The 119,988-nt window shown below is 37.8% G+C and overlaps 5 protein-coding genes across 5 annotated transcripts; 4 read left to right on the forward strand and 1 right to left on the reverse strand.

Moving 5' to 3' along the window:
- Positions 1 to 51,866: 51,866 nt before the first annotated feature.
- Positions 51,867 to 63,623, forward strand: LOC124822307 (ubiquitin-conjugating enzyme E2 35). The gene is made up of 8 exons (XM_047294302.2): positions 51,867 to 52,021; positions 52,409 to 52,436; positions 52,610 to 52,696; positions 54,668 to 54,726; positions 55,456 to 55,497; positions 55,573 to 55,646; positions 63,157 to 63,254; positions 63,346 to 63,623. Exons 1-8 carry the CDS (start codon positions 51,986 to 51,988, stop codon positions 63,381 to 63,383), a joined length of 462 nt encoding a protein of 153 aa, XP_047150258.1. The 5' UTR covers positions 51,867 to 51,985; the 3' UTR covers positions 63,384 to 63,623.
- A 2,196-nt stretch (positions 63,624 to 65,819) lies between these two features.
- On the reverse strand, positions 65,820 to 69,850 carry LOC124822305 (TPR repeat-containing thioredoxin TTL1-like). The gene is made up of 7 exons (XM_088092931.1): positions 68,544 to 69,850; positions 68,040 to 68,235; positions 67,614 to 67,798; positions 67,183 to 67,516; positions 66,898 to 67,102; positions 66,715 to 66,821; positions 65,820 to 66,582 (listed from the first exon to the last, which is right to left on the reverse strand). Exons 1-7 carry the CDS (start codon positions 69,431 to 69,433, stop codon positions 66,430 to 66,432), a joined length of 2,070 nt encoding a protein of 689 aa, XP_087949057.1. The 5' UTR covers positions 69,434 to 69,850; the 3' UTR covers positions 65,820 to 66,429.
- A 13,315-nt stretch (positions 69,851 to 83,165) lies between these two features.
- Positions 83,166 to 84,629, forward strand: LOC148196558 (uncharacterized). Its single transcript, XM_088092867.1, has 2 exons — positions 83,166 to 83,759; positions 83,859 to 84,629. The coding sequence occupies exons 1-2, from the start codon at positions 83,166 to 83,168 to the stop codon at positions 84,627 to 84,629; spliced, it is 1,365 nt and encodes a 454-aa protein (XP_087948993.1).
- Positions 84,630 to 84,770: 141 nt separating this feature from the next.
- Positions 84,771 to 90,229, forward strand: LOC148196559 (uncharacterized). Its single transcript, XM_088092868.1, has 4 exons — positions 84,771 to 84,990; positions 85,309 to 87,876; positions 87,967 to 88,445; positions 89,873 to 90,229. The coding sequence occupies exons 1-4, from the start codon at positions 84,771 to 84,773 to the stop codon at positions 90,227 to 90,229; spliced, it is 3,624 nt and encodes a 1,207-aa protein (XP_087948994.1).
- Positions 90,230 to 92,592: 2,363 nt separating this feature from the next.
- On the forward strand, positions 92,593 to 93,135 carry LOC148196560 (uncharacterized). Its single transcript, XM_088092869.1, has one exon. The coding sequence runs from the start codon at positions 92,593 to 92,595 to the stop codon at positions 93,133 to 93,135; it is 543 nt and encodes a 180-aa protein (XP_087948995.1).
- The last annotated feature ends 26,853 nt before the right edge of the window (positions 93,136 to 119,988 follow it).

The raw sequence follows: 119,988 nt of genomic DNA on the forward strand, positions 1-119,988 counted from the left end.
TAAGTTAGAAGAGCATGCAAGTGAGTGGTGGGATGAAAGACAATATCATGTTAGGAAAGGTAGAAAGTTCTCAATACGTGATTCGCATGATTTAAAAGCTTGCATGAGAAGAAAGTTTTTGCCTTCAAGCATTAAAAGAAACCTAGAAGTAATTAGGGATTGCATTGATGATGGAAAATTATTTCTTGAGAGTTTAAATGATCATGGGTTTCTTCGTAGAGAATTAGAATTTGGGGCAAGACTTAAGGAGATCAAGGATAAGAAAAGAGAAAGAGAGATTGAGAGAAAAGAAAAGGAAGAAAGGAAAGAAGAAGAGAAGAGAGAGAGAGAACAAATAGAGAAAAGAGAAGAGAGAAGAAGAGAGGAATTAAGAAGAGAAGAAGAGAGAAAAGAAGAAAAGAGAGAAAGGCAAGAAAGAGAGAAGAAAGAAAAGGAGAAATTGTTACTGATGACAAATTCTATTCTTTCAAAGACTATGGAACCTAAAAGGGAAGGTTTCCAAATCTTAACTTCTTTTCCAATAATTGATTACTTTTCAATTTTTGACTTCTCTTTCAAACCAACTGTCATGAAAGCCAAACCAATTGTCATGAAAACATTTTCAAAATATGACAATTCAAATCTTGAGTTATTGTTATCTTTAAGAAAACAATTAACTCAAGATAAAATTGAATTTGGACTTCTAAAATTTTTAAAAATTACTAATCAAAGTATTAGAAGTTCTTATTCTCTTGTTTTTAAAGAAAAATTCTTTCTTGGATTGATATTAACCGAAGATATATTTGATGTGTATTGCAGATTCGTGTTTGATCCAGGAGGAAGAAAACTAGATCTAAAAGAATAAGGCCACTCCAAGATGGCCATGCTCCCAAAGATTGTGTGGAGCTTCTTCATAAGGCGATTGCCAGATTTGAGGACAAATCTTTTCTTAAGAGGGAGGGCATGATGGAATCCTCCTTGACGTAGTCCTTCTTTTGTATTTTTTACTTTTCCTAGCTTAGCTCTTAAGGAGCATGGGTTACTATAAATACCCAACTCCTCTTTTGTATTAGGACTTTTTGAGATTAATGAGAATTAAGTTTTCTGAAATAGAAACAATTCTCTCTTGAAAGTCAGGCTAGAGAGTCCAAAGACTCCCTCTAGCCACCTTCCAAGCACACTCTCATTCTTCCATTTCTTCAAACTTCACGGTGCTTCTCTTTCATTTCCACACTGAGCCTCCACTGCCACATCTGGCACGCGTCAGCTGCCAGTACGTCTCCAGCTTCCTTGCATCAGCGCTCTTCAGCCACGCGTTCTCTGTCGAACGCATCACTTTCCATTTTCCCACTCTCGCATCCACATTTCTCTCATTTTCCATTTCGAAGAAACCTCATCTGCTAGGGTTTCTCCCTCTCAAACGCATCATCATCACAGTAAGCCTTTACTCCATTTCTATCTTCACAGATCCACGTCTCTTCCTCCGTAAGTTTCATTCCTCTTCATGAATATACATCTCCTTCCATATTTGCACCTCATCTTCACCATTTCTTTTGATTTCCACCGATTAAAACCTTGTTTCACATTCGATCCAGACTTTTCACCGATTGTTTTCCTCCAATCTTATGTTTGAACCGAATAATCGGTTCATTTTGAGTTTTCCCTCTTTTCTAGGGTTCGTTCATGATTTTAGGGTTTTCTATTCGAGTTTAACCTTCTGTTTTTGTTCTTCTTCGAGTTTTTTTCCATTTCCGCTGCGTCTTCACTCGTCGGAGAAGCTTCGAGGAGTCCGAATCGAGCTCGCACAGCTTCGGTCGTCAGCTTCTCGGGCGCTCGTCCATCAAAAAGACTCAAAGTAAACCTGACACACACAAATTGACTCAACCAGAACCTACTGTAAGCAGCAATTGATGTACAGAAACCAAACAATAAACAAGACAAAGTAAAATAATCAAGACATTGCACGAATGATAATCAACAACACGGAAAATTTGAAAACAACCAAATGCACAGATTGAATCTCAAGAATAGAGAAAAGATCGAGACCGACAATTTGAGAATCGACGAAGAGTAAAACTTAGATCAGAGAGAAACGAGATACTTAGCTCAAGCAGACGCGCCTAACCTAGGCTCTGAATACCACATGATAGTTGAAGGCTTGAGCTGAATCGGGAGACGACGTGAAATCTGGACTTGATCGAGCTGAAGAACCGGGAAGCAGCAGAAGAAACAGATTTCCTCAAGAACACTAGGTTTTGGAGTCGAAGAGGAACAGTGATGAACAATCCATAGATTCGAGGATTGTTCGGTTGAAAACATATGGGTTGATGCAGAAGCGGATTTGAACGGTGGAGAAGTGATTTTTAATCAGCGAGAAAGGTGAGGTTCTGCGGTGACAATGTGACTCGTGGTGTAAGAGCTCTCTCTCTAGAGTGAAGTAGATGAAGACTTCGCGAAATGAAGATGTAGTGTTGTACTGAGGGAAACTCGCGAGGAATAAGCTCGTGTCGTAGCGATGGCGTAAGCAATTCACGCGGATGAGGCAAAGTGGAGAAACAAATGGTTACGTTGAGGTAAGAGAATTCTGAAGTGTAAATGGAAAATGAAAGATGAAGCGTGAATGGAAGGTGGCTAGAGGAGATCCTTTGGGATTCTCTAGCCTTGACTTTTAAGGGAACTAAATTCTGGAGTTCTCTCTACAAAAAGTTTAATTCATTATTCTCAAAAGTGTCTTACAAGAGGTGGTGACATGTCTATATATAAGACTAAAAGTCCCTCCTTTCTAGCACATGCCTAACACCTTTTACACATGCTTTAATAAAAGTAAAAGAAATACTACACTAAACTAATTGGGATTGGGCCCCGTCTATAAAATAGCAAAAAAGCACATTGATAACGAAAGTTGTTTAATATGAGATGAGTATGTTGTTGGGGTTAGATTTCACCAAGTTCCTTCTCATGTATGTAAGAATTCTTCTTTATGCATTAATGTCAACGTCACTCACTAAATCACTTAAACCCGATCCCTTGGTGAAGAAGCTTGTCCTTAATCACCAGTTCATGCAATTCCTAGCATTCCTAGTAATTAAATGTGAAGATCAAGAGCTTAAGACGACAAAGACTCTGATGCACAAATTTATGATCACCAAAATATGATGTCACAAACTTGTTTAACAATCGGCAAGTATGACCGAATCGTTTCAAGTAATAAACTCGGTAAGACCAAGTATCGTTCTCCCAAAGGACTCACGGCCTAGTTTAGTTATGTGATTTGTTGATTAGCTAAGACTTAAGAACAAAATAATTGGATTTTACTATGCAAAAGATGAAAATAAACATGTATGCATGAGTGTGATCAATGGCTAAAGCAAAATACAAACACTTTCAATGAAATATATTGATGAATATGTTGTTGGGGGTCAATTTCATCTTATCCACTCTCATATATTTTAGGAATTCAACATTCAAGTCATCATTGTTAATGCCACTCTATAAATTACCTTTCAAGAAGGCTTCTCCCTAATTACGAGTTCATACGATTCCTAGCATTCCTAATAATTAGTTTTTTTAGCACAGGAGCTTAAGGCAACCAATATACTATTGGGAGAAATTCCCCGGATCTAAACTTCCCCGTACGTTCCCGTATCGACAAAATCAATAATCATGCATTGAATGAGTTAAACAAAGCAAGCATTGAGCAAAGAGGAAAAACCCTAACTAATGATGAAAGAAAGCATAAGTCTTAGATTAAGATGCAAGCACAAATTCCATATATGAGATCTTCAAAAGATGACATTGATTCCCCAACAAACATACAAGGTTTAGTTCACCATATTCATGGTGAACCTAGATGAACAATAATGAAAGAATGAAAGATAAAACCCTAGAAAGGTGAAGAGGTAGCCTGACCATCCAAGATCCTCCTTCAAAGGGGCGGAAGAGAGAGTGTTTGCTTCGTTTCTGCCAAAGATACAAACCCTAGGACGTCCTAAAGCTTATATACTATTCTGAAATTACAGAAAATCTAGGTCCAAGCCCATAAGTGTGCCGCTCAGCGGTAAAGTACCACTCAGCGGTAAGTGCGTGAGTTGGTTTCTTTCCCTCAGCGGCCATTTTGCCCCTCAGCGGAGCTCCCGTCAACTCCTGAGTGCCGCTCAGCGGTAAACTGCCACTGAGAGGCAGTTGCGGCTTCTCCTTTTGCACTTTTTGATGTCTTTTCTGATTTCATCTCTCTCCTTCTTCACTTCTTTCACCAAATTCACCTTAAAACCTGCACAAAAACACTAAAATCAAGCATAAACCTGTCCAGCTCTCTTATTTCTGAAAATATGAAGAAAAGCATGATTTCAAGCTAGTTTCTAAGTATAAAGGTTGCTTTTAGTATCAATTTTAAGCATGAAAATAACAGTTTTTCAACTGTTATCAGACTCATACCCTCATCCTTGAGCAATTTTACTCCTGCGAGAATTCAACAAGAACCTGAATCGTAAGGAACCTCCCGGCACTCATGCAATTCATAAGTTATGCGATGAATGAGTTAAACAAAGCATGTAATAAGCACAGATGAATTACTCTAACAGTTAATGAAGAAGCATATGAGATTAAGAATCAATTCAAATACATGAGAGTGCACAAGGTTATATCATCCCCCAACAACAAATAGAGTTTAGTTCCCCATAGACATGAAGAAACTAGATGAATAATGGAAAAGCATGAGATAGTAAAACCCTAAAAGTAGAGGATGAAACCTTTTGCCTCCAGATCTGCCTTCAGAGAGTAGAAGAGTGTGGTGTTGTGCTGCTCCAGCCAGAGATACCAAACCTAGGATGCCTAGGTCCTTTAAATAGAACAGAAGCAGAACAAAAACAAAGCCCAAGCCTGAGTCATCGGCCCTCAAGCGCCCCACTAAGGGCGCTTGGGCGGCGAGTAGTGGTCTTCCACGCTTAAGCCTCGTAGAGGTCGCCCAAGCCTTCTACATCTGGCGCTCAAGCGCCCCCAAAAAGGGCGCCCAGGCGGTGAGTGGCACTTCCTATGCTTAAGCCTTCCAGAGTACGCCCAAGCCTTCTACATCCGGCGCTCAAGCACCCCAAAAAGGGGCGCCCGGGCGGTGAGCGACACTTCCTGCGCTTAAGCCACCAAAAAAGGCGCCCAAGCCTCGAGGTTCTTTCCTTCTGGTGCTTTTTCTTGACCTTTCTGAGCTCTGTCGCCTTAGCACTTTATCCCTGTTTTCCTTATTAACTCATTTTCTATCAAAACAAAGGGAATTAGTCCTAAAATCATCAAATTAAACCTCAACTCTCTTATTCACACAACTTAGCAGAAAAACATGATTCCGAGCAAGTTTCTAAGTAGAAAAGGGTGCATTTAGTATCAAAATTACATCACAGATAACGGTATTTTCAACCGTTATCATCCACCATCTTGTATGAACGTTGAAGCCTCGACGAATTCGACGTTCAAACATCATTCAGAGAAAAAGTAATAAATTTAGTTTGATTCATATAAGAACAAATTGACGTCCCGCCCGCTAGAAATTGTCTACATTTGAATCACCCGCGAAGAAGGTGAGATTTGGAGGGATTGAAGTTAAAAAGTTTGATGTGCCCCTCTATATTCATATAATTCCACTCTAAATTTTGCTAAGTGAAAATAATCGATTCTAAGTAATAAAGAATCGATTCCAAGCGTTATAAATTAAGAAATGAAAATGAACTTTTAATGATTATTTATGGCCACATTAATTACAACGTGACTGGATATTCATCACCAGTTTGTTAAAATACTAAAAAGCAAAGAAATAATGCATGAGAGGGGTCAAATTTGTTTTTGTAATAATGTTAATCATAGTATTTTTTGATATCATAATCATTTATACTAATAACTAATTATAATTATTAAATTATTCAAAATAATTTATTTCAATGTGGCTAAACTTTTGTTCTAAGAGTTCGTTTCATCTTTTATCGTCGTCGACTTTTTAAATTCGAGTTTTTTATAAACGCTTATGTGGTAGACGTGATCGGTCCATTTCAAATATACAGACCAACAAAATAGTGACACATAGTCTATTGTCAAAAAGTTATTAACATATCGTTGGTCCATAACAAAATTTTTGTTGTGGTCGAATTCTGATAGATCTATATCATGACCTCACTCGTCCATCTCGAGTTTTTTAAATTTTTCTTGAGGTTCATAAGACAAAGATGGAAACTTGATAAACAAAATTTTTGATCTCCGGCAGCGGCTCCAAAAACTTGTTAAAACTTCGTCAAGTGTACCAAATCGTATCAAGTAATAATAAATGGTAAGACCAAGTATCATTTCCCAAGACACTCAAGGCCTAAACAGTTATGTGATTTCTTGATTAAATAAGACTTGTAAATGAATTGTTGTGTTTATATTACGGAAAAGTAAACATGAATGCAAGTGTTGATCAATTGGATTGAAAGATGCGAAAGTGATTGATGTAAAATATGGAATGATTATGTTGTTGGGGTTTCTGACTTATCCTATCCACTCTCATGTATTTATGAATTCATCTTTCTTCATTAATGTTAATGCCACTTTCTAATTTACCTTAAATCTGATGTCTCAGTCAAGAAAGTGATGACAAATTTATGAACACCGAAAAACGGCGCCAAAAACTTGTTTAACCCTCGGCAAGTGTGACCGAATCGTATCAAGTAATAAAACTCGGTAAGACCAAGTATCGTTCTCCCAAAGGACTCACGGCCTAGTTAGCTATATGATTTGTTGATTATTTAAGACTTGTGAACAATTGATTGTAGGTTTTAAATGCAAAAGACAGTTATTAAACATGTATGAATGAATTTGATCAATGGAGAAAAACAGAATACAAACACTTCAATGAATTAGATGGATGAGTATGTTGTTGGGGTTATCAATTTCATCTTATCCACTCTCATATATTTTTAGGAATTCATCATTCTTATCATCAATGCTAATGCCACTCTCTAAATCACCTTGCAAGAAGGCCTATCCTTAATTACGAGTTCATATAATTCCTAGCATTCCTAGTAATTAGTTCTTAAAGTGCAGGAGCTTAAAGGCAACCAATATGCTATTGGGAGAAATTCCCCGGATCTAGACTTCCCCGTACGTTCCCGTATCGACAAAATCAATAATCATGGCAATGAATGAGTTAAACAAAGCAAGCAATAAGCAAAGAGGAAAAACCCTAGCTAAAGATGAAAGAAAGCATATATCTTAATATAAGACGTTAAAATAAATTCCATATATGAGAGTTTCACAAGACTACATTGATTCCCCAACAACAATACAAGGTTTAGTTCACCATATTCATGGTGAAACTAGATGAACAATAATGAAAGAATGAAAGATAGAACCCTAGAAAGATGAGGAGGTAGCCTGAGCATCCAAGATCTTCCTTCAAGGGGTGGAAAAGAGAGTGTTTGCTTCGTCTCAACCAAAGATACAAACCCTAGGACGTCCTAAAGCTTATATACTATTCTAAAATTACAGAAAATTAGGCCCAAGCCCAAAATAGTGCCGCTCAGCGGTAAGTGCGTGAGTTGTTTTTCTCCCCTCAGCGGCCTTTTCACCCCTCAGCGGAGCCAACGTGGGTTTCTGAGTGCCGCTCAGCGGTAAACTGCCGCTGAGCGGTACTTGCGGCTTCTCCTTTTGCACTTTTTGATGTCTTTTCTGATTCCATCTCTATCCTTCTTCACTTCTTTCACCAAATTCATCTTAAAACCTGCACAAAAACATTGAAATCAAGCATAAACCTGTCCAGCTCTCTTATTTCTAAAAATATAACCAAAAGTATGATTTCAAGCTAGTTTCTAAGTGTTAAAGGTTGCTTTTAGTATCAATTTTAAGCATGAAAATAACAATTTTTCAACTGTTATCACATGACCTAGAAAACTCCTGATCCCTCTTACATTTGTTGCTGGGGGCAGTTTCTCAAAGACTTCTACTTTGGCTTTATCTACCTCAATCCCTTTAGCAGAAATTTTGTGTCCCAGCACAATTCCTTCCGTTACCATAAAATGACATTTCTCCCAATTAAGAACAAGATTTGTCTGAACACATCTTTTAAGAACAGTATCCAAATTCGCCAAACACCTTTGGAACAAATTTCCAAAGACTGAAAAATTATCCATGAAGACTTCAATGCACTTTTCTAAGAGATCTGCAAAAATCGCCTGCATACACCTTTGAAATGTAGCTGGAGCATTACATAATCCAAATGGCATCTTTCTATAGGCAAAAATACCAAAAGGACAAGTAAAGGTTGTCTTCTCTTGGTCTTTTGGATCTACCACAATTTAATTGTATCTAGAATATCCATCTAGGAAGCAATAGAAAGCTTGACCTGCTAATCTTTCTAACATCTGGTCCATGAAAGGAAGAGGAAAATGATCCTTCGTAGTGGCTTTATTTAGCTTCCTGTAATCAATGCACATTTGCCATCCAGTAACTGTCCGAGTGGGAATAAGTTCATTCTTATCATTATGAATTACTGTCATTCAACCTTTCTTTAGAACCACCTGTATTGGACTCACCCATTCACTATCAGAGATTGGATAAATGATACCAGCTTCTAAAAGTTTCAACACTTCTTTTCTAACCACCTCCTTCATTACAGGGTTTAATCTTCTCTGTGGTTGAGCACTCGGTCTATAATCCTCTTCCATAAAGATTTTATGCATACAATAAGTTGGGCTAATACCTTTAAGATCTGATATTGACCACCCAATCGCTTCTTTGTTAGCTTTCAGAATTTCTATCAATTGTTCTTCTTCTTGTAGAGACAAAGAATTACTGATGATAACTGGCTTTTTTTCATCTTCTTCAAGAAAAACATACTTCAGATGTGCTGGTAGTCTTTTTAATTCTAGTTTCTTTGCTTTGACTTCTTCTTCTTTATTAATTATTTCAAACTTTGTATCCTCCACTGGAATTTTTATCAATGTTTCCAAGTCTATCAGACATTCTTCAATTAATTTCTCTTCTCTTCATCTAACTCTTCACGAGCATCAATAAGAGTTTTCTCTAATGGAGAAACATACCGCACCATCTTTTCTTGCATCATACAGACTTCATTAAGTTCGTCAAATTGATAACATGCTTTATCATCATTCGGATATGTCATGGCTTTAAATACATCAAAGGTGATTTCTTCATCATGAACTCTTAATTTAAGCTTACCATTCTCCACATCAATTAAGACTCTAGTAGTCTTCATAAAAGGTCTCCCAAGAATCAGAGGTACATCATTGTTTCCTTCCATCTCCATTACAATAAAATCTACTGGGAATACAAACTTGTCAACCTTCACTAAAACGTCTTCAACCACTCCATATGGATATTTAAGAGACCTGTCTGCCAGTTGAAGAGCCATTCTGGTAGGTTTGATTTCCAAACCCTCAATTGTTTTACACATGGATAGTGGCATTAAATTTATGCTAGCTCCCAAATCAATCAATGCTCTTCCAACTTCCAAATCTCCTATGGTGCATGGAATAGTAAAGCTTCCTGGATCTTTGAACTTAGGTGGTAATTTCTGTATGATTGCACTTCAATTACCCTGTACCTTTATAGTTTCCTTCACAATGTATTTGTTTTTCTTTGTAAGAAGTTCCTTCAAAAATTTTGCATATGATGACATCTATTGCAATGCTTCAGAAAATGGTATAGTAATCTCCAGCTTCTTAAATAACTCCATGAATCTTTCCAACTGTTTTTCTTTCTCCTTCCTTGAATAGTTCTTTGGATAAGGAAGTGGTTTTTCAAACTCTCTTTCTTTTTGTCTCTCATCTCTCTCTTCTCTCTCTTTTTTTTCTTTCTTCTCATCTTCTTCTTCTTTCTTTTTCTCTCTCTCAACTCTTTCTTTCCACTCATAGGTTTCTTTTTCACTGTCATTTTCTTTCTCCTCTCTTTCTTTTTTTCTCTCCTCTAACACCTTACCACTTCTGGTCACAAAAGTTTTACACTCCTTTCTGATATTACCATTTTTCATCTTGTCAACTATTCGCTCAATATGGATCTTCATATTTTCAAATGCAACTTCCACATTCTTACAATAAGATGCATTCGTCTTCAAGAATTTTTGGAACGTCTCGTCAAGTTTTGTTGTCTTCTCAGATGGAGTAAATTGCATTTGCCATTTTTGCTCCTTGATGGACAAATTTATGAACACCAAAATATGATGTCACAAACTTGTTTTTCAATCGGCAAGTATGACCGAATCGTTCAAGTAATAAACGTGGTAAGACCAAGTATCGTTCTTCCCAAAGGACTCACGGCCTAGTTTAGTTGTGTGGTTTATTGATGGGGAAGTGCATACCTAGAGAGAATATACTAAATGACATTTAAGAAATGGAAGAGAAATTAAAAATGGAAGAGATTAGAGAAAAGGAAACTTAGGAAATGAAGATGCGCCACTTGAACAAGCTTCCAAGATAAGCATCATGAAGAGGACCGCCACTTGCTTGAGCAAGATAAGGCCTGCCCAAATTTGGGACTTTAGAGACAGAATTCTATCTCAAAGAAGAATGCAAGATTGCAATTCAACTCAAATTTCATTCAATGCAAAGGTGTCTACAAAGAAGAACCCCTAGGTTGCTTATATAGCTTTTGGAATGACTTTGGTGATGAGTTTCAAAAGATGTGGGACTTGGAAGGCTCCAAGTTCTGTCCAGCAGCTGCAACGTCCCTAGGTGCATGGGAGCCCCACATTGCTTAATTCTCTCATTCCAAAAGGGTTTATAAGCTTCCTAGCTCTCCTAGAGTTCAAAAACTAACACTAGCTATGCTTCCTAACTCCTACAAGCCTAAAAATGCTCACTTTCTCTTCTATTCTTTTTAAGACCAAGCTATGGAAAGTCCACAATTGCTTACTCTTAAAGAGAAAGAAGAGTTTATAAGCAATTATTCACAAGAACTAAGAGAAAGAAATCAAAAGGCAAATACACGCCCAAAGGAAACCTATTCTACTCTTTTTGTGTTTTTGTCACTTTGAAACTCTTCACTACTTGACCCATTTATGATCATATCATTTAATGATTAGCTAAGACTTAAAGACGAAATATTTGGATTTTATATGCAAAAGACAAAAATTAAATATGTATGCATGAAGTTTTGATCAATGGCAAAAAGCAAAAGATAAACATTGTCAATGAAATATATGTATGAATATGTTGTTGGGGGTCAATTTCATCTTATCCACTCTCATATATTCTAGGAATTCAACATTCAAATCATCATTGTTAATGCCACTCTCTAAAGTACCTTTCAAGAAGGCTTCTCACTAATCACGAGTTCATACAATTGCTAGCATTCCTAATGATTAGTTCATAAGTGCAGGAGCTTAACGACAACCAATGTGATATTGGGAGAAATTCCCCGGATCTAGACTTCCCCGTACGCGCCCGTATCGACAAAACCAATAATCATGCATCGAATGAGTTAAACAATGCAAGCATTAAGCAAAGAGGAAAAACCCTAACTAATGATGAAAGAAAGCATAGGTCTTAATTAAAAGATGTAAAAACAGATTCCATATATGAGAGCTTCAAAAGATTACATTGATTCCCCAACAAACATACAGAGTTTAGTTCACCATATTCATGGTGAACCTAGATGAATTACAATGAAAGAATGAAAGATAAAACCCTAAATAGATGAAGAGGGAGCCTCAGCATCCAAGATCCTCCTTCAAAGGGGTGCAAGAGAGAGTGTTTGCTTCGTTCCAGCCAGAGATACCTAACCCTAGGAAACCCTAAAGCTTATATATTATTCGTAAATTACAGAAAATTAGGTCCAAGCCCATAAAAGTGCCGCTCAGCGGTAAAGTACCGCTCAGCGATAAATGCGTGATACGTTTCTTCCCCTCAGCGGCCATTTTGCCCCTCAGCGGATCTCCCGTAAGCTCCTGAGTGCCGCTCAGCGGTAAACTACCGCTGAGCGGTGACTTCGGCTTCTCCTTTTGCACTTTTTGATGTCTTTTCTGATTTCATCTCTCTCCTTCTTCACTTCTTTCACTAAATTCACCTTAAACCTGCACAGAAACACTGAAATCAGGCATAAACCTGTCCAGCTCTCTTATTTATGAAAATATGAAGAAAAGCATGATTTCAAGCTAATTTCTAAGTGTAAAGGTTGCTTTTAGTGTCAATTTTAATCATGAAAATAACAGTTTTTCAACTGTTATCACTGCTACCATTGAACCATTGAAACATTTTGTATTTCTTGTGGTAATTGAGAAAGTTTCGTAATTACTTCTTCCAACTGTTGAGAAATAATTTTATTTTGAATAAGCAGGGCATCATTTGATTGTAGCAACTTCTTCTGACTAGGAGCTCGTCTTTCACTATTCAATTCATTATCATTAGTAGCCATGTTTTCAATTATTTCTGTAGCTTTGATGAGTCAATATTTTGTTCACTTCACTTAGTTTATTGTGCTAGAATTAATCGGGGGATTGTGCTTGTTGTCCAGTATTTTTCCATTTTTACTAATTGTGCTTAATTTGACCAAAAATTCTAATTTTAATTAATTTGGATTATTTGAGCAAATTATTTGCATTATTAATTTCAGGAAAATGTTGGAAATACAATTTGGAAAATTTTGGGACTTAAAGAGAAATGCCACATCAAATATACTTTAAGCTAAAAAGAGAAAGGAGGTATGGATTTATTTTAGGGGGTGCATCCAGCAGCTCCAGCAATTTGAATTGGGTTTGGCTTCCAGCACATTCAACCACGTGAGGTGGCATCCAGCATTGGAGAAAAAGAGATATGCGCACATCTGGGAGGTGCACACGCCACGCGGCCCAAAGGGAGGAGAAAGCCCACGGATGGAGTGAAAGAAGAGATTCATTGGAGTTTTTTTTCAGGAGAGGGTGACCTAACGGGGGATAGCCACCCAGCTTTATGAGAGTTTTCCCTTGAGCATTTTTTTTTTTCAGATGGTAGAGATGGAAGGTTACGGGTGAGGGCTGGGACATACTACAGCCGCCACCCCGTTGTAGTTTCTTTTTCTCTCATTTTGCTCTTGGTTCTTGGAACACGGTTTTCATTGGCATGAATGAAGAGAACGTTGATTTCTTTTTGCTGATTTTTTTTTATTTCCCTTTTCATTTTCATTTGGTTTTGTGCACCTTTGTTTGAAGCTTGGGTTCAGCTTGTCAATACCAAATTTCGTCCGGATCGTTTTTGGCTTTACTATAGTCTATTATATTATTACTCATTTTTATTTCTTATTTTTATCTTTTATTTTCGTTTTTATCTTTTATTTATTTATTTATTGTTATTTATTTATTTCTTTTCTCATTATTTTTTTTATTATTATTTATTGTTATTATTATTTTTGTATTATTCTAGTTTTATTTACATATATTATCTTATTTTTCTTCATATATATGCAAATATATTTTTCTTACACTTTTATTATTTTATTTTTATTTTATTTTATTTTCATCTTCAATTTTACCTAGTTAAAGTTTATTTTGCTTAATATAATTAATACGGTTTTTTTTTTAAAAAAAAAAATTTAAATAAAAAATATATATATATATAATAAAAAAAAAATAAAAGAAGAAAATTATGAGAAAGGAGAGAATGTTTTCGGATTGGGGGACAAAAAAAAAAGTACGTATGTTGGAGAGTGAGGGGCAGAAAACCGTTTCTGCAGGTAAGGACGCGGGGGATGGCAGGGCATACGGAATTGGGTACGGTTGGATTTGGGGGTATACAAATCGCACAAAAGGCACAAGGAGAGAAAAAAAGGAAGTAGAAAAGGAGGATTTCAGACAGCTTCTGGGGTTTTCATCTCCGATCATCATCCAGCCGTAGGGGCATCCACCATTTGACAAAGGCCAGCGGATACACGTAGCTAGCAGCAGCCAGTAGAGCTCCGAGAGGACCTGGACTTTAAACTCCATTCTCAGTCACCCAATCTTCATCCATCATCCACCCTCACTGAAGAGAGGGACCGCTCTCTCCATTCCCATATCTTCACCCCTTTCATCTTCATCCCTTTCGAACACCCCAACAAACATAACCCATCATCCACTACACCTATCACCGCTCAAAAAACACCGTTGATGCCGCCATTCATTCGTCAGATACTCCCTTCACCATCCAAATTCACCCATGGCCATATCTTGACACTCACGGCTACCACCAACACCCTTCCAGTCACCTTCTCCTTCCACTCCCATTTTTCATAGACCGGGGACTAAGCCTTCAAGCCTCCCTTCATTTCCAATGATCATCACCAGCAAAGGATTTGAACCCCTGAAGCTCGAAAGAACATTCAATAATCATCTCTCACACAAAATTGATCTCTTTTTATCCTCATGACCATCATTTTCACTCGCCCATTGAATCGTCTCCCTCAATATCCATTCATCTTTCATTTTGTCCTCCATCTGGTTCAATACCTGAAAAACAGAGAAGAACTCACTCGGTTTCTAACCTCAACCATGTTTCCCATCACATAAACTCATCTCAGCACCCAAAACAGAAAATAGATATCAGAGGGGTATGGGAATAATCGTCGGCTGCAAGTTCTAATCTCAAACGGAGGAGGAGAGATTTCGCCTCGACTGGCGACGGCTCCGGTGGCTCGCAGCTGCCAGTCGGATGGAGGTTGGGCGTGCAGCGGGGGCTGGAAGCAGTAACGCCGTGGCCGCCGTTTGGTTTCAAGCACACTTGCTGTCGCCGGCGGTGTCAGGACTGGTGGAAGTCGTCGGAGCTACGGTCAGTTCTGACTAAGGCGTGAGCACACCGGCAGCGAGTGGAGAGCGACCTTGGATCTCTGGAGCTGAGTATGAGTGTTGGGAATGAAAGGGGAATGCTGAAACCCTAGGGGATTCTAGGTCAGAAAGGCCACCCTGGGCCGGTGCTAGGCCAAGCCCAAAGGTGAACGCTCGTTTTTCAACTCTTTACGAACGCTCGTTACTCCCTCTTTTCTCACGTTCGTTTTTCAACTCTTTCCGAACGCTCGTTATTCCCCCTTTTCGAACGCTCGTCTTTTAGCCTTTTCCGAACGCTCGTTTTCCAACTCTTTACGAACGCTCGTTACTCCCTCTTTTCTCACGTTCGTTTTTCAACTCTTTCCGAACGCTCGTTATTCCCCCTTTTCGAACGCTCGTCTTTTAGCCTTTTCCGAACGCTCGTTTTTCAACTCTTTACGAACGCTCGTTACTCCCTCTTTTCTCACGTTCGTTTTTCAACCCTTCCCGAACGCTCGTTATTCCCCCTTTCCGAACGCTCGTCTTTTAGAATTTTCCGAATGCTCGTTTTTCAACTCTTTACGAACGCTCGTTACTCCCTCTTTTCTCACGTTCGTTTTTCAACCCTTTTCGAACGCTCGTTACTCCCTCTTTTCGAACGCTCGTTTTTCAACCCATTCCGAACGCTCGTCATTCGGCCCCCTTTCCCAGCGTCCGTTTGCCAACTCCCCAACGAACGCTCGTCCACAACGAGCGCTCGTCATTCAGCCCCTTTCCCAGCGTCCGTTCATCAATTCCCTAACGAACGCTCGTCCCAACGAACGCTCGTCCACAACGAGCGCTCGTCATTCAGCCCCTTTCCCAGCGTCCGTTCGTCAATTCCCCAACGAACGCCCGTCCCAATGAACGCTCGTCCCAACGAACGCTCGTCCCCAACGAGCGTTCGTCACTCAACCTCCTTTCCCAATGAACGCTCGTCATCTACCCTCCTGTACTCAACGTACGTTCGTCATATCACCCACGAACGCTCGTCATCCAGGCTATTTTTCTCAACGTACGTTCGTCAACTCTCCCCAACGAACGCTCGTCATCCAGGCTCCTTTACTCAACATACGTTCGTCATATCACCCACGAACGCTCGTCGTTCAGGCTATTTTTCTCAACGTCCGTTCATAATTCCCCCCAACGCTCGTTATTTTTATTTGTTTGTTTTTCTTATTTCATTTTATTCTATTTCATTTATTTTGTCTATCTTATTTCATTTGTTTTATTTATTTCTTTTATTTTTATTTTATTTATTATTTTATTTTCTTCTATCTACTCATTCTACATATTTACTTATCTTAAAATATATATTTAATAATGCAATATTTACAATTTAAATAAAGGAATTTATCAAAATACGTTTTGAAGGTTTAGGCACATGTGTGATCGCACGCATAGTCCTTGTGCTGAAAACCTTTTCTCTTTCTTAATTAAAATTACAAAAAAATACGTTTTAAGGGTTTAGGCACATGTGTGATCGCACGCATCGTCCTTGTGCTGAAAACCTTTTCTCTTTCTTAATTGAAATTACAAAAAAATGTTTTAAAGGTTTAGGCGCATGTGTGATCGCACGCATCGTCCTTGTGCTAAAAACCTTTTCGCTTTCTTAATTAAAATTACAAAAAATATGTTTTAAAGGTTTAGGCACATGTGTGATCGCACGCATCGTCCTTGTGCTAAAAACCTTTTCTTTTCCTTAAGTAAAATTAACCAAAAAATATGTTTTAAAGGTTTATGCACATGTGTGATCGCACGCATCGTCCTTGTGCTAACAACCTTTTCTCTTTCTTAAACAAAATACAAAAAAAGGTATAAAATCTTCAAAAAACCCGAAAACATCAACAATTTTAAACAACAAATAGTCTTGCTACCCAGAACTGCGTGATCCTTGATTCTCCATCAAGAGTGGAGATACGTAGGAGCAAGGCTAGTCCTTGTCAGGTTCACTTTCCCAAAAATCCAAATTTATCCGTAATCATTTTCTCAAACAAATCTCTCAAACATTTTCAAAAAGAACTACGTAACCCTGATTTGTCATTTTGAATGAGAATACGTAGGAGCAAGGTCAATCCTTGTCGGGCCCAAAAAACTAAAAAAATATGTTTTGTTTATTTTAGAATTTTATTTTAGGGGATAGTTAAACATTTTGAAAATCACATCATATTCGTGCATTTAGTTAAAGGTACTGCCTTAGGGCAGGCGTTGTGGGGTGCTAACACCTTCCCCACGCGTAACCGACTCCCGAACCCAATCTTTGGTTTTCGTGGACCGTGCTTTATCGTTTTATGGTTTTTCCGTAGTTTTCCAAAATAAACTATGGTGGCGACTCCAAAATCTCTTTTCAAAACCCGCGTATTTTTTTTGGATCGTCGTCCAGTCGCGATTCCGGTTGCGACACAGCTGCTGCTGCCACATCCACAGTCATTTTCATTTTTTTTACTTTGAAAAAGGAGTGTTTCTTTCTTTAGAAGATGCTACCGGTGATTGAGTTTTGTTTTATGGAAGTTAAGCAATGTGCGTGTTGAGCTGGAAGAAGGCACAAGATTTTCAATTGGAAAAACGAAAGTGGGGTCACGGCCTAGAAGGAAGCACACTGTGCATTCATTTTCTTAGAAGAAGAGGACGGTGATTTTATTTTTTTTAAGAAAAAGCAATTCATTCCAGGAGCTGGAACGGTGCACATACGGTCACGGCTGACGCTGATTTCAATTGGGATGTACTCACGCTTTGAAGTCTGGAAGAAGTGCTCACACGGTGATTTATTTTTAGTAGTGCACGGCGATTAATTTTTGAAGAGGAATATGAAATTCAATCATGCAATGTCTCGTCCAGAGGAAGCACATTCTCAATTCTTTACTTTATAAGCAAACACGGTGCATTTAATTTGGCCTTCATGGAACGAGGAGTAGATTAGGTTAGAGTATAGGATGATGGGACGTTGATGGCTGATGTGGAGTGGGAGAATAGAAGCACTTTACAGCTGGTTTGCTTTGATTCATGAAGAAGTTGATTCACGTGAAGGAAGAGGTGGCCCACGACCATTGATACATTTCTTTTATCTTTTAAGAATGAATGGATAACTTAGATAGGAGTAGCAAGGGTACGGTGATAGATTTCTTTTCTCAAGAAATGGAGTGTTGTCCGTGATGTGGAGCAAGGAAGAGAAGCTCACGGGATGGTGATTCTAGGACGAAGAAAAGCTGGCAGCAGAGAGCACATGGTCACATCATGGGAATTTATTCCCCTTGTCATGGCTGCTGAATGAGAAATGAAAAAGGCTACCCCACTTTTATTTTTGGAATTAACACTTTGCAGCTTTATTTTCTTTGAGAAATGAGAAGCAATTCAATTAAGAGGTAGTGTGTGTTGTCACGGCAGTGGAGGAAATTAGTTTGGCTGACTTGGTTTTCTTATAGAATGAAGCACATGAGTCACGGTTAATGGTAGAGAAAAATTTAATTTCTTTTATTCCTTTGCCTAAGAATGGTTTACATTATAGGTTGAATTGATTTTCTTCTTTTTGGTGGTGAATTGTGTTTGAATATTTATCTATTGTATTATTTTCTTTAAATGTTTTCATGCATTTTAATGTTTTCAATTATATTCGGTCGTGTTTTATTTAATTTCCAGTTTAATTTAATTTTACCGCAATCACAAAAACACTTCAAACCCCCCCACTACGTGTTGATCTGAGAGTGAACCCAAATTGGTCCTTGAGAGACGACCTAGGAGTCAATTCCTAGCACTGTACTGCATTCTTTTATGCACAACTTTTGTGGGAGGTGCGACCCTCTCATCAAGCTTCCTCTGGAGTTTTCCATTTGATATTTCCTCCAATCGAGGCGTCAAGCATCATCTTGGTTTGTGAACCAAGACCTCCAAGGAAGATCAGGACTACTTCCACTTCGTCAAAACCATGCGTGGGAGTTTTTCTTAATAGGCTTTTATATCTGTCCCATGCATGACCTAGTGATTCCTCCATGCCTTGCCTGAAAGATGAAATCTCTTGCTTTCCTTTATTTACCTTTGATTGTGGAAAGTATTTGTTTAAGAACTTTGTCACCACTGCTTCCCACTTTGTAAAGCTTCCTTCTGGAAAAGAATTCAACCAAAGCTTAGCGTTGCCTCCTAATGAGATTGGAAACAGGCTAAGTTTGATTGCTTCGTCCGGCACCCCATTTATCTTTACTGTGTTGCAAATCTCATTAAAAGTTGTGAGTGCTCATATGGGCTTTCGTGAGACAACCCATTAAATTGGTTACTCTTAACCAGTTGGATTAATGCCGGTTTCACCTGCATATTAGCTGCATTGACTCTTGGTCTTGTTATGCTATTATAATGCTGAGGTCCAGCTACATTAGTGTAATCTGCAAGAGTTCTTCTGGCATTATTATTCTCCATCTCCTTAGTGCTATGGTCAGAACCTTGTGGTGATGGTTGTAACAGAGTTTCCAGAGAAGGAAAAAGTTCTCTAAATGTACGGATTCTTCTCCTCCGTCTACTCTCGTCTAAGCCTTCAAGAAGAGGTTCTGCAGTTTTCTTGCTTCTAGTTCGGATTGCTTCCTGCATACACAAGAAAACAAATCCCTAGAAAAATTGGTTAGCACAAAAAGATTTAGAAGAAGATATAAGATCAGAGATAAGAAGAAAAAAAACAGAAAACAGAAAAAATAAAAACAAAAAAATAAAATAAAAACTGAAAAATAAAATAAGAAAATAAAAACAGAAATTCAAATTTCAAAATTCAAAATTCAAGTCAAAGATAATCAATATTCACACAAATAAACTAGTTAAACCACGAGTCCCCGGCAACGGCGCCAAAAACTTGATGACAAATTTATGAACACCGAAAAGCGGCGCCAAAAACTTGTTTAACCCTCGGCAAGTGTGACCGAATCGTATCAAGTAATAAAACTCGGTAAGACCAAGTATCGTTCTCCCAAAGGACTCACGGCCTAGTTAGCTGTATGCATTTTGTCACGGCCATAGTGACAAAATCAATAATCATGCATTTGAATGAGTTAAACAAAGCATGCATAGAGTATAGAGGAAAAACCCTAACAATTAATAAAGTAAAGCATATATAATCAAGAATCAATTCAATACATGAGAGTTTCAAAGGATTACATCACTTCCCCAACAACAATGGAGGTTTAATTAACCATAGACATGGTGAAACTAGATGAAAATAATGAAAAGAATGAAAGAGAGAACCCTAAAAGTTAAAGATCGGAGCTTCCGCATCCAAAATCCACCTCCAAGGGGTGAAAGGAGTTTAATTTTTCCTCTTTCTGTCCAAAGATATGAACCCTAGGTCGACTAAAACCTTAAATAGTTCATTTAAAATACAGAAAACAGGCCCATGCCCAAGTCAACTGCGCTCAGCGCCCCAAAATGGCGCTTAGCGGCAGGTACGACAGTCAAACTGGCGCTTAGTGCAAAACTGGCGCTTAGCGCTACTTTTTCTGCATTATGGTTGACTGGTTAACTTTTCTGAACTCTGGTTGACTGGTTGACTTTTTTGCATTCTGGTTGACTTTTCTGCATTCTGGTTGACTTTTTTGCATTCTAGTTGACTTTTATGCATTCCAACCATTCGGTACTTTAACTCTTCTTTCAAATCATTCCAGTATCCTACAAAATCAATGGAATCTAGCACAAAACCATTAAATTCACCTTCAACTCTCTTATTACCAAAACTAAAGCAAAAACATGAGTTAAAGCAAGTTTCTAAGTCAAAAAAGGTTGATTTATTATCAAAATAACGGTATTTCAACCATTATCACAACCCCAAAACTTAGAACTTTGCTTGTCCTCAAGCAAACAAGATGTAACTCAATCTTCCACCAACCAATGCAACGGTTCAATACATTCAAAAACTTTTTCTTTTAAGACAAGTAATTACTCAATTCAGCTCATCAAATAGACTTCAGTCAAGATGTACACATGCTTTGATTAATAATCACTCATCATGATGTTCACATAATCACATAATATCCCACAGATGCTATCTTCATGAATGATCAAGCAACTAGGCACAGATGTAATCATGTATTCATGGAACTCTTCCTCACCAGACAAAATGTTTCACTCAACCACACAGGTGTATATAGAGGTCACTCCTTCACTCTACTATCCCAATGTCACATAGAACAAAATTGACTTTCATTTACCACAATCAATCATACTCACAGACAAGTATCACCACAAGGACTTTGTATGGCTTGTAACGTGGTTGGACTAAGAACAAAAATTGGTTTTTCAAGATCACAAAATCCTTGAGTTAAGAGAGTAATTCATATTTTCATCATTCAAATTCAATCTCTCTTTGGATAACCAATCTCACTCATCCCCAACTTTCCCCTTTTTGCATTGAGCTTCTCTTTCTTAACATTTTATTTTCTTTTCTCTTTTTCATACTTGCTCAACACTTAGCTCAATGCTTTTCATTACTTTCCTTTTCAATTCTCCCAACAACCCCAAACTTAGACCTTAATCAATACCACATAATGATTCTCAACTTAACTCAAGGTAAACATTTTCACAAAGGAGTTGTTTAAGGCGTGAGGTTCAAAAAAAGTAGAACACTTCGTGCTCTTTTTCATTTGGGTACAAATCATGCATTGCGTAAGAAAAAGGGTAATAAAAAATGGCCTTGATCATGTGACACAAGTAAGCAAGTAGTTCAATCATAGAAACCTGGGCAAAATCATTCATGCTTTCAAAAGAATAACAATCATTCAAACAAATACTCTAGAGTTCACATACATCAAATACACATCTTGCTTAGCATCATAACCACAATCATAACATCATGCATCTGTTCACAAGTTTGTGAACAATCACCTGTATATCAAGCATCCTGTGCAACATCTCAACATCAATCAATATGTGTCCTGATAACAGTTGAAAAACTGTTATTTTTATACTTAATTTTAACATAAAAAACAACCTTTATGACTTAGAAACTAGCTTGGAATCATGTTTTTGCTTATGTTTTGGAAATAAGAGAGTTGGATGGGTTTTATGCTTGGTTTTCCTTGTTTTTGCAGGTTTTAAGATGAATTGAATGAAAGAAGTGAAGTAGTCAGAAGTTGGACTCAGAAAAGGAAGAAAAAGTGCACAAAAGAAGAGCCACAAGTACCGCTCAGCGCCACTTTTAGCGCTGAGCGGCACTCTGAAGTCTCACAGTCAACGCTGACGGACAAAACTGCAATTAAGCGTCAAAATAGAAGAATCGCACTTACCGCTGAGCGGTAATTACCGTTGAGCGCCATTTTATTGGGCCTTGGGCCAATTTTCTGTCATTTTTAGGAAGCTATATAAGGTTTTGGCCGAATTAGGGTTAGTATCTTTGGACAAAATGAAGCAAATTTACACTTTCTTCTCCCCTTGGAGGAGGATTTTGGATGCTCAAGCTCTATTCTTCACCTTCTAGGGTTCTATCTTTCATTCTTTCATTGTTTTTCATCTAGTTTCACCATGATTATGGTGAACTAAACCTTTATTGCTGATGGGGAACCGATGTAATCCTTTGAAACTCTCATGTATTGAATTGGTTCTTTAATCTATATGCTTTCTTTCATTAATTGTTAGGGTTTTTCTTCTATACTCTATGCATGCTTTGTTTAACTCATTCAATTGCATGATCATTGATGTTATTTGTATGGACACATATAAGTAAATCTAGAACTGAAGAAATTCTCCCAAGAGTAATATTGCCTAGACATAGGGATAGGAGGATTGGTTGCCTTTAAGCTTATGTACGAATGTAATGCATGAATAATTTCTAGGGAGACAAGACATTGTAAACTAGTGATTAGGAGTAGGCTTTCTTCACCAAGACATCGGGTTTAAGGTAAATTAGAAAGTGGCACTAACATTAATGAAGAAAGATGAATTCTTGAATACATGAGAGTGGATAGGATGAATCGGAAACCCCAACAACATAATCATTCATATTTTACATCAATCACTTTTGCTTCTTTCGATCCAATTGATCAACACATGCATTCATATTTAATTTTCAGTAATTGCATCTAAACCTACAAGATTTCGTTTACAAGTCCAATTTAATCAACAAATCACATAACTGTTTAGGCTCTGAGTCCTTTGGGAAACGATACTTGGTCTTACCTTTTTATTATTACTTGATACGATTCGGTACACTTGCCGACTGTGAACAAGTTTTTGGTGTCGTTGTCGGGGACTCGTGGTTTAACTATTCTATTTGTGTGATTATTTATTAGCTTTGACTTGATTTTTTATCCTTTTATCTTTTTATCTTTTTGTTTTATCCTTTTATCTTTTTGTTTATTGATAACGGTTGAAAAACCGTTATTTTTATGCTTAAATTTGATACCAAAAGCAACCTTTAAGACTTAGAAACTAGCTTGAACTCATATTTTTGCTTTAGTTTTGAGAATAAGAGAGTTGAAAGTGAATTTAATGGTTTTGTGCAAGATTCCCTTGATTTTGTAGGCTAATTGAATGATTTGAAAGAAGAATTGAAATACCGAATGATTAGAGTGCTGAAAAGTCAACCAGAAACCAGAAAAGTCAACCAGTCAACCAGAAAAGTCAACCAGTCAACCAGAAAAGTCAACCAGTCAACCAGAATGCTGAAAACTAACCAGAACGCAGAAAAAGTCTGACCGAGTGGCGCTGAGCGGAAAAATACCGCTGAGCGGCATTTTTCGGGTGCCGAAATCATCGTTGAGGGGCAAAACAGCAGCTGGGGGGCAAAATGGATCATGCGCTAGTACCGCTCAGCGGTAAAATACCGCTGAGCGCCATTCTAAGTGGGCTTGGACCGGTTTTCTTTTGTTTTTATGGGCTTGGACTTGTTTTATGTTATTTTTATACCCTATTTAAGGACTTGCACATCCTAGGGTTTGTATCTTTGGCTGGAACGAAGAAAACACTCTCTCTTCCACCCCTTTGAAGGAGGATCTTGGATGCTGAGGCTTCCTCTTCACCTTTTTAGGGTTTTATCTTTCATTCCTTCATTGTTATTCATCTAGGTTCACCATGAATATGGTGAACTAAACTCTGTATGTTTGTTGGGGAATCAATGTAATCTTTTGAAGCTCTCATATATGGAATTTGTTTTTACATCTTTTATTTAAGATCTATGCTTTCTTTCATCATTAGTTAGGGTTTTTCCTCTTTGCGTAATGCTTGCATTGTTTAACTCATTCGATGCATGATTATTGGTTTTCTCGATACGGGCGCGTACGGGGAAGTCTAGATCCGGGGAATTTCTCCCAATATTATATTGGTTGTCGTTAAGCTCCTACACTTATGAACTGATCATTAGGAATGCTAGGAATTGTATGAACTCGTGATTAGGGAGAAGCCTTCTTGAAAGGTACTTTAGAGAGTGGCATTAACAATGATGATTTGAATGTTGAATTCCTAAAATATATGAGAGTGGATAAGATGAAATTGACCCCCAACAACATATTCATACATATATTTCATTGAAAGTGTTTATCTTTTGTTTTTTTTGCCATTGATCAAAACTTCATGCATACATATTTAATTTTCGTCTTTTGCATATAAAATCCAAATATTTCGTCTTTAAGTCTTAGCTAATCAAGAAACCACATAACTAAATTAGGCCGTGAGTCCTTTGGGAAGAACGATACTTGGTCTTACCAAGTTTATTACTTGAAAGATTCGGTCACACTTGCCGATTGAAAAACAAGTTTGTGACATCATATTTTGGTGTTCATAAATTTGTCCATCAAGTTTTTGGCGCCGTTGCCGGGGACTCTGGTTTAACTGGTTAATTTGTGTGATTATTGATTATCTTTGACTTTAATTTTGAATTTCTGTTTTTATTTTCTGTTTTTATTTTTTTGGTTATTATTTTATTTTATTTTATTTTCTGTTTTTATTTTATTTTATTTTATTTTCTGTTTTTATTTTATTTTTCTGTTTTTATTTTATTTTATTTTATTTTTCTGTTTTTATTTTTCTGTTTTTATTTCCTATCTTCTTATCTTTTCAATTATATCCTTTGATTTTTTTTCTCTATCTTATTGTGCTAACAATTGTTTTTAGGGTTTTGTGCCTAATGTCTGCAGAATGCAATTTGGTCAAGAATTTAACTATATGGGCACTCAATTCTACCAAAGTAATCTCAACCACTGGTGGGAACATGACTCAAGCATGGATCAAAGCCAATTTTGGCAAGCTGCCGGACAATTTGAGAACCAACCACAACAACAATGGCAGCAACAAAGCTTTAAAATCAACAAAGGGAAGCAAGAGATCTCTTCATTTAGACAAGGCATGGAAGAATCACTGGGGCATGCATGGGACAGGTATAAAAGCCTATTACGAAAGACTCCCAAGCATGGATTTAACGAAGGAGAAGTAGTCCTAATCTTCCTTGGAGGTCTTGGTTCACAAACCAAGATGATGCTTGAAGCCTCAGCTGGAGGCAATATCAAATGGAAGACTCCAGAGGAAGCCACAGAAATAATTGAAAACATGACTACTAATAAGTGGAACAGTGAAAGAGGAGCTCCTATTCAACAAAAAGGAGTTCTACAGTTGCAATCCAATGATGCCTTGATAGCTCAGAACAAGTTAATAACTCAACAATTGGAGAATCTCTCAAAGATACTTGAACAATTGCCACAAGAGTTAAAGACTGTTGCACAGGTACAATCCCAGTTATGCGAATTGTGTGGAGGTGACCATATCAATGGTCAATGTGCCTTTCCAATTGAAGCCGTAGAGGATGTAAACTACATGACCAATCAGTACCGTCAAGGGAGCTACAATCAAGGATGGAAACCACACCCAAGTATTGGTCAGGAACAAAGTGGGCAAGCTGGACAAACTGGGCAATTTAACAAGCAACAGCAACAAACATTTCTATCAGGAAGTTTGGATGACACCCTTCAACAATTTTTGAAAAATTCTGACGCTACTCAGAAAAGCATTGAAGAATCATGTAAAAGGATGGAGATGCAGCTTCATTCCATTAGTCAGAGATTGAATGATGAGGTTAATACTGAAGTTAACCCTAAGAAGGAAGGGCAAGCCATTATCACTGAAAGTGACAAGATTCTTGATGAGAAACAATTAGAGGGAGATGAGGAAAGGGTAGAGAGAAAAGAGAAAGAAGAGTTGAGTGAGAAAGATAAAGATGAAGAAAAAGAAAAAGAAGTGGTTGAGAGAGAAGAGAGAAATAAAATTTGTGTGAAAATAAAGAAGTTGAGGAGAAAAAGAGAAGGGAAGAAAAAAATAAAAGAAAAGAAAAAGAGAAAATTTGGGGAGAGAAAGCGTAAGAAAAAGAAGATGAGAGGAAAGAAGAAGGAATCATATGAAAAATCCCATCCTCATCTAAAGAAGAATCATAGGAAGGAAAAGAAATTTAAGTGCTTTATGGAAATCTTCAAGAAATTGGAGATTAAAGTTCCTATGATTGAGACACTGCAACAGGTTCCTGGTTTGATTAAATTTCTAAAGAAGTTCAGTAGAAAGAAGAAGAAAAAGAAGAAGGAACTTGAGCTTTACTGGGTCAAGCTAATGACGTTAAAAGAGCGCTTGCTGGGAGGCAACCCAGTGATTTAAAAACTTTTGATTTTGATTTTGGTTTTGTAACTTTTAAATTGTGGACATTATTTTTGTAAATATTTTGGTGGATATAGCATCTACTCAAGGATGCTAAGTGTGTAACACCTACTGATGGGTGTTGGTGGATTTTGGGTCAGGCTCGTGACGTTAAACAAGCGCTACCTGGGAGGCAACCCAGTTGATTGAATATTTCTGTTTGTTTATTTTAGTTAGGGTTTGCATAAGCATTTTAAACATTGACTTGCAGGGAACCAGTGAGGGGCATGTATGGGAGGCACATAGGTTAAGAAAAGAAGGAGAAGAGCACATCACGAAAGTGCCGCTGAGCGGTAACTTACCGCTGAGCGGTACTCTCGCAGATGGACTTTAGTTTCCCCTTAGCGGGACCCGAGCCCATTAGGTTATTTTTATACCCCAAGCTGCGTTTTAGGTTTTCTATCCAGGCTCTTCTCTGCACAAACACTCCCACATACCTTTTCCAAGGTTTTCCACATCTTTTCACTCTTTCCTCTTAAGAAAATTTCTCTTCCACTCACTTGTTCACTAGTGTGTCATCAAAGTTTGGGGTTGGAAGAGAGCATTCTAGCTTGGAAGCATTCTTATTGCATCTAGTATCTCCACCCAAGTAAGTAAAATGCATTTTGTTCATTCTAGGGTTCTTGAATTTGAATGTGATTGTCAAAGCATGAATATTTAGGGGTTTTGATTTCTATGCATGATTTGATGATATATTTGATGTTTGAACCGATTAAACTGCATGATTATGAACTGGAAAACTGAAAATTGCATTTGGGTGGAGTTAGGACAGCTTTAAAACAAGATTTTCAAAAATCTGCAGAGTTACCGCTGAGGCGTAAACTGCCGCTAAGCGGCACTCTGCCAGATCTGGTTTTTCTGAATTTTTGCGTGTTGGAATGTGGCACTGGTGGCGCTGAGGGGGAATTCTGGCCCTCAGCGGTGGTTTAGCTTCGAAAGGAGTTGTGTTCTATGTTTTACTAATGATTAACATCATGTTCTGTGGTTTTGTATTTGTGTTTTGAATGTAGGAATGGCATCCTCTTCAGGAAAAAGATTGAAAACCATGGCAACCAAGAGAAAGGAAAAGGAACCAGAGCAACCCCACTCTAGCAGGTTCCTCTCTAGGAAACATGAGAAGCACTTTAGGGTGGTTCAGGATAGGAGACTTCTGATGGAGAGCAAGTGTTAGGGAATGATTGGGGAAAGCTAGCCACTTATGAGGATGTGGAGAGAGTGATGGACAAATTTATGAACACCAATTTATGATGTCACAAACTTGTTTTTCAATCGGCAAGTATGACCGAATCGTTCAAGTAATAAACTTGGTAAGACCAAGTATCGTTCTTCCCAAAGGACTCACGGCCTAGTTTAGTTATGTGATTTCTTAATTAGCTAAGACTTACAGATAAAATATTTGGAGTTTAATATGCAAGACAGAAAATAAACATGTATGCATGAAGTTTTGATCAATGGCAAAAAGCAAAAGATAAACACTTTCAATGATATTAATGTATGAATATGTTGTTGGGGGTCAATTTCATCTTATCCACTCTCATATATTTTAGGAATTCAACATTCAAATCATCATTGTTAATGCCACTCTCTAAAGTACCTTTTCTAGAAGGCTTCTCCCTAATCACGAGTTCATACAATTCCTAGCATTCCTAATGATCAGTTCATAAGTGCAGGAGCTTAACGACAACCAATATCATATTGGGAGAAATTCCCCGGATCTAGACTTCCCCGTACGTGCCCGTATCGACAAAACCAATAATCATGCATCGAATGAGTTAAACAATGCAAGCATTAAGCAAAGAGGAAAAACCCTAACTAATGATGAAAAGAAAGCATAAGTCTTAATTAAAAGATGTAAAAACAGATTCCATATATGAGAGTTTCACAAGATTACATTGATTCCCCAACAAACATACAGAGTTTAGTTCACCATATTCATGGTGAACCTACATGAATTACAATGAAAGAATGAAAGAATAAACCCTAAAAAGGTGAAGAGGAAGCCTCAGCATCCAAGATCCTCCTTCAAAGGGGTGGAAGAGAGAGTGTTTGCTTCGTTCCAGCCAAAGATACCTAACCCTAGGAAACCCTAAAGCTTAAATACCATTCGTAAATTACAAAAACTTAGGTCCAAGCCCATTAAAGTGCCGCTCAGCAGTAAATTACCGCTCAGCGGTAAGTGCGTGTCTTGTTTTCTCCCCTCAGCGGCCATTTTGCCCCTCAACGGATCTCCCGTGAGTGCCGCTCAGCGGTAAACTGCCGCTGAGCGGTGACTTCGGCTTCTCCTTTTGCACTTTTTGATGTCTTTTCTGATTTCATCTCTCTCCTTCTTCACTTCTTTCACCAAATTCACCTTAAAACCTGCACAAAAACACTGAAATCAAGCATAAACCTGTCCAGCTCTCTTATTTCCAAAAATATAAAGAAAAGCATGATTTCAAGCTAGTTTCTAAGTGTAAAGGTTGCTTTTAGTGTCAATTTTAATCATAAAAATAACAGTTTTTCAACTGTTATCACAACCCCAAACTTAAAACTTTGCTTGTCCTCAAGCAAATAAGATGTAACTCAATCTTCAACCAATTCATATGATGGTTCACTCATTCAAAAATCCTCTTTTTCAAGATAAGTAACAACTTCACTCAAACTTATGACCAAGAGTTTAATCAAGATGTGCACATGCTTTAGTGTTCACAAAGTCATTTAAATTCCAACAAATGCTATTTTCATGAATGATCAATCAATTAAGCATGGATGTTCATGTGTTCATGTAATATTTCTCACTAAGTCAAGTGTTTCACTCACACTCAAGTGTATAAGAGATGATCACTCATTCACTCTACTATCACAATGTCACATGAATCAACTTTGCCTTTCATTTTACCACAATCAAAAACATTCACAAGCATGCATCATCACAAGGACTTTTCTATGGCTTATAATGTGGCTGGGCTAACAAGAAAATTGGTTTTTCTAGATCACAAAACCCTTGAGTTAAGAGAATCATACAACACAATCATCTTATTCTTTCCCAACTTTCTTTTGGCTTTGCATTGAGCTTTGCTTCTTTTTCTTTTCTTTTCTTTTTCTTTGCCTATCCTTACTTTTTAACTCTTAGCTCAATGCTTTTCTTGTTTTCCCAACAACCCCAAACTTGAACATTTAACAATACCACACAAGATCTTCTACTTAACTCAAGGTAAAGATTTTTCAATTAAAGGTTTCAATGTATGTTCAAGGCTAAGGGTTCAAAAGGATTGAACACAAAGTGTTCTCTTTTAGTGGGCTAATTTTTACAAATTTGGCCAATAAAAAGGTTTCCAACAAACGGCCTTGATCATATGATGCAAAACAAGCAATTGATTCAATCATAGAAAACCTGGGCAAAATCATTCATGCTTTCAAAGTAATAGCATTCAACAATAACAACTCTAGAGCTCAAAACCTCACATATAAGCTCATTCACATTTGACATACACATCCTGCTTAATTTCACAATCACAATCATAATATCATGCATTTGTTCACAAAGCTCGTGAATCACCTGTATAAGCATTTTAATGTGCACATCATCTCAACATCAATTAATCATAAGCATCATTCAGTATTACTTATCACACAATCACAGTTAATAGCAAACCATCACAAGAAACCAGGTTTCAAATAGAGTACATCAAACCCTAATCTAAAAACAAAAACAAATAAGTTCAGAAAACTTAAACCACAAAAGCATAATCATATGATAGCATTTATCAGTAAATGCTATCTCAGCTCCTCATCAGTCTGAGCTGTCCTCTGTATCTTCTTCTTCTTCCTCATCTTCAGCATCTTCAAATGCATCATCATCATCAGCTTCATCTTCTTCCATCTCTCTAGCCGAAGCTTCAGCTGCTCCAGCTCCTCCTCCATGCACTGGCTCCTCTGGCCAAGCTACCACATTATGGAATTCATCCATAGTCCACCTGCGGGCTGGAGGTGTATCATACATCCCCACAATCATCTCAGCAGTGGCCACCTGCCCTCTGTGAATGGACTGCAACTGAGCTCCTATAAGAGACATATACATGTCCCTCATCTGGAATGGTTCTGCTTCATGTGTATCAGCAGATGTCTGGCTCTGTGCTAGCCCTCTCTCTCTACGAGCCCGGCGTGGTGGAACTGGCTGAGCTGCATCATCACCTCCACAGTACTGTCTATAATAGGCCTCATCAATAGCTTTTCTTGGCCTCTCAAATGGTGGAACAGAAGTGTCCACCCCAGCTAGCTTGCAAAGGTGAGTGATCAAAGAAGGATGTCCTAATGGTGCTTTGTTGTTTGAGGTGTTAGCACGTACACTAATTTCATCAGCTATCACCTGCCCAATTTTAACATTTAAATTTCTGATAGCATAGTAGATAAATAGTGCCCTGCTGAGAGTAATATCTGACACATGTGAACATGGCTGAATATTGGCATGAGAAAACGCCATCCAATACTTTGCAAGAGGAGTCAAATCTGTCCTCCTAATGTTAACCACTGAGCCAGATCGATTCCTTTGGAAGTGTCCTCCAGGTATACACAGTACTCTCTCCACATCCTCATAATCAGCACCTTCCTCCATGCAAAGAGCAAACTGGCACTGCTCACCAGCCCACACAGTATCCAGGAAGTTATTGATATAATCAGGATCATACCTGATAGCATGGCCTCTGACATAACCCAAATAATTCTCAGCTGGATAATCACCAATCTTCTTTGCATTGGTGTAAAATTCCTTTACCACAGCTATGTTGGCAGGTGCAGGATAAGTGGCCAGCTTTCCCCAATCATTCCCTAACACTTGCTCTCCAAATTGAGGAGCAAAGTTAGGTATCATTCCAACCTTTCTCTCCATCAGAAGTCTCCTGTCTTGAACCACCCTAAAGTGCTTCTCATGTTTCCTAGATAGGAACCTGCTAGATTGGGGTTGCTCTGGTTCCTTTTCCTTTCTCTTGGTTGCCATGGTTTTCAATCTTTTTCCTGATGAGGATGCCATTCCTACATTCAGAACACAAACAAAACCACAGAACATGATGTTAATCATTAGTAAAACACAGAACACAACACCTTTCGAAGCTAAACCACCGCTGAGGGCCAGAATTCCCCCTCAGCGCCACCAATACCACATTCCATATCACAAAAAACCAGAAAAATCAAATTTGGCAGAGTGCCGCTCAGCGGCAGTTTACCCCTCAGCGGTAACTCTGCAGATTTTTGAAAAACCTGTTTTAAAGCTTTCCTAACTCCACCCAAATGCAATTTTCAGTTTTCCAGTTCATAATCATGCAGTTTAATCAGTTCAAACATCAAATATATCATCAAATCATGCAAAGAAATCAAAACCCCTAAATCTTCATGTTTTGACCATCATATTCAAAATCAAAAACCCTAGAATGAACAAAATGCATGTTACTTACTTGGGTGGAGATACTAGATGCAATGATAATGCTTCCAAGCTAGAATGCTCTCTTCCAACCCCAAACTTTGATGGCACACTAGTGAAAAAGTGAGTGGAAGAGAAATTTTCTTAAGAGGGAAGAGTGAAAAGATGTGGAAAACCTTGGAGAAGGTATGTGGGAGTGTTTGTGCAGAGAAAAATCTGAAAGTGTGAAAGAATACGCAGCTTAGGGTTTAAAAATACCCTAATGGGCTCGGGTCCCGCTAAGGGGAACTAAAACCCAATCTGCGAGAGTACCGCTCAGCGGTAAAGTACCGCTCAGCGGCACTTTCGTGATGTGTTCTTCTCCTTCTTTTCTTAACCTACGTGCCTCCTAGACATGCCCCTCACTGGCTCCCTGCAATTCAATGTTCAAAATGCTTATGCAAACCCTAACTAAAACAAATCAACAAAAATATTCAATCAACTGGGTTGCCTCCCAGGTAGCGCTTGTTTAACGTCACGAGCCTGACCCAAAATCCACCAACACCCTTCAGTAGGTGCAAAATTTTCTTACCAACACCCATCAGTAGGTGTTACAGCCATTGTATCCTTCAGTAGATACTTAACCACCTAGCATCCTTCAGTAGATGCTATATCCAACAAAATAAATACAAAAATAATGTTCACAAATTAAAAATTACAAAACCAAATCAAAAGTTTTTAAATTCACTGGGTTGCCTCCCAGCAAGCGCTCTTTTAATGTCATTAGCTTGACCCAATAAAGTTCAAGTTCCATCTTCTTTATAGTTGATGTTGTCATTCCACCAACTCCTCAGTTGTTTCCTTTGAACTGTTTTGGTTCTTCTAGAATATGGAGACTCTATCTCTATCATCTCCTTCTCTTTAAAGCCCTTCACAACCCACAACTTGTTCTTGATTCTAACAGGTGTGCCAAGTTGGAGTCTTCTTTTCTTCCAGTCTCTAGGAATTTATTCTCCTCTTCCAATCTCTTCTTCCTGAAACAACAAACAATGGTTACCTGAAACCTCAAGATTTTCATCTTTACGGCTAGTCATGGGTGCATCTCGAAATGCAGCTTTATAACTAGCTTCTTCCTCCTTTGCTTGCGTCTCATCTTTGAAGACATCTACCACCACTCTCTCCTCTCTGTCCTGGAGCACCACTATACCTTCATTTACATCTATGATAGCCCTGGCCGTTTTCATAAACGGTCTTCCAAGTATGATAGGTATCTTCTCGGTCTCCATCTTCATCACCACAAAGTCTGCCAAGAACTGAAGTTTGCCAACACAAACTATAATGTCCTCTACAATCCCACATGGCTCCTTTGATGATCCATCGGCCATTACTATTTTAACCTTTGCAGGTTTCACTTTAACATTGCCGATTTGCTCCAGTAAAGAATAAGGTATCAAGTTAACACTTGATCCTAAATCAAGAAGAGCTTTCTTTACCTTTTTCTTCCCTATAGTACAAGGGATAGAAAAACTGCCTGGATCTGATGCTTTAGGAGGGAATGACTCTTTCTTAACAGTTATACACTCTTTTACCTCATCATCTCTACGTCTCTTCTTTGTAGAGATTTCTTCATCAGATTTTGTGTAAACTGCAATTTTCTGTAGAATTTGTTCCCAAGGTGCTTCATTATCCACCATTCTGAATAATTCTGTGAAGTCCATTTGTTTCTCTTGATTTATTGGAAAAGGAAAAGTGTTTTTGCTCTCTATTTCTCTTCTTTCTTCTGTTTCTCCTTCTTCTAACTCAATTGTCTCTTCATTCACACTCTTTACCACTTTGCACTCTTCTCTGGGGTTAACCTCAGTATTAGCCCCAAAATTTCTGTTTGGCCTTTCTTCCAATTGCTTGGTAATCTGACCCATTTGAATCTCCAAATTCTTTATAGCAGCTTCAGTGCTCTTTTGAGAAGATTCAGTTTTCTGTATGAATTGTTGAAGAGTTTCTTCCAACCTTGTTGATCTTTCATTAAGCATAGATAACTGTTGCCAAAAGGTTGGTTGCTGCTGCTGCTTATTATATTGATTTGCTTGCCCAGTTTGTCCTTGACCAATGCTTGGATGTGGTTTCCACCCTTGATTGTAATTCCCTTGACGGTATGGAAATTGATTAGCCATGAAATTAACATCCTCCACGGCTTCCACTGGAAAAGCACATTGACCATTGATATGATCACCTCCACATAATTCGCACAATTGGGTTTGTACCTGTGCAGCAGTTTTCAACTCTTTAGGTAATTGTGCAAGAGTTTTAGTCAGAGTCTTCAGCTGTTGAGTCAGAATTTTATTTTGAGCTAGCAAGGCATCATGTGTCTGTAATTGGAGAACCCCTTTTTGTTGCATAGGAGCTCCTCTCTCACTGTGCAGCTCATTATCACTAGTAGCCATGTTTTCTATAATTTTTGTGGCTTCCTCTGGAGTTTTCCATTTAATATTGCCTCCTGCTGAGGCATCAAGCATCATCTTGGTTTGTGAACCAAGCCCTCCAAGGAAAGTTAAGACTACTTCCTGTTCTTCAAAACCATGCGTGGGTGTTTTTCTTAGCAGACTTTTGTATCTATCCCATGCATGCCCCAGTGATTCTTCCATGCCCTGCTTAAATGAAGATATCTCTTGCTTGCCTTTTGTCACCTTTGATTGTGGAAAGTACTTGTTCAAAAACTTTGTTACCACTGCTTCCCACTCTGTGAAACTTCCTTCTGGAAAAGAATTCAACCAAAGCTTAGCATTGCCTCCCAATGAGAAAGGAAACAAACTAAGTTTGATCGCTTCGTCTGGCACCCCATTGATTTTGACTGTGTTGCAAATTTCATTAAATGTAGTAAGGTGCTCATATGGGCTTTCATGAGATAACCCATTAAATTGATTGCTCTTTACCAGTTGGATTAGTGCTGGTTTGACCTCCATGTTAGCTGCATTGACTCTAGGTCTAGCTATGCTGTCAAAGTGCTGAGGTCCAGCTATATTGGTGTAATCAGCAAGAGTTCTTCTGATATTATTGTTCTCCATATTTTCTGTGCTATTGTCAGAACCTTGTGGTGATGGTTGCAACAGAGTTTCCGGAGGAGGGAAAAGTTCTCTAGATGTTCTGATTCTTCTCCTCCGTCTACTATCTTCTAATCCTTCAAGCAGAGGTTCTGTCGTTTTCTTGCTCCTAGTTCGAATTGCCTCCTGCATACACAAGAACACAAAACCCTAGAAAAGATTTGGTTAGCACAAAAAGATATAAGAGAAGATATAAGATTCAGAAAATAAAAACAGAAAACAGAAAAATAAAATAAACTAAAAAAAAATTCGAAATTTAAATTAAAAAAAAAAATAAGTCAAAGATAATCAATAATCACACAAATTAACCAGTTAAACCACGAGTCCCCGGCAACGGCGCCAAAAACTTGATGGACAAATTTATGAACACCAATTTATGATGTCACAAACTTGTTTTTCAATCGGCAAGTATGACCGAATCGTTCAAGTAATAAACTTGGAAAGACCAAGTATCGTTCTTCCCAAAGGACTCACGGCCTAGTTTAGTTATGTGATTTCTTAATTAGCTAAGACTTACAGATAAAATATTTGGAGTTTAATATGCAAGACAGAAAATAAACATGTATGCATGAAGTTTTGATCAATGGCAAAAAGCAAAAGATAAACACTTTCAATGATATTAATGTATGAATATGTTGTTGGGGGTCAATTTCATCTTATCCACTCTCATATATTTTAGGAATTCAACATTCAAATCATCATTGTTAATGCCACTCTCTAAAGTACCTTTCTAGAAGGCTTCTCCCTAATCACGAGTTCATACAATTCCTAGCATTCCTAATGATCAGTTCATAAGTGCAGGAGCTTAACGACAACCAATATCATATTGGGAGAAATTCCCCGGATCTAGACTTCCCCGTACGTGCCCGTATCGACAAAACCAATAATCATGCATCGAATGAGTTAAACAATGCAAGCATTAAGCAAAGAGGAAAAACCCTAACTAATGATGAAAAGAAAGCATAAGTCTTAATTAAAAGATGTAAAAACAGATTCCATATATGAGAGTTTCACAAGATTACATTGATTCCCCAACAAACATACAGAGTTTAGTTCACCATATTCATGGTGAACCTAGATGAATTACAATGAAAGAATGAAAGAATAAACCCTAAAAAGGTGAAGAGGAAGCCTCAGCATCCAAGATCCTCCTTCAAAGGGGTGGAAGAGAGAGTGTTTGCTTCGTTCCAGCCAAAGATACCTAACCCTAGGAAACCCTAAAGCTTAAATACCATTCGTAAATTACAAAAACTTAGGTCCAAGCCCATTAAAGTGCCGCTCAGCGGTAAGTGCGTGTCTTGTTTTCTCCCCTCAGCGGCCATTTTGCCCCTCAGCGGATCTCCCGTGAGTGCTTGAGTGCCGCTCAGCGGTAAACTGCCGTTGAGCGGTGACTTCGGCTTCTCCTTTTGCACTTTTTGATGTCTTTTCTCATTTCATCTCTCTCCTTCTTCACTTCTTTCACCAAATTCACCTTAAAACCTGCACAAAAACACTGAAATCAAGCATAAACCTGTCCAGCTCTCTTATTTCCAAATATATAAAGAAAAGCATGATTTCAAGCTAGTTTCTAAGTGTAAAGGTTGCTTTTAGTGTCAATTTTAATCATAAAAATAACAGTTTTTCAACTGTTATCAGAGAGTACTGTGTATACCTGGAGGACACTTCCAAAGGAATAGATCTGGCTTAGTGGTTAACATTAGGAGGACGGATTTGACTCCTCTTGCAAAGTATTGGATGGCGTTTTCTCATGCCAACATTCAGCCATGTTCACATGTGTCAGATATTACTCTCAGCAGGGCACTATTCATCTACTGTGCTATCAGAAATTTAAATGTTAATATTGGGCAGGTGATAGCTGATGAAATTAGTGTATGTGCTAACACCTCAAACAACAAAGCACCACTAGGACATCCTTCTTTGATCACTCACCTTTGCAAGCTAGTTGGGGTGGACACTTCTGTTCCACCATTTGAGAGGCCAAGAAAAGCTATTGATGAGGCCTATTACAGACAGTACTGTGGAGGTGAGGATGCAGCTCAGCCAGTTCCACCACGCCGGGCTCGTAGAGAGAGAGGGTCAGCACAGAGCCAGACATCTGCTGATACACATGAAGCAGAACCATTCCAGATGAGGGACATGTATATGTCTCTTATAGGTGCTCAGTTGCAGTCCATTCACAGAGGGCAGGTGGCCACTGCTAAGATGATTGTGGGGATGTATGATACACCTCCAGCCCACAGGTGGACTATGGATGAATTCCATAATTTTGTAGCTTGGCCAGAAGAACCAGTGCATGGAGGAGGAGCTGGAGCAGCTGAAGCTTCAGCTAGAGAGATGGAAGAAGATGAAGCTGATGATGATGATGCATTTGAAGATGATGAAGATGAGGAGGAAGAGGAAGATACAGAGGATAGCTCAGACTGATGAGGAGCTGAGATAGCATTTACTGATAAATGCTATCATATGATTATGCTTTTGTGGTTTAAGTCTTCTGAACTTATTTGTTTTTGTTTTTAGATTAGGGTTTGATGTACTCTATTGAACACCTATTTTGTTATGATGGTTTGCTCTTCGCTGTGATTGTGTGATAAGTAATGCTGAATGATGCTTATGATTAATTGATGTTGAGATGATGTGCACATTAAAATGCTTATACAGGTGATTCACAAGCTTTGTGAACAAATGCAGGATATCATGATTGTGATTGTGAAATTAAGCAGGATGTGTATGTCAAATGTGAATGAGCTTATATGTGAGGTTTTGAGCTCCAGAGTTGTTATTGTTGAATACTATTACTGTGAAAGCATGAATGACTTTGCCCAGGTTTTCTATGATTGAATTACTTGCTTGTTTGCATCATATGATCAAGGCCATTTGTTGATAACCCTTCTATTAGCCAAATTCATAAATTGAGCCCACTAAAAGAGAACACTATGTGTTATATCCTTTGAACCTCTAGCCTTGAACATGATTTGAAAACCCTTGTTGAAAAGCTTTACCTTGAGTTAAGTAGAAAATATTTTGTGGTATTGACAAATGTTCAAGTTTGGGGTTGTTGGAAAATAGAAAGGGAAATTGAAAGCATTGAGCTAAGAACTAATAATTAAGTATGTGAAAAGAAAAAGAAAAAGAGAAAGAAAAGAAAAGAAAAAGCAAAGCTCAATGCAAAAGAAAGTTGGGAATAAGTAAGAAAGATTGTGTTTATATGTTTCTCTTAACTCAAGGGTTTTGTGATCTAGAAAAATCAATTTTCTTGTTAGCCCAGCCACGTTATAAGCCATAGAAAAGTCCTTGTGATGATGCTTGCTGATAAGTGTTTTTGGTTGTGGTTAAATGAAAGGCAAAGTTGATTCATGTGATATTGTAATAGTAGAGTGAATGAGTGAATATCTCCTATACACTTGTGTGTTTGAGTGAAACACTTTATCTAGTGAGGATAGATTCCATGAACACATAAAAACATCTTTGCTTAGTTAATTGATCATTCATGAAAATAGCATTTGTTGGATAGTATGTGTTTGAGTGATCACTAAAAGCATGTGCACATCTTGATTGAAGTCTTGATGATGAGCTAAATTGAGTATTTACTTGTCTTAAAAGAAGGATTTTTGAATGTGGTGAACCATTATATGGATTGATGGAAGATTGAGTTACATCTTGTTTGCTTGAGGACAAGCAAAGTTTTAAGTTTGGGGTTGTGATAACGGTTGAAAAACCGTTATTTTTATGCTTAAATTTGATACCAAAAGCAACCTTTAAGACTTAGAAACTAGCTTGAACTCATATTTTTGCTTTAGTTTTGAGAATAAGAGAGTTGAAAGTGAATTTAATGGTTTTTTGCAAGATTCCCTTGATTTTGTAGGCTAATTGAATGATTTGAAAGAAGAATTGAAATACCGAATGATTGGAGTGCTGAAAAGTCAACCAGAAACCAGAAAAGTCAACCAGTCAACCAGAAAAGTCAACCAGTCAACAAGAAAAGTCAACCAGTCAACCAGAATGCTGAAAAACCAACCAGAACGCAGAAAAAGTCTGACCGAGTGGCGCTGAGCGGAAAAATACCGCTGAGTGGCACTTTTCGGGTGCCGAAATCACCGCTTAGGGGCAAAACAGCAGCTGGGGGGGAAAATGGATCATGCGCTAGTACCGCTCAGCGGTAAAATACCGCTGAGCGCCATTCTAAGTGGGCTTGGACCGGTTTTCTTTTGTTTTTATGGGCTTGGACTTGTTTTATGTTATTTTTATACCCTATTTAAGGACTTGCACGTCCTAGGGTTTGTATCTTTGGCTGGAACGAAGAAAACACTCTCTCTTCCACCCCTTTGAAGGAGGATCTTGGATGCTGAGGCTTCCTCTTCACCTTTTTAGGGTTTTATCTTTCATTCTTTCATTGTTATTCATCTAGGTTCACCATGAATATGGTGAACTAAACTCTGTATGTTTGTTGGGGAATCAATGTAATCTTTTGAAGCTCTCATATATGGAATTTGTTTTTACATCTTTTATTTAAGATCTATGCTTTCTTTCATCATTAGTTAGGGTTTTTCCTCTTTGCTTAATGCTTGCATTGTTTAACTCATTCGATGCATGATTATTGGTTTTGTCGATACGGGCGCATACGGGGAAGTCTAGATCCGGGGAATTTCTCCCAATATTATATTGGTTGTCGTTAAGCTCCTGCACTTATGAACTGATCATTAGGAATGCTAGGAATTGTATGAACTCGTGATTAGGGAGAAGCCTTCTTGAAAGGTACTTTAGAGAGTGGCATTAACAATGATGATTTGAATGTTGAATTCCTAAAATATATGAGAGTGGATAAGATGAAATTGACCCCCAACAACATATTCATACATATATTTCATTGAAAGTGTTTATCTTTTGTTTTTTTTGCCATTGATCAAAACTTCATGCATACATATTTAATTTTCGTCTTTTGCATATAAAATCCAAATATTTCGTCTTTAAGTCTTAGCTAATCAAGAAACCACATAACTAAACTAGGCCGTGAGTCCTTTGGGAAGAATGATACTTGGTCTTACCAAGTTTATTACTTGAACGATTCGGTCACACTTGCCGATTGAAAAACAAGTTTGTGACATCATATTTTGGTGTTCATAAATTTGTCCATCATTTATCTTTTTATCTTTTTATCTTTTTACCTTTCTATCTTTTTTTTATCTTTTTATCTTTTTATCTTGTTATCAATACATGAGAGTTTCAAATGATTACATTGATTCCCCAACAACAATGAAGGTTTAGTTCACCATAATCATGGTAAAACTAGATGAAAAATAATGGAAGAATGAAAGATAGAACCCTAGAATTTTAGGAGTGGAGCTTGAGCATCCAAAATCCTCCTCCAAGGGTTGAAGAAAGTGTGATTTTGCTTCATTCTGGCCAAAGATACTCAACCTAATTTGGCTGAAACCTTATATAGCCTTCTAAAGATTACAGAAAAGTGGCCCAAGGCCCATTAAAATGGCGCTCAGCGGTAAGTGTGGTTCTTCTATTTGACGCTCAGCTGCAGTTTCGCCCCTCAGCGGTGACTGCGGGACTTCAGAGTGTCGCTCAGCGATAAAAGTGGCATTGAGTGGTACTTGCGGCTCTTCTTTTATGCACTTTTTCTTCCTTTTCTAAATCCAATTTCTGACTACTTCACTTCTTCCATTCAATTCATCTTAAAAACTGCCAAAACAAGGAAAACTAAGCATAAACCCCATCCAACTCTCTTATTTCCAAAACATAAACAAAAGCATGATTCCAAGCTAGTTTCTAAGTCATAAAGGTTGTTTTTTATGTCAAAATTAAGTATAAAAATAACAGTTTTTCAACTGTTATTACAACCCCAAACTTAGAACTTTGCTTGTCCTCAAGCAAACAGGATGTAACTTAATCTTCAACCAATCCATACAATGGTTCACCACATTCAAAACTCCTTCTTTCAAGATAATAATTACTCAAATCAGCTTAACACAAAGAATTCAGTCAAGATGCACACATGCTTTAGTGTTGACATAATCATATAATATCCAAAAAATGTTATTCTCATGAATGATCAATCAACTAAGCATAGATGTAAACATGTGCTCATGGAATCTTTCCTCACCAGATAAAGTGTTTCACTCAAACACACAAGTGTATAAGAGGTCACTCCTTCACTCTACTATCACAATGTTACATGAATTAACTTTACCTTTCATTTAACCATAATCAAACACATTCACAAGCAAGTATCATCACAAGGACTTTTCTATGGCTTATAATGTGGCTGGGCTAACAAGAAAATTTGTTTTTCTAGATCACAAAATCCGAGTTAAGTGAATCATCTAAACACAACCATTATTCCTTCTTCCCAACTTTCTTCTGCATTGAGCCTTTCTCTTTCTTTCTTTTCTTTCCTTTTTATTTTACTTTTCACATGCTTAGCTCAATGCTTTTCATATTCCCTTTTTTAAATCACCCAACAACCCCAAACTTGAACATTTATCAATACCACAAGATATCTTCAACTTAACTCAAGGTAAAGTTTTTCAAAAAGGGTTTTCTATCATGTTCAAAGCTAAGGGTTCAAAGGATAGAACACATTGTGCTCTCTTTTATTGGGCTAAAATCTTTTGGCTAATGAAAGGTAACAACAGGTGGCCTTGATCATATGACACAAACAAGCAAGTGATTCAATCATAGAAACCTGTGCAAAGTCATTCATTATTTCAATGTAATAGCATTCATTCACAAAAACTCTGGAGTTCAAAACCTCACATATAGGCTTATTCACATTCCACATACACATCCTGCTTAGCACATAATCACAATCACAACATCATGCATTTGTTCACATAGCTCATGAACAACCACATGTATATCAGCATATAATGTGCAATCTCAACATCAATCAATATACAAGCATCATCAAGCAATACTCATCATGCGTAAGTCACAAACAAATCATCATAGCAGATAAAGTTTCAAACTGAGTACATCACAACCCTATTCTACAAACATAAGCAAATAAGTTCAACAATACAAAACAAAAGATAACAAATCCTACTCTAGAGTTGATAGCATCCATCAGTAGATGTTATCTCCGCTCCTCATCAACCCATGTTGTCATTTGTATCTTCCTCCTCTTCATCATCCTCAGCATCTTCAAAAGCATCCTCATCATCCTCATCATCCATAGCTGAAGCTTCAGCTGCTCCAGCTCTACTGCCTTGGGCTTGCTCTTCTGGCCATGCCACCACATTATGAAACTCATCCATCGTCCACCTATGTGATGGGGGTGTATCAAACATCCCAATAATCATCTCTGTTGTGGCCACCTGCCCTTTGTGGATGGACTGCATCCTAACATCTATAAGAGACATATACATGTCCCTCATCTGAAATGGCTTTGCCTCCTAAGGCTCTACAGATGCCTGGCCCTGTGGTGGTCCTCTCCCTCTACGAGGACGGCGTGGTGGTACTAGCTGAGCTCCCTCATCACCTCCACAATACTGTCTGTAATAGGCCTCATCAATAGCTTTCCTAGGCCTCTCAAATGGTGGAGCAGAGATATTCATCCCAGCTAGCTCACATAAATGTGTAATCAAAGAGGGATGCCCCAAAGGTGCTTTGTTATTCATAGTGTTGGCACACACCTGTATCTCATTAGCTATGACTTGGCCAATGTTAATGCTCATCCCTCTGAGCACATAGTACAAAAGAAGCGCCATGCTAACTGTAATGTCTGAGACATGTGAGCATGGCTGGATGTTGGCATGAGAAAATACCATCCAATACTTTGCTAGAGGAGTCAAATCAGCTCTCCTGATGTTCACAACAGCACGATTCATGTTTCTCTGAAAGTGTGTCCACCAGGTACACATAGCACACTTTCCACATCACCAAAGTCTGCTCCTTCTTCCATATTAGGAGAAAATTGACATTATTCACCAGCCCATTCAGTATTTAAAAATCTATTAATGGAATCAGGGTCATATCGAATGGCGTGTCCTCTAACATAGCTCAAATAATCCTCAACAGGATGATCACCCAACCTTCTTGCGTTTGTGTAAAATTCTTTCACCACTGCTACATTAACTGGTGTAGGGTAAGTGGCTAGCCTCGCCAAGTTCATGTTCTCTAATTGCTCCCCAAACTGTGGAGCAAAGTCAAGTATCAGTCCAGCCTTCCTTTCCATCTGTAGCCTCCTATCTTGGACAACTTTGAAGTGGCGCTCATGCTTGCGGGATAGGAACTTATTGGCATCGGAGCGTTCTGGCTCCTTATCCTTCCTCTTGGATCCTATAGTCTTGATTCTCTTGCCCGATGAGGAGGCCATCCCTACATCAAACACAATTCACAAAACCACAAGACATATTGTTAAGCATTAGTAAACCACAAACAACACCCTAAGATTAGTCCTATCACCGTTGAGGGCAATCAAAACCCCTCAGCGCAACTTATACAGCAAGCCAGCAGCCAAAAGAAGCAAAAAAAACACTCTGCCAGAATCGCGCTTAGGGGAAATTTCCGCTGAGCGGCGATTCTGCAGATTTGTCAAAATCTTGCAAAAATGCTCCTAATCTCCACCCACCTACATTCTTCCTATTTCCAGACCCAAATCAAACAATTTAATCGGTCCAAACAGTAGTTAATTCATCTAATAATGCATAAGAATCAAAATCCCTCAAGATTTATGCTTAGACAACCATATTCATACCAATTCATGCTTTCAAAACCCTAGAATGGAAAGTGATTGTACTTATTGGGTGGAGATGCTAAATGAGTAAAAAATGCTCTAGGAATGTGAAGAAATCAGCCCCCAACAGCAATGCTCTAACCAAACCCCAAACTTGAATTAAAACTTGCTACAAAAGTGAGTGGAAGAGAGGTTTGGTGAAGGGGGAAGAAGGGGAAAAATGAGGAGAACTCTTTGGAGAGTGCTTGAGAGTGTGTGGGAAGAGGGAGATCTGAAAATAGAAGCAAAGCCGCGCCCTAGGGTATAAAAATACCCAAATGGGCCTAATCCCACTGAGCCCAATTGAACCAAAACAGTCCACCCAACTCTGCAGTATTCGCGCTCAACGGTAATTACCGTTGAGTGGCATTTGCGGCACCTACTCTCCTTCTTCCTAGCTTGCCCTAGATGTGTTATACTCATGCCTCTCACTCACCTTATGCACGTATGTTCTCACATCACTCATACATTTCATCCCTATCATGCATCTAAAGCAGAATCAAAGCAAACAAAAATAAAGTAAATCAACTGGGTTGCCTCCCAGGTAGCGCTTGTTTAACGTCACGAGCCTGACCCAAAATCCTCCAGCACCCTTCAGTAAGTGGAAATCTTTCTTACCAACACCCATCAGTACGTGTAAACAAACCTAGTATCCTTCAGTAGATACTCAACCACCTAGCATCCATCAGTAGATACTCAACCACCTAGCATCCATCAGTAGATGTTATACCATAAAATCTTAAACAACATAAATCAATGTCGCAAAGTTTATAAAATTACATAACCAAAATCAAAGAAATTAATGTTCTCAAATCACTGGGGTGCCTCCCAGTAAGCGCTCTTTTAATGTCATTAGCTTGACCCAATAAGCTCAAGTTCCATCTTCAATGTTGGTGTTCCTCTTTCTTTCATCACACCAACTCATCAGTTGTTTCCGGTCCACCTTTTTTACTCTCCTTGAATATGGAGCTTCAATCTCTATCACTCCATTCTCTTTATAGTCTTTCACAACCCACAACTTGTTCTTGAATTTTACTGGTGTACCAAGTTTGAGTTGTGCCTGGATCAAGTCATCATGAACCTTCCCTCCTTTGCCATATTTTTCTCCTTCCCTAACATGTGACAAGAAACAATGTTTACCTTTGAAGACCGACTTTGCAGCTTTTGAACTAGTCAAGGGTGCATCCTTACATGCAGCTTTATGACTAGCCTCCTTCTCTTGAATCTGCTGCTCCTCTTTGAAGACATTAAAGATCACCTTTTCTCCTCGGTCTTGAAGCACTACCATTCAATCATCCACATTGATTATTACCTTTGCCGTTTTCATAAACGGTCTTCCAAGAATGATTGGGACCTTTTCATCCTCCTTCATCTCCATCACCACAAAATCTACCAGGAATTTTAATTTGTCTATGCAAACCACCACATCTTCCGCCACACCATAGGGTTTCTTTGAAGATCCATCCGCCATTAGCAAAGTCACCTTTGTTGGCTTAACTTCAAGATCACCAATCCTTTCAAGCAGAGATAAAGGCATCAAATTAATGCTTGACCCTAAATCAATTAGGGCTTTCCTTATTTTCTCCTTTCCTATGACGCAAGGAATAGTAAAACTTCGTGGATCTTTCATGTTTGGAGGAAGTGGATTCTTTTCAATAACACTGCAATCTCCCTTTTCATCTAGAAATCCCTTCTTTGTGGAGACTTGCTTCATGTGCTTTGCATAAGCTGGAATTTGTTGCAATGCTTCATTGAAAGGTATTGTAATCTCCAATTGCCTGAAGATAACTTTAAAGCACCCATATTGTCTCTCTTTTTCAATTTTTTCACTCCCCTTAGGATAAGGAAGAATTTTTTCATTGGTCTCAATTTTTTTCTCTCCCTTCTTCTTTTTTTTTCTCTTTTCTCTCATCCCCACCTATTGTCTCTTCTTTTCTCTCCACTCTTTTTTCCAACTCAACACTCTCTTTCTCATCAACCCTCTTATCATTTGCACTTACAATAACTCTACACTCTTCCCTAGGGTTAACCTCAGTATTAGCCCCAAAACTCTTATTAGGCATATCCTTCAAATCCTTAGATATTTGGTCAATCTGTATCTCCAAATTTCTAATTGCAGCTTCAGTGCTTTTATGATTGGAGATGGTCACCTGAATAAATTGTTGAAGAGTTTCTTCAAGCTTTGATGATTTCTTATTTAATGCAGATACTTGTTGCCATATTGATGGTTGTTGTTGTAGTCTATTGAATTGTCCTGGTTGTCCAGCTTGTCCATTCTGACCTTGACCCATGCTTGGGTATGGTTTCCACCCTTGGTTGTAGTTCCCTTGGCGGTATGGAAATTGATTGACCATGAAATTTACCTATTCTAAAGCCTCCACTGGAAAAGCGCATTGACCATTGATATGGTCACCACCACACAGTTCACAAAGTTGTTGTTGAACTTATGCAACATTCTTTAGCTACTTTGGCAATTGAGAAAGTGCTTTAGTCAAATTCTCCAACTGTTGAGTTATGATTTTGTGCTGTGCAAGCAACGCATCATTTGATTGCAATTGTAGAACTCCCTTCTGTTGAATTGGAGTTCTTTTCTCATTATGCAACTCATTATCATTTGTAGCCATGTTGTCAATAAATTCAGTGGCTTCCTCTAGAGTCTTGCATTTAATATTACCTCCAGCTGAGGCATCTAGCATCAACTTGGTTTGTGAACCAAGACCTCCAAGGAAAAGAATGACTACAATTGCTTCGTCAAAGCCATGAGTGGGTGTGTTTCTCAACAAGCTCTTGTATCTATCCGAGGCTTGACCTAGCGTCTCCTCCATGCCTTGTCTAAAAGAAGAAATCTCTTGCTTCCCTTTGTTGATTTTAGATTGTGGAAAGTATTTAGTGTGATTTTGCTTCGTTCTGGCCAAAGATATTAAACCTAATTCGGCTGAAACCTTATATAGCCTTCTAAAGATTACAGAAAAGTGGCCCAAAGCCCATTAAAATGGCGCTCAGCGGTAATTACCGCTCAGCGGTAATTACCGCTCAGCGGTAAGTGTGGTTCTTCTATTTGACGCTCAATTGTAGTTTTGCCCCTCAGCGGTGACTACGGGACTTCAGAGTGCCGCTCAGCGGTAAAAGTGGCACTGAGCGGTACTTGCGGCTCTTCTTTTATGCAATTTTTCTTCCTTTTCTGAATCCAACTTCTGACTACTTCACCCAATCCCTCGGCGAATAAGTTTGTCCTTAATCACCAATTCATGCAATTCCTAGCATTCCTAGTAATTAAATGTGAAGATCAAGAGCTTAAAGACGACCAAGACTCATACCCTCATCCCTGAGCAATTTTACTCTTGGGAGAATTCAACAAGAACTTGAATTGTAAGGAACCTCCCGACACCCATGCAATTCATAAATCATGCGATGAATGAGTTAAACAAAGCATGGAATAAGCACAGATGAATTAGTCTAACAATTAATGAAAAAGCATGTGTTGTTAAGAATCAATTCAAATACATGAGAGTTCACAAGGTTACATCATCCTCCAACAACAAATAGAGTTTAGTTCCCCATAGACATGGAGAGACTAGATGAATAATGGAAAAGCATGTGATAGCAAAACCCTAAAAGTAGAGGAAGGACGCTTTCGCATCCAAATCCGCCTTCAAAGAGTGGAAGAGAGTGTTGTTGTGCTACTCTAGCCAGAGATACAAAACCTAGGACATCTGGGTCCTTTAAATAAAGCGACAGCAAAACATAAACAAAGCCCAAGCCCGAGTCAGTAGCGTGCTAGCGCCCCACTTAGGGCGCCCCGGTGGCGAGCGGTGGTCTTCCACGCTCAAGCCTTGCAGAAAATGCCAAAGCTTCGAGCCTTCGGCGCTTAAGCGCCCCAAAAGGGGCGCCTAGGCAGTGAGTGCTGGTCTTCTACGCCCAAGCATTAGAGATGACGCCCAAGCTTCGAGCCTCCGGCGCTTGGGCGCTCGAGCGGTGAGCGGTACTCTTCTACGCTCAAGCCTTCAAAAAGGGCGTGATAACGGTTGAAAATACCGTCATCTGTGGTGTAATTTTAATACTAAATACACTTTTCTCTACTTAGAAACTTGCTTGGAATCATGTTTTTCTGTTAAGTTGTGTGAATAAGAGAGTTGAGGTTGAATTTGATGATTTTATGACTAATTCCCTTTGTTTTGATAGAAAATGAGTTATTATGGAAAGCAGGGATAAAGTGCTAAGGAGATAGAGCTTAGAAAGGTCCAGAAAAAGCACTAGAAGGAAAGAAGCTCGAGGCTTGGGCGCCCTTTTTGGAGGCTTGAGCGCACCAAACCACCGCTCGCTGCCCGGGCGCCCCTTTTGGGGGCGCTTGAGCGCTGGATGTAGAAGGCATGGGCATACTCTAGAAGGCTTAAGCGCAGGAAGTGTCGCTCCCAAACCGGGCACCCCTTTTGGGGGTACTTGAGCGCCGGATGTAGAAGGCTTGGGCGACCTCTACGAGGCTTGAGCGTGGAAGATCACCGCTCGCCTCTCGGGCGCCCTAAGTGAGGCGCTTGAGCGGCGATGACTCGGGCCTGGGCTTTGTTTCTATTATGCTTCTATTTTATTTAAAGGACCCAAGCGTCCTAGGTTTTGTATCTCTGGCTGGAGCAGAACACTATTCCACTATCTGAAGGCGGATTTGGATGCGAAAGTGTCCTTCCTCTACTTTTAGGGTTTTGTTATCTCATGCTTTTCCATTATTCATCTAGTTTCTCCATGTCTATAGGGAACTAAACTCTATTTGTTTTTGGGGAATGATGTAACATTGTGAACTCTCATGTATTTGAATTTATTCTTAATTCCATATGCTTTTTCATTAATTGTTAGAGTAATTCATCTGCGCTTATTACATGCTTTGTTTAACTCATTCATCGCATGATTTATGAATTGCATGAGTGCTGGGAGGTTCCTTACAATTCAGGTTCTTGTTGAATTCTCCCAAGAGTAATATTTCTAAAGGATGAGGGTATGAGTCTTGGTCGTCTTAAGCTCTTGATCTTCACATTTAATTGCTAGGAATGCTAGGAATTGCATGAACTTGTGGTTAAGGACAGACTTATTCGCCGAGGGATCGGGTTTAGGTGATTTAGTGAGTGACGTTAACATTAATGCATAAAGAAGAATTCTTACATACATGAGAGGGAACTTTGTGAAATCTAACCCCAACAACATACTCATCTCATTATAAACAACATCCGTTCATCTTTGTGTTACTCTACTAGTGATCAAACTGCATTCATATATAATTTTCTGTTCTTGCATCTTAAACCGATGATTTCATTTTATTTAAGACTTAATTAATTGAGTCATCACACAACTGTTTAGTGTAGAGAGACTTCTGGGATACGATACTTGGTCTTACCATTTTATATTACTTGTGCGATTTGGTACACTTGCCAATCCATCAACAAGTTTTTGGCCCCCTAGAAACAATTGTTAGCACAAAAAGATAGAAAAGATAACAAGATAAAAAGATAAAAACAAAAAGATAAAAAGATAAAACAAAACGATAAAAAGATAAAAACAAAAAGATAAAAAGATAAAAATCAAGTCAAAGTTAATCAATAATCACACAAATAGAATAGTTAAACCACGAGTCCCCTGCAACGGCGCCAAAAACTTGTTAACACTCGGCAAGTGTACCGAATCGTATCAAGTAATAATAAAATGGTAAGACCAAGTATCGTTTCCCAAAGGACTCACGGCCTAGAATATTATGTGGTTTCTTGATTAAATTAGACTTGTAAACGAAATCATTGTGTTTGAATTGCGGAAAATAAACATGAATGCAAGTTTTTGATCAATTGGATTGAAAGAAGCAAAAAAGATTGATGTAAAATATGGAATGATGATGTTGTTGGGGTTTCCGATTTATCCTATCCACTCTCATGTATTCAAGAATTCATCTTTCTTCATTAATGTTAATGTCACTTTCTAATTTACCTTAAACCCGATGTCTCGGTGAAGAAAGCTTACTCCTAATCACTAGTTTACAATGTCTTGTCTCCCTAGCAATTGTTCATGCATTACATTCGCATAGAAGCTTAAAGGCAACCGATCCTCTTATTCCTATGTCTAGGTAATATTGCTTCCGGGAAAATGTCCCCAGTTCTAGATTTACCTATATGTGCCCATATAGATAACATCAATGATCATGCAATTAAATAAGTTAAACAAAGCATGCATAGAGTAAAGAGGAAAAACCCTAACAATTAATGAAGCAAAGCATATAAAATATAGAACCAATTCAATACATGAGAGTTTCAAAGGATTACATCGGTTTCCCAACAACAATGGAGGTTTAGTTCACCATAGACATGATGAAACTAGATGAAAAACAATGAAAGAATGAAAGATAAAACCCTAGAATTTGAAGAAAGGAGCTTCCGCATCCAAAATCCGCCTCCAAGGGGTGAAAAAAGTGTGATTTCGCCTTTTTTTGTCCAAAAATATCAACCCTAGGTCGACTAAACCCTTATATAGTTTATTAAAATTTACAGAAAATAGGCCCAAGCCCAATTAAATGGCGCTCATTGGCACTTTTGGCGCTCAACGGTAAGTGCGACTCTTCAAGATGACGCTCAGCTACAGTTTTGGCCCTCAGCGGTGACAGCGTTGCTTCAGAACGCCGCTCAGCGGTAAAAGTTGCGCTGAGCGGTGAATGCGACTCTTCTTTTGTGCACTTTTTACTTTCTTTCCTGAGTCCAGCTCCTTACTACTTCAACTTCTTTCATCTAATTCATCTTAATTCTTGCCAAAACAAGGAAAACCACGCATAAAACCCATCCAACTCTCTTACTTCCAAAACTTAAGTAAAAACATGATTTCAAGCTAGTTTCTAAGTCATAAAGGTTGTTTTTAATATCAAAATTAAGTATAAAAATAACGATTTTTCAACCGTTATCAAGTTGCCATCATCTAGAAGCTTAGCCCTTCATGGGATGAAACACATGGTAAAATAAAAATGAGAGTAGTGGTGGATGATGGCTTCTAGTGGAGGAGTTTGACAATGAATGAGTTATGATTTTTGTCTCCCTTAGGTCTCTTTATGTAAGCTTGATTGGGCTTGGACTCTGAATCTTCTATTGATAAGATCTTTTATCTTATATCTAATATCTTCTAAATATTCCACAGATTTAATCAGTTTTTGAGAATATTTGATAATATCTTTTCTAGATTCAAAAAGATTTGGCTAATATTATTTTTTGATATTTATAAATAAGGTAATTATTTAACAATATCAAATAAAATATCTTAAGATATATTTTTTCCAAATTATCTTTTAAAATATCTAATAGATTTAAACTTGTCCAAAATTACATTTCAACTCTTTTTATTTTATTCAAAATTACACGTAAGTTTAGAATTTTTCTATAATTATACTTTAGCCTTTTCTTTCTTTTCAAAATTGCATATGAACCCTAAGTTGACTATATTGGACCAACTTTGATAGTTGAACATCCAATAAGTGTCTATTTTGTATATGCACTTATCAACAATAAAAGAGATCAAACTTTGAGAGAGAAAGAAATAAAACTAAAAAAAGAAATCAAATTTTGAGAGAGAAAGAAATAAAACTAAGAAAAACTAGCTTTATTAGGTATGATGGAGTTTGAGTAAATAAACTTTTCTTTGTAAAACCCATTTATAATTTTGAAAATTTAATATATATATATATATATATATATATATATATATATATATATATATATATATATATATATATATATTACTCTTAATGTTATGTTTAGGTTCTCATAATAATCCTTTAACTTATGACTTCGCATGTTCGATTTTATTATCAATATTATAATATTTACTCAAGGAATTTCAGTAAATAACTTTTCATAAAATTTCATATAATTTAAAATTATTTAATGCCTTATTATTTATTAGTTTTACTTTAACATGTAATATACTTTTAAAATATAAATAAGTATAAATAAAATTTTCATACTTAATTTTTTAAAATGTATTGTACTTAATCATCAAAAAATAATATTTATATGATCAATAATTAAATTGACGAAATAAAGTTTCAATATATTTAACATTTATATATTTAAGATGTGGAATCAAACCTTTTTAAAGTTTATAAATGTAAAATTATTAAATTAAATTTCAAATAAATCAGAAATTATCAATAACGCGGTTAGTGATTATGAAAATCTGGCTGTAATATTTACTATATTTTTTTCGACTCAAAGTCTTTACTATTTGTTACTATTAATTAGTTTTTTTCAGCAAAGCAAAAATTATATAAATAGGAGCGAGTGAGAGATAATGTATTTTCATTGAGAATTTTTCTGTTTTGTGTTAGTGAGAGAAAGGTGTCTCTGTTTCTCTCTCTTTGACTCAAAACCCTATTGCGTGCTTTGCAATCGACCCTGATTATGGCCAACAGTAACCTTCCTCGAAGAATCATCAAGGTTTGTTTCCATTCTCTCCTCAAGATCCCCATTTCAATTTCATTGATCGATGCCAAATACCAAAAGAACCCAAAATCCGTTCGTGCTGTCTAGCTTTGTTCATTTTCTAGTATCGTGTGACCCATTAGCTTGATTGAACAATTAGCTGCTGTTTTCATTTAGGGTCGATTCCAAAGCGGTTTCTTTTTCACTTTAAATTCCTTAATTTCAGTGATCATGAGCCTAAAACACAAATGGAAAGTCTTTGGTGCTAATTCGGGGTTCCACCCCCTTATTATGTTTCGGTTTTTGTTGCATCGAATTGTAGTTCTTCAATTTGATCCATTTTATGTTTGAATTTGATGATTGTGAATGTTTTGGTGACTTCTTTTTGTTTGATCTCGACAGGAAACGCAGCGTTTGCTCAGTGAGCCAGGTAAGTTGAAATTTGTAGCAATTGTCTAGCATTTTAGAAGCTCGTCCTATGCTAAATGAGTAGTTCCTATTTTAGTTTTAGTTTGGAGTTTTATGCATGGTTTTCGTCCTTGTTGTGTTTTGTTCCGGTGACTCAACTGTTTCTGTATCTTGTGCTATGATCTGATGATGCAGCGCCTGGAATTAGTGCTTCCCCCTCCGAAGACAATATGCGATATTTCAATGTCATGATCCTTGGTCCTACTCAGTCGCCTTATGAAGGTAGTAATGAACTTAAGGGCTTGAATTTATACCTTGAAATTCTTAATGATTTGTAGTGACGGAGAAATAAAAAATAATTTCCGGTTGATTTGGGTGCTTATTGATGTTTTCTGTGCACTTCAGACAGTTGAATGTGTTTTGCTAAGATTTCTGAAAGTATAAGTTGTTTTTTACAACAATAATTCCGCTTTATTACATTTTATATCTGTCATCATATGTTAACAGTAATACTATGGCTAAATGGCCTGAGTATATAAAATGTTGGCCTGCTAGATTCTTGTTGTCTGGCAATATAAATGATGGGGTGGAAGAGAAGTATTAAGTGATATTATTTTAGTCGCTAATAACTATAGGTTTTTCTGCATGTTGAATTATTACGATGAACTTGCCCCATTCTACACATGAATCTCAGATAATTTTCTATGAGATGTATTATCTTGGTTTCCTTCATGTTTGTCACTGACCGGAGATATTTTTTAAATGGACATAGAACTTTCTAGACACCGTATATATAATCAATTTCTAAAGGTTGCCACCTCACTGCATCAAAAAACTGCTTTATGGCTCATTACTAGCATCCTTTGGTAATTAATTACTATCCATTATTATACCTAACAAAGCATTTTCTTGTGACCAAACTAAATTCAAAAGCATTCCATTTATAAACAGTGCTTTCTAGATACTTTTGGTTGCTTCGTCTCGACTACTCCTTCCAATTTCTTGAGTTGTTGCGCCAATACAAGTTGGATGCTACAATGATTAGAATTTGTATAGACTACAATACATTATGGTGTTTACAATGATTAATGCTAAGCTATCAAATATTCATGTCTTTGTTGAAGGTTGTGCTTCTATTTTTGTATTATATTAATTCTATTTGTTGTATCTTACTCGTTTTATAATTTTAAGAATATTTACTTTTTCGGTTTCAGATTTTTTCCTTTGTGCTTATCCATGCCTCCTATATTTTTATGCTAACCAATTCATCTAATCAATTTTATTTGGATTATTCCATGAATGACGAGCTTATTTCTTTGTAACATCTGCAGCTGAAGTGTTGTTCTGCATCTAATAGTTGCTTGTGGGGGTTTAACACTTGAATGATTGACTTGAGAAAGAGAGAAAGTAGATTAAAAGATTGGGTTGAAGGATTTTTGTAGGGTCTTTGCATGTGTGATTAGTTCTTTTATTTAATTTTAGTTCCCTCTTTTTCAGCTCCTTGTAGAAAGTTGTAGGGTCCTATCTCCACTATAAAGAGTGTGATGGCTTTGGTTATGGATGGAAATTGAAACTACCCCAGCTAGTGTTATTATACATGACTATGTTCTCTTCATTGTGTACATTTAAAAATTTAATGTATGAAGGCCTTGTTTGGATAAATTACTCCTTAGTCACTTATAGAAGAGGAAAATAAAATGTAAAATGAATTTAGCTTCATCTATTAGCTATAATCAACTTAACTTTCGTAGAAGTTCTTTTCACATGACATTCAAAAGCTATCCTCAACACAGAAAAGAAAAAAAAATATTAAACTAAGATGTACTAGTTGATTTTGTCTCGTTGAGAAACTCCATGCGTTTTACCTTATTTTTTTTCTCTTGTAAGTGCTTATCGAGGGCCCTATCCAAATAAAGCTGGAACTTCTGGACTGTACACCTTTACAGCATAAAGTTTGGAATAGAAAATCAACTGCATACATTTTTATATAATACAAACACCTATGTAACTAATCACTGATATGATAGATTTCCTTATATTTTTGCATTAATAGTCTGCACTTTACTGTATGAGAGTAGTGTGCCCTGCACTATATTGCAGGATGGTTTCTTGTGTCAGGTGGATGAAATTTTGAACTCCCAAATTTAATACCTTACTTTTAGGCATGATGATATCCTACCTACTTTGATGATACTGATATTTTTATTTCCCCAAACCCAGAATAATGTCTCAAACAAATTGTCTGTAATACAGGTGGAGTTTTTAAACTAGAATTATTTTTGCCAGAAGAATATCCGATGGCAGCTCCTAAGGTAAATAATTTAATTTTTTCCTACATACATTGTAATAACCATTTGGTGTAAAATATCTATTGAGTTATCCACTAAAATATATTTTTATCTGAATTATTCTTAGCCCTGATTTTTCGTATCAATTATGTTGACTGCCTAGCTTTTATTAATGTCATAGGCTATATCCCAAAAACGTGTAATTAATTGAACAGCCACTTTTTAAAGTCTAAATTCAGTCACGTGCTCCTTGTCTTCTCTTGTTGAAACTGAAACAATGAACCAATTGTAAACAGACTTAAATTTAATGTCATTTTTTGTTTATTAATATAATTGAATTATTTCCTCCGTGATTTTGGTTGGCATAATGTTCAGCTGTTCTTAATATTTTGTCTTAGCATTTCATTAGGCAGATAGAACTAGGATGATGCTAATTACCATGCCTTGGAAGCCATTACCTATTCCAGGAAAGGATTTAGGGAAAGTGTGTACTTATAGCTCTTACATCCATCTGATTGAGTTTTTTATGGGCCAAAGGAGTGCAGTTGGCTTTTCTTCCCCATCTCCCACCCCATCTTAAAGGAATAACTAATTATATCTATCTGGCATAATTGTATGATTGTGCAGTTTTCTCGTATTTGGCTGACTGTTTTGGGTTTAATTTTAATGATGATTATTATTGATTAATTTATGATGCCGTTAAAAAACATTTCTCCAATTATTTCTGATGCAGCCATGAAATGCTTATTTCAGGTTAGGTTTCTGACAAAAATATATCATCCAAACATTGATAAGGTAGGTACACTTAGCTTCCCCTACATTTCCATTTTTTTCTTTGGTAATGATTATCTTAGACAAAGTTCATTTCAGCTTGGCAGGATATGTCTTGACATTCTGAAAGACAAATGGAGTCCTGCCCTTCAGATTCGCACTGTACTTTTGAGGTATGTTTAAGTTTAATTTTTTGCTAGTGGATCTATGTTGACAGACCTATTCATTTCCTTAAGAAATGTAGTAAATATCAATATAGTTGACTGAAAATAGAAGTTAATAAATTAAACATTGGTTTTAGTCACTTTGCTTGTTGAAGATTTATTTTTTCCATTTTGTGGTGGAACTTTATTGCACTAAAGATGCTTCATAAAACTATACTTTGTTTTAGCTCCCTTAAAAATATTAAGAAGAGAGTGGTGGAACTTTATTGCACTAAAGATGCTTCATAAAACTATACTTTGTTTTAGCTCCCTTAAAAATATTAAGAAGAGAGAAACAAAAGCTGATGTGTGTTTCTAAGACATGTTATTTATATTGAAAAAAAAGGAATCATTATAATAAATAGAGGAGATTTTATATCCTCTAATAACAAAGATACGATAAAGGAATAAATAAAAAAGTTCTTAATAGTACAGAGATAATTTAGATATTCTTGATTATATAGGATCAACTCCTTATTTCTGTAATTATAACGCTCCAGTTCATGCTGGAACATTTAGGTCGTTTGTGCCTAGCTTGTTATAAATATAATCAATTGATTCTTAGAGATTTAGTGAATATGTCAGAGTACTGTTTATTACAGTTGACAATTCTAGTAATGTCTCCAGACTCTAGTTTTTCTTGTATGAAATGACAACCATGAAAGATATGTTTGGTCCTCTCATTAAAGATAGGATTTGAAACAATGTGTAATGTTTCTGGGTTTTCACATACGAGGTGCAGTTGTTAACTTCAAATTTGAGCTCTTTTGGAAGAGTTGTTTTAAGTGTATGGACTCACGAGAGGCTTTGTATTTTTCTTTCACACTTGACCCTTGCCACAACTTTTTCTTTTTACTTTTTCCATGATATTAAATTACCTCCAACAAGAGTACAATGCCCTAAAGTGGAGTGTCTACCACTTAGTGACCGTGCCTAGTCAAAAGAATGCCCAAAAATTTAAATATTTTCCTATCTTCGTAAATGAGGCCTTTTCCAAGAGCCTTCTTAGTATACTTTAAGATCAACATGACTGCATCCCAATGTTCTTGACAAGTGTTTAAAAATTGACTTACTATGCCCACTGTAAAGGTGATGTTAGGATAGGTAACATTGAGGTAATCTAGCTTACCAACTAACCTTATGTATCTCCTAGGATTAGAATAAGTTTCTCCTTGGTTAGGTACAAGTTTGTCACCTAGATCCATTGGTGTGTCTATAGGTTGCATTTATGATCCATGTTTCTTCTTGAATGTCGAGAGCTTGTTTTCTGAGATTTGACTAAACCATCATTGGATTGTGCCACTTCTGTATGAAGGATATACCTTAGGTATCCAAGATCTTTCGTTTTGAACTTTTGAGCAAGATATGGTTTTAGTTGTAAACTAGCATCCTTATCACTAAGTGTGATAACAATATTGTGCACATACACAATGAGATATATACATCCTTGAGAAGAATGATGATACAGGAGATGGCTTCGGGGAAGGATCAATCATGCATGACCTCTACAGGATCATTGTTTGTTGAAGATGGATCCTCATACTGGAATATTAATAGGCTGTGAACAATTTTGATACACCTGATGTTAGGTTCCTGGGTTGGAAACCTAACTATGAACACTAACAGTAGGTAGAAACAGCAAAGAAAGAATGGGTTCTATTATTGACAGCGATAGAAATCTATTTACAAAGAATGGATTGGGAGCATAACCTCCCTGGTTAAGAGCATAACCTCTCTCTACAGGCCAAAGACCTGACTTTACAAAATATACTCGATGCCCCATTCAGAGTTTACAGGAGTCTATTTATAGCTTTAACAGCTCTGACCGACTCTTCCTTACCACAAAACCCTTCTCAAACCGAGACCAAACAGTTTCCCTATTATACTCATTCGGCATGACCCTGTTACCGTTCGGCTATTACCGTTCGGCTTTAAACCTAAACCCTGTTACCGTTCGGCTTCAAACCTAAATCCCATCTATCCTATCCTCCTATGTCCTAACACCTGAACTGACCAAGGCCAGTTTTTAATCGAGGAAGAGAAGCAATTTGACATATTAAGAAAAGTCAACATTGCTTGTGCACTATTCGAGAGAAGGTAACGAGGTGTCCTGCTGACTAGAAACCCCAAGAAATGAGTTGGGAGGATGAAGTTCCAAGACATTTCTTTGTTTCACCAATGTGCGTCTATCTTGTGCCAAATCTTTTGGATAGAAATCAAGGTCACTGTGTGCATGAGCAATTGGGCATTAATGTGGGTATTAAAGACACCATACTCAGAGTAGCTATGCCCTGCTACGTGAAGGCCTACAATTTGATGTTTTCCTCCATTGTTGATTACTATCAGTGACCCATAGTAGCTTTGTATTTGTTGGAAGTCCCATATCGACTAGAGATAAGGCCAATTCAGTGTATATAAATGGGTGGAAACCTCACCCTACAAGCCGGTTTTGTGGGGTTGAGTTAGGTTTCAAGTTCACTTCTAACTTGGTATCAGAGCGTTCGTTCCCGCTTTGGTTTCTGTCTTGTAATATCTGTCCGGCGCCACAGTCCGTCGTTGTCGGCCATCGTCTGCCGCTGCCCGCCGTCGGCCACTGTCGTCCATCGCTATCACAATTTCGTTCGTTTAAACCCTTAGGGTTTTCTTATTCCTCGCTGGTACTATTCGTCTTCTTCAAAAATGGCGTCTGGCAGTACTCTTTCCTTCTCCGGAAGTCCATCAATTACCTCCGAGACGCTAAATGGAAAAAATTATCTATCATGGTCTGCTGCTGTTGAAATGTGGTTCCTTTTCCAAGGGCATTATGACCACCTTGAGCGAGATGGAAGCCATGTGCCTACTGAAAAAGCTTATCGGTGGAAACAAGCAGATTTCCAGTTGTGTGCCCTGTTAAGGCAATCAATGGAACCCAAACTTCTTTTATCTTTGAGGGCTTTCAAAACTTGTCACTCCTTTTGGAAGAAAGCCCAAAACATTTATGCCAACGATATTCAACGTCTCTATGACACTACGAACAAGCTTGCATCTCTTAAAATGGCAAACCATGATATGGTGTCCTTCATGGCTGAAGCCCAATCTGCTGTCGAAGAACTCAAGATGTTTTTGGAAGCAGATCCATTAGAGGATATCAAAAAGAAACTAGACAAATTTTACATGGTGTTGATCCTTCGTGCCCTACATCCCGATTTTGATCATCTCAAAGATCAACTTCTAACTAGTCATGAGGTCCCCTCCATGGAAACATTGACCACTCGCCTTCAGCGTGTCCCGGTACCTCAAACTCAAGAAGCACATGAACTAGTGGAACCATCTGTCATGGTTGCCACACGAGGAAGAAGAGGACATGGCACTAGAAGAGGAGGACGAGGAGGTCGGGGACGTCCTCAATGCACATACTGTAAAAGGATGGGTCACACTCAAGAGAATTGCTACTCCTTACATGGTTTGCCTTCCAAAACCGCCAATATTTCAAAGACTGAAACTTCCACTTCGAATACTGAAACTTCTACTTCTATGTTTTTTGAGGATGAATATCAAGAGTATTTAAGATTAAAGTCTAACAGCTTGGCACAACCATCTCAATCTCCCAGTACATCAACCGCCTGCGTTTCTCAATCTATGGAAGGTCAAAATTCATGGGTAATTGACTCAAGTGCTTCTGATCACATTTCTGGTAATACCTCTTTGTTCTCATCTATTTCCTTTCGAGAAAAAAATCATTTCATAACCCTTGCAAATGGATCTAAAACTTCCTCCACAGGAGTCGGTCATGTTTCTTTGTCTCCCTCCCTTAATCTCAACTCTGTCCTTTTTGTCCCTAATTGTCCTTTTAATTTAATTTCCCAAAGACAGTTGACCAAAATGTTAAATTGTTCAATAATCTTTGATCATAAATCTTTTGTTATACAGGAGCGTGGTTCGGGGAGACAGATTGGAGAAGGATATGAAGCTGGCGGATTATACCATTTTGGATCTCGTCCAAGGGTGTCCTATGTTGCTGCTTCTAATCCTAAAGTGCTACATGATCGACTTGGCCATCCTCATTTGTCCAAATTAAAAAAGATGTGTCTTGAACTTAGTGGTCTCCAAACCTTAGAATGTGAGTCATGTCAATTAGGAAAACATGTTTGATCTTCCTTTCCTAAAAGGTCTCAATCAATATGTAATTCTAGTTTTTTCATCATCCATTCTGATATATGGGGACTTTACTTCTCTCCATCTGTTCAGGATGTTTCTATTCAATGGTTGAGTCAAATAGCTCCAGTGTCTCTGTCATTCCAAGTCTTGATCACAATCCTCCTACACCCGTTTCTCCACTTACTGAGATCATCCCACATAGGGTCCCAATGGATAGTCCACCAAGACAATGATGAATTTCCTACTTCAGATTCTTCTCCCTCGTCACCTCCTCCCACGCCTCCTGGTGAAAATGATTCAGCATGGCCTATTGTCCTTAGAAAAGGTACTCGTTCCACTCGAAACCCTCATCCTATTTATAATTTTCTAAGCTATCATTGAATGTTGCCTTCCTATTTTTCTCTTTTATCCTTAGTGTCCTCTCTTGTTATACCCAAGAATGTGAAAGAAGCACTTGATCATCCTGGATGGCAACAAGCTATGATTTCAGAAATGCAGGCTCTTGACCACAGTAATACTTGGGAGCTGGTGCCCCTTCCCCCAGGCAAAAAGGTGGTTGGCTGTCGATGGGTGTCTGCAGTTAAAGTTGGCCTGATGGTGAAATTGATCGGTTCAAAGCTCGACTTGTTGCAAAAGGTTACACTCAGGTTTATGGTCTTGATTATTGTGACACTTTCTCTCCTGTAGCCAAAATGATTACTATTTGCCTCTTCTTTGCCATGGCAGCCATTCGTCACTGGCCATTTCATCAATTGGATGGATATCAAGAATGCCTTCTTACATGGTGATCTTGAGGAAGAAGTTTATATGGAGCAACCTCCTGGGTTTGTTGCTCAGGGGGAGTCTGGTATGGTATGCAAATTGCATCGATCTCTATATGGCCTCAAGCAATCCCCACGTGCTTGGTTTGGAAAGTTTAGCTTCATTGTGCAAAAATTTGGGCTAAAACGTAGTGAAGCAGACCATTCAGTTTTTTACTGTCATTCTTCTCTCGAGAAATGTGTTTACTTTATAGTATATGTTGATATTGTCATTACAGGAAATGATGTTGGAATATCTCAACTAAAAGAGTACTTGTGTAGACATTTTCAAACCAAGGATCTTGGAAGTCTCAAATACTTCTTAGGCATTGAAGCAGCGCAATCAAAAGATGGAGTTGTAATCTCCCAAAGGAAGTATGCTCTTGATATATTACAAGAAACAGGCATGATTGATTGTAGACCGGTAGACGGTCCCATGGTCCTAAACCAGAAATTAAGGACAAAAGAAGGTGAATTATTCTCCGATCTTGAGAGGTATAGGAGGCTGGTTGGAAAACTGATTTATCTCACTATTACAAGGCCAAATCTATCCTTTGCAGTTAGAGTGGTTAGTCAGTTCATGCAGGCTCCATGTGTTGACCATTGGAATGCTCTCATTCGCATTCTAAGGTATGTAAAGAAGGCTCCTGGGCAAGGATTGTTATATGAAGATAAAGGAAGCATTCAGGTCTCTGGGTATTGTGATGCAGATTGGACAGGTTCACCTATTGATAGACGGTCTACTACAGGATATTGTGTTTTTCTGGGAGGAAACATTATTTCATGGAAAAGTAAGAAACAGAATGTAGTAGCTCGATCAACCGCTGAAGCCGAGTATAGGACAATGACATCACTAACATGTGAACTTATATGGGTGAAACAATTCCCTTAAGAGATTAAATTCTGTGACATCCATACTATGAAGATGTATTGCGACAATCATGCTGCTCTCCATATTGCATCAAATCCATTGTTTCACGAGAGGACTAAACATATAGAAATTGATTGTCATTTTGTTCGTGAAAAGTTGTTGACTGAAGAAATATGCATTGAATTTATTGGATCAAACGATCAACTCGCAGATGTATTGACCAAGTCATTAAAGGGTCCTCGGATTGAGTTTATTTGTTCCAAGCTTGGTACATACAATTTGTGTATAGAAATTGATTGTCATTTTGTTCGTGAAAAGTTGTTGACTAAAGAAATATGCACTGAATTTATTGGATCAAACGATCAACTCGCAGATGTATTGACCAAGTCATTAAGGGGTCCTCGGATTGAGTTTATTTGTTCCAAGCTTGGTACATACAATTTGTATGCTTCAGCTTGAAGGGGAGTGTTTGGATATTTATCCTATTTTATCATGATTATATTGTGTCAAGGGTTACCTTATTTATCATGATTATATTGTGTCTAGGGTTACCCTATTTATCATGTACTTTTGTATCAATTTATTCTTATAAATAGAAGATCATAAGAGGGATTAATTAAGCCCTCTAGAATTATTTTACAGTTTAATTCTCAAGCATGGTTAGAGCCTATCCTAGCGATAATTTGCTGTTTGCTGGAAATATTATTTCACCCGCTATCGGCCGCTATCGGACCACTCATTAAAAATGTCTAATCCCACGCTCGCGATATATATACCTCTGCGTGAGGGGTGTGTTGGAAGTCCGACATCGACTAGAGATAAGGTCAATTCAGTGTATATAAGTGGGTGCAAACTTCAACCTACAAGTCGGTTTTGTGGGGTTGAGTTAGGCTTAAAGTTCACTTCTAACAGTATTGTCAAAATGCCATTGAAATACGATGGTGTCTTCCTGACACAATCCCCATGCCTAATATCCAAATTTTCATCAACCACCATAGTTGTGACACCAACATACTTAAGAATAAAAGCAGCATGAAAACTGTCATTTGCAACCGAAATTTTTAGGAAGGGCTGCCTCAGAATCTCAGCAGAACAACTCCCATTGGTAATGTGGGAGGACATCTTTCACATCGGCTCCCTGATAGATGCACAATTCACTATCATCTAAATATTCCATTCTCTTGGTGGTGGGCAAGTTGTTTTTCTCCGCAGGGTCTTACAAATGTCACCAAGCGATTGCCACTTTCTATAGGAGGTGCAACTGATAGCATATTTATGAATATGTCAAATGCTTTTATTTCATAATTGAGAGATATTTTAGGCGAGATTTAGTTTTTTGAAATAAAGATGTTCTCCCTTTATATTAAGTCCACACTTTATTTATGTATTAGAGATTTCACATTAATCATATAAAAGTCTTAGTTTTGTAACGTTAAATTACACTTAAAATTTTCATTTTTAAAAGAAGCCCAAATGACGAAAGATTTAAGAAACATGTTTGCAGATGTAGACTAAACTCGTATGTATCCGTCGATCTGGACCTTATTTTTTTATTTCTGGAGAATATCTGCCCCTGCCGGCGACAATGTTATGTTACAAACGAGTGAAAAGTATTAACTTGCCCTTTGATTGCAAAGAGTACTGATATTGTGATTTGTTGACCCTCTTTTAGTATTCAAGCTCTTCTAAGTGCACCAAACCCGGATGACCCTCTTTCTGAGAACATTGCGAAGCATTGGAAATCTAACGAGGCTGAGGCTGTGGAAACAGGTATCCTTCTTCTGCTTGTAAGATTACATAGAAGTTAGTTGTTAATGACTGCCTGGAAGATGTTATTAAACGGTGGCATTGAAATGTGCAGCCAAGGAATGGACTCGATTATATGCCATTGGCGCCTAATGCTCGATGGGTTGTGGGAACTTTTGGCTTCAAATAACTATAGTAGAAGTGTATGCTGTATAACTTTCAAATCTAAATGCAAATTTGGAATTATCTATTAAACTATTTTGGAGTTAATATTTCCCATAGCTTCAGGTTACCTGTTTATTACTTTCTTTCACCTGGAAGGCTTGTCTTGGAATCTGTATGAAAATATGTGATATTTTATCTGACAAATTTAAACATAACTTCATCTCTCAACTCTTCCCAAGTAATTTGGGATCCTCAAACTTAATAGTACAAAATTTTCGAATAAGTTTCTTTTCATTTCTCTCCTTTTCCGTGACGCCGTACGTGTTAGCTGTTCTCATGATATTAGTTGGGAATTTTGAATTATTTTTGGGTCTTTATAAATAGGCCTAAAACTAACGAATTTTAATTGCATTCTTGTTATTTTACAATTATTTTTAAATTGGGTTTCAAGGGTTATAAGCTAATTTCATGGATTTGACAACAAAAAGCTATTGAATGTCTAGAATTTAATTACAATTATTTATATTTACTTAAGAAAACCTTATTTTCTGATTTTTTTTTTTCACTCACTTGGATATAGAATTTTCTCATATAGCATTCTGTATTAAAATATTTATATAGGTAACATCTTTTTTTTTCATCAGAATTTAGCCTGGAAAACTGAATTTTGAAGACTTTTTTTTTTTAATTCTTTTCCTGAAAAGTTTAGTTCATATTTGTGCTTTGCAACTGAAGTCTAAATTTTTTAAAATCACAATTAGGAATTTGATTTTTGAAAAATTAAACTCTAGCCTAGAAAATTTGTTGTTTGATGCATCTTATAAGATAACTTGAAAATTTTACTTGGAGTATGCAATAAACATTCTTTCATAAAAGCAATTATAATTTTCTAGTTGTGACATTTAAAAAGATGTTATTTCTTCTGAGGATCAGAAAGAGTTAATAAAATTTTCAGCCGTTATTATTTGTAAGGTATAGAAAACAAAAATTTGATGATAAATATGATTAGATGTTTGTTTCATTTACATAGTTTTAAGATTTGGACAGTTAAAAGGGTGGTATAGAATTTGGGTAGAACATTGTATAAAAGGTATGTTATTTGATGCTATTGAACTAGGATGGTTGCTAATTGGGCTAATCCACTAAAAAGTTATCAGGTTGTGTTTTTGTTAAACTCTATCTACCCAGAAAACCTAGTCCACTCTTGAGTGGGTTTAAAGAATTGGCTCCAATTTTTAACTTCTTTTTAAGTTATAATTTTCCAATATTAAATTAATTAAAAATAACAATTTTTATAAAAAATAATTTAGGAATCAAATAAAATACAACCTAAGCTAATAATTAGGTTAATTTAAGTCATCAAGTAATTCGATCTAATAAAAACTGTAAATTGAAATCCTGGAACAGTTTCAATTACCAATCATTGTTGAGTTACATATCTTATGTGCTCATAAAAGCTTTTTCGTATGTCTTTTGTGACCTCTTGATTGGATTTTGTTTTAACAGATGAATTTTTACACCTGCTACTGTATAATAAGGCGCTTCTACAATGGTACTGTAGCTTTGAACATTCATATAAGTTTGTTCAGCTTAAGAAGATTAAAACATTCAATTATTGGTAGCAAGTAGCAAATAAGAAGAGTTTTGCATTGTGGAGAGAAAACAAGTTAAACACAAATTAGTTTTTGAAATCCATGTCATGCAATAATTCAATTATTGGTAGCAAGCAGCAAATAAGAAGAGTTTTGCATTGTAGAGAGAAAACAACGTTAAACACAAATTAGTTTTTGAAATCCATGCAATGCAATAATGCCTGTTGCGTGACATGATTAAGTCTGAACAAAAGAAGAAAACGACCTTTGAAATATATACCAAACGACATAACTTTCTCTCTTTTCATTATGTTGTCGTACACCGTACGTTTCCTACACTATCCTTCACCACTCCACTCAAATTCAACTCAACCCAACCCTCATTCTCTTTTTTATTTTTATATAATTAAAAAAGAAAATGAAAAATTGAGGGTTTTATTATTTATTTAGAGCTTTACAGCGCACGTGTGGGCCACGTGAAGGCCCACCCTATGTGAATGGCTGTGGTTTTAACAGCTGGCATGACCGACAGAAGATTCCTCTTAGGATTAATCTGAGATTGTTCATTTTGATAGATATTTATTATCGAAAGAAACGAAGTTCTTAAATGGGCACATGTGACCCTAACCACCAACCCGGCATTTCCTTTATTTATTTATTCTTCTCCTTTTGAAGGCACCATTTTTTTAATTACCGACGCCTCCACCGCCCAATCAAATTACCAACATCCACTTATCAATGCTATCAACCACCTTTCCCTTTACATCTCAAACATACCCAACAAAACCCCATCATCTTAAATGCCATTACTCCCCTTTTCCACACTGTAACACAAACAAAAAAATCCCAACTTTTTATTCATTAAATCGTTAACATTCAAAAAAACAATAATAATAATAATAATAATAATGACATCTTCATCCTCAAACCCTTCTTCCACTCTCTTGTATATATATATCATCACATATATACATGTACAGTTGCCCCCTCCCCTCCCTTCATTCTATATCTCTCTCTATATATTTCTCTATCTTAACAGGTACTTTTAAACTCATAATTAAATCAATTGTACATACATTTAAAAACATTTTTTTTTCCTTTTTTCTTTTTTTTTTTGTTTTCCTTTTGGCCTTGAAGAAACTGGGGGTACAAGAACGGCTGACCACCTAAGGAGTAGAGAAGAAAACGAAAATGGAGAAAGGGCATTTGGGAGGAAGGAACATCGAAGCAAAGAGCAATGAGGAATGAATGAATAAATAAAAACTCCAAAAGGGACTACACTATCTCTGGGATCCAATGGCATTGGCTGCTGCTAAAGAGATTATTATCTGGTTTTCACTATGTCACAGGTATTATGGGGGGTGGAGGAGGGGTGGAGGAGACGACAACAACAACAACATCTGCAGAACAAGACAACGGAGAAGCATCACCGCCCATCACTTCTAAAAGCTGTAATGCCTCACCGAGTGTTCCAACATCTCACGACTTGGGCAAACGATTTCCTTCACTCGGCTCCCATTTTTGTATATCTTGAAGGTTGGTACAATTCTAACGTTCTCCGCAGTTGCAACTGCTCGGCTTTCTTCAATGTCCACCTTCATTCAAACACACAAAACACACTTCCATGCATTAGAAACTTCCCATCTCTTGCTCTTTTGAGCCTTAGATTTAGTAAAACAGCAGTTGCAGACTGAAAGAGACTTCGTTTAATGTGTAAAGTGAGCTACCTTGAGGAAGTTAATGGATGGATATCGACCGCATAGTGTATCGACAAACGGTGATATCTGTTTGCATTGCGAGTTAGATGCAACTTCAAAATGGACAAGACATACACCTGCCAAATTAACAGATATTATCAGAGAGACTTTAAAGAATGACCAAAGTGAGTTGCAAAAGACTTTAAGAATTACCTGGTAAAGATATTGCAGCTCTAAACTGCTCCAGACCTGATATTTCTTCCACTTCGCCACCAAATTTTAGATTATATACTTCTTCCCCACGTGATTTCTTCAGGGCAACTTGTGCATGGAAAAGAGATTCAGCAACTTCGTTATCGTTTGGAAGTTCTCTCCTCAAGACCTCATAATCTTTGACGGCTTCCTCCCACCGTTCTAGCTGCATTTAATAGCAAGAAAACATTGTATATCACGGACACTCGAGGAAAGAAAACATTGTATAATAAGAAATCAACTCACCTTGTTGTTTGATGCAGCCCTTCGAAGAAGGGCCTTGGTGTAATTTGGTTGGATGTGCAAAGCTTGGTTGGAGTCTTCAATTGATCTTTCCCAGTGGCCAAGCTTAAACCAACAAGCTGCTCTGTTGCAATATAGCACAGAATTGGAAGGGTCCAGTCTCAGACCTTCTCCGTACGCCGAGCAAGCTTCGGTGTACCTTTCAGATTTAAAGAGATCATTGCCACGCACTCGAGCCCTTGCCACCATCCTCACATTGTTCAGCGAAACAGCAACTTCAACACTCCGTGGATCAATCTGACTGGCTTTCTCAGCAGCTGTAACGGCGTTCTCGAACCTGCAATACACCCATCATCCGATTTCACTTTCCAACACAAACCTTTCACCATCTTAGGATTTCCCATCATGGCTATTCTATTAGTGTCTGATCTCACCTTCCCAATGCCATCTCAATCTGTGCTCTCACAAAATAGAAATACGCCTCAGAAAGCATCCCGAAAAATCTTGTCTGAGAAGTGGAACTGATGTGCAACTCTGATTTCGGTATATGGGACAAAACTGTTTCTGCATCATCAATCTGGTGGAGCTTCAAAAACGCTTCTGCTCTACACATAAAGAGCTGTAAATTCAATTTCCAACCAGTTCAGCCATTCATCCACTCCTCCAAAACATGGTACAACTCAGATTTCAACATAACAATGATAACAAACAACCAAGGTTTTAAATAACTGTAATTTCAGCCGCATTCTCACCACTGCAATGGCGGCTGCATCAGCCACATTTGTCAGCAAGGATCGCGACAAAACTGAAACCACAATCACAATCTAAAACCATGAAAACAGTAACAACATTATCCATACCTGAGGAGAAGAATCCGCTCCAGCAGCAACAGCAGCATCCACCTCCCTCAGAACACTCTTCCAATCCCCTATCCTCCTCACATCCCCGCATTTGCTTATATGCTTTTCCACCACTTGCAACCTCTGCATCTCAGACGGATCTGGCTGCATCCCAGGGTAGCAAAGGTGCTTCCTAGCATTCTCGACCTGTCCTAACCTGTCACATTACCACTTTACATTCACATCAACATAATTCCACACTCTAACCTAACAAGGCAACCAAAATCTTGTTGAACAAACTCCTCCATAACACCAAAAGAGAATAAGAATGTCAACGAATTGAATTGGGCTTCTTCCACAAGTTAAAATCAACAAATGAGCCAACTTCTCTAAAAGCTGGGATTCAGAAGTTGATTTTAGCCTATGGAAGAAGACTCAAATCAACCAATGCCATCAAACTCTGACGGGTACCACCTTCAACAAAAATCAAACAGCAAATAAAAGAACACGATCAGTGATCCGCACCTGAGGAATAGAGAAGCCAAACGCTGATGAGCCCTTCCATAATTAGGATCCAATCTCACAGCCTCCTCGCATTCCCTCACGGCCTCACCCAGACGTCCCAGCCCTGTCAGCGCCGCCGCGCGGTTGCTCCGGTAAGCGGCACTAGCCGGCGACATCGCAATAGCGCGATCGTAAAGACTCAACGCATCAGCAAAGTTCCCTCTTTTATAACACTCATTCCCCAATCTCTTCAACTCCTCCGGATCCACACCCTGCACGTGCCCACCTCTCTTCACTGCCTCATTGCCGCCACCGCCGCGTGAGCTAACCGGCTCCGCCTTCCCGCCGCCGCGCATTATGCTCCCGTGGCCGTAGTTCCCCATGCCGGACCCCAAAACATCGCTTCTACTACTCCGATTCGCCACCATCCCCATCCCAGTCTTCAAGATCTTCCCGGAGGGGCAGATGTTCCCAGTGGGGAGAACATTCAACGCAGGCGAAGTAGCAGTCTGGCCGGAGTATATCAGCGGCGCTGGCGTGGATCCAGAGTCGGATCTCGTATGACCCGGTTTGAAACCACGGGCGGTGGGACTGTTCTCACTCGAACCAGAAAGCTCGCCGGAGTTGTTGTTGTTGTGGTTGCTACTACTGGTGTTGTTAGTGTTACTATTGGTGAGCGAAGAATCAGGCTTTCGGGGAATCTGGTTGGTCCCTGTTCGACCCGAGAAGGACCCAGACGAGCTTGAGCTGGTACTCGCCGCGGGGGCGCGCGTGGTGCGCAATGGCGACACCGGGGAGCCCAGATCGAGTTCTCGGAAGTCAGGCTTGTTAATGTTGCCGGCATCGTTGTTGCAGCTGAGCGCATGGCGGAATCGATCCGCGAAGTCGTCCAAGCCGGAGGAATGCGACATCGTTCGGGAGCAAAAGGGTGGGCTCAAAATTGAAGCTTGGGATGAAAAGGAAGAAGAAGAAGAAGAAGAAAGAAGAAAGAAGAAAGAAGAAAGAAGAAAGAAGAAGCCTCTCCTCTCTCTGGGGGTTTAGTGTTAGCAATGAGTGGTGGTGACAGTGGTCGTGGAAGAGCGATAATTGGGAAGTTCTGGAGGAGAAGACATGAGCGAAAGAGAGAGAGAGAGGAGAGAGAGAGGAGAAGAAAGAAAGAAAGGGATGGGGATCTCGTGATATAAAAGGAGCAAGCAAAGAATGAATGTGAGTGAGTTGTTTCTGAGTGGAGTGTTGTTGGTGGTGGAATTCTGAGAGAGAGAGAGTGTGTTAGGGTAAATCAAATCAAATCAATTAAAGCTTTTTACTCCTTTTTTTTTTTTTTTTTTCTAGCCAGAAGAAGAAGAATGGAGAAGAAAAAGATTCAACTTTTATTTTTCTTTTCCTCCTCCTTCACCTGCTGCTTCACGAGACAGGTTTTGTTCTGCCTTCCTTTTATTTTACCACTTTTTCTACCAATTTAATTGCCACTGTTTTTATAATAATGATAATCATAGTCACCACCATTAAATTTAATTATTTGACATTTATTTTAGCAAATATGGCATATTAATTTAATTTAATTTGGTGTGTTTTGATGTGGCAAATGTCACCCACTCTCTCTTGGGAGGAAGTGATAATCACTCTCATTCCCTGTCATTTCTCTATTTTCACTTGCCACTTGTCCTCCTTCTTAATTACTCTACCAAAGTACATTTACTTTCCCCTTTTCTTTTTCTTCTTTTTTCATTTAATAAATTCCCAAATTAGAACAATGAATTTTCATTTCTTCTGCACACTCATTAATGCTGCTATTTCATTCATTTCCTAACTCTTCAAATTTATACTCATCATTCACTCCCATTCTTTTTTATTGCTAAGTATGATGAATTTTTAACCTACCCCAGAATCTTATGGCTTCAATTTTTTACCTTTGCCTTCCAATTAAATACCATGCTTCAAAATACCTTACATGTCAAGGAACTCACTGTGAAATCAAATCCTTTCCAAAACAACAGCGATTAAAACTAATCAATTCGCTAATTCATGTGTTCAACGGCAATTAAAGTGTAATTAAGGCCCCCAACATCCAAATAAAGCACTTTTAGAAACCCGCATGGTTTATCACACAAACACCTACATTGCTAAAATATCTGTGGGTATCATCAATTATCACAACATTGATTTAATAGGCAAAGCTTCTGCTTACATTTTTTATAAGGACATGCATGTTTTTCTCATTAAAATAAAAACATTGGTAATAGATTATTTCTAAGTATTTTATAAATGGTCGATGAACATTTTCTGACTGTGTAATTGCCTCTAGTATCAGTTTATATTACTCGATGATTAAAAACATTTGGAGATTTGTATTAGCTATATGAACTATGTCCTTAAAAATGAAAAGATAACGCAAATACAATATTTTTGTTTCTTATTAAATGACCCATATATATATATATATATATATATATATATATATATATATATATATATATATATATATATATATATGTGTGTATATATATACACACGTATATATGTTTTTTAAATTCTAATTTACAGTGTTTATAATATCTAATACAAATCTTAAACTTTACTTGGAAAAGATTTTTGCATAAAAAGAATTGTTTCTTTATTTTATTAGAGTAGAATGAAAAGCTTCATCCACATATGATATAAAGGGAAAGTGGGGATTTAGAGGGTTTTAGAAGAAGTAGAAACAATTAATTTGAGTGTTGTTTTGTTAGTGATAATGTGAGGTGTGTGTAGGTGATGTTTTCTTTTGAAAAGTTTATGGACTTTTACATTTTGGGTTGCTGAAAGAGGTCTCTCACTCAAATTAGATATTGCTAATTAAATTATCGTAACTTTCTTTGTTACAAATTTAGTTATTAAAAATGATTTCTAGAACCTCTTATAAGACTAATTTTTACTTTCCAATCATTTAATCTTTTAGTTGCTAAATTACGAAATTGATGACTAACCATTAAATTGGTCACTATCTTTGTTAGTGATTGCGATTTTATTAACTATCCATTTTTGTTTAGAGATTTAAAAGTTAAATTGTATGTTTAGTAACTAATTTGTTTTGTCACTATTTAACATTTGATAGAGATTTAATTAGTCAATCTAAAGACCCTTTTGTGAAATATTGAAAGCTTCATGAATGCGAAATTAAGTTGATGAAACAAACTTATGCAATACATTATTTTATAGAAAATAGATTAATGAAAGTTAAACTAAAGAAAATAAAAAGTGACGTTGAAATGCGTCACTTTTATACAAAGTGATGATGTCTCACTTTAATTTGATGACCACGTAAAAAATTCTAAATTCTCATCGAGAAGAAACATAAAAAAGTTTAATTAATTATACTAATTAGTCTAGAAAAAAGAATGCATGCTCTTTATAAATAAATTAACAATTAATAAGGAATATTTTTTAATAGATATACATAATTAAGTAATGGATGTGATATTTTAATTATTTATTTATTGATGAAGTAAATACAGATACTGTGATATATTCGATTTGTATATATGAACTATCACCTAATAATTGTTGCTTATAATTTTATTTAAATAGTAAAAAATTTAAATAATTAAAGTAAAGCTAATTGTATGATAAATATTAAATTTTAAATAATTATTTATAATTTAATTTCAAATGTTTATATTTTTTATTTAGAAATTAAATGTGTTTTTAAAAAATCACTTACTTTTTAAACTTATACCGTGTGACACAATATATTCAAATTTGTCTTTTTGAAAATTTAAATTTATTTACGTGTAGTTTTAATACTTTAAAATTAATTCCTTTAATACAAGTTTATATTTTAAAGAATTATTTTTAAATAATTAATTTATAATTAAAAAAAATAGTCATTGTCATGGTCAAATTATCATTTAAATTTCTTTTTTTTTTTTCAAGATGTTTAATCACGCTACCTTTTTAAGTTGTATCTTAGTATTAGTTTTGCTACTCCATTTAAGTATAAGTTTAAGTGTAGATATATTTTTTATTATCCCTGCAGATTTATCAGGTTCCATTTCATAAATTTTGTTCATTAGTATTACCAGGAGTTATTATTAAGCACGGATTTTAATCATAATTTAATTCAATTTATAATATTAAAATGGAATATATGATAAATTTGCTAAAATATATGTGAAATAAATCAAATCATTATGATTATACATTAAATTAAGTTATTTTATGAATTTAGTTCTCAATCTAATTAAACTCTCCTTCTCTAAGAACATGCAAAATAGAGTATTAGAGTTGATAAGTATTTTAAAATAATGAGACCGAGTATTTTAAAGTTAAAATAAGTCAATAATATAAATAGAATTTCATAAACATGTCTCATTATCTAAAACATTCATCATCTCTTTAGAACTCTTTATTTGAGTTCTCTTTTCCTTCTCTTTACAATTTCTAACTCCTAGATTATCTGTTTGACGATCAGGAAGTGTTTAGGAGATCATAGCAGTGTAATCTTCATCATTATTCGATCAATTTCCTTCTAGAGCAAGTAAGTTCTTATCCATTTTTCCTTTAATTCTTCGGTTAAGACCATGTGCAAGAATCTTTCGTATGTTTCAATTGAGCTTCTTTTTTAGTTCTTTATGAATCTAAGGTTCTAAGGACTCACTTTGATAACAATTCAATGGTTTGTAGGTGTTTCTAGAGTTCCTTGAGCTTGAAGCAAGGTGTTGGAACAATCGGTACCGTTATAGAGTCGCGCAGCGGAATAAAATATTCGGAAAGCGTGTTACGGTCACAAATCAAGTTTAATGGTCCGTTTTAGAAAAACAATTTTCTTAGAGAAAATTTATCAAACAGTTGATATGCGTAAAAGATAAAGAGTGTAGGGAATAGAAAATCACACAAGCAATTTTTATCCTGGTTCGATTCAAAAGAATCTACGTCCAGTCGTTAATCACTATAAATAGTGATTAACCTTTTTCACTAAAAAGTTATTTAACAGATTACAAGAAATAGTGAATAAAGCAGATAAATAAACCTTCCTTCGACGAACGAACCGGAAGAAGAACACTCTGCCAACTCGAAGAGAACCGCTCCGACTATCGACAAACGAAACACGAGCTTCTCCTATTCACGAGACCAGGCAGAGCACCTTGCTAACTCGAAGAGAGCTTGCTCCGACTATCGACACACGACACGCGAGCCTCTCCTGTTCACGAGACCAAGCAAGGGAACTTGAACTATAGCTTCTGAGAACTTCCTCTGACAAACAGTATTCTGCAAGAGCTTCTGTTCAACAACGTTCCCTCCTGATTTCTCCAAATCAAAATATATAGCCAAGTACACTGAATGCCAAAGGACAGCTCCCAACTGCCATGAATAATCGATTATTGTAAGTGATAATCGATTATTCAAGTCCGTTACAGGTTTTCAAAGATGTGATAATCGATTATATGAAGTGATAATCGATTATTCAAGTATGACTTGTGATAATCGATTATTGCTTAATCATAATCGATTATTGCAGGTTAAAAATGCAAGTTTTACAAGGTTTACAAGAATTTCCTACTACATTTAATTTCTACAACTTGCTTTTAACTAATTCTAATATCTTCTTCAACTAAAACTTCTTGTAGCATCATCAAAACAAATTTCTTCAAGATTTACCAATACTCCTTATTGGTAACACAAGGATTGTGCGTGTTTAGAGTTTGGTAGCGTTTATGTGAAGGTAAGAGAAGCTAATGACATTTCTTTGATTTAATTTTACTTTGATATGTATGATTTATGATTGGTAGTAGATTATGTTGACTTGGTTGAAAGGGGAATAACTGCTTTAGTATAAATTGTTATTGAACTTGTAACTAGCTTTTGATGCTTAATGTTGTGAATGATGTTTATGGACTGTGATGATTATGTTTGGACTTGATTTTGGTTATGAATTTCCGTGGTTTTGAATGTTGGTGATGCCAAATTTTGTTGAAATGTTGAGAAGGAAGGATTAGGATGGATTACAGGTCAATTTTGGTCTAAAATGAGGGTTTTAATAGGTTAGTTTTACAAATAATGGTCTAAATGGAGATGTTGTGATTTAAAACTGTTGTATGACTATTTGAGACTTTTTTAGGTGGTAAATTAGCAGAGAATTGGTCTAGAAATGGATGATAGATAATAAGTTACGATTTGAAGAATTTTGGTGTATTTTTGGGTTTTGGAGGGTGAGATTTTGATTTGGAAGGTTGAAGACAAAGTGGAGTGTTTGGGGATTATCCTTGAGTCATATGAGACTTGTTTAGATCCCTAAGTTGCTAAGTTATACATTAGAAAAGGTATAAATGATTTAAGGTCTATGAAATGGAGTTTTAGTTGACATGAGTTGGATTTTCATTGTACAATGAGTTTAAACATGATTGAAGTTGAGGTACATACTCCTAGATAGGTCAATTGTGGCTTAGAACACCAAATGAAACTGGTAGAAGTTGGTAGGAGTGCCTAAGATAAGTCATGTTAGGTTGAAAGGGTGCAAATTATGCAGAATTGATGTTTTATAGAATTATGCAGAGTGGTTGGGCGAGTCAATCGCTCGTTGAACGAGTAATTAGAGTGTTTTGGCAGTGGTTTCAGTGGCTAGGTGAGCCAGCTCGCTGGGCTGGTGGAACTCACTGTTTTTGCTCTCAATAGAGGAGTGAAGGTTGCTCGTTGGGCGAGCCTGTACTCACTGGGCACCCTGATTTTGACTTTGAGCGAGTGGATCTAAGTTTTCTAGGTTGTTTTAATTGCTCTTCTCTACTGGGTTTGGATGTAAATGGTATTATGTGTTATATAAGACTCTATGGTACGGTTTGATATATGTGATGATATGGAATTGAGGTTTATAAGAGTTCTAAAGAGAATTCTTGGTTGTTGTATCAAAGTGTTGTTGATATAAATGTAGGAAGCTTAGTCTTGGGGGTTATCCTGACACTCTAATGATAATTCATTCTCAATTAGAGAGGAGTGATGCATTTTATGAGAGTAATGAGAGGTCTTAGTCTAGGTGCTTCCACTATGGTCTAAGATGCAGTACAGACTAACCTTGTATGTGTGGTATCGTAAAACCCATTAGCAACGAGTGTGTAGAGTAGTAGAGGTCACCAAAAGTGCATGACCCGCCATAGCTCGACATTCATACTATATCCAGATGGTCAGGTCTAGGTTTATAATATGCTTAGGATGATTGTTATGTATGTATAAAAAATATTGTATGATGAATCTTATTAATTTGTGATTGACTATTTTCTTCATTAGCTTACCCTTTTTATGTGTTTCGTTGTTTGTTCGTTCGTGTGTGGTTTATTCTTTTGGTGATGATCATCTGATGGGTGTGAATAGAGGGTGATGATGTCTCTGTAGAGCAAACTTTGGAAGGAGATGTAACAAGCGTTTAGTTTCTTTTAGAACTATTGTTTTGTATATAGTTTAGGTTTAGGAGTTTGTATATAAAGTTTGGTTTTATAGTTATGTTTAGATAACTATAATGAAACATTATAATTCATGCTTGTTAAATGTTCTATTTTATTGATTACGTGATAGTTCCTTTATAATACTAATACTATTTAAATGGGATGTTACACCTTTGATATAGGAAGTTATATAAAATAATAATTATATTTTAAATTATAAAAGTATTAAAAAATATTTTTATTAATATGATTTAGGTTTTAAAAGCATTTATTTTATATTAAATTTTTTTAAATACAAACCATGGTCATATTTGTGATTACGTGTACTTCAACTTTTAAACAAAGCCCAAATGAACTAAATATAAGAATAGTATAAAATTTGATTTTATTTGAATGATGTTTTATTCTAAAATCCTAAAATTTTAATGGAAAAATTAATCTTATAGAAGATTACTTAGTAAACAAAATTCATAAATTATCAAATATCAGGATCTAAATATAATTATAGTCTTCTAAAACACAATAGATATTTTTTTTTAAAATTATGATATACTTTATCACCTAAGGTTTCTATTATTTTAAGTTTTCATTTATCTTTCCAAGCTTCTCTATTACTACTGTCATTTGTCTTTATTTCTACTCATATATATATATATATATATATATATATATATATATATATATATATATATATATATATATATATATATATATATATATATATATATATATATATATACTTATATGATCATTCCATAAAAGAAAATAAACAAACACAAAAAGAAAAATCAAGAATAAGTTAATGTATTAATGTAACATCCCAAAAATACAGTATAAACTATATAATAGAATAATTACATTTACCAATAATTCAGATCAGTCTCACACTAGAGTAGAGCGAACGCTTATGGCCGAACGACCTTACATAAAAGAGTTACAAAATTAACTAAACAAGTTAAGAAAGTTTAACCGAACGGTTTACAAAACTTATACCGAACGATCAAAATAAAATCAGAAGGGGAGGTGATCGAAAGACCACCTTACTATACTAGACTACTAACCGAATGTCCTATTGTTCGGTCTTTACTTCTACCTCTACCAAATTTTCTTCTTCCAGCGCCTCTTCCAGCAGCTCGTCTCCTTCTGCTGACATCCACACGGATGATCATTGCAATGACAAAGACGGACGTACGAAACCAAACAACACAGGAAAAACACAGGGTAAGCTTATGTAATTTAATTCAGTTACAATCATACTATTCATACCATCAACACACAAGATAACTTAGTCATACGTTTCATTCAAAGCCTAATACTAGACTAACTGTCAGGACTGTATGAAATCTGTGTAGCTACGACGTTCGTGCACCCGGGTGATGTAGTAACTGGAATGTTCTCATCAGTTGCCACCCGAGGTTAGTCCTATCTGTCCAAAGTACCCCTAAGGACTAGGACCTCCTGCCGTTCCCACACATGACCTACCCTCCTCTACGTGAGGACGAGTACTCACGGAACATCAGGATGAACCGCCAGCTTAGCATAACCACATTCATACTTTACCAAATTCCAACATTCATTCATGAGTCGTTCCTCCCCGGAACGCTCGTTCACAATCCACAACATTTCATCCATCTCATATTCTCTTCATCTTTCATTATCCATCATTTTAATTTCATCTTTGTTCACCGATTTTAAGGACATCAAATACCGAACATTCAGTCCTCACTCAGAACGAGGATGAACACTTGAAACGAGACAGAGAAGTCTCCCGTTCCATAATAGAATAAGACCGAGAGGGTTACTGTCAGATTGAGAAAGAAACCGAGTACAATTATATAACATATGAACGAACGTTACTTACAACATGAATCAGTTAAATGAACTGACTCTCGTGAGCTCAAACCAACACTCAAAGAACATGTCAAGTACTGAGGCTCCAGACCGGAACCAATGAATGTAGACACGTCAAGACGTTTAAAGAACCATACTTAGAAGAATTCATATACGGAAACCTAATGCCAGTCAATGACCGAACACGGTAGAGGGAAATTCTACGGAAGTTGGCCGAACGCTATTTCATCAAGATAGATCAAACCATAAACGAGTACAAGCGCTTGGTATAAGACCGAGCACTACTCATTTCGAGAGCTTGGTGTGAGACCGAGCTCTACTAAACGTATAATAGAAAGATTAATAAATATAATAAGATAATATTGGGATTGTGTTTAAAAATAACTAAAATATACAAATACATATATTTACAAAATTTAAGTTTATCACCGAATACTCAGATGCAGCTACGCTTGGCCGAACGCTCAAGCATAGTTGTCAGCACCTAATTTCGTCCGGATTGATTTTAATAGATTTATTTTATTTTGATTTTACTTTATTTTATGTTATTTTCTTTCATTTTTATTTTTTTATTTATATTTTAATTTTACCTTCTTATTTATTTATTTATTTATTTTATTATTATTATTATTATTATTATATATATATATATATATGTGTGTGTGTGTGTGTGTGTATATATATATTAGTTATTTAATTTTATTTGAAAATGAAAAAAAGAAGAAAAAGGAAAAGAAAAAAGAAAAAACAAGGTCAACCCCTTCCTTTATCATAAAACAGCAGTATGCATTCAGAAAAAGCAAGGAAGCAGCGTTTGACAGAAAGCAATGCTTAAAATGGACGTTCACAATGGCAATAGCAAAAGGCAGACCCCTCTTCCTATAATTCTCTATTGAGGACTAGAAATATACATCCAAAAGAGAAGGTTTTTTTTCTGAAAGCGAGCTTCTGCCAGATACAGTGAACATGAAGAAAAGAAAAAAACAAAAGGGAAATCCCACGCCAGAAGATATCCCAGAGCGCGCAGGATGCAGGGCAGAGAGGAGTTTGGGGGTTTGGCTTTTTGAAAAGAGTTTTCATCATAGTCATTAAAGAGAGATCAGAGGGGAGACTGGGGGAGATAATCACACTGGGGGGATCACTCATCACCATCAGACGAGAGAACAAGAGACTAAAGAGAAAAGAGGAGAACCGGAAGAGAAGAAGGGACGGTGAACCTAGCTACCCAGTTAACTTTATTTTTCGGCATTTAGGAGAGGAAAGGGAATTAGAACCCAAGAAGAAAGGCACCTTCAAGCTGCGAAGGTAAGTCTTCATATACCTAAGCTCTTCGGTCATTCTCCTCGTGGGTATGCTTTCTTTTTGCGTGCTGAGATATGAATGATCATATGGTTCTGAGAGATGAATGACTATATGATTATGTTTGCTTGCTTGTTTTTTCCTCTGTTAATCGAAACTGCACCCAAAATGCAGTTCCAGTGCCTGCAATTTTCATCTATTTAGCTAATAATAAAAGATAGGTATGCATTTTCCTCACATCACAGAGCCTGTCTCTGCATGGTGACAATAGAGACTCCAACCTTTGTCCCCTTCCCTCACCAGCCACCATCATCCGTTTGGATTTTCCATACTACGTTTACCCGTAAACGCCTCGACAAATACAACCCATCGTCCACTACACCTATCATCGCTCAAAATCACAATTGATGCCCCATTCACTCGTCGGATGCCCCTTTCACTGTCCCGATTCACCCATGGCCATGTTTTGACGCTCAGGGCTACTACCAACACCCTTCCAATCACCCTTTTTATGAATCTGTTTCTCAACTTTGCTCATCAGTTTCTCATAATCTAATCAACACACAAAGATTCCCGTATCCATTTACTTGCACCTAAAAAGCTTCAAAAGTAAACAGGAACATCCAGGAACATCCAGGTAGAAAACAAAGAATGAATAAACCAAATCTTAAACCAATCAGTAATTAAAAAAGAAAAAAGAAGAAGATTGGAAGGAGGAGAGTGATGACGTGGCGGCTTGCGGTGGTTGGCCTCACTGGGGGTGGTGTCGGCCTGGCACGGAGGCGCGAGAGTCCCTCTCTCGCACGCGAAGAGGTGGAGAAGAGAAGAAGCTGATCGGAGCTTGGGCCGACACGGACTCTGGCGGTGCGCGACGCCACGGAGGAGTAAGCAGTGGTGTGGACTGGAACAGAGGCTGGGTCGCGGCGGCCAGTTAGACAGACGCGGCGGTGAGCCTGCGGAGAGAGTAAGAGACCTTGGGTCTCCGGAGAGAGGGTGAGCTGAGGGATTGAGCTTACGGGAGAGTGTTGGATCTGAGTGGGTGAGGAAGGGAAGGGAAGATGCAGAACCCCTAGGGGATTCTAGGTTAGAAACCACCCGGGTGGGCCAAGCCCAGAAATAAACGCACGTTGTTTAGCCCTTTTTGAACGTTCGTCATCTGCCTCCTCTCCAAACGTCCGTCCGACCACTTCTTGGACGGACAGTTTGGTGACCATTTCCCCTACGTCCGCTCGTCATTCCCCCCAACGAGCGTTCGTCATCCACCCTCCTGTACTCAACGTCCGTTCTTCATCTCCCACAACGTCCGTTCGTCATCTCCCAAACGAGCGCTCGTCATTCAGCCTACTTTCCCAACGAACGCTCATCCCCAACGAGCGCTCGTCATTCGGCCCCATTTCCCAGCGTCCGTTCATCATCTTTCAAATGAGCGCTTGTCATTCAACCTCCTTTCCCAGCGTCCGCTCGTCATACCACCAACGAGCGCTCGTCGTTCTGCCTCCGTTTCTCAGCGTCCGTTCGTCATATCATCCGATGAACGCTCGTACGTTCGTCATATCACCCAACGAACGCTCGTCATCCAGGCTATTATTCTCAACGAACGATCGTTAATCTCCCCAAACGAACGCTCGTCATTCGGCCTCTATTTCCCAGCGTCCGCTCGCAATCTCGCCATCGAGCCTCTATTTCTCAACGTACGTTCGTCAGCACTCCCCAAACGAACGCTCGTCATTCAGCCTCCCTTCTCAACGTACGTTCGTCAACTCTCCCAAACGAGCGCTCGTTATTCTGAATCCTCTCCCAACGTACGGCCACTTCTACGGAGGCCCCTATTTTTTTGCTTTATTCTTATTTACTTATTTGTTTTTTTATTTTTTGTTTATCTTATTTCATTTGTTTTATTTATTTATTTATTTTATTTTTATTTTATTTTTATTTTTATTGTCTTATTTTATTTTATTTTGTTCTATCTATTTATTCTAGATATCTATTTATCCTAAAAATATATATTCAATAATGCAATATTTATAGTTTAAGTAAAAGAATTTACGAAAATACGTTTTGAAGTTAAGCACACGTGTGACCGTTCGCGTCGTCCTTGTGCTAAAAACCTTTTCTTCTTTCTTATAAATTACAAAAATACGTTTTGAAGGTTAAGCACACGTGTGACCGCTCGCGTCGTCCTTCTGCTAAAAGAAACCTTTTCTTCTTTCTTATAAATTACAAAAATACGTTTTGAAGGTTAAGCACACGTGTGACCGTTCGCGTCGTCCTTGTGCTAAAAACCTTTTCTTCTTTCTTTTAAATTACAAAAATACGTTTTGAAGGTTAAGCACACGTGTGACCGCTCGCGTCGTCCTTGTGCTAAAAGAAACCTTTTCTTCTTTCTTATAAATTACAAAAATACGTTTTGAAGGTTAAGCACACGTGTGACCGCTCGCGTCGTCCTTGTGCTAAAAGAAACCTTTTCTTCTTTCTTAAGTAAAGTATAAAAATAATTTTGAAGGTTAAGCACACGTGTGACCGCTCGCGTCGTCCTTGTGCTAAAAATCTTTTCTTCTTTCTTAAATAAAATTACAAAAATATTTTAAAGGTTGAGCACACGTGTGATCGCACGCATCGTCCTTGTGCTAAATACCTTTTCCGTTTATTTTATAAAAATATCAAAAAATATAAAATTGTCCAAAACTAAAAACATCAACAATTTCAAACAACAAATAGTATCTCGTCAGAACTACGTGATCCTTGATTCTCCATCAAAAGTGGAGATACGTAGGAGCAAGGTTAGCCCTTGTCAGGTTCACTTCCCAAAAATCCAAAATCATTTCAAAACAAATTTTCAAACAATTTCCAAACAAATTTCTCAAACAGTTTCAAAAAGAACTACGTAACCCTGATTTCTCATTTTGAATGAGAATACGTAGGAGCAAGGTCAATCCTTGTCGGGCCCAAAAAAACTAAAAAATATATTTTGTTTATTTATAATTTTATTTTAGGGGATAGTTAAACATTTTGAAAACCACATCATATTCGTGCATTTAGTTAAAGGTACTGCCTTAAGGCAGGCGTTGTAGGGTGTTAATACCTTCCCTACACGTAACCGACTCCCGAACCTAGAATCTGGTTCTTGTAGACCACGCTTTATCATTTTATGGTTTTTCCGTAGTTTTCCATAATAAACTATGGTGGCGACTCCAAATCTCTTTTCGAAACTCGTTTCTTTTTGGATCGTCGTCCCGTCGCGATTCCGGTTGCGACAGATGGCGACTCCACTAGGGATGTCTTAGAGAGTCAAGTCGTTTAATTAGATATGCGAATTTGATGTGGTTTTACTTTATGTTTTCCTTTCCTTCTTCTTTATCTATGCTTGATATTTATGATAATTGCATGTGAGTTGTTTTGCTTATTCTTTGAAAAATCGTTCTATTTTGAACCCTAGGGTAGAAAACATGTTTATACCTGCCTGGGATTTTTCTGGTTGTTTTGCAGGTGAGGGTTTGGGTAGGCATTGCATTCTCCCTTGACACACACTTTATGCATATCATGAGTGGGACCCTATACCCGGGTCTGAGTGCAACTTAGAATTAAAGGGGTTGTGTAGCGGTGTCACTCTGGGATGTACTTCCTGTTTGGCTATCGTGAGAACCCCAACTAGAGTCTGTTCTCTTCATTTGTGTCTCCACATCTAGTTGATTACTCTGACTGTTGTGGAGAAGCAATGAAAAGGGCCATAGCTCTAGTGACCATCGACCTTTAGGTTCAGAGAGCCATCCTTGTGAGGTTGCATGTACTTGACTTTCAATCTGAAGCGCTGAACCTTTATTAGGGCACAAAGGGAGAAATGTGCATTCCTGTAACCCTCACTCTGTTTGTTCTTTTTTTGAAAATAATGACTTTGCATTCTCATACCATGCACACATTTTTGTTAGTCATGTTGTTTTACTTCACTATATTTTCATGCATCATGTTCATTCGTCATTTGGTAACATGCTGGTTTTAGGGGGAAATCACAGGCATTCGCTTGATCTCGTACAAGATGGAAGTTGATGCAAGATCTGGTGCTACACAATAGACCAACTCTGCCATGTTAAGAAAAAAATCTCGCCTGAGGACTCATAGTGGGAACTTGACAGGGTTGATAGACTTAGGCAAAAGGTTAAAGACCATAAAGAGAGAAAACTTCAAGAAGAAGTATGGGAATCTGTTGGATTTAATGGAGGTAGAAGTACATTTGCTTGCTATCACAGCCCTGGCACAGTATTACGACTCTCCGCTAAGATGCTTCACCTTTCAAGATTTTCAACTGGCGCCAACTATAGAGGAGTTTGAGCACATCCTAGGATTGCCGCTAGAGGGTACCACTCCGTATCAACACTTGGAGCATCACGCCTCCATCCCTACCATCGCCGCCATAATGAAGGTACATCCCAAGGAACTTGAAGACAAGTTGGTAACTAGGAATCAAGTGCGCGGACTGACGCAAGGATATTTGGAACAGTACTTGCACCATCTAGCTGATGGGGAAGAGTGGGAGACTTTTATGGACGTGTTAGCCCTTACCGTGTATGGCGTCATGTTGTTTCCCAAAGTAGAGGACTTTGTGGATTATGCCGCGATAGATGTCTTCGTGGCAAGAAAGACAAGATCAGAAAACCCTGTGACAGCAGTCCTCGCAGATGTTTATGGGACCATGAGTTTTTGCCATGAAAGAAAGGGGAAGAAAATTCTTTGTTGTTTGCCGGCACTGTATGAGTGGATGACCGCGCGCGTATGTAAGGGGGCGGTTAGTGCCAGGTGTCTATCGGGAGATCCTTCACACCAAGGGCCCAAGGACAAAGGAGGAAACGAGTGGGCCCAATTCTTTGCTGGCTTGAATGGTGGAAAAGTAAAGTGGCGTCTTCCTTGGCTTGGGACTAAGCCCTCCATCCATCATTGTGGCAACTTTCCCAATGTACCCCTCATAGGTACTCGATATTGCATCAATTATAACCCTGTCTTGGTTCAAAGGCAATTCGGAAATCCCATGAAGGGGGCACCTTCACCGGACTACCTTACAACATTGTTCGTCTATTATGAGGATGGGCACCTCACCGAAACGTTGAGGAAAGTTAGAAGTGCTCGGGAAAACGTTATGCGAGCTGAAAAGGATTTAAGGATGGGAGTGGTGGACGGCAAAGTTAGTTATCATACCTGGATCCTGGAAAGGGTAAAGGAAGTCAAACTGCCTTTCAAGCCAATCAGCGATCAGCCGGTTAATGAAGGGTCCTCCCAAGACCTAGAGAGCGAAGAGGTGAAGGGGTTGAAAATAGAGATGGAAAAACTGAGGGAGAAGAATGCTAGGTTGAGAAAGGAATTACAAGCTGTGCGCAAGGATTTCGTTGATATGAGGAATGATAAAGAAGAAAAAGCACGGGCCTATGAAGAAATTGTCAGAAGTCAGAAAGCCGAAAGAGATTATACATTCCGACTGAAAAAAGATCTTGCAGCTGCAAGCAAGGAGCTCGCCATGAGAGTGAAGGAGAAGAATGCGGCGTTAGAAGAGGGATAACAGGGGAAGCACCTCTACGGAGAAGCGCAGGTTCAGGTAGAAAAAGCGGGGCACGAGATGAAAGAAATGACCGTGTCTTTTGAGTCAGATATGAGCCAGGAGCGTTGGAAGCTAGCAGAAGCAGAAGAAGAGCATCGAACCATGATAAAACAAATGGAGGAGTACATTGAGGAGCAAGAGGAAAGGTGGAGGTCGACGGAGTTCGAAGAAAGGCATCAGGCTTTGGTAAAGCGAATGGAGGATCACATCGCCGAGCAAGAAGTGGTTGTGAGACATTGGAAGGAAAGTTTCTCCCAATTGGCAGCCTTGGCAAACGAATCAATTGAAGACATCCCCAAGATGGTGTTGGACGCCGAAGCGAGTATTCATTTTTATAGCCCGCCGGAAGAGATAAAACTTTTTATTAATCATTGTAAATGGTTGGTAGGCGAGATGAAATCCTTTATCGCTCGAGCTCGAGCGTGATGTATTTTGAGATCCTTGTGTCTCGTTTTCTTTATGCAATGTATTGAACTGAGTATTTTAATGAAAGATATGGAAGGTTTGTCTGGTATCAACTTGTATTGATTTCCATCAGTAATGTCATCGTGATCTTGTGATTTCCACCTGTTACCAACATGCATCATGTTTTCTTTATTTCGTTCTCATCTAATTTAAAGTTAATCAAATAATAAAACAGTACAAGTGAGGAAAACAACGGCCAATTTTCCGCGACATCCCTACAGGACTCGAGCCAATTCAAGGATCATGGAAAGCTGGGAGGAGTCGCAAGAATCCATCAAAGCCGAAGTTAGCCAATTGAAAGACCAGGTTGGCCAGATCTTGGCTGCCCTTGAATCCTTGAAGACTACTGCAGAGTCTTCGTCTGCACAGATCGGAGGAAATGCCCATTTTTATCCCCCGTTGTTGAACACCGCCAGCCAATCGATACCTTTCCCGCCATATGGGTTACCCCCAGGTTACACTCCTCCCGTAGGAGAGTACTTAGAAACAGAGCATGCATCTTTCTCCTTTCCCACAACTGCCAATGTACCGCCAATCGGCACTCAGGGACCCGTCTCCGTGTCAGCTCCCATGGTGAGTGCACGGGTGAACGAAACAAACACAGTTGAAGGAACACGAGTAACTGCAATGCCGTACGTGGTCGCTAATCATGAATCTTCAGCTAGGGCCGCATCGCAAACCGCAGTGCATGGGGGAACCAGTGACCTTGAAGGAGCTAAAGGCAGGCTGGAGATTCTTGAGGAAAGATTGAGGGCCATTGAAGGGGTGGAAAGCTACGGCTTTGGAGATGTTGCAAGACTAAGCTTGGCCCCTCGTGTGAAAATACCGCATAAGTTCAAGGCGCCGGAGTTTGAGAAGTACAAGGGTAGTACATGCCCTAAAAGCCATCTGACCATGTATTGTAGAAAGATGGTTGCGTACGCCTATGATGACCCGCTACTCATCCACATTTTCCAAGACAGTTTGGCTGGGATGGCGTTAAACTGGTATACCCATTTAGAGCCCTCTAGAATTCGTTGTTGGGCGGATCTAGCTGACGCTTTTGTGAAACAATACGTATACAACACGCATGTTGCACCGGACCGTCTGCAGTTGCAAAATATGGGGAAGAGAGACAATGAAACTTTCAAGGAATATGCCCAACGGTGGAGAGAATTGGCCGCGCAAGTTGAGCCACCTTTGTTTGACAGAGAGATGGTGGCAATGTTTGTAAATACTCTTCAGCCGTCGTTTTATGAACGTATGGTGGGGAATGTGTCCGTCAATTTCGCGGATGTCATCATAATTGGCGAAAGGATAGAAATTGGGCTGAAAAACGGGAAAATTGTGTATGGCCCGCCCGCAGCTACAAACTACAAAAAACCCGGTTTCAATCCGGGAAAGAAGAAGGAAGGGGAGGTGCATGCAGCCTCGATAATGCCTGCGTGGAGAGGTCAGGCTCCCACTCATAGTTATCGACCATACTTAGGCCAACCCCCCTATGCAGCTAACGCCTCGTTCGATCATCAAACTAGGCCACAACAACAACAAGGGTATTATCAACCACCGCGAGTCCCAACTGAAGCGTGGAGGGCCGGGGCAAACGCGGGTCCAAATATCAATGCGGGTCAAAACACCAACCCGAGAAGGAATCATTTTGTTAATTTCACCCCCATCCCTATGACTTACACGGAGTTGTTGCCTCAACTCGTAAAAAAGGGTTTGGTTGCCATTTGCCCGATGAAGCCTGTGCAGCCTCCATACCCAAGGGGTTATGATGCAGATGCCAAGTGTAATTACCATGGAGGAGGCATTGGTCACTCAATTGAGCGGTGTGTGACTTTCAAGTATAAGGTACAGGCCCTAATCGACTCTGGGTGGCTAAAGTTTCAAGAAGATAAGCCTAGCATTGAAGATAACCCATTGTCCGGACATGGAAGTACCTCGACGAACGCCATCGAGGCCGAAAAACATGAGTTGATAAGGGATGTGAGTGAAATCCAGAGTTCTAGGAGGTTTATTTTCAAGACGTTGTTGAAAGTAGGCCTAATAAAAGGTGATTATGATATGGATACATCATGTGCACTTCATCCAGATGCTGGGCACTCTATTGAAGAGTGTGTTGAATTAGAAGATATTCTACAAGACCTGCTTGACAGAAGTTTGATGCAAGTATGTCGCGAGGATAAGAGGGAAGAGGTGTTTGCACAAACTGGTGGGGAATCTGACGTAACTCTACCAGAACCGTTGGTGATCCGTTTCACTAGAACCACTCCTGCACCGATGATTGAAGAAAAACCGTCTGTGGTTATCTGTGTCCCATCCCCCTTTCCTTACAAAAATGAGAAAGCTGTCCCTTGGAGATATGGGGCATTTACGTTAGGAGAAGGAAAGGGTGCAGACCTGGCCATTGAAAACATATCAGGCATCGGGGGAATGACGAGAAGTGGTCGAATCTTTACACCACCAGAGCTGACAAGAGAGGGAGCCAACAATAAGGAAGCAACAATGGCCGCAAAAGCTAAGGAGTTCTTGAAAGGGAAGGGTGTACAAGAAAAAGAGACCCCTGACGAAGGAGAAAAGAGAGAGATATCCGAAGAAGAGGCTTGCGAGTTTTTAAAGTTCATACAACAGAGCGAGTACAAGGTGGTGGAACAGCTAAACCGCATGCCTGCTCGGATCTCCTTGCTAGAACTGCTCATGCATTCCGCATCTCACAGAAAGTTGTTAATGAAGATACTTAGTGAGGCCCATGTGGAGCAAGGTATTTCTCTGAACAAGTTTGAGGGCATTGTTGGCAATATCGTTGCTAATAATTACCTCACCTTTACTGATGAGGAGATACCTACTGAAGGCAGAGGGCATAACAAGGCTCTTCATGTCTCTGTGAAATGCCTGGATCACGTCATAGCGCGTGTCTTGGTGGACAATGGCTCCTCTTTGAACGTCATGCCAAAGGCCACATTGGAGAAGCTACCCTGTGATGGAATGCATATGAGGCCAAGCTCAATGATTGTGAGGGCCTTCGACGACAGCAAGAGAGAAGTGATGGGAGAAGTGGAATTGTCAGTCCAAGTCGGTCCGTGCATTTTTCAAGTGACATTCCAAGTCATGGACATCCTCCCAGCCTATAGTTGTCTGTTGGGTCGCCCATGGATCCACTCTGCGGGACTCGTGCCTTCTACACTACACCAGAAGCTGAAGTATGTCATGGGAGACAAGTTGGTGATAGTATTAGGAGAGGAGGATCTCCTTGTGAGTGGGCCATCATCCGCACGCTATATTGAGGCAGCTGAGGAAGCTCTCGAGATAGCTTTCCAATCCTTAGAGATTGTAGGAAATGCCTACGTGGAGCTGATGGACAAATTTATGAACACCAAATTATGATGTCACAAACTTGTTTTCAATCGGCAAGTATGACCGAATCGTTCAAGTAATAAAACTTGGTAAGACCAAGTATCGTTCTTCCCAAAGGACTCACGGCCTAGTTTAGTTATGTGATTTCTTAATTAACTAAGACTTACAAACAAATTAATTGGGGTTTAAAATGCAAGACAGAAAATAAACATGTATGCAAGAATTATGATCAATGGCAAAAAACAAAAGATAAACACTTTCAATGAAATTTATGTATGGATATGTTGTTGGGGTTCAATTTCATCTTATCCACTCTCATATATTTTAGGAATTCAACGATCAAATCACCATTGTTAATGCCACTCTCTAATGTACCTTTCCAGAAGGCTTCTCCCTAATCACGAGTTCATACAATTCCTAGCATTCCTAATGATTAGTTCATAAGTTCAGGAGCTTAACGACAACCAATATAAAATTGGGAGAAATTCCCCGGATCTAGACTTCCCCGTACGTTCCCGTATCGACAAAACCAATAATCATGCATCGAATGAGTTAAACCATGCAAGCATTAAACAAAGAGGAAAAACCCTAACTAATGATGAAAGAAAGCATAAGTCTTAATTAAAAGATGTAAACACAGATTCCATATATGAGAGTTTCACAAGACTACATTGATTCCCCAACAAACATAAAGAGGTTAGTTCACCATATTAATGGTGAACCTAAATGAATTACAATGAAAGAATGAAAGAATAAACCTTAAAAAGGTGAAGCGGAAGCCTCAGCATCCAAGATCCTCCTTCAAAGGGGTGGTAGAGAGAGTGTTTGCCTCGTTCCAGCCAGAGATACCTAACCCTAGGAAACCCTAAAGCTTATGTACCATTCGTAAATTACAAAAAGTCAAGTCCAAGCCCATTAAAGTTCTGCTCAGCGGTAAACTACCGCTCAGCGGTGATTGCGTGACTTGTTTTCTCCCCTCAGCGGCCATTTTGCCCCTCAGCGGATCTCCCGTGACTTCCAGAGTACCGCTCAGCGGTAAAATACCGCTCAGCGGTGAGTGCGTGACTTGTTTTCTCCCCTCAGCGGCCAATTTGCCCCTCAGCGGACCTCCCGCAAACTCCTGAGTGCCGCTCAGCGGTAAACTGCCGCTGAGCGGTGACTTCGGCTTCTCCTTTTGCACTTTTTGTTGTCTTTTCTGATTTCATCTCTCTCCTTCTTCACTTCTTTTACCAAATTCACCTTAAAACCTGCACAAAAACACTGAAATCAAGCATAAACCTGTCCAACTCTCTTATTTCTAAAAATATACAGAAAAACATGATTTCAAGCTAATTTCTAAGTGTGAAGGTTGCTTTTAGTGTCAATTTTAATCATGAAAATAACAGTTTTTCAACTGTTATCAGGAGCCGTTCCCAGTAAACCCGCATTTGTCGCGCGCTTCTATTATGATGGCCAAAGTCTTGCTGAAAGAAGGTTATACGCATGGTAAAGGTTTAGGCAAGCATGGGCAGGGGCGAGCTTTCCCTCTGGAGGTCGTTGAGAATAAGAACAGATATGGCCTGGGGTACAAGCCCACCAAAGAGGACAGGAAAAGGCTGATAGAAGAAAGGAGAGAGCGCAGTTTGGCTCGGATGGAGAGACGGGAGCCAAAGGCGAGGAAGATTCGCATTTGGGATATCAAGGAGAGTTTTCGCAGTGCTGGATGGGTGAACACTAGCCATGTAGCGGTTGTGGGAGAGGAAGCTGGATCTGGAAGCTAAACTTCGTGTGGGCTTGCTCCCCAGACGCGCGGCTTAGCAATTGGGAGACTTTGGATTTACCCGTGATGTTTAATTCAAATGAAATGTAATATATTAATTGATCCTATTGCTTTACCCGGAGCTTTAGGATTCATGACTTACGGGTTGACGCTTTTATTTTACTTTCGGTGTGATATTTGAATCGTGTTTGTTCTCGTTTCTATCATCATTTAGCCTTCTGCATCGTTTTTCTTATTTATTTATTCTTTTTTCGAAAACTTAAATAATGCAGATATGACGATGAATGTTTTGAAAATAACAATGTTGATATCCCTAATTTGGCGTATCCTGTCGATGATACGGAAGATGATTATGAAGATGGTTCGGAACCCTCTCCAGAACTAATGAGATTAGTGGAACAAGAGTCTAAAGAAATAAAACCCTATCAGGAAGATGTCGAAATACTCAACTTGGGTGAGAAAGACGAGATAAAAGAAGTCAAGATCGGCATAACCATGAAAGAGGAAGTAAGAGAAAGGTTGCGTGTCCTATTGAAGGAATTTAAGGACGTGTTTGCTTGGTCGTACAATGATATGCCCAGTTTGGATACCGATATCGTGCAGCATAAACTCCCTCTTAAGCCGGAATGCCTCCCGGTCAAACAGAAACTAAGGAGAATGAAGCCTGAGATGTCTTTGAAAATCAAGGAAGAGGTGCAGAAACAATTTGATGCAGGATTTTTGGCTGTGGCGAAATACCCGCAATGGGTGGCGAATATCGTACCAGTACCCAAGAAAGATGGTAAAGTTCGAATGTGCGTTGACTACCGTGATTTGAATCGTGCAAGTCCAAAAGACAATTTCCCACTACCGCACATCGACACTCTAGTCGATAATACAGCCAAGTTTTCGCTATTTTCATTCATGGATGGTTTCTCAGGATATAATCAGATCAAAATGGCGCCAGAAGATATGGAAAAGACAACCTTTATCACGCTGTGGGGAACTTTTTGTTATAAGGTGATGTCCTTTGGGCTCAAGAATGCCGGGGCAACATATCAAAGGGTGATGGTGGCACTTTTTCATGACATGATGCACAAGGAAATCAAAGTTTACGTGGATGACATGATTGCAAAGTCTGAATCGGAAGAAGAGCACGTTCTCAACTTGAAGAAATTATTTGAGAGATTGAGAAAGTATAAACTCAGGTTAAACCCCGCCAAATGCACGTTTGGAGTAAAATCTGGGAAATTGTTGGGTTTTGTGGTTAGCCAAAAGGGGATAGAAGTGGATCCTGATAAGGCGCGAGCGATAATAGAAATGCCTGCGCCTAGAACAGAAAAGGAGGTTCGAGGTTTTTTGGGTAGACTGAACTACATTGCTAGATTCATCTCCCAATTAACCGCTACGTGTGAACCAATGTTCAAGTTGTTACGAAAGGATCAAGCTGTAGTTTGGAACGAGGACTGTCAAGCCGCTTTTGAAAAAATCAAACGATACTTGCAAGACCCTCCCGTATTACGTCCACCTGAGCCAGGAAGACCACTTATTTTGTATTTGACTGTGTTGGATAAGTCAATGGGTTGTGTGTTGGGTCAACACGATGAAGCTAGGAAGAAAGAGCACGCCATATACTACTTGAGCAAGAAATTCACAGACTGCGAACAAAGATATTCGTCGTTAGAACGAACTTGTTGTGCATTGGCGTGGGCTGCCCATCGCTTAAGGCAATACATGCTGAGTCACTCAACCTGGTTGATATCCAAGGTGGACCCTATCAAGTTCATTTTTGAAAAGCCTGCTCTTACTGGAAGGATAGCTCGGTGGCAGATGCTATTGTCAGAATATGACATCGTGTATGTTACTCAGAAATCCGTCAAGGGTAGTGCGTTAGCAGAGTACCTGGCTCACCAGCCCATCGGCGATTATCAACCAATGCAACCCGAATTTCCCGATGAAGATATCATGGCTCTATTCGAAGAAGGTAGAAAAAACCGAGACGAAGAAACGTGGGTATTGTTATTCGACGGAGCCTCGAATGTGATGGGGCATGGAATAGGGGCACTTCTCATCTCTCCAGAGCGTTAGTACATACCTATGACAACAAGGTTATGTTTTAATTGCACAAATAACATTGCAGAATATGAGGCCTGCGCTATGGGTATTCGGGCGGCAATAGAGTCCAAAGTGAAAATTCTGGATGTATATGGAGATTCAGCCTTAGTCGTCCACCAGTTAAAGGGAGAGTGGGAAACTAGGGATTCAAAATTAATTCCTTACCAAGCTTACATCAGGGGATTAATGGAGTATTTCGACGCCATCACATTTAACCACATATCGCGAGAAGATAATCAATTAGCAGACGCTTTGGCTACTTTGTCATCAATGTTTGAAGTTGACCAAGATGCGGAATTACCAATGATTGAAATGAAGAGCCATGCAGAGCCAGCATATTGCCATTTCATCGAAGAGGAGGTAGATGGTAAACCTTGGTATTTTGATATCAAGCACTATCTTAAGACCCGAGAATATCCTGAGAAGGCATCTGAAAACGATAAAAGGTCGTTAAGGAGGTTGGCTGGCAGCTTTATTTTAAATGGGGATATTTCATACAAGAGAAATCATGACATGGTTCTCCTCAGATGCATGGATGCAAAGGAAGCCGAGATGATACTGAAAGAAGTGCACGAAGGTACCTTTGGCACACATATGAACGGGCATTCAATGGCCAGGAAGATCTTGAGAGCTGGTTACTTCTGGTTGACCATGGAAAATGATTGTTGTACACACGTGAGGAAGTGCGAGAAATGTCAAATGTATGCAGACAATATCAATGTGCCGCCCACGACCTTGAACGTGTTGTCTGCGCCGTGGCCATTTTCGATGTGGGGGATAGATGTTATTGGAGCTATAGAGCCAAAAGCGTGAAATGGACACCGTTTCATACTAGTCGCGATCGATTATTTCACCAAGTGGGTTGAGGCTGCTTCTTATGCCAATGTGACTAGAAAGGTGGTGACCAAATTCATAAAAAGAGAGTTGATCTGCAGATACGGGTTACCTAACCAGATTATCACTGATAATGCCACCAACCTGAACAACCAGATGATGGCGGAGTTATGTAAGGAGTTCAAGATTCATCATCTTAATTCTTCCCCTTACCGTCCAAAGATGAATGGGGCAGTAGAGGCTGCTAATAAGAATATCAAGAAAATTGTGCAAAAGATGGTAGTCACCTATAAAGACTGGCACGAAATGCTTCCTTTTGCTTTACATGGATATCGTACATCAGTACGAACGTCAACTGGGGCAACACCTTTCTCGCTTGTGTATGGCATGGAAGCAGTACTTCCATTTGAGGTGGAAATCCCATCTCTACGAGTTTTAATGGAAACCCAATTGGAGGAAGCTGAGTGGGTTCAAACTCGGTTCGACCAGCTCAATCTCATCGAAGAAAAGAGACTAACAGCGGTGTGCCACGGACAATTGTACCAAAGAAGAATGAAAAAGGCTTTCGACAAAAAGGTGCGCCCAAGGGAGTTCCACGAAGGCGAACTGGTGTTAAAGAAGATTTTGCCTATACAAAAGGATCACAGAGGCAAGTGGACCCCAAATTATGAAGGACCATTTGTAGTAAAAAGGGCATTCTCTGGAGGGGCACTAATCCTCACAAGGATGGATGGAGAGGAGTTACCTTTACCGGTTAATTCTGATGCGGTAAAAAAGTTTTACGCATGATGATTCCGCGATAGGGGATGTCATTAAGGGATATTAACACTGTTTTTGAATTATGTTGTATACTGTGTTACTTCATTCAATAAATACCATACAGTTTTATCCATTATTCAACTTTTACGCTTTTTCTTTCGACACGATTCATGTCACACTAGGTTTTAAAGTAAAGTAAGGAAAAGGAAAGTGATAATAATTAAAGCATCACGGGTATATCCATCGAGCACAAACTCGTTCCTGAGGGATGTCGTGCAAAAAAATAAATAATAAAAAAAAAAGAGACACATGTTGGATTCGTTGTCAATAAAGTCTGCCGAGGGCATAGTACTTTCGAAAAGCAAAAGCAAACAAAGTTTTGAAAAATGCTAGTGTTGAGTCTTTTCCTGATTCATAGTAACTAGTGTTCTCTTCCTACTGAAGCATTTGCATTCATACTACTTGAACCCCTAGCTTTCTCGTTCCCCTTTAAAATAGAGGATTGTCATGAATATAATACTGGGGCAGTTTTCATCATGATACGCGTACCCAATGATCCGCTGATCGGGGAGAAAAACAAAAAAAAGAAAAGAAAAAAAAAAGAAAAAGAAAATTAAGTTGATTTGTCAATCGCTGCAGAGTTTCACTTCAGGTTTAAGGTTGGGGGAAGTAAGGCAAGTAAGCTTCAGAATGACGTGTGGCCATTTTTCTTCACTCAAGTGATAAAAGAAATTTATCCAGTTGCACCCCCTTTGAGCCGTAAGTTATAATTGTTTTTCTTCATCACCCTCAACAAGAATCATTAGCATATCGATGTCAATCCAAAGGAACGTCAAGGGCATCCAAGTCAAGGAGAAGATTTGTGGAAAAAGAGAAATGAAAAAAGAAAAGTTTCAAAAAGGGTCACAGTAGAGGCAACGAGACGAATGAAGAAAAAAAAAGCCAAAGAAAAAAGAAGAAGAAAAAAAAAACAAAAACAAAAAACAAAACAAAAATGATGAAAAATAAAAGGACGTCCGAAGTTCCAAACTCCTAGAGACAGTTGACTCGACACATTGCAGATGATTCTTGTTAAGACAATTCGACCGTCAAACACTTATTTGGGCCTTCATTATCCGTTTCTTTCAAAACCCTTTGACCTTTAGCCACGGTACAAGCCAATTAAAGTCCACACCGACTGAAGAATGTTTGTCCTGATTTTTCTCATGAACTTAACTCTGGAACGAAATGATGTGGTGAATGACACGATCACTAGAAGAAGAGAAAAGCAGCATGAAGGAAAAATGAAAAAATATAATGTGAAGTCTTCCCATCAAGAGAGAATCGTCAAACTAGGGCATTCCTCCCTACCCAGACTTGTCCACCTCTCCAAATCACACTTATTGTGCACAACAAAGTTGGGGCAGGCTTGTAAGCCTTGATTGTTGAAATATTAACGACATCCATAAAACCATCATCCACAAAACCATCATTCACAAACCGTCATTCAGCCATCCACTTTTCATAACCATTTCTCACACTTTCTCGGGTTCAAGCTAGTTTGGATTGCAAAAAGCGATAAAGGGAATTTGAACCAATAGTTACACTCTTTTCCTTTTCATCAAAGGGCTCACCGTTTCTCGACATTATTTTCAATGATTGCATTTTGAATGTACATCGAGTTTGATGACAATATTGACAACGGGTTCCAAACATGGAATTTTCAAAAATAATAACAAATAATGAAAAAATGGAAAGAAAGAAAAGAAAGAGGAGAGCAAGAGAAAAGAACGAAATAAAGGTCTCATGTGTTTATGCACTCATGCACCCTCGTGACATTAAATCATACATTTCATGAGAAGCAAGGAAAAACGTTTGAAAAATCCTTAAGGGGAAAGAGAAGTAGTGAAAAGTTTAACACAACCTTTGCTTCTAAGTCTCTTCAATGTTCGGCCCAGTATCTACCAATGTTTCAAAAATTTGAATACAAGTTTTCCTTCTACGACGGCGCTACTCTGTAGGACAATCGTCGAACCTATGATCACACCTCATTTCATCATCCATAGGGTTGTTACACCCTCCACGAGGTTGTTACACCTCATTCTTGATCCATAGGGTTGTTACACCCTCCACGAGGTTATTACACCTCATTCATTCATCCATAGGGTTGTTACACCCTCCACGAGGTTATTACACCTCACTCATTCATCCATAGGGTTGTTACACCCTCCACGAGGTTGTTACACCTCATTCATTCATCCATAGGGTTGTTACACCCTCCACGAGGTTATTACACCTCATTCATTCATCCATAGGGTTGTTACACCCTCCACGAGGTTATTACACCTCATTCATTCATCCATATGGTTGTTACACCCTCCACGAGGTTATTACACCTCATTCATTGATCCATAGGGTTGTTACACCCTCCACGAGGTTATTACACCTCACTCATTCATCCATAGGGTTGTTACACCCTCCACGAGGTTGTTACACCTCATTCACTCATCTATATGGTTGTTTTTGTTCATTTTGAAATCCGAACGAAATTAGTGTTTTTTTTTCTTTACTTAGCTTTTACTCCAATAATATGAAAATATCAAATTTTCATATTATCCAGTAATATCTAAGTAAAGAGGGGCAGCTGTCAGCACCTAATTTCGTCCGGATTGATTTTAATAGATTTATTTTATTTTCATTTTACTTTATTTTATGTTATTTTCTTTCATTTTTATTTTTTAATTTATATTTTAATTTTACCTTCTTATTTATTTATTTATTTATTTTATTATATATATATATATATATATATATATATGTGTGTGTGTGTGTGTGTGTGTGTGTGTGTGTATATATATATATTAGTTATTTAATTTTATTTGAAAACGAAAAAAAGAAGAAAAAGGAAAAGAAAAAAGAAAAAACAAGGTCAACCCCTTCCTTTATCATAAAACAGCAGTATGCATTCAGAAAAAGCAAGGAAGCAGCGTTTGACAGAAAGCAATGCTTAAAATGGACGTTCACAATGGCAGTAGCAAAAGGCAGACCCCTCTTCCTATAATTCTCTACTGAGGACTAGAAATATACATCCAAAAGAGAAGGTTTTTTTTTCTGAAAGCGAGCTTCTGCCAGATACAGTGAACATGAAGAAAAGAAAAAAACAAAAGGGAAATCCCACGCCAGAAGATATCCCAGAGCGCGCAGGATGCAGGGCAGAGAGGAGTTTGGGGGTTTGGCTTTTTGAAAAGAGTTTTCATCATAGTCATTAAAGAGAGATCAGAGGGGAGACTGGGGGAGATAATCACACTGGGGGGATCACTCATCACCATCAGATGAGAGAACAAGAGACTAAAGAGAAAAGAGGAGAACCAGAAGAGAACCAGAAGAGAAGAAGGGACGGTGAACCTAGCTACCCAGTTAACTTTATTTTTCGGCATTTAGGAGAGGAAAGGGAATTAGAACCCAAGAAGAAAGGCACCTTCAAGCTGCGAAGGTAAGTCTTCATATACCTAAGCTCTTCGGTCATTCTCCTCGTGGGTATGCTTTCTTTATGCGTGCTGAGATATGAATGATCATATGGTTCTGAGAGATGAATGATTATATGATTATGTTTGCTTGCTTGTTTTTTCCTCTGTTAATCGAAACTGCACCCAAAATGCAGTTCCAGTGCCTGCAATTTTCATCTATTTAGCTAATAATAAAAGATAGGTATGCATTTTCCTCACATCACAGAGCCTGTCTCTGCACGGTGACAATAGAGACTTCAACCTTTGTCCCCTTCCCTCACCAGCCACCATCATCCGTTTGGATTTTCCATACTACGTTTACCCGTAAACGCCTCGACAAATACAACCCATCGTCCACTACACCTATCATCGCTCAAAATCACAATTGATGCCCCATTCACTCGTCGGATGCCCCTTTCACTGTCCCGATTCACCCATGGCCATGTTTTGACGCTGAGGGCTACTACCAACACCCTTCCAATCATCCTTTTTATGAATCTGTTTCTCAACTTTGCTCATCAGTTTCTCATAATCTAATCAACACACAAAGATTCCCGTATCCATTTACTTGCACCTAAAAAGCTTCAAAAGTAAACAGGAACATCCAGGAACATCCAGGTAGAAAACAGAGAATGAATAAACCAAATCTTAAACCAATCAGTAATTAAAAAAGAAAAAAGAAGAAGATTGGAAGGAGGAGAGTGATGTCGTGGCGGCTTGCGGTGTTTGGCCTCACTGGGGATGGTGTCGGCCTGGCACAGAGGGGCGAGAGTCCCTCTCTCGCACGCGAAGAGGTGGAGAAGAGAAGAAGCTGATCGGAGCTTGGGCCGACACGGACTCTGGCGGTGCGCGACGCCACGGAGGAGTAAGCAGTGGTGTGGACTGGAACAGAGGCTGGGTCGCGGCGGCCAGTTAGACAGACGCGGCGGTGAGCCTGCGGAGAGAGTAAGAGGCCTTGGGTCTCCGGAGAGAGGGTGAGCTGAGGGAGTGAGCTTACGGGAGAGTGTTGGATCTGAGTGGGTGAGGAAGGGAAGGGAAGATGCAGAACCCCTAGGGGATTCTAGGTTAGAAACCACCCGGGTGGGCCAAGCCCAGAAATAAACGCACGTTGTTTAGCCCTTTTTGAACGTTCGTCATCTGCCTCCTCTCCAAACGTCCGTCCGGCCACTTCTTGGACGGACAGTTTGGTGACCATTTCCCCTACGTCCGCTCGTCATTCCCCCCAACGAGCGTTCGTCATCCACCCTCCTGTACTCAACGTCCGTTCGTCATCTCCCACAACGTCCGTTCGTCATCTCCCAAACGAGCGCTCGTCATTCAGCCTACTTTCCCAACGAACGCTCGTCCCCAATGAGCGCTCGTCATTCGGCCCCATTTCCCAGCGTCCGTTCATCATCTTTCAAATGAGCGCTTGTCATTCAACCTCCTTTCCCAGCGTCCGCTCGTCATACCACCAACGAGCGCTCGTCGTTCTGCCTCCGTTTCTCAGCGTCCGTTCGTCATATCATCCGATGAACGCTCGTACGTTCGTCATATCACCCAACGAACGCTCGTCATCCAGGCTATTATTCTCAACGAACGCTCGTTAATCTCCCCAAACGAACGCTCGTCATTCGGCCTCCATTTCCCAGCGTCCGCTCGCAATCTCGCCATCGAGCCTCTATTTCTCAACGTACGTTCGTCAGCACTCCCCAAACGAACGCTCGTCATTCAGCCTCCCTTCTCAACGTAAGTTCGTCAACTCTCCCAAACGAGCGCTCGTTATTCTGAATCCTCTCCCAACGTACGGCCGCTTCTACGGAGGCCCCTATTTTTTTGCTTTATTCTTATTTACTTATTTGTTTTTTTATTTTTTGTTTATCTTATTTCATTTGTTTTAGGTTTAATAGCCAATTTAGTCCCCACTTTGGTTGAAAAATCTCAATTTAGTCCCTCATTATAAAAGTGTTTTACATTAGTCCTAACTTTTAAAATAGTGGGTCAGATCGGTCCCTTTCGTTAAATATAAGTTAACGAAATTAATGGATGATGATGTGACACAGCTTAAAGCTGATGTGTTAGATTGGTCCCTCGTTAGCTTTAAGTTGTGTCACATCATCATCCATTAATTTTGTTAACTTATATTTAACAGAAAGGACCAATCTGATCCACTATTTTAAAAGTTAGGACTAATTCAAAACATTTTTATAACGAGGGACTAAATTGAGATTTTTCAACCTAAGTGAGGACTAAATTGGCTATTAAACCTTTGTTTTATTTATTTATTTATTTTATTTTTATTTTTTTATTTATTTTTATTGTCTTATTTTATTTTATTTTGTTCTATCTATTTATTCTAGATATCTATTTATCCTAAAAATATATATTGAATAATGCAATATTTATAGTTTAAATAAAAGAATTTACGAAAATACGTTTTGAAGGTTAAGCACACGTGTGACCGTTCGCGTCGTCCTTGTGCTAAAAACCTTTTCTTCTTTCTTATAAATTACAAAAATACGTTTTGAAGGTTAAGCACACGTGTGACCGCTCGCGTCGTCCTTGTGCTAAAAGAAACCTTTTCTTCTTTCTTATAAATTACAAAAATATGTTTTGAAGGTTAAGCACACGTGTGACCGTTCGCGTCGTCCTTGTGCTAAATTCATTTTCTTCATTCTTATAAATTACAAAAATACATTTTGAAGGTTAAGAACACGTGTGACCGCTCGCGTCCTTGTGCTAAAAGAAACCTTTTCTTCTTTCTTATAAATTACAAAAATACGTTTTGAAGGTTAAGCACACGTGTGACCGCTCGCGTCGTCCTTGTGCTAAAAGAAACCTTTTCTTCTTTCTTATAAATTACAAAAATATGTTTTGAAGATTAAGCACACGTGTGACCGTTCGCGTCGTCCTTGTGCTAAAAACCTTTTCTTCTTTCTTATAAATTACAAAAATACGTTTTGAAGGTTAAGAACACGTGTGACCGCTCGCGTCGTCCTTGTGCTAAAAGAAACCTTTTCTTCTTTCTTATAAATTACAAAAATACGTTTTGAAGGTAAAGCACACGTGTGACCGCTCGCGTCGTCCTTGTGCTAAAAGAAACCTTTTCTTCTTTCTTAAGTAAAGTATAAAAATAATTTTGAAGGTTAAGCACACGTGTGACCGCTCGCGTCGTCCTTGTGCTAAAAATCTTTTCTTCTTTCTTAAATAAAATTACAAAAATATTTTAAAGGTTGAGCACACGTGTGATCGCACGCATCGTCCTTGTGCTAAATACCTTTTCCGTTTATTTTATAAAAATATCAAAAAATATAAAATTGTCCAAAACTAAAAACATCAACAATTTCAAACAACAAATAGTATCTCGTCAGAACTACGTGATCCTTGATTCTCCATCAAAAGTGGAGATACGTAGGAGCAAGGTTAGCCCTTGTCAAGTTCACTTCCCAAAAATCCAAAATCATTTCAAAACAAATTTTCAAACAATTTCCAAACAAATTTCTCAAACAGTTTCAAAAAGAACTACGTAACCCTGATTTCTCATTTTGAATGAGAATACGTAGGAGCAAGGTCAATCCTTGTCGGGCCCAAAAAAACTAAAAAATATATTTTGTTTATTTATAATTTTATTTTAGGGGATAGTTAAACATTTTGAAAACCACATCATATTCATGCATTTAGTTAAATGTACTGCCTTAAGGCAGGCGTTGTAGGGTGTTAATACCTTCCCTACACGTAACCGACTCCCGAACCTAGAATCTGGTTCTTGTAGACCACGCTTTATCATTTTATGGTTTTTCCGTAGTTTTCCATAATAAACTATGGTGGCGACTCCAAATCTCTTTTCGAAACTCGTTTCTTTTTGGATCGTCGTCCCGTCGCGATTCCGGTTGCGACAATAGTATTACCACACGAAGACGCTCGTCCTCAACTAGGATTCTTTCCAAATGAAAGAATCCAATTTTAACTAAGGTTACTAACATTACCGAACGGTCAATGACCGTTCAATGACGAACGTACACTATCATATGGAAATTTCATATCAAATCATTTATATTCAAACTCATTTCTCAACTTATAACTTCATAACTTTATACATTCATATCATAATAATTTTCATAAGATTAAACACCCATAACATAATTAATCATACTTCATATAATCAAAAATGTCAACAATCATACTTCATATCATTCATCAACTCAACACACGTACATGCCATTCAAACATTATACAAATTAAATCATATAAGCTTCCCTTACCTCTGAGCGTGAACGATCGTCCTAGAGACAAAATACGGTTCGTCTACAGATCTTTCTACCCTTACGTTCCACAACTCTTCCAACTAACCAAACAGCCAAAAACCAATAATGGTTCAGATAAGATAACAACATGCAACCAGTACTTGGTTTTGCATGTACCAGAGAACGAACGGCTAAGGACAAAAAGAACTTACCCGTTCAGAACTCGAAACCGATCGGTTCAAACTGGAGCTCTTGACGCTGGAAGTGCTTCTATGGTGCTTGAACGGAGATCGGAGTAGAGAAATGGTGAGTTTTGGTAGAGAGAAGGGAGAACTTTTTAGAGAGAAGAAGGAGAATGAAAGATCAGAATTTTGGAGAAGAAGGTGCATGCAGAGAGTGTGACGTAGACTTCCAAAAACTCAATTTTGCTTAAAACGAACGTCCGCTCATCTACTGACACTGCATTCCACTATCTGATTTTCGGATCCTCGTTGCTTGACACCTGGCGTCCGTTCAGAGGGGTTTTGGGTGTGTTTTTAATGACTCTGACATCCCCCTTAGGTGCGGTTTTAATGGTTCTGACAATTAAAAAGAAGAAACTCATTAGAAAAGCAATACTAACTTATTATAAAGAATATTAAAATATATTTCTGAAATAAAATTATTTCTTAGCTTAGAATTTTTCAGTTTTTTTTACTATACCACTACAATATGCATGGAGTGTACAATCTCTATAAAAATCAGTTTCGTTATGTTCTTATTCCTATTCAATCATCACACTATAGCCCTCAAGCTTAAACAAACTTCTCAAGTTATTTCATTTAATGAACATTCTCAAAAAAAACTAGTCCAAAAGCACAAAATAGTTCACATTCATCAAAATCAACTATCAACATTAATCCTCACAACTCTAACCAACCAACTCATTCATATCTCAACCCAAGTGGCTCAAACAACAACATATATATAAATGTTGCTTCTTTCATATCACTCATTTCTTCTTTCAAAATTTGTATCATGAATAAACCAATATGATTCATCAAGTCATGACAGGGTTAACTTCACTATCTTCGTAAGTATGACCCTCTTTCATATCATATTATTTGTCAAGCGAAGTCTCCTTACACTCTCACCATCTAATTATCTTTCTCTATGGGAGTTAGACAATAATAAAGTCAAAATATTCTCACATAACACATTTCTTTCAATTCCCTTTGACTCAACTTAGATTAGTTTTCACGTTCCAATTTAAGGATCTAAGTTGTTTCAACAAGTGCACTAGTGTGTAGTATAACAAGAATGTATCCACAAGAATTTGATTTGCTAAAATAGTAATCTATGATCTATTCAAGTTTGTCAATAAAACAATGATAAGTGTTGATAGAGGGAGCTTTAACTTGTCTATGTCTTAGTTTTTGATGATGAACAATAGAATTGTTTAATGGTTTCTTGCATAACAAATGACATAACAAATATTTTATCTTTATTATGTTTGTGCTTGATGTGTGAATCCATTATTGATGAATGAATCATACATAAAACAAATTGACACTAGTTCAAAAACAGCGTATAACGTCACGCGTTCAACGTCTAATCATGAAATAACCAACGTTAAAAATGACTGGTACCATTTTTGTAAATAAATGTAATTATTTGACGTTTAGAATTGTAATTCGACGTCAATTTGTTATAAGATGTCGAATATTGAGAAGTATGACGTCCTATTGAGTAAATTTTGCGAAAAGGCTTGGCGCGAAGGTGAAAATGTATTTACACATGACATCGAATGCCCTAGAATTAGACGTCAAAAGGATATAAAACGTCGAATGCCCCAACGCTAGACGTCAAAAGGTTAGTAAATTCAATAAAAATTTGAGCAGGAGATTGAAAATTCATTCACTTTCTCAGCTCAAACTTTTCTGGAACGACGTTTGACGACCATCACATGTAATCTTTATTTCATTTGATACAAATGCATGTTAATTAGCTACTTTAGGTATGATTTTCGTTTATTTTGACCGATTATTTTCGTGTTCTTGTCCTTCATAGGCGCATTCTGCTTTCTCTAACACTAGACAACATTTTATTCCGACGAACTCATCTTTTGAAGGTTAGTTTTCATTTTCGTTTTGAAGAACTTATTGTTGTTTTTTTTGTTGAACTTGTTTGTTGTTGTTGTTTGGTTAAACTTGTTTGTTATTGTTGTTTGATTGAACTTGTTTGTTGATTGTTATTTTGTTGTTTGTTGTTTGTTGTTTGTTGTTGGTATTACACTACACATTCATAGTTCATGTTTTATAAGATACCAAAAACTGAATTTGTTATTTTTCTGCTTTTCAGGTCTCGTAGAGTTGTAAAAAAGGATCACAATTAATTAAAAATAACAAAAAAACTATTAACATCGTATATTGACAAAATTTGACGTTAATTTGCTTTATTGGGAACGTCAAATTGTTCTATGTTTGACGTCAATTAATGTAAATTAACGTCGAATTTTTTAACTAGATATACGGTGTTTTTGTACTAGTGTGATAATCTCAAATCTGGTTGAAATAATTGATCAAACAAGATATATAATCAGTTAGATTAATCAGATCACTTAGAAAGCTTAATAGGGGCAACCTGTTCTATTGTAATCGATTATGCAGGTTGCATAACCGATTATACAGGTTGCATAACCGATTAAAACAGAAAAAATGTATAATTTGTTATATAAGTGAGATAATCGGTTAAAGATGACTAATGAATGACTAATATAGACAAGTATAGAAATAATCGATTATATAAGTTATTTAATCGATTAAAGAGAAATAGTCTAATCCATTATATAAATACACCTCATTGAAGAACGTATTATTGGAACATAAAGAAGTAAAATCAATGAATAAAGAAGTAAAACCAATGAATAAATGACAAGAAAATTACTTTTGGGTAACATTCATGTTAATAATTATTACTTTATTCAATAGTTTTCTATTTACAAAATGTGGGTAGTACAGGTTAATTTTGTAATTAATCCTTTGTTTTAATAATTTTTCCCGAAGAGAGAGATAAGATGGGGATAACTAAAGAATAAATAAATCTTGTGATCTATTTATATGTATGTTCAAATCTTAGCGTTAACGCGCAATCGTTCTGGTTATGGATCACACTGCTTGAAACATAGTAGCTAGCCTTGATTTAATCCCAAGAGAATTTTAGTCATTGAATTTAGTTTTCACCTTGCAGAAAGAGCTAGGCGAAGGTTCACATGATGCTCAACTATAAGATTTTATTGTTAGTGGTTCAAGTTTTTCCAACTCACATTGTGCGGCAACTATTCGAATAAACTTTCCAACTTGCTATTAATTTTATAAATAATTAATATATACCTGAGATAAAGTTTTGCAATTTATGGCTCAATCTCTTGAATCTCGTGTGTAAAAATAATTCTTAAATATATTACATTATATTTATTTAATGTTTCTTTCAATTTACATTAAGAAGTAAAAGTAAAATCCACGGACGCCTAGTGGAAGTTGACCTGGCTTGTAAGATTTGATTGTTCCACGCAATGCACTTCAATTGCATTTTATATAATTTTCATCAGTAGACACTAATTATGCGCTTCATCATGCTTTAATTATCGAACAAACCTCTTCACCCCATCCTCAATAAAGAAAATCCTAGTAAGCATAATGCATACATGATAGTACATTATATCATATTATATATACATTTTTTATACCCTATGCATCTCAAATTCTCTTCAAAGATGTATTTGCAAATGGGTATGCCAACTTCAATTACCAAAAATGGTTGTTACTTCAACTTCCTTTACTTTCACGTTTTGAAAGTAAAACGTGCTTAGTTTCCTTTTATGATAGTCCACTCATATATGCTAATCTTATTGTAGTGTTAATTAAATGAGGGTATCTACCAATAATTGTCCTTAAACAAGAACCAAAATAGATTAAAAGGTGCGAATTAAGAAAAGAACCAATCTTTCGTAAGCAATAGACAACAAAATGGTATATGGTCTTCTAGGGATAGTTCAATGTACTAGACACTAAGAAAGCATCTACTTGGGGCACTGTATCACATTATAATATAATGTCATTCTCTTGCTTTTACCCAACATAAATAACTATTATCATTTCTTGGTTCGTTAAACAAAGCTAGGGCAAAACACTTTTTTTATGATATTACTTCAATTATGATATTAATTATATCAAAGAGTTCAGTCAAAGATACAAGAACTTAGTTTCTGTCTCTCTCACCATGGATGTATAATTTTGATTAAATTATTTCCTTCTTTTTTAAACAAAACCATTGAATTTTATTTATATTTTAATTGAGTTCACCCATGTAACTGTTGTTAGGAAAAAACTTAACTAAAAAATTAAAAAAATCTGAATAAACATTTTTAAACAGTTAAAAAGACTTGTGGTATAATTTAACCTATAATTTATATTACTCACAAGTTACCAAAACTATTGGGTTGACTAAGATAGTTTTGGTGATATTCTAGTTGTGTGGAGTCAAAATTGTGAATATGCATGCATTTTGGGAGACTGATTGGGCATTCTTTGACACAATTTATGAGACTTTATGAGAATTGGCAGCACTATAAGAATTGGACAAGTTTTTTATATCTGAAATTTAACAAGAAGCAAAAAAGCTAGCAATAAAGTACGGTACCAAATCTATAAATCACAAGTTGCTTGCCAAATGGTTCATTCCTTTCATGTTCACCCTAGCTAGCTTCCTCCAAATTATAAGCCTCCGTTGATTGGTGATGGTGCAATGTTTTCTTCACTCTTATTGTGTGGCAAATGGGTTAGGTTAGGTAGGAGGTTTTTTCAAGCTGAATAGTGTTTGACAATTATGTTTGTCTCAAAAGAAACAAAAATATTTGTAATCTTTCTTTGGTAGATACGGAATAATCACTCCCATAAAAAAATACATTTATTAGAAATTATTTAAAAAATATTTTATAAATGTTTAAAATAAAATCAAAATAAAATGAAAAAAATATAAAATATAATATAAATTAAAGTTTAATTTTAATTAACCTAATAAAATATAAATTAATTTTAATTTTAATTAAATTTAATTTAATAAATTATAAATTAAATTTTATTTTAACTTTTTGCGAATAATAAATAATCGTAAATACAAAATAATATGATATGCATTCAATCTATTTATAAATCGATATTAAAATATCTAGTTATCCACGTATAATTACTATTTGTCATACTATAGATTCCATGAGTATAAATATTTTTGTCATCCGTCTATGTCCATGTAACCACTTGCTTTTATTGTGATTATCTCCGTGTAACCCCTTGCTTTTATTGTGGTTAGATATATAGAGATTAACATGTCATTTATTCATTTCCTGAAAGGTAGAAGACGACAATGAAAACCATCTTCTACTGTGCAAAGTCACTGCTGTGAGTTAATTCAAGTTGCGTTTCCTGGTGAAAAAGTAATGGCTATGCTTCAATGTTAAAAATCGTTTTCTGGCTTTTGAGATTCACTCAAGAAGTCAAAGCTTTGTATCAGTTAGATCAACCTACTAGCCCTAAATTTACTAAGAAAATATCTAAGGATCATCTTAATTAACATGTACTTTGTTAATAAAACATGAAATAAAAAATTAAAACAAAGTCTTTTTATATATTCAAATTAAAATACTTGATTAAATTTTTAATTATTTTAATCCTTTTGATAGTGTATGTATAACTGGTGTTTTGTATTATCTATTGAGGTTTTTTTTGTCATATCTGTTCTCCATTTAAAATATACTAATATGCATTAATTTTGATGCTTTAAGATCCATTAAAAATCATTTTAATATACTAAAAATAATATATTTTGAAAGTACATCAGAGAACAACAGAAAAATTGAACCATTATTTAATTTATAATGAAAATATAAACAATATAAAATTTCATCTAGTTATCAAATTGTTAATAATGTACTAAACGATATTTAATATTCTCGTAAGTGTTTACAAAATACACGGCTTTAGATAAAAGAAATAATTAATTTAATTTCTTTTAAAAAATATCCAATATGAAAAATATTTAATGAATAACTCTCCTTTTATGTTTTTTTAAACAAAACAAAATATTTTTGTCATTTAAAATTATGGTTAAATTACAATATTTGTCCTAATAGTGTTTATCTACAAGTTTGGTCTTTCAATAATTACTTTTTAGGATTTGAATTACTACACTTTAAGAAATTCATAATTTTGATAAAAAATATTATATATATATATATTTATTGTTAAAAATGGTTATAACTAATATATTGAACCAATAAATGTTGAATTAGTTCTTTTGTAAAATTTGGTTCTTTTTATTTGTTAAGACATTTTTTAAATACTCACTGGTAAAAAAAAAAGTGTATTTTAACTCGCACATGACGCTTCGGTTTTAGAAAAATCGAAGTCTATAGACCGAACGACCTCGGTTATTAATGAACCGATACCTAAAGATCGAACGATCTCGGTTTTTTGAGTGGCCGAAGCAGTAGTTTACCGAAAGGTCTTGGTGAACGCCTAACTAAGGCATTTAGTCTTGTGTGAGAGACCAAGTGATCTCGGCTTTTTGTAGAATCGAAGCAATAGTTGACCGAACGGCTTCGGTTGAGTGCCTAACTGAAGCATTTAGTCCTGTACAGACCGAAAGACCTCGCTTGTTTTCAGAACCGAGGCCTTTAATCTTGTCATCCCTACCACTAACGTACAGACTGAACAGACTAAACGACCTCGTTTGTTTACATAACTGAGGCAGTAGTTGACCGAACGGCCTCGGTTAAGCGCCTAACCGAGGCATTTAGTCCTGTCATCCCTACAAATCCCTCTGCTGCCATTGTCATGTACAGACTGAAGAGACCGAACAACCTCGTTTGTTTGCAGAATTGAGGCAGTAGTTGACTGAACGGTCTCGGTTGGGCGCCTAACCGAGGCATTTAGTCTTGTCATCCCTGCAAATCCCTCTGCTGCCACTGTGACTGAAGAGACTGAATGACCTCTCTACCACTAACGTACAGACTGAACAGACCGAACGACCTCGCTTGTTTGCAGAACCGAGACAGTAGTTGACCGAACAGTCTCGGTTGGGCGCCTAACCGAGGCATTTAGTCCTGTCATCCCTGCAAATCCCTCTGCTGCCACTGTGACTGAAGAGACTGAATGACCTCTCTACCACTAACGTACAGACTGAACAGACCGAACGACCTCGCTTGTTTGCAGAACCGAGACAGTAGTTGACCGAACTGCTGCCACTGTCATGTACAGACTGAAGAGACCGAATGGCCTCGTTTGTTTGCAGAACCGAGGCAGTAGTTGATTGAACGACCTCGATTGGGTGCCTAATCGAGACATTTAGTCTTGTCATCCCTACAAATCCCTCTACTGCCACTATGACTGAAGAGACCAAACGACCTCTCTATCACTAACGTACAGACTGAACAGACCAAACGACCTCGCTTGTTTGCAGAACCGAGATAGTAGTTGATCGAACGACTTCAGTTGAGCGCCTAACCGAGGCGTATAGGTTTAAATTATTTTTAAAAATGTCATTCACTGAAACTATTACGCATCGGTTGATCGAACGACCGAGGTAGTAGAGCATTTCTGGCACTACACCTCCACTTTCGCGAATAGTTTTCTTCACGCGATCTTTCTTCTTCCTCTAAGCAAACACTATTCTCCAACACTGCCCACTGCTCGCGCCTCCCCCTGCGCGTTCATCGCACCTCCTTCGTCGTTCTCGCCCCGCCTTTGTGGCCGCTGTCGGACCGCCTCCTTCGCTCCTCACTCTTGAGGACACGCTCATATCTCGTTACCGTGGGTTGTCGCCACTGGCGTTCATTGCTGCCACCTCCGTTGTTGTCGCGTCATTGGTGTCGCTACTGCTGCCTTCGCCGGTGCTTCCATCTAGCTGTCTGCATTTCGTGAATGAAGCATCCACCTCCATTTCTTTTTAGGCTACCTGCATTACTCTCCAGGCTGCACCACTGTCGCCGTCGCCACTGCCAGGTGCACCACTGCCGCTCTCTAGGGTTTTGAGTTTGGGGAATTTCTTTTTGGGGATCCGTTCGAGCTGTTTTGGTCCGTGAGGGCTGTTGATGGTTGCGTCAGTTGGAGAAGAAGACCTCGCGTGGTGGCCTGTGGTGGTCCGGTAAAGGTGGCACGATTGTTGGGTGGTGGTCTGGTATAGGTGGCTGATGAACAAATTTATGAACACCAAATTATGATGTCACAAACTTGTTTTTAATCGGCAAGTATGACCGAATCGTTCAAGTAATAAACTTGGTTAGACCAAGTATCGTTCTTCCCAAAGGACTCACGGCCTAGTTTAGTTATGTGGTTTCTTAATTAACTAAGACTTACAAACGAAATATTTGTGATTTAGAATGCAAGACAGAAAATAAACATGTATGAATGAATTTTGATCAATGGCAAAAATCAAAAGCTAAACACTTTCAATGAATTATAGATATGAATATGTTTGTTGGGGGTCAATTTCATCTTATCCACTCTCATATATTTTAGGAATTCAACAGTCAAATCATCATTGTTAATGCCACTCTCTAATGTACCTTTCCAGAAGGCTTCTCCCTAATCACGAGTTCATACAATTCCTAGCATTCCTAATGATCAGTTCATAAGTGCAGGAGCTTAACGACAACCAATATAAAATTGGGAGAAATTCCCCGGATCTAGACTTCCCCGTACGTGCCCGTATCGACAAAACCAATAATCATGCATCGAATGAGTTAAACAATGCAAGCATTAAGCAAAGAGGAAAAACCCTAACTAATGATGAAAGAAAGCATAAGTCTTAATTAAAAGATGTAAAAACAAATTCCATATATGAGAGTTTCACAAGATTACATTGATTCCCCAACAAACATAAAGAGTTTAGTTCACCAACCCTAGGAAACCCTAAAGCTTATGTATCATTCGTAAATTACAAAAAGTCAAGTCCAAGCCCATTAAAGTGCCGCTCAGCGGTGAATGCGTGACTTGTTTTCTCCCCTCAGCGGCCATTTTGCCCCTCAGCGGACCTTACGTGACTTCCAGAGTGCCGCTCAGCGGTAAACTACCGCTCAGCGGTGAGTGCGTGACTTGTTTTCTCCCCTCAGCGGCCATTTTGCCCCTCAACGGACCTCCCGCAAGCTCCTGAGTGCCGCTCAGCGGTAAACTGCCGCTGAGCGGTGACTTCGGCTTCTCCTTTTGCACTTTTTATTGTCTTTTCTGATTTCATCTCTCTCCTTCTTCACTTCTTTCACCAAATTCACCTTAAAACCTGCACAAAAACACTGAAATCAAGCATAAACCTGTCCAACTCTCTTATTTCCAAAAATATAAAGAAAAACATGATTTCAAGCTAGTTTCTAAGTGTGAAGGTTGCTTTTAGTGTCAATTTTAATCATAAAAATAACAGTTTTTCAACAGTTATCACAACCCCAAACTTAAAACTTTGCTTGTCCTCAAGCAAATAAGATGTAACTCAATCTTCAACCAATTCATATGATGGTTCACTCATTCAAAAATCCTCTTTTCAAGATAAGTAAGTGCTCAATTCAGCTCATTTCAAAGATTTCAATCAAGACATGCACATGCTTTAATGTTCACACAATCACATACTATCCAACAAATGCTACCTTTCATGAATGATCAATCAACTAAGCAAAGATGTTCTTATATTTTCATGGAATCTTTCCTCACTAGATAAAGTGTTTCACTCAAACACACAAATGTATAAGAGGTATTCACTCATTCACTCTACTATCACAATGTCACATGAATCAACTTTGCCTTTCATTTTACCACAATCAAAAACATTCACAAGCATGCATCATCACAAGGACTTTTCAATGGCTTATAATGTGGCTGGGCTAACAAGAAAATTGGTTTTTCTAGATCACAAAACCCTTGAGTTAAGAGAATCATATAAACACAACCATTCTTACTTATTCCCAACTTTCTTTTGCATTGAGCTTTGTTTTTTCTTTTCTTTTCTTTCTCTTTTTCTTTTTCTTTTCACATACTTAATTATTAGCCCTTAGCTCAATGCTTTCAATTTCCCTTTCTATTTTCCAACAACCCCAAACTTGAACATTTGTCAATACCACAAAATATTTTCTACTTAACTCAAGGTAAAGCTTTTCAACAAGGGTTTTCAAATCATGTTCAAGGCTAGAGGTTCAAAGGATATAACACATAATGTTCTCTTTTAGTGGGCTCAATTTATGAATTTGGCTAATAGAAGGGTTATCAACAAATGGCCTTGATCATATGATGCAAACAAGCAAGTAATTCAATCACAGAAAACCTGGGCAAAGTCATTCATGCTTTCACAGTAACAGTATTCAACAATAACAGGAGCTCAAAACCTCATATATAAGCTCATTCACATTCCACATATAACATCCTGCTTAGAATCATAATCACAATCATAACATCTTGCATTTGTTCACAATGCTTGTGAACCACTTGTATAAGCATATAATGTGCACATTCTCAACATCAATCAATATCAAAGCATCATCAGGCATTACTTATCAAACAACAATCATAAGCAAACAATCATAATAGACAAAATTTCCAATTGAGTACATCAAACCCTATTCTACAAACATAAGTGATTGATAAAAGAAATCCTGCTCTAGTGCTTTGAAAAACTCAGCCCCATCAATGATGCTCTCTCCCAACCCCAAACTTAGATGGAAAACTAGTGAGACAGTGAGTGGAAGGGAGGTTTTCTAAAGAGGAATGAAAGGAAAAATGTAGAGAACCTTTGGAAAAATGTTTAGGAGTGTGTGTGCAGAGAAGAATATAAAAATAGAGGCCAAAGCGTGACTTAGGGTATAAAAATACCCTAATGGGCTCGGGTTCCGCTAAGGGGCAACCTAAGCCCCTTTTACGATACCACCGCTCAGCGGCAATTTTCCGCTCAGCGGCACTTTCGTGTTGTGCTTTTCTTCTTCCTAGCTTACCCTACTTGCCTTCTACTCATGCCCCTCACTTGCTCCCTGCAATTAATTTCTCAGATCACTCAAACATTCAATCCCTATCATGCAACTAAAGCAGAATAAAAACAAACAATACAGATAAAATCAATCAACTGGGTTGCCTCCCAGGTAGCGCTTGTTTAACGTCACGAGCCTGACCCAAAATCCACCAACACCCATCAGTAGGTGTAACAAACTTACCAACACCCATCAGTAGGTGCAAAATTTTCTTACCAACACCCATCAGTAGGTGTTACAAACATAATATCCTTCAGTAGATACTTAACCACCTAGCATCCTTCAGTAGATGCTATCTCCAACAAAATAGTTACAAAAATAAAGTCCACAAATTAAAAATTACAAAACCAAAATAAAATCAAAAGTTCTTAAATCACTGGGTTGCCTCCCAGCAAGCGCTCTTTTAACGTCATTAGCTTGACCCAACCTCAAGTTCCTTCTTCTTTTTCTTCTTTCTACTGAACTTCTTCAAAAATTTGATCAAACCAGGAACCTGTTGCAGTGTCTCAATCATAGGAACTTTAATCTCCAATTTCTTGAAGATTTCCATAAAGCACTTGAATTTCTTTTCCTTCCTATGATTCTTCTTTAGATAAGGATGTGATTTTTCATATGATTTCTTCTTCTTTCCTCTCATCTTCTTTTTCTTCCTTTTTCTCTCCCTAAATTTTCTCTTTTTCTTTTCTTTTATTTTTTTTCTTCCCTTTTCTTTTTCTTTTCAACTTCTTTATTTTCACACAAATTTTCTTTCTCTCTTCTCTCTCAACCACTTCTTTCTCTTTTTCTTCATCTTTATTTCTCTCACTCAATTCTTCTTTTTCTTTTCTCTCTATCTTTTCCTCATCGCCCCCTATTTTTTTCTCATCAAGAATCTTGTCACTTTCAGTGATAATGGCTTGCCCTTCCTCCTTAGGGTTAACTTCAGTATTAACCTCATCATTCAATCTCTGACTAATGGAATGAAGCTGCATCTCCATCCTTTTACATGATTCTTCAATGCTTTTCTGAGTAGCGTCAGAATTTTTCAAAAATTGTTGAAGGGTGTCATCCAAACTTCCTGATAGAAAGGTTTGTTGCTGTTGCTTGTTAAATTGCCCAGTTTGTCCAGCTTGCCCACTTTGTTCCTGACCAATACTTGGGTGTGGTTTCCACCCTTGATTGTAGCTCCCTTGACGGTACTGATTGGTCATGTAGTTTACATCCTCTACGGCTTCAACTGGAAAGGCACATTGACCATTGATATGGTCACCTCCACACAATTCGCATAACTGGGATTCTACCTGTGCAACAGTCTTTAACTCTTGTGGCAATTGTTCAAGTATCTTTGAGAGATTCTCCAATTGTTGAGTTATTAACTTGTTCTGAGCTATCAAGGCATCATTGGATTGCAACTGTAGAACTCCTTTTTGTTGAATAGGAGCTCCTCTTTCACTGTTCCACTTATTAGTAGTCATGTTTTCAATTATTTCTGTGGCTTCCTCTGGAGTCTTCCATTTGATATTGCCTCCAGCTGAGGCGTCAAGCATCATCTTGGTTTGTGAACCAAGACCTCCAAGGAAGATTAGGACTACTTCTTCTTCGTTAAATCCATGCTTGGGAGTCTTTCGTAATAGGCTTTTATACTTGTCCCATGCATGCCCCAGTGATTCTTCCATGCCTTGTCTAAATGAAGAGATCTCTTGCTTCCCTTTGTTGATTTTAAAGCTTTGTTGCTGCCATTGTTGTTGTGGTTGGTTCTCAAATTGCCCGGCAGCTTGCCAAAATTGGCTTTGATCCATGCTTGAGTCATGTTCCCACCAGTGGTTGAGATTACTTTGGTAGAATTGAGTGCCCATATAGTTAAATTCTTGACCAAATTGCATTCTGCAGACATTAGGCACAAAACCCTAAAAACAATTGTTAGCACAAAAAGATAGAGAAAAAAAAATCAAAGGATATAATTGAAAAGATAAGAAGATAGGAAATAAAAACAGAAAAAAATAAAAACAGAAAAATAAAATAAAATAAAATAAAAACAGAAAAATAAAATAAAATAAAATAAAATAAAAACAGAAAGTAAAATAAAAACAGAAAATAAAATAAAATAAAATAATAACCAAAAAAATAAAAACAGAAAATAAAACAGAAATTCAAAATTAAAGTCAAAGATAATCAATAATCACACAAATTAACCAGTTAAACCAGAGTCCCCGGCAACGGCGCCAAAAACTTGATGAACAAATTTATGAACACCAAATTATGATGTCACAAACTTGTTTTTAATCGGCAAGTATGACCGAATCGTTCAAGTAATAAACTTGGTTAGACCAAGTATCGTTCTTCCCAAAGGACTCACGGCCTAGTTTAGTTATGTGGTTTCTTAATTAACTAAGACTTACAAACGAAATATTTGTGGTTTAGAATGCAAGACAGAAAATAAACATGTATGCATGAATTTTGATCAATGGCAAAAATCAAAAGCTAAACACTTTCAATGAATTATAGATATGAATATGTTTGTTGGGGGTCAATTTCATCTTATCCACTCTCATATATTTTAGGAATCCAACAGTCAAATCATCATTGTTAATGCCACTCTCTAATGTACCTTTCCAGAAGGCTTCTCCCTAATCACGAGTTCATACAATTCCTAGCATTCCTAATGATCAGTTCATAAGTGCAGGAGCTTAACGACAACCAATATAAAATTGGGAGAAATTCCCCGGATCTAGACTTCCCCGTACGTGCCCGTATCGACAAAACCAATAATCATTCATCGAATGAGTTAAACAATGCAAGCATTAAGCAAAGAGGAAAAACCCAAACTAATGATGAAAGAAAGCATAAGTCTTAATTAAAAGATGTAAAAACAAATTCCATATATGAGAGTTTCACAAGATTACATTGATTCCCCAACAAACATAAAGAGTTTAGTTCACCATATTCATGGTGAACCTAGATGAATTACAATGAAAGAATGAAAGAATAAACCCTAAAAAGGTGAAGAGGAAGCCTCAGCATCCAAGATCCTCCTTCAAAGGGGTGGTAGAGAGAGTGTTTGCCTCGTTCCAGCCAGAGATACCTAACCCTAGGAAACCCTAAAGCTTATGTATCATTCGTAAATTACAAAAAGTCAAGTCCAAGCCCATTAAAGTGCCGCTCAGCGGTAAAATACCGCTCAGCGGTGAATGCGTGACTTGTTTTCTCCCCTCAGCGGCCATTTTGCCCCTCAGCGGACCTTACGTGACTTCCAGAGTGCCGCTCAGCGGTAAACTACCGCTCAGCGGTGAGTGCGTGACTTGTTTTCTCCCCTCAGCGGCCATTTTGCCCCTCAGCGGACCTCCCGCAAGCTCCTGAGTGCCGCTCAGCGGTAAACTGCCGCTGAGCGGTGACTTCGGCTTCTCCTTTTGCACTTTTTATTGTCTTTTCTGATTTCATCTCTCTCCTTCTTCACTTCTTTCACCAAATTCACCTTAAAACCTGCACAAAAACACTGAAATCAAGCATAAACCTGTCCAGCTCTCTTATTTCCAAAAATATAAAGAAAAACATGATTTCAAGCTAGTTTCTAAGTGTGAAGGTTGCTTTTAGTGTCAATTTTAATCATAAAAGTAACAGTTTTTCAACTGTTATCAGTGGCACGACAAAGGTCTCGTGAGAGGCGAAAAAGCTGGCGAAACCGATCAGTTAAAAAAATAGAATAAAAAATACTCTACTGCCTCGGTTAATGTCCCAACCGAGGCATTTCAGTATGAGATATTGCCTCTGTTCAGAAGGAACCGAGGCGAAAACCGATCCCTTTTTGACTCGGTTCAGAACCGAGGCATTAAGCTTATCCCTTTTTACCTCGCATGTATATGCCTCGGTTGCAGAATCAGTGCCTATAAGAAAAAATAACCGGTGCCATTTTCCTTGATTGCACTAGTGACTTCTTTAATCAATTAACAAGATATATGGATGATGTTCAATTAAGATACCTTAACAATCATCATGACAAAAAAATTCAAAAAATGAGTATACAACACATAAATTTTTTATATTGATTTGATTTTACATGAATCTACATCTAGTTATCTAGAAATTTTAGCTAGATTTTTACTAATAATATCAAAAGTTAGGATTACAAAATTTCCCACATAACCTACATTGTAGATCTACAAAAATACTTAAAAAACCTTCAAGATTTACAAACAATGGTAATGCTACACACAATTACTCTAACCTATCACTAACAAGGTGAAAATACACTAACTTATCACTAAGAAGGTGAAAAGAATATTGAATAAAGAATTACAAAAGAAAGAAGTTAACTGATTTATGAAGATTTTACAATTTAACCTAATTTCAAGTAGGACAGTTTTCAGTAATATTTGATCTTGATCTTTCTTAAATGAACAAAGAAATGTGTAATTGTTAATATCTTTAAACACTCTCTTCCACGTTCTTATAAGTTTGTAATATGAAAAAAATTTATTCAAAATGATACATATTTTTTTTTAAGATTGAACCATCCATGTACATAAGACGACAAATCTTATTATAAATATCAATGTTTATTCAAATATTGAATGTCAATCTCTTTACTAACTGACGTAACCTCACGTCGTTGCACAACGTTGACGTTAGGTTTACGTCAGATCTCGATACAATCGACGTGAAATTGTCCTATTAACGTCGGCTTGTGATATTCGACGTAAAAGTTACGTCACCCGCTATGACGTCGGTCGCTAATTAGTCGTTAAAAGCCAAAATAACCGATGTAATACGCTATTTTTGCACTAGTGTTACTTGATACGATTCGGTACACTTGCCGAGTGTTAATAAGTTTTTGGCGCCGTTGCCGGGGACTCGTGGTTTAACTATTCTATTTGTGTGATTATTGATTAATTTTGACTTGATTTTTATCTTTTTATCTTTTTTGTTTATCTTTGCACCTTTTTATCTTTCTATCTTTTCATCTTGTTATCTTTTCATCTTTTCATCTTTTCATCTTTTCATATTTTCATTTTTTTTATCTTTTCATCATTTTTTCTTCTTATCTTTTTATTTTTTTATTTTTTTTTATCTTTTTGTGCTAACAAATGTTTTCTAGGGTTTTGTGCCTAATGCTTGCAGGATGCAATTCAGACAAGAATTTAACTATATGGGTACTGAATTCTACCAAGGTAATCTCAACCATTAGAGGGAATCTCACTGGAGGGAATCTCACTCAAGCATGGATCAAAGTCAATTTGGGCAAGCTGCCGGACAATTTGAGAGACTACCACAACAACAATGGCAGCAACAAAGCTCTCTGTCAGGAAGAATGGAAAAGTTGGATGACGTCTTTCAACAATTTATGCAAGAGTCCATCTCTACTCAGAAAAGCATTGAAGCATCATGTAAAAGGATGGAGATGCAGATTGGTCACTTAATTGAGAGATTGGAAGATTTTGGGGTTAATACTAAAGTTAACCCTAGGGAGGAATGTCAAGCCATTATCACTGGAAGTGATAAGACTTTAGACGAGAAAGAGATAGAGAGAAAATAAAAAGAAGAGTTGAGTGAGAAAGATAAAGATGTAGAAAAAGAAAGAGAAGTGGTTGAGAAAGAAAAGAGAAGGAAAATTTGTGTGAAGATTAAGAAGTGAGTGGAAAAAGAGAAGGAAAAAAGAAAGTGAGAGAAAAGAAAAAGAGGACGAAAGGAAAAATGAAAGAATCATATGGAAAACCCCTTCCTCCTTCAAAGAAGTATCATAGGAAGGAGAAGGAATTTGAGCGTTTTATGGAAATCTTCAAGAAATTGGAGATTAAAGTTCCTATGATTGAGACATTGAAACATGTTCTTGGTTTTATCAAATTCCTGAAGAAATTCAGCAAAAAAAAGAAAAGATGGAACTTGAGCTTTATTGGGTCAAGCTAGTGACGTTAAAAGAGCGCTTGCTGGGAGGTAACCCAGTGATTTAAGAACTTTTAATTTTTGGTTTGGTGATGTAATTATGAACTTTTGGTATTTTTGTTTTGGTTATAAGTTTGTTACAAGGTTTACATCTACTGATGGATGTTAGGTGAAAGAGTATCTACTGAAGAATGCTGGAGGATTTTGGGTCAGGCTCGTGACGTTAAACAAGCGCTACCTGGAAGCCAACCCAGTTGATTGACTTTATTTTTGCGTTGATTTTGTTCTAGTTGCATTATAGGGATTGAATGTTTGAGTGATGTGAAAAACTAAATGCATTAGGGTAGTGAGAGGCATTGGTAAAGGACACATAGGGCAAGCTAGGAAGAAGAAGAGTTGGTGCCGCAAAAGTCGCTCAGCGGTAATTACCGCTGAGCGTGACCGCTGCAGATTGGGTAGATTGTTTTGTTTTAATTGGGCTCAGCGAAATTTGGCCCATTAGGTCTCTTTCATACCCTAGGGCGCGTCTTTGCCGCCACTTTCAGATCCCATTCTTCCCGCACACTCTCAAGCACTCTCCAAAGAGTTCTCTTCACTTTCCCTTTCTTCCTCCTTCACAAAACCTCTCTTCCATTCACTTGTCCATCAAGTTTCCATCCAAGTTTGGGGTTTGGTGAGAGCATTGTTGTTAGGGGCTAATTTCTTCACATTCCTAGAGCATTCTTCACTCATCAGCGGTGATAGGAAGGTTTTTAAGGAGTTGTTTGTGGTTTACTAATGCTTAACCATGTGTTCTGTGGTTTTGTGAATTGTGTTTGATGCAGGGATGACCTCCTCATCGGGCAAGAGAATCAAGACTATAAGATCTAAGAGGAAAGATAAGGAACCAGAACGCTCCTATTCCAGCAAGTTCCTTTCCCGCAAGCATGAGCGCCATTTGAATATTGTCCAAGATAGGAGGCTATTGATGGAAAGGAAGGCTGGATTGATACCTGATTTTGCCCCATAGTTTGGAGAGCAATTGGAGAACAGGAATTGGGGGAGACTAGCCCTTATCCTGCACCAGCTAACATAGTAGTGGTGAAAGAGTTTTACACCAATGCAAGGCAGTTGGGTGATAATCCCAATGAGGACTATATGAGCTATGTTAGAGGACACACCATTCGGTATGACCCTGATTCTATAAACAGGTTTCTAAATACTGAATGGGCTGGTGAGCAGTGTCAGTTTCCTCTAAACATGGAAGAAGGAGCAGATTTTGTTGATGTGGAAAGCGTGCTTTGTGTGCCTGAAGGGCACTTTCAGAGAAATAGGAATGGTGCTGTTGTGAATATTTGGAGAGCTGATATGAATCCTTTAGCAAAGTACTGGATGGCGTTCTCTCATGCCAATATCCAACCTTGTTCTCATGTTTCTGATATTACTGTCAACAGGGCTCTTCTTCTGTACTGTGTGATGAGAGGGATGAGCA

The sequence above is a fragment of the Vigna umbellata genome, chromosome 6 (assembly GCF_029865625.1).
Source record: "Vigna umbellata cultivar VRB3 chromosome 6, Vumbellata_1.0, whole genome shotgun sequence".
Taxonomy (NCBI): Eukaryota; Viridiplantae; Streptophyta; class Magnoliopsida; order Fabales; family Fabaceae; genus Vigna; species Vigna umbellata.

Coding starts and splice junctions, on each gene's coding strand:
- LOC124822307 (XM_047294302.2), top strand. CDS start 51,986: ATGGCCAACAGTAACCTTCCTCGAAGAATCATCAAG. Junction 54,727..55,455: donor ATCCGATGGCAGCTCCTAAG/GTAAATAATTTA, acceptor TGCTTATTTCAG/GTTAGGTTTCTGACAAAAAT. Junction 55,498..55,572: donor ATCATCCAAACATTGATAAG/GTAGGTACACTT, acceptor AGTTCATTTCAG/CTTGGCAGGATATGTCTTGA.
- LOC148196559 (XM_088092868.1), top strand. CDS start 84,771: ATGATAAAACAAATGGAGGAGTACATTGAGGAGCAAGAGGAAAGGTGG. Junction 87,877..87,966: donor TGAGGCCCATGTGGAGCAAG/GTATTTCTCTGA, acceptor TACCTACTGAAG/GCAGAGGGCATAACAAGGCT. Junction 88,446..89,872: donor CTTTCCAATCCTTAGAGATT/GTAGGAAATGCC, acceptor AACTGTTATCAG/GAGCCGTTCCCAGTAAACCC.
- LOC148196560 (XM_088092869.1), top strand. CDS start 92,593: ATGTTTGAAGTTGACCAAGATGCGGAATTACCAATGATTGAAATGAAG.
- LOC124822305 (XM_088092931.1), bottom strand. CDS start 69,433: ATGTCGCATTCCTCCGGCTTGGACGACTTCGCGGATCGATTCCGCCAT. Junction 68,236..68,543: donor TTGGCTTCTCTATTCCTCAG/GTGCGGATCACT, acceptor GTAATGTGACAG/GTTAGGACAGGTCGAGAATG. Junction 67,103..67,182: donor GGGCTGCATCAAACAACAAG/GTGAGTTGATTT, acceptor TATTAAATGCAG/CTAGAACGGTGGGAGGAAGC.
- LOC148196558 (XM_088092867.1), top strand. CDS start 83,166: ATGTTAAGAAAAAAATCTCGCCTGAGGACTCATAGTGGGAACTTGACA. Junction 83,760..83,858: donor TGACAGCAGTCCTCGCAGAT/GTTTATGGGACC, acceptor CGCGTATGTAAG/GGGGCGGTTAGTGCCAGGTG.